This window comes from Pelodiscus sinensis, unplaced genomic scaffold, assembly GCF_049634645.1.
Source record: "Pelodiscus sinensis isolate JC-2024 unplaced genomic scaffold, ASM4963464v1 ctg45, whole genome shotgun sequence".
In the NCBI taxonomy this organism is placed as follows: Eukaryota; Metazoa; Chordata; order Testudines; family Trionychidae; genus Pelodiscus; species Pelodiscus sinensis.
In genome coordinates this window covers 922,507-1,065,400 of record NW_027465963.1, presented here as the reverse complement: position 1 = coordinate 1,065,400, position 142,894 = coordinate 922,507, and the positions used below count along the sequence as shown (strand labels likewise).

Here is a 142,894-nt window from a genome sequence, read left to right as displayed (position 1 = left end):
AGATTGCGCCCCCACCCGGCGTTTCTCCCGAAGGTGGTATTGGCCTTCCACATGTCACAGGACATATACCTCCCAGTTTTCTTTCCCAAACCGCACCGCTCCCCTAAGGAGCAGGTGTTACATTCCCTAGACGTGAAGCGAGCCTTAGTGTTCTATATAGACAGTCTGAAACCGTTTCGAAAGTCATCACAGCTGTTTATTGCATATGCTGAGCGAATGAAAGGGCTTCCGGTGTCAGCACAGAGGCTGTCAGTGTGGATATCGTCCTGTATTAAAGAGTGCTATGCTCTGGCGCGAAGGGAGCTGGCGCGAGTGTTGGTGCACTCCACTAGGGTGCATGCTTCCTCAGTGGCCTTTGGGGTGCAAGTCCTGATACTTGAAATTTGTAAAGCGGCCACATGGTCTTCTGTACATATGTTCACAGAGCACTATGCGCTTACCCTGCAGGCCTGGGAGGATGCCGCGCTGGGCACCGCTATCCTCGGTTCTGTTCTGTGTCTTTAAAAAAAGATGGGGGGGGGCAGGAACATTAATACAGGCTGGCCTGCAGGTTGGCTTGTTGTGATTGCATGTCTTGTGTTGACCATGCTGCTGACTTCAGGTATTGTTCTGTTTTGGTTGTGTTTATTAAAGTTCTAGTTTCTGGTTATGGTCGTGTGTGTGTGTGTGTGTGTGTGTCTGTCTGTCTGTCTGTCTGTCTGTCTGTCTGTCTTTTTCAGGAGAGGTAGCTCTGACCCCACCACCGGTGGGAGAGCTTGGAAGTCACCTTTGAATGGACATGAGCAACTACTTGAAGAAGAAAACAGGGTTACTTACCTGTAACTGTTGTTGTTCAAGATGTGTTGCTTATGTCCATTCGACTCCCTCCCCTGCATCGGAGTCTCCGGCAAGAAGGAACTGAGGAGGGGGGAGGGCCGGCAGGGTTACTTATGCTTCGTTATAGCGGTGCCACTCCAGGGGGTGACCTGCCCGCCCAACGGGTACCACTGGGGGGAAAAAATGCTCTGGGAAGCTGCATGCGTTGTGTGCGCACCTCATTCGAATGGACATGAGCAACGCATCTCGAAGAACAACAGTTACAGGTAAGTAACCCTGTTTTCTTTCTTCCTGTCATTTCCCCCCCCCCCCCGTCTTTTTTCCTTCCCTCTCCACCACCAGAGTCTTTTCTCACTGCAATGAGAGGCTCCAGCAGTGTGGAGCTGCTGAAGCCTTTTTCTGTTTCCAGCATCGTTACCTCCTTGATATGTGTAGCTATACATTGCAGCATGGACACAGCTTGCTTTTCACCACAGCATGTAGCTAGGCATACCCTGCATGCCACCACCACTGGAGTAGTATTTTATAGACACAGCCTTAGTCTTATGAAAACTTTGGTTTAAGTAATTTTGTTTTGTATTTAAGAGGCTTCTGCTTTTAAGTTATTGCTGGATCAAAATGTCTGTCTTATAACTGTTTTGGCATTAATGCCAAAAGATAGCTTTCTTTAAATTCATTATACAAAGATGTTTCTTGCAAGTGTTAGGGAAATTTGATATGCTAATAATCCTGTGATAAGTAAAATAACATAAGTAAAAAAAATACTGCTTTGGGGGCTGCTTATTCTGGATTGATGAGCAATGTTCCCTCTAAACTGTGCACAGCTTCATAGGTGATTAATCAGCTCTGGCCAGTCAGCTCCATGCAGAAGCCCTGAGCCTCCTGTGAAGCTGGGCAGCCCCGCACCTTAGAGGGAACACTGATGAGCTTTCCTATCTTTTTAGAAAATTCAAACTATTACACAAACCCCCTTACTGATGTATTGAGACTTCAAACTAGACTTTTTTGTCCTCTATTTCAATATTTTCAAAAAGGATGTGGGGAATTTTACAGGAGAATTTAAAAGACAAAATTACCTTTAACCTGCAGGGTGTGAATGACTGTGTTTTCTTGATTTGCAGGAAGAAAAAAAGTTCACAAAGACTGTGCAAGGAAAAGTGCAGAGCAGTTATCAGCACTCAATTCAGGAAATTGGGGAGCTGCTGAAAAAGAGACTTGATACCATAAAAAAACTAAAGATTTAAGAAATGCACCCTAGGCATAAAGACTTCACAGCAGAGTGATACCATCATCCCAGGCAGAAGCAACATCCACCATACCATCACTTCAATCCAGAACTTCCTCATAAATGCATGAAGGACTTAAATCATAAAACTTTTTGGGTATTAAGATAATATTCAGCTGAGTAAATTATTGTACATAAACCAGAAGTAGGAGCCCTCTGTTAGGGTTTGACCACCTTTTTATACATGTTCATAAGCATATTGCAACAGGAAAAATTCAATTTTCTTCCTCTTTGGTCTCCAGAGACACCTGGAGATATGCTTTATACTGGATTTCTATTGCTGCTTCTAAAGATTATCTCAAAGGAGTTGTATTTTCATCACCATACAGTGTTTATAGTTTTGATATGGTCCTTGCCTTAGAAAAGGAGAAATTGTAGATGCCCACATTCAACCTTAGAACCTATTTTGTGGCCTCTTCCACTGAAGCAGATTAGTTCAGGAGCTGTCTATTCTATTGACGAGCCATTTGGCTGTGCTTGAAAAGGAGACTTGATACCATGTGGGTCCAGCAGGGAGAAGTGACTTCGTATTTGAAACACATTGGTTTATTTAGGCATATAGTGCCTTTCAGTGACCCTCATCATAGAATCATAGAATAATAGGACTGGAAGGGACCTCAAGAGGTCATCGAGTCCAGCCCCCCACCCTCAAGGCAGGACCAAGCTCCGTCTACACCATCCCTGACAGATGTCTATCTAATCTGTTCTTAAATATCTCCAGAGAGGGAGATTCCACCACCTCCCTTGGCAATTTATTCCAATATTTGACCACCCTGACAGTTAGGAATTTTTTCCTAATGTCCAATCTAAACCTCCCCTGCTGCACTTTAAGCCCATTACTCCTTGTCCTGTCCTCAGAAACCAAGAGGAACAAATTTTCTCCTTCCTCCTTGTGACACCCTTTTAGATATTTGAAAACCGCTATCATGTCCCCCCTTAATCTTCTTTTTTCCAAACTAAACAAGCCCAGTTCATGAAGCCTGGCTTCATAGGTCATGTTCTCTAAACCTTTAATCATTCTTGTCGCTCTTCTCTGTACCCTCTCCAATTTCTCCACATCTTTTTTGAAATGCGGTGCCCAGAACTGAACACAATACTCCAACTGAGGCCTAACCAGCGCAGAGTAGAGTGGAAGAATGACTTCTCGTGTCTTGCTCACAACACACCTGTTAATGCAGCCCAGAATCATGTTTGCTTTCTTTGCAACAGCATCACACTGCTGACTCATATTCAAGTTGTGGTCCACTATGACCCCTAGATCCCTTTCCGCCATGCTCCTTCCTAGACAGTCGCTTCCCATCTTGTATGTATGGAACTGATTGTTCCTTCCTAAGTGGAGCACTTTGCATTTCTCCTTATTAAACCTCATCCTGTTTACCTCTGACCATTTCTCTAACTTGCTAAGGTCATTTTGAATTATGTCCCTATCCTCCAAAGAAGCTGCAACCCCACCCAGTTTGGTATCATCTGCAAACTTAATAAGCGTACTCTCTATCCCAATATCTATATCATTGATGAAGATATTGAACAGTACGGGTCCCAAAACAGACCCTTGAGGAACTCCACTTGTTATCCCTTTCCAGCAGGATTTAGAACCGTTAACAACAACTCTCTGACTACGGTTATCCAGCCAATTATGCACCCACCTTATCGTGGCCCTATCTAAGTTATATTTGCCTAGTTTATCAATAAGAATATCATGCGAGACCGTATCAAATGCCTTACTAAAGTCTAGGTATATGACATCCACCGCTTCTCCCTTATCCACAAGGCTCGTTATCTTATCAAAGAAAGCTATCAGATTAGTTTGGCATGACTTGTTCTTCACAAACCCATGCTGGCTATTCCCTATCACTTTATTACCTTCCAAGTGTTTGCATATGATTTCCTTAATTATCTGCTCCATTATCTTCCCTGGGACAGACGTTAAACTGACCGGTCTATAGTTTCCTGGGTTGTTCTTATTCCCCTTTTTATAGATGGGCACAATATTTGCCCTCTTCCAGTCTTCTGGAATCTCCCCTGTCTGCCATGATTTTTCAAAGATCATAGCTAAAGGCTCATGTACCTCCTCTATCAGCTCCTTGAGTATCCTGGGATGCATTTCATCAGGACCTGGTGACTTGCTGATATCTAACTTTCCTAAGTGATTTTTAACTTGTTCTTTGTGTATCCTATCTTCTAAACTTACCCTCTCTCTGCTTGTATTCACTACGTTAGGCACACCTCCAGACTTCTCGGTGAAGACCGAAACAAAGAAGTCATTGAGCATCTCTGCCATTTCCAAGTTTCCTGTTACTGCTTCTCCCTCCTCACTAAGCAGTGGGCCTACCCTGTCCTTGGTCTTCCTCTTGCTTTTAATGTATTTATAAAAGGTCTTCTTGTTTCCCTTTATGCCTGTAGCTAGTTTGATCTCATTTTGTGCCTTTGCCTTTCTAATCTTGCCCCTGCATTCCCGTGTTGCTTGCCTATATTCATCCTTTGTTATTTGTCCTAGTTTCCAGTTTTTATGAGACTCCTTTTTTATTTTGAGATCATGCAAGATCTCCTTGTTAAGCCAAGCTGGTCTTTTGCCATATTTTCTATCTTTCCTACACAGCGGAATTGTTTGCTTTTGGGCCCTTAACAACGTCCCTTTGAAATACTTCCAACTCTCCTCAGTTGTTTTTCCCTTCAGTCTTGCTTCCCATGGGACCTTACCTACAAGTTCTCTGAGCTTATCAAAATCTGCCTTCCTGAAATCCATTACCTCAATTGTGCTGGTCTCCCTTCTACCTTTCCTTAAGATCATGAACTCTATTATTTCATGATCACTGTCCCCTATACTGTCTTCCACTTTCAAGTTCTCAACTAGTTCCTCCCTATTTATTAAAACCAAATCCAGAACAGCTTCTCCTCTGGTAGCTTTTTCAACCTTCTGAAACAGAAAGTTGTCTCCAATGCAGTCCAGAAACTTATTGGATAGCCTGTGCCCCGCTGTGTTAGTTTCCCAACATATGTCTGGATAGTTGAAGTCCCCCATCACCACCAAATCTTGGGCTTTGGATAGTTTTGTTAATTGTTTAAAAAAGGCCTCATCCACCTCTTCCACCTGACTAGGTGGCCTGTAGTAGACTCCTAGCATGACATCACCCTCGTTTTTTACCCCTTTTAGCTTAACCCAGAGACTCTCTACACAGCTATCTCCTACGTTCATCTCCACTTCAGTCCAAGTGTGTACATTTTTAATATACAAGGCAACCCCTCCTCCCTTTTTTCCCTGTCTGTCCTTCCTGAGCAAGCCGTACCCTTCCGTACCAACATTCCAATCGTGCGTCCCATCCCACCAGGTTTCTGTAATACCAATGATATCATAGTTGTATTTATTTAGCAATTCCAGTTCTTCCTGCTTATTACCCATACTTCTTGCATTTGTATATAGGCATCTAAGATACTGATTTGATCTTGCCTCCCTGTTGTGCCCTGACCCTCCTTTCTCCTTGCCATTATAGGCCGTAGTCCCCCCCAATTCCAGCCCATCTCCCAGTCCCGCACATTCAACACTTACCTGTGGGCTTTGCTCACCTGTCCCCGTCGAACCTAGTTTAAAGCCCTCCTCACTAGGTTAGCCAGCCATGGTTAGATCGATGCAGTTTCCTCTAAGGTTGAACTTCAAGGGTTGTTGGAGGAAGGTGGTGGTGTTTGTTTTATATCAGGCTTGTAATTTTTGAACTACCATTTCACTAGGAAGAATCTGTGTGTAAACTAACTTGACTATTCAGCTGTACAAAAATAGGAATCCATGTTTCAGCAAAAAGCTAGAGGCGATACACAATACTTGCAGTGAAATCTTGGCACCACTGACTCTGATCTTGTCAGTTTGATGTAGAACAAGGGGCTTGAAGCTTTGAGTAAATTCTAAAGACTCCATTCCATTTAAAAATTATCAACTTTCTATGGTGGTAAGTTGGCAGAAATAATGTTTGCTTCCAGATTGGTATGAGGCTGAGTGTGTTACTCTTTTGTTTGTAACTATTTCCTTTTGTAACTGATCTTGTGTCAATACTTTAGTCATTCAGTTAGAGTAATGTAACTGCATCATCTGATCCCATAAAATCTGCATTTCTGCTATTTTTATTTAAAGAGGAGTAATACAGAGACACAAAACAAATAGGCATGGATATGTTGTACCTAGGATGTGAGGGACACTTGAGACTTACAGATTCCTTACCTTCTGATTAAAGAAAAGTATAATTTGAAATCTATATTTAAAGTTTTAAGAGAACTGACAAGCCTCATGTTGTCCTCTCTTCTGAATGCATTTTGTCAGACATGCTAGAATGTTGACAAGTTTTTTTTTTTTTTTTTTTTTTTTTTTTTTTTTTAAAGCCCTATGTAAATTTTCAAGTGGCTGCTCTTGCTGGATTTAGTTTTACTTTGTCCCTTCCTTAAAGGGAAAGAGGACTTTCCTACAAGTTGTTTCAATAGTGATGGATGTGCTTATGATGTAGTTGCAGCATCTGGTAAGTGCTTTGGGCCAGGGGAAAACAATACCAAAATGTATTAACTCGGTTTTATAATGAAACACCTTTCCTGAGCAAACTGTCTTATATGTTGGTATAGAAATACTTTTGGAAAGACAAGTGTGCTATTTACATTAAAATAAGACTTATGACTAAAGTTGACCATCTGAAATGCATAGTTTAAGTGAAAATGGTCCTATCACTAAGATTGCACATTGTCTATAGTGGCCCTGAAGTGACATCTGCACTGGGCTTTTTGGCTAAAATATTTGCAAACACGCGTAGGACTTGCTAGTGTAGGCAGGGCTCCAGGCAAACACTGACACTTAAGCACCAACTGGCTCTGAACAAGACCAAACAGTGCAGTAGTCCATGCTGGAACTTCTGCCCATTGTTGCTACTGTCATCTTACAGGGCCATGGCCAAACAGGATTATGGATTTGCTTCAACACAGAGTCAATTAGGGATAATTTGTTTTATTAGTCTCACTACGTCACTCCTACTACAGACAGAGTGCACATCAGCAAGCACTACAGACCAATGCATATGAGTAAAAGGCACTTGGAATGCTTATGTCCCTTCTACCATGGGGAGTCCCATCCCTGATCCTCGCTTCGAGGGCTGCGGTCAATGTGGCTCCAGATGGGGGACCCAGGGCACCCTCCAAGGTCTAGGTCTCTGGTGAAACTCACCAGGCACGGGACTCCCTACACTATTTATACTACAGGGCTGCGTCTAGACTGGTATGATTTTTCCGGAAATACTTTTATCAGAAAAATGTTTCCATTAAAAGTATTTCCGCAAAAGCGCGTCTAGATTGGTCCCGGAGTTATCGTTAGAACGATGCGCTTTTGCGCAAAAGTGCGTCTACATTGACGGGACGCTTTTGCGCAGAAGCAGAAGCCCCGAACCATTTTGAAGAGGGCAAAAGGGCACCAGCCCTTTCCAGGGGCGGAGGCTGGAGCTCTGTTCAGACACGTGCTTAAAGGGGTCTCACCGGACAGCCGTTTGTCTCCTGCTCTGTGCGTTAGGACCTCTTGCAGGGACTGACAGCCCCATAGCAGGTTTGGTGGATGCCCACTGACTTTTGGGGACACCACCCTTTTGCCCCCCTAGTGCTTTTTCCTGGTTTTGGTTTCTTGTGCCTTGCTTTGTCCGCCATGGAGCCACGGGTGGCCATGTGCCTGCTCTGGCCCGTCGGCCATTTTCGAGTGCCTGCAGCTGCTGCTCCAGGCTGGTGCCCTCGTGTTCCAGGACCAGGAGGCACAGATCACTTTGGACTCCCTCACCAGGGAGGCCATGGATTCCCTGTGGCATCCCCACCCCACCGTGGAGAGGCCACTGTGGAGACTGGACACCAGTACGGACTGGTGGGACCGGCTGGTCCTGGGGCAATGGGGCGACCAGCAATGGCTCTGGAATTTCCGCATGTGAAAGCGGACGTTCCTGGAGCTGTGTGCCTGGCTCGCCCCTGCGCTCCAGAGAGCCACCACCCGGCTGCGGGCACCCATCCCCGTCAACAAGAGGGTCACCATCGCACTATGGAAGCTGGCCACCCTGGACAGCTACCGATCAGTGGCACAACAGTTCGGGGTGGGCAGATCCACCGTCGGTGTGATCATCATGGAGGTAAGTCCCGGGGGAGTGGGGTGGGGGGAGGGTGCTGCACTCCATGCCCAGGGGCAGCCAACACTCCAGGCTGGGTCACCCAGGGGTTTGGTCTGTCCCTCCCTTGCACAGGCCTGATGGGGGGGGGGGCGGGCCCTGGTGTGTGCGTGCGTGTGGACAGAGGGAATCACGGGGGGCCCAAGGGAGTGCACACTCACCCCTGCCTTATGTGATGTGTTCCCTTGTGTTTCTCTGCACCCTTCTGCAGGTCGTCCACGCCATCAATGATGTCCTGCTCCCGAGAGTGATCTGCCTGCGTGATGTGGACGTTACGCTGGCCGGCTTTGCTGCCCTCGGGTTCCCCAACTGCGGGGGAGCCCTGGATGCAACCCGCATCGAGCAGCCCATTTCACAAACAGGAAGGGGTACTGCTCTATTGTTCTCCAGGCCCTCGTGGACCACCGGGACCACTTCCTGGATGTCTACGTGGGCTGGTCCAGCAGGACACACAACGCCCGCATCCTCCGCAACTCCGGTCTGTTTCGCAGGCTGGAGGCGGGCACCTACTTCCCCCGGTGGGAGTTGACTGTCGGGGATGTGCCTATGCCCATCTGTGTCATCGGGGACGCGGCCTACCCCCTGCTGCCCTGGCTAATGCGGCCCTACACGGGGCAGCCGGACCAGAACCGGGCCCGGTTCAAAGACCGCCACAACAGGGCCCGAAATCAAGTGGAGTGCACCTTTGGCCGCTTAAAAGCCCACTTCCGTTGTTTGCTCACCCGTCTCGAGATGGGTGAGCGGAATGCAACGGAGGTAGTGGCCGCGTGCTGTATGCTCCACAACATTGTGGAGTGGAATGGGGAGGCCTTCCTCCCCGCATGGATGGCAGCCGAGGCACAGATGTTTGAACAGCCCCACACAGCTGCCATCCGCCAGGCGCACCCGGATGGGGTGCGCATCTGAGAGGCCCTGACGGGCATGTTCGCACAAGCCCCATAGTAGGGTTGCCTTGGTCTCCCCATACAACTCCCTCCCATCCCCTCCCCTCCCCTTACCTCCCCCCAATTGTAAATGTACTGCATAGAAGAAACCTGACTCTTTGTCAGGCAGTGTCGGTTCCAAGCATATCGGCCGTCATTGTGAACGTTCGTCGGGTGCATCGGACGTAGCTAGGGTTTCTCTTTTAGTTTAGGCTAGGGTTTAGGCCACCATTGCCTGTCCGAGCTGTCCTGAAGAACAGGAAGAGGATTCATGGTTCGTGGGGAAGGCTCGAGTCAGCGTACCCGATTCCAGTCGTCTTCGAGGGATCTCCTGGCTGTTCCTCTCCCGAGGCCCGGAAGGACCAAAGGATTGAGGTTGCCAGCAACACTATAATTGTCCCTCTGTCTATACTATGTACAGATTCTTTTTTGTGCGTCTTTTAACCTTTCTTGCTTGTTTGTTATCTATGTTAATATAGTTTGTGGTTGAAATTTTACAAAAGTGTCAGTATTTATTTATGCACCACAAACCAATGACCACTTAAAGGGACGACCAGTGATAGATACAGTATTTCGTGTCCGCATTTTGTAATCCTCTTAAATTTAGTTGGCTAATTGGCATCTCAAATCATTTATTAGTTACCTCGAGTAACACAAACAACACAGTTTTGTTTTCAACTGAAAAACTTGTATGTTTTTATTTACAAGGGGGAGGGGGAGGAGACCTTGAATTGGGAGTGGGAGGAGCTATTCCTGGGAGGGGTGGCCCCTGCGACCGCTCCTGCGGGGGCGGACCTGGACATGGGGGGCAGGCTGCATGGGGAGGTGGGCAGGAGGGGTTATTGCAGGAGCGGCAGGAGGGGGCATGGGCAGTGCTAGGGGAGGGATTGGGGGGGGCATGGGGCAAGGCCATGCCATAATGGATGGCATGGCCAATGTGGGCAGTGAGGGTAGCGATGGAGTCGGCCATCCTCGTGCACTGGGCCTGGAAGGCGCCCCAGGCCTCCTGGCGCCACTGCAGGTCCCCCTCGACGCGTTGCCTAATGGCAGCCTTGATGTGCTCGATGGCCTGCACATGGCGCCAGAGGAGTTGGTCGTGGTGGCGGAGCCGCTGCCTCCGTGGTTGGGCGGCTGGGGGTGCCGCTGCTGCCGGACTGGAGGGTCCCCGACTTGTGCTTGGTCCCGCTGCAGGGAAGAGAAGAAAGGACGGGTCAGTCAGGCAGCCTGGCCATGGTCCTCACACCCCATGCCCTCCACCCCTGAACCCAAGTGACACCACAGTAGTGTGGCTTGGGCCCCCTCGGTTCCCCCCTGCCCTCCCATGTTGTATGTTTGCAAGGAGGACCGGCCCTGGAGTAGGGTCCTCCTCCATGTATTGTAACCACCGGTCTGTGTCCTGGCCCCGTGGAGGGCAGGAGGGCGCTTGTGTTGCGTTAACCTGTGGAACTCCCTGCCGGTGGAGGCTGTGAGGCTTTGGGCTAATCACTGGTGTTTGACAGGGAGCAAGATGCATCCCCACACAGTGCCTGGGAGCACGTCTGGCAGAGGTGGTCTGGGCTCTCAGATCCCCTTGCGTGGGATATCTCCTGGACGGAACCAGGAGAGTGACTGGGGGGTCCCATCCTTGCAGCAAAACTCAGGCGGCCCTAGGGGCGGCCCGAGCGCTTCCCCCCTCCCCCTCCCGCTAGCCCTCACACATGTAGCCCAGGGACATGTGTGGCCGCAGTGGGGACTTCCCTCGGGGGGCCAGCCAAGGCACCGGGAGCAGGCGAGGGGCTCAGTGGGGCCCACGCTCACAGGGCTGTGATGCTGCGGTTTTCCCAGGAGCAGCTGGCTGTGCCTCACAGCCAGGCATGGGGCAGTGTGCCGTTCTGCGTGCTGCACCCTTGCGGAGGTGCCTGGGGCCCTGGCTGGTTCCAGCCGGCATCCACCCTTCCCCCCTGGTCCCGCCGGATGTGTGTGAGCAGCATGGTCCCAGGCGTGCCCTGCAGCTGCCTGCCGTGGCCACGTGCCACTCGGTCCTGCTTCCTGCCTAATGCTACACAGCTCCCCCCCCCCCCCCCCCCCCCCCCCCCCGCCCTTGTGAGTGCAAAGTGCAAGACTCACCGGTGGATCCTTCCCCGGCCTCGGAGGATGCGCGGGAGACGTCAGGGCTGCTGGAGGGGGCCTGCTGGGTGGCAGTGCCGGCCTCATCCTCCGACGCACTGCTGTCATCTCCTTCCCCCGACTCGGTGGTCCTGGTGGGGGGGGGGGGCGCATGCTGCTGTCAATGGGCACGTCCGGGGCTTGTGGGGCTGGCTGGCCCAGGATGGCGTGGAGCCGGTTGTAGTGGGGGCAGGTGTCTACTCCTGCCCCCTGGCCCTCGCTGGCCCGCACGTAGCCCAGGCGCAGCTCCTTGACTTTAGCCCGGACTTGCTCTAGGGTCCGGGCTGGATGGCCTTGCTGGGTGAGCGCCTGGGCCATGTGGGTGAAGATGTCAGCGTTCCGGTGCCGGGAGCGGGTATCGTGGAGGGCCTCCTCCTCCTGCCACAGGTCGAGCAGGCTGTCCAGCTCCCCCGAGGACCAGGATGGGGCCCTTTTTTTCTGGCCCTGGGGGCCTCCTGCGCTGGGGGTGCGGGTGGCTGGTGCCCCCCTGGAGCTGCCATCCTACTGCGGGGTGGCTGCTGAGGACGCAGGGGCCATGTGGCAGACCTCAGCCCTGAGGTCCGAATAAGGGTCCTGCCTGGTGACCTCAGCAGCCTGCGTCTGCTTTAAGGAGGCTCGCATGAGCAGGAAGTCTGGGAAGCTGAGCCTGGCTACAGAGCCTTAGAGCGCCCATAGGGCTTTTCCATTTACCCTGCTTTTGCGCAAAACATCTTAGCTGCCTGTCTACTCTGGCCCTTTTGCGCAAAAACATTTCCGGAAAAGGGCTTTTGCCCGAACGGGTACGTCAGAGCATTTGCGCAAGAAGCACTGATTTCGGACAGTAGAACGTCAGTGCTTTTGTACAAAATCAAGTGGCCAGTGTAGACAGCTGGCAAGTTTTTCCGGAAAAGCGGACGCTTTTGCGGAAAAACTTGGCAGTCTAAACGCAGCCCAGTTGTTTACCGGGTGTGCACGTACTGGCTCAATGCCATTCTTATCACTCTTACGAGCTGAGACCGAGGTCAAACTTGTTTACCACTTAGTAGTTTCCCAGCTCAAGGCATGGGTTAAAGCTGATAAGGGCCAGCTGCTGTTTGCATTTGCAGGGGTCAAGGATCTGCAAAAGCGACGAGGAGTCCTGTGGCACCTTATAGACTAACAGATGTATCAGAGCATAAGCTTTCGTGGACAAAGACCAAGTGGGTCTTTGCCCACGAAAGCCTATGCTCCAAGACATCTGTTAGTCTATAAGGTGCCACAGGACTCGTTGACGCTTTTAGTTAAATATATATTTCTTACTAAAGCACATTTTCCCTCTCCAGTATGTACACCTTCACATACTTGATTTTGTACAAAAGCACTGACGTTCTACTGTCCGAAATCAGTGCTTGTTGCGCAAATGCTCTGACGTACCCGTTCGGGCAAAAGCCCTTTTCCGGAAATGTTTTTGTGCAAAAGGGCCAGAGTAGACAGGTTGGATAGGAACTCCAGGGTATAACCCATTACTGCTGTTACTCTTGTTATGGTGAAATGAGCCATGTGTTTAGTAGGGATGTGAGAGTAGTCGACTACTCGCATTCTCCCCCCCCCCTTGCTACTTCTATATCAGAAGCAGCAAGGGCTGGGGGAGCAGGAGCTGGTGGGGAGCCAGCTTAAAAGCTGGTTTCCCCCTAGCACCCTCGCCACGGTGTGGGGGAGGACTGCAGCAGTCCCCACGTGTCGGGTTCCCCGCTGTGCCTCGGCATTTGAAATGTAGCAAGATCTGCGAGCGCCCCCCCCCCTTATCAACTAATTGAGTAGTCAATGGAAATTCCATCAACTACTCGATTAGCTGATTAATCAAAATTTAACTTAGTCTTTAGGAAAGCTACCAAGACTACTGTTTACATACTGAAAATTATTGCTTTTATACTACTGGGATCATGAGCCAAGATGCTTCTACAGATTTCCTCCTCAACTGATTGCTTTAAATCTTTTGTCTGATGTTAACTTATTAACACAGGAACCAGACGCAGTCAGTACAATCCAACTTGGGGAGAGGGGGGACCCAGGGCCAGTGCCATGCCCCCCTCCCTGCAACCTAAGCCCGTGGAGACTAACTCCCATGCCCTGCAGGCAGCCCCGCCTCCTCCTTTGTCCTGCTTCCTGGGCAAAAGGTGTCAGCTGACAATCCTCCACCTAGCTCATGTTACACAACAACAGCTCAGGCTGTCTTGTATGTACTAAAATGTACACCTCCCCGTGAGCCACACCCAACATTCCCATCCCCAGCACAGGACGCTAGGAATCACATAGAACATGAAGCAAACGGTGAATATAGTCCCCACTACGTCACAGTGGGTCAGACCAAAGGTCCATCCAGCCCAGTATCCTGTCTGCCGACAGCGGCCAATACTAGATGCCCCAAAGGGAGGGAACAGAACAGAATCATTGTGATCCCTCTGTCGTGCATGTCCAGCCTCTGAGACACAGAGGCTATGGACACCATTTGTACTGTGAAAGTAGAAAGAATTATACTGTAAGAGAAAGATGAATTATGCTGTAATTGAATAAGTTGAAGGAATACTGTTTGTCTCTGAACAGGAAGAAGAAAAGTATGTTAATGTTGTTTGTAGGTATGCAGATCAGAGTGCTAGCCAGAGTTAATAGGAAAAGGAACATTAGGTTTTAGGGAGAAAGCAATTGAGATAACCAAGGAGATATGGACAGGAGATTGCTGTGTGCTTGATGTGGAAATGAAGATACTTGACTAGCCTCACACTAATTATGTGAAGTTTTACCCCTCTTTTAATCCTGTTAATTTTGGCTTTCTTTTGACTGTATAAATCAAGGGGTTTGAACCTTGTATGACACACACATTTTCTGGGTGAATTTAGCAGAGCAGCTTTGCTAAATAAACAGAGCGGTCTGACAAATCTGAGAGTCCTGTCTGACTTTGACAATTTGGAGGTTCCACCGAGATGGCAACCATCTTCACTGAGGCCGTGTGATCCCTGACTGTCTTGCAGGATGACTGTGGTAGCCGGCACCTGGGCATTTGGCCCGAGCGGTCCTCTGCCAGAATGGAAAGGTGCACAACCACAGCGAAGCCTATGTCATCGAACCGGTTGGTTCCCTCTCTGTTCTGGTAGGGATCCCGGGATCTAACATCAGGACTCTGGTCAGGTAATTATTTCTATGTTTTGTCCGGACTGAGGACTGTCTTGTCTCTGTGTCTATCCATCTTCCCTGTGGTGGGAGTGAGTCTGGGAGCCAGCCCTGTCCAGGGACTGGCTGCCCAAGGGGCTCCTGTCCCCGCAGTCTGTGTGACTGGAATCTGCACAATCGCAGCCGCACCGCACCTTGGATAAAATCCTTGGAGTGAACGCAAGGGCGATTGAGGCAGTAGCCTGTGGGCTTCTTTTGTGTGTTGCACTGGGCACCGCTCTGACGAACCCGAATTTCCTCCTTGTGTGATTGGTGTATGAAGTCCTCCTGTATGGGTAACTAGACGTCTAAGCAGGGCAGTTCCCTAAAGGGACCCGGGCTCAGTTTATATATTTTAGAAAGGGTCCGGACTCCTGTAAATTTCTGGAAAAATGATCTAGATTGACTCTGGGGGATCCCAAAACTCAGTGGCCACTGTTAGGATCTTGGAACAAAGACCAAGTGGACGTCTTAAAAGACAAACCTGGCCTTCCCAAAACTAAATTGGCTAGAGGAGAGGTAGATTGCTTCATGCAGTGGTGGGACGAGGCAAATCTTAGATCAGGCATGTCCAAAGTCCGGCCCACGGGCCAATTGCGGCCCGCGGTCGGATTTAATACGGCCCCCCACTTCTCCCGGCTCCCCGGTGCTTTTTTCAACTGGCGCGCGCAGCGCGCCGCTTCGGGCCGCCGCCGACGCGGTCCCAGACCCTGCCCCTGCATTCCGCTTTGGGGCTGAGAGTGCGGGGACAGCCCCCGCTTCCTCCCCCTCTCCTGGCTCCCCGGCGCTCCTCTGAACTGGCGCCGCTTCCGGCCGTGCCGCCACCGTCCATGGCGGCCGCTGCGGTCCTAAAGTCTGCCATGTAGGGCACGTCCACAGCCCCGCTCTCCCGCTTGGCTGCGGGTTCGCCCTGCCCCCGGGCCGCTGTGAGGCCAGCGTGCCCTGCGCTCTCCGCCCGCCTCTGACCCTGCAGGCCCTCTACCTTGGGTCTGAGAGTGCAGGGACGGACTCCACAGCTGCTGAGATCAGGGACGGACTCCGCAGCTGCTCAATCTCAGTATCTGTGATTGGCCCTGCGCACTGTCAGCTTTCTGGCGGGCTCAGGCACGTGGAGCTGCGAACACGCCGGAGGTCATCATTAGACACTTCGCCACAAACAGCCACAAAGGCAAGAGAATTCTTGTTGGGCAGTGTATTAGTGCAGTGTATTACTTGGGCAGTGTATTAAACCTCTGGCACTGCGCTCACATGATCCCTTCCCCTTCTGGTCAATTTAAAAAAATGGCAACTGTAAATAAGAGAAGGAAAGTTGACAGTGAGGGCCGCCGCTTCCAGGACAGGTGGAAAGTGGAATATTTCTTCACTGAAATACAGAATCACTGTGTTTGTCTGATATGCCAAGAGACTGTGGCTGTTTATAAGGAATTTAATGTCAAGAGACACTACCAGTCGAGACATAGCACATACGACAAGCTTACAGGGCACGACCGCAGTGAAAAGTTGAAGCAACTTGAAGCTGTTTTAATGTCACAACAGAAATTTTTCATAAGAGCCCGTGAGTCAAATGAAAATGCCACAAGGACGAGCTATGAGGTGGCAACGTTAATTGCTAAAAATTGCAAATCTTTTGCTGAGGGTGACTTTATTAAAGAATGAGTTATGAAAATGGTTGAGAATATCTGTCCCGAGAAGAAGCAAGAGTTTGCCAACATTTGCCTGGCTCGTAACACTGTAGCACGGAGAATTGAAGAGATTTCATCAGATATTAAGAGACAGTTGACATCCAAAGGAGTGGATTTTGACTTCTTTTCAATAGCCTGTGATGAAAGCACGGACCTATCCGACACAGCTCAGTTGCTGATTTTTATGAGAGGGGTGGACGATGAAATGAATGTGACTGAAGAGCTACTTGACCTCCAGAGCCTTACGGACCAAACAAGAGGAAAAGATTTATTTGTTTCTGTTAGTTCCGCCATAGATGACATGAAACTGCCTTGGAACAAAGTTACTGGGATTATTACTGATGGGGCACCTGCCATGGTTGGTGAACGAAGTGGATTATCAACCCTAATCTGTAACAAGGTGATCGAAGAAGGAGGCAAAGCTATTAAACTCCATTGTATCATTCATCAACAAGTTCTCTGTGCTAAACATCTCAAATATGATCATGTTATGAAACCGGTGCTAAAGACTATTAATTTTATTCGCTCTAAAGCCCTGTGCCACCGCCAGTTTAAACAGTTTCTACTGGACATCCAGGCTGAATACGAAGATGTTTTATATCACAACGATGTAAGATGGCTCAGTCGGGGGTCTGCACTGCAGCGTTTCTACTCTCTCAGAAAGGAAATCGGAGAATTCTTGGAAACAAAGGGACAACCAATGCGAGAACTATCTGATCCTATTTGGCTGGCTGATTTGGGGTTTCTAGTTGACATAACAAAGCATCTGAATGTACTGAACACGAGTCTTCAGGGGAAAGATGCAGCGGTGAACCAGCTTTATTCACACCTCAAAGCCTTTGGGACAAAGCTGCAACTTTTCATAAGGCAGTTGTCACAAACACAGCCCAATACCATACATTTTTCAGCGTTGCAGGAAATAATGAACAGTTTTCCACAGGACAATATCAGTGCGCAAACGAGCAGGTATGCAGCAGACATCGCATCTCTGGCTGGGGAGTTTAAACGGCGCTTTCAGGATTTTGCAGCTATTGAAAAGGAGATCAGCCTTTTCTCCTCTCCATTCTCTGTTGACCCCGATGATGCTCCAGATCAGCTGCAGCTCGAGCTCATTGAGCTGCATTGTGACAGCGAGTTACGCAGTCGTCACCAACAGCTCTCTCTTGTGAACTTTTACCGCCAACTGGATAAGAGCCGGTTTCAAGAGATTCGAACATTGGCTAAGAAAATGCTGAGCTTGTTTGGCTCAACATATATGTGTGAGAAGACATTCTCTGCTATGAACTTTAACAAGAACCGCGTGAGGACAAGACTAAGTGACTCTCACCTGCGTGACATTTTGCGCATCAAAACCACTGCCTTTGAACCAGACCTAGCCTATGTGCTGCAGTCCAGATCTCAGTTTCACCCTTCACATTAGTGTAGGCAAGTTTTTTTTTTCAATTGAGATGAATACATTGTAAAATCTCAGTTAATGTCAGTTGGTCTAAATCAGTTATAAATATATTTGGACACAACATGTATAGTTGGTGTTATGTTCCTGTTCATATTTTTTTAACTTAAAAGTTGATAATATGTAATGTACTTTACAATGTTCCTGACATATATTTCAGCTTCCTGGATTTTTTTTTCATCTGGCCTTCAGATATGAAAGGCAGAGTGATTTAACACTTGTTTAGATTTGTCATCCATGTGACAAAATGAAAAGTATGCCGTTTGCAATAAACTTTGCATAACATAGTTAATTTGCATTTAATTTTAATGGTTCAAAGAATGTCAGGCAAAATGGTCGGCCCTCACGCATGTTCACTTCATCAAATCTGGCCCTCTTTTTGAAAAAAGTTTGGACACCCCTGTCTTAGATGGACTGAATCGAAGCTCGCCTCCCTTAAAAATTCTAATTATAAGTAAAAAGCTTTATTGGAAACCTCCTCTCCCACCACCAGACCGAGCGCTTCCCTTTACCCCGTCCTCCAAGAAGACTCAGACGGGTCCCACTTGGAGCTATAAACCCTGGACCCACACGGAGCTCCACTCAATTGTAAAAGGTTTTCCAAAGCCCCAGGAAAACCCTGCCAAATTTGCAGAGGAATTTTTGCTAGTGTGCAGTGCCTGTGAACCCTCTGGGGCAGACCTCCTGCAACTGTGTAAGCTACTTATAACCCCTAGCGAACAAGGGGGGAAAAAAAGACTCCTGATAGCAAATTGGCCCACCACTGAGCATCCTTCTAATTTGCCAGACACTGGTCCTGATGCTGCCTACTGGAACAAATGTAAGAATCAAGCTAAGTGCCTGCATGAGGCCATTCCCCAAATATGGACTCCAAAAACCAACTGGACGGCCATACATTGCTGTAAATAGCAACAGAGAGAAAACCCGGGCAACTATCACGCAGACTGACTGATGGTTTTTGTTTTTTTACAGCAACCGGGTGAAAATGGACAGGGCACCCTGGCGCATGCGTTTGTTAATGGCCTCCTATCTGCTATTAACATACTGCTAAAGCAAATAAGTGTTAGATGGGAGGCCAAGACCATGGACAAATTGCAAGCAGTGGCAGAGCATTGCCACCGCACTCTAAAAGGAAAGAGGAGCAGTCCTCACAAAAGTTAATGGCTCTGCAAATACAGCATTATTCAGGGCAGGGCAGACAGTACAGGGAACAGGGAAGGTACCAAGAACGGGGATGAGGTTGGAGAAGGGGTCGTGGGACTGGGTTTTGGGGATTTAGAGGTTTCCGCTCCGGTCATATCCACCCTGTGGGAACAAGGCGTTATTGTCCCGTGTTACAGCACTGTAACATCCCTATCCTCCCAGTTTGAAAGGCTGATGGGAAATCATGGCGGTTTGTTCAGGATCTTCGAGCCATTAACTGCATTGTTGTACCCACCTTTCCTGTAGTCCCTAACCCAGCAACTAATCTGGCTTCTATCCTGCCAGATGCAACTCATTTTACTGTTGTTGATCTGTGTTCTGCTTTCTTTTCTGTCCCGGTTCACCCTAAGTCCCAGTATCTTTTTGCCTTTTCTTACAAGGGGCAGCAGTACACATGGACCATGCTTCCCTAGGGGTACACAGAAAGCCCGTCTTACTTTTCCCAAGCATTAGCCAGAGACCTTGTTGACCTGGTCTTCCCCTCTGGGTCCACATTGGTCCAATATGTAAATGATCTACTCCTCTGTTCCCCTTCATTATCTGCCTCAAACTGACTCTTTAGTGCTTCTCACTGCCCCCCACCTTAGGGTTACCTAACTCTACTGTAAGCCTTTTACTCTTTTCTGCCACGAGCAATCTGGTTGTGCACTTGGGGTTCTTACTCAGGAGCATAGTGACAAAAATCGTCCAGTGGCCTATTTCTCTGCCACCTTGGAACCCTGTTGCCCAGGGTTTACCCCCCTGCCTGCGTGCTGTGGCTGCTGCGGCACGCCTAGTCGAAATGTCTGAGTCCCTTGTCCTCTGCTCTCCTCTTTCTCTCATGGTCCCTCACTCTGTAGAAGCTCTCCTGCTACAGCTCACTTTTCCTCCGCCCGCCTCACTAGGTATGAACTTTTACTGCTTTCGGCTTCGCATATCACCATAAAGTGCTGTTCTCAGTTGAACCCTGCCACTCTCCTTCCTCTGTCCGATGACGGTGAACCCCACGACTATCTTGCAACTGTCTCTGCTGTCACCGTCCCACGCCCCGACCTTTCTGATGTCCCTCTCTCTAACTCTGACCTTCTGTTATTCACTGACGGTTCCTGCTTTAGAGATAACCAAGGTCGTCTCCTTGCAGGATACACTGTGGTATCGCTCTCTGAAACCCTAGAAGCGGCGCCTTTACCCTCTGTGACCTCAGCACAAGTTGCTGAACTAGTTGCCCTAACCCCCACTTGCTTTCTGGCTGAGGGGCGCTCCGCCACCATTTATACTGATTCTCGTTACACTTTTGAGGTTGTACATGACTTTGGCACCCTCTGGCAAGCTCGGGGTTTCCTTACCTCTGCTGGTAGCCCTATCAAGAATGGCCCCTACATTGCTGCTCTCCTGTATGCAGTTTTACTCCCATCTACATTAGCTATTGTTAAGTGCCCTGGCCACTCCACAGCAGATACTGATGTTGCCAAAGGTAATGCTGCCATAGAACCTTCCCCAGGTGCGTTTCTCGGTTCCCTTTCTGTTTCTGTAGCACCGCCGTCCCTTTCTGACCTCACCCTGCTCCAAGACACTGCCCCAGAAGCGGAAAAAGACTCCTGGGTTGCTCTCTATACCCCGATTCCCTTTGGCGCTCGCCTACTTGTGCCTTTGTGGCCCCCTTTTCACTCTACCCCTCTCTGGCCGCCCTGCTTCACGATGTTTTGCATGTCGGAAAGGAGGGGATGCTCTCTGCTGTAACTAAGGCAGGATGGTGAGCCCCACATTTCAGCTCTTTTGCAGCCCGCCACTGTGCCGCCTGTACCACTTGCCAAAGCTACAATGTTGGCAAACCTGTAAAGGTAGCTCAAGGGTTCTGGGGCCTGCCCCAAGCACTGTTCTTGCATTGGCAGCTTGATTTTGTACAAATGCCTAAGTGTCAATGATATGAATTCATTTTGGTTATGGTATGTTTATTTTCGGGTTGGACTGAAGCCTTTCCGTGTCCCAAAGCTGATTCACTGTCTGTTGCCAAATGTTTGTTAAATCATATTATGCCTGCCTGTCAGGGGGTTCACACCCCAGTGCGCCTCAGTGCCCCCTGACTGTCTTCATATAGCCCATCTCAGGGCAGAATACAGTCTGTATGGGTTGCTCATCATAGGCCTCTGGGCTTATCTCCGTGGCCCCGCTTACCTAAGCCAGGCTGTAACCTGTCTCCACGCCCGGGCCTTTCCTCCGGCCCCTCATCAGGGTAGCCTTAGCTGGCCTTCTCCCAGCTCTAGCTGGCTAGCCCCAGCAGGTCTCCCTCCTGGGAGCTCCTGCTTCCTCCACAGCCAGCCCCTCACTGGCCTCTCCCCTCCCTTGAGCAACCTGGGCTTCTCTATATATACGAGCCAGCTGTGCTCATACTCGCCCTAATGGGTTCAGCTGGCTGCCCCCAGCCACTCGGGCAGTCCTGGGTCTTTGCCAGCTGGGCCCTCTCTAGCCCTAACTAGCTCCCGCTGGCCTCCTCTCTGCTAGCCCTGGCTCCGGGCCGGAGTCCTGGTATTAAAGGGCCAGTGCAGGGCAGGCGCCCTGTCACACTGCCAAAGGAATTCCTGCCACTCTGTCCAGTGACCGGGGTACACATTTTACCGGACAACTTGTTCAGCACCTGGATCATGTGTTACACGTCACACACCTGCTGCACTGTCCCTACCACCCACAGAGCGCAGGTGCAGTTGAACAATGAAATGGTGTGGGGGAAAAAAAATAAGCTTGCAAAAAAAAAAAAATGTTTACTCTACAGGGTTAAGCTGGCCAGCAGCCTTACCGTTGGCCCTTATGGAAATTCAATCCATCCCATCCCAAAGACATAAATGAAGTCCTTTTGAAATTGTTATGGGGCGCCCTATGCGAACAATGGCTACCATTACTCCAGTCTCAGACTTGAACTTGACTCACGGTACACTCGTTCAGTACTGCAATGGACTAATGCAAGCTGTAAGTCACTTCCATTCACAGGTTCAAGCTGCCTGGCTGACGGAACCCACCTCTGATGCCTGCCACGCTCTCGAGACAGGTGATTGGGTCTACGTACGACATCACCATCAAACACGCCTTGGAACCCCGGTGGAAGGGCCCGCATCAGGTGCTGCTCACTACCCAGACGGCTGTTAAGCTATCCGGCATCGCAGCATGGATACAGGCTTCGCAGTGTAAGAAGGCACCAGCCCCTGCGGACCAATCATCGCCTCAGGACCACGCAGAGTCACTTTTGAGTCCAGAAGAAGACGTAGAGGAACAGCCTGCAATACCTTACAACCTACGTTCACGTAAGGGTTGCCTGAAGCAGACGAGGACCAAAAGGAAGGCCCAAGAAGAAGCAGTAGTGAGCCTAGCGCCTGCTGCCTGGCGGACATAAAACCGTGACTGCGGTTCCCTCTGCTGAGGTTGTCAGAACCAAAAGGGTCTTGCCTCCAGCATGTGCCTCTGGTGGGGCCTGTTCCTCAGCCACTGGTGTCTTAAGGTCTGGGGAATCCACAATGACAATGACAATTCTTTTATCCACCAGCAAGTATGGATCGCTCAGGCCCTTAATATCTCTAATTGCTGGGTCTGCAGCCACATCCCAGCCCACTCACAAGCTGGTGTTCCTGTCTTGGCAATCCCACTTAATTCCCCAGGCCTCACCAGAGGACCTCATCCGTTTAACAAGACATGGAACAGTAATGACACTTGGGAAGCAGTGGGAATAAATGTATCTAAATGGATGTGTGGAGGAGGGAAAAGGTCACTGGTGTTGGGTGTGTAATGGGACGGGGCTGAATCTGGGGAGGAGCAGTTGTCTCCGGCATATTGTAACCAATGGGGTGTGGGATTATTCAAACAAGATTGGAGAATGACGAACTGGGTATGGGGATATGAATTTTTTTCTCAACCTGGGATCAAACAGGGAAATCACTCTCATGCTCCCCCTACAGCCACCCTAGTGAGAACAGTACAATCTTTCAATGCCATGCAAATAACACCACTCCCCGTAAGGAGAATCACCGTGCGCCCTTCGGGGGATATTACTCCTCCTTTGTAGACACCTATATGGCAAAGGGGTGCAACCGACCCTTCCCAGCTTTGATAGGGCATCAGTGGGTCTGCGGGACAAAAGCCTATACCGCGTTACCAGTTAACTGGTCAGGTATCTGTTATCCCGCCCAACTTTTCCCACAATGCCGAGTGTTAGAGTCCTTCCCACGAGAACGCCTCCGTAATTTTAGGCGAAAAAGAAGGGACTTGTTAGATGCCCAATGGTATGTGAATCCCATAAGCCCCTTAACTTGGGAAGAGACTATTGGTGGTTCCTTTATCCCATTTGGGGGAGTAATACATCATGCAAAAAGGCTTCTGAGGTTACAAGCAGTAGTTGAAATCATGGTAAATGAAACTAGAGAAAGTTTAAGGGCCCTGGCCAAGGAAACAGGAGCGATCCGACAGGTGACCCTCCAAAACCGTCAGGCATTGGATATAGTGCTGGCGGCAAAAGGAGGGACCTGTGCTCTCATTGGCAAAGAATGTTGTGTGTATATATACACACCTGACAACACCAATGATGTAATAGATCACACTAGCCACTTGGAGCAGATTGCATACCTTCCCAACGAAGCGCCAAGTTCCCTGTGGAAATGGCTAAGTAACTTGTCCAATGTCTCTGGCATAGGAAACTGGTTGTTTCAGGGAGACCTGACTATCCTATTTGGGATCTTAATGATTTTTGTATGTTTTCAGTTAATCTCCTGTTGTATCCAAAACTGTGCAAGACGTCACACAGCTAGCTATCCCTCACCAGAGTGCTAATCTGATGGTTTTAAATATCACTGATGAACAGAGAGACAAAGAAAGGTTAATGTGTGGAACCCACTAATTGTTGGTCATAGGCGTGGCTTGACCAAAAGGAGGGATTGTGAAAGTAGGAAGAACTATACTGTAAGAGAAAGATGAATTATGCTGTAATTGAATAAGTTGAAGGAATACTGTTTGTCTCTGAACAGGAAGAAGAAAAGTATGTTAATGTTGTTTGTAGGTATGCAGATCAGAGTGCTAGCCAGAGTTAATAGGAAAAGGAACATTAGGTGTTAGGGAGAAAGCAATTGAGATAACCAAGGAGATATGGACAGGAGATTGCTGTGTGCTTGATGTGGAAATGAAGATACTTGACTAGCCTCACACTAATTATGTGAAGTTTTGCCCCTCTCTTAATCCTGTTAATTTTGGCTTTCTTTTGACTGTATAAATCAAGGGGTTTGAACCTTGTATGGCACTCATATTTTCTGGGTGAATTTAGCAGAGCAGCTTTGCTGAATAAACAGAGCGGTCTGACAAATCTGTGAGTCCTGTCTGACTTTGACAGCCTCATGGCACTTTATATCCATTCCTGGTACCTCCCAAGCTGGAGTGGGTCACATGGCCAAGTGACCGATCCCTGTGTCACGTGCCAGCAGCCATTAGATACTGATTGGTTGCAGGTTTCCAGATGCATTCCTCAGGTGTGTATTGGGCACTGAAGGGTATGCATGGAGAGGCATGCTGTGGCTCACCACCCTAGCAACAGCCTGGGGGAGGCCAAGGGGAGGGGGGTGAGCTCGGCATGTGGAGTGGAGAGGTGCGGACATGTGACAAACAAAGCCATATATGGAAAGGTTGAATCTGATTGGTTTAGAAGTTTGTGTTATGTAACCTGTAACCATGTGCTATAAAACAGCAAGGGGAGGGGCTCTGGCTGATTTTAGTACCAGGGGCTCTCCCTTTGTGCACATTGAATAAAGTCTTGTATTGAATTGAATTGAATTGAATTGAAGACCCTTGATTCTGCCCAGCACCTGACTCTCTGGGAACCACAAAATCCCAACAGTTTCTTGGCGCAGCGAGCAGGGTCAGAAATATCCTTCAGGATCAAGACCTACAATCAAGTTAGAGGGTGATTTTGTTCATTTTTCATTTGGTTGTGTGTCCCTGACCTGACTGGTGACTCTCACACCTTTTGTAGTAAGTGAAACTGGGTGTTGGAGAATTTAAGGGGTTTGTTGCAGTTTTGTAACATTTTGGTTGCAGTCTTAAGACACTGTACTTAGTGTGGGGGCGGGTTAAGCTGTAAGTTCCTCTGACTAAGTGTTGTTGAAGTGGGAAATCAAAGAGGCCATAAGGACCAACAGTTAGTGTAGGGGCAGGTATAGCCATAAGTACCTCTAGTTAATGTGTTGGCTGGCCCAGATCTCCTAATTGGAAATTTTTAGTTTGTAAACAGTATTGTATTTAAAGATTTTGAGATTGGAGGATATTTAGGTTAAAAAAAAAGGGGGGGAAAGATGAAGGGATTTAGTGATCCACAATATGAAGAGTGTTTAATTAGTGCTTTTATCACTATTGTAGCAGTAAGTTTCTTAGTTTTCTTGTTGAGATATCTTGGCTGTACGACTGAAAGAAAGAAGGATGACCACCCCCCATTACAGGTGGGCAACACTGATTTTGTGCATAAACCACAATATTTATCAGAGGAAGACAATGTCCTCAGTGTAGATGTGAGGTTGCTGGGTATAAGATCTGCCCTGTCTCAGTATGACAAGGCATTGAAACAAGGATATCCAACACATGCTGATTACCCAACTAAACATCCATATTATGTTGCCTGTTGGTGTATGGGGTTAAAAGACAGTAAAGAGAAGGACAAAATGGCTGGTATGTGTTTAATTGTTGATTATGAACAGCTGGTTAGAAAGTGTGATACGCTAAAAGGAAGGGTGGGAGAGTCAGAAGCAGAGGTAGAAAAACTGCAAACAGAAGCAAAAAACTATAAAGAAACAGCCTTGCAGGAAGAGAGATCTTGTCCCTCAGCACCTTTGGACCCTACATGTGGTATGTGGGGATATCAGTCTGGTTTTATGGCTCCAGTGAGAGTGCACACTGTCCCTAATCCTAATCAAGGGGAAGGGGACCCTGCTACTGAGAGTCGCCTAGAGCACACTCCTATGAGTCCATCTGACTTGCGGAGCATGTTAAAAGACTTGTCATCTTTGCAGCTTAATAACCCAAACCTACCCTTCTGGGAAAAGGTGCAGGAGCGGATGGTAGTGGGAGGCCTGCATGCTTTGGATGTTTTCACCATGGTAAAAGCAAAATGTCCTGGCACAGCCTGGAGTAGAATTGCTGGTGGCTTTAATAACTCTGCATGGGCAACTGCTATTTTTGCCTCCTCAGCTGATATGGAGACTGCAGTGCGGAATTTCCGACAGGCTGTAACAGTGGCTTTGGGGCCAGGTACTAAGTTGTACTCATTATATGCAAACCGAAAACAGCGTCCAAATGAGCCATTTGAGAAATATGTGGAAGACAAGTTTGAGTTATATCAACAGTATGGGGGGCAACAGAATGTTACTCATGAAGATGCTGTATTCATAGAGGGGGTACTTGACGGGGTATGTGGCCCTTATAAGGCAGCCCTGAAAACTGGCTTTCAGCCTCCGGGTTATGCTGAATTATTAACTTGGGCTTCAAACATTAGCAAACACAATCAGGAACCGGATACAGGAGGAAAGGTGCACAGAATGCAAACCCGAGGACAGAAAGGAAAAGGGAAACTGAACATGAGTTTAGAAGATAACTTTGTTGCTGCAGTTAAAGCAGCAAATGTGGGAGGTGGTAATTGTAGTAACTGGAATGTTGGGCCATAACAAAAAGGAATGTTATAAGAAAGGGGGTGGAAGAGCTGATCGGTGTATGAAGTGTGACCAGACAGGGCATTGGTCCAAGATTGCCCTAGTAACAAGGGTAAAGACCCTCTTGAGACTATGTCTCGGGACCAATTACTACAAATCCTCAACTCCATGAAAAAATCTGATTAAGGGCTTTCGGCCCCCATTGCAGCGAGCCAGTATGGTTCATCTGCACATCCGTATCTAAATGCTAGGATTGGGGGCATGTCGTGTAAAATCCTTATAGATACAGGAGCTTCAGTATCCATTACTGATATTCCAGGATTACCTTTGACTTCTAAATTTACTACTTTAACAGGGTTGGGGGGAGCAAGTATGAAAGCATATCTGACAAAGCCCCTTTTAATCGAGACAGAAGAACGTTTTTGGATGGGGCGATTTTATTATGCACCAAAACAAGCTGAAGGTACAATAATGGGAATTGACATGTTATGAAAATTGGGATGTCATTTGAATCTGGGTGAGTCACCTTCATTGCAAATACCATCTCAAAAGTCAAGTGCTAATGTGCCTCTGATCTGTTCTTCTCCAGGTGAACGTGTGTGTGTTGTGCAGGTGCTCCCTGAGCTGCCAGGACCAGAGGGAGTGTGGGCAGCCGATAAACTCGACTGTGGTTTGATGAATGTCCCACCAGTGGTGATTACAGGAAACCCTCCCCCTCCCGCACGTCCCTATCCAATTAAGCCAGAGGCCCTGACAGCAGTAGAAAGTACAGTCAAAGAGTTGTTAAAGAGAGGAGTTGTAAAAGAAATACAGTCAAAATGTAATTCACCTGTCTGGCCTGTTAAGAAGCCCGATGGATCATGGTGGCTTACCATTGATTATCGAAATATTAACATACATGCAGACAGACTCACCCCCCTAGTTGCAGACCCTAGTACTATTCTTTCTACTGTACCTAGTGATCACGTAATGTTTTCAGCCTTGGACATCAGCAATGGTTTTTGGTCTGTTCCTGTGCACCCTGACAGTCAATTTTGGTTTGCATTTACTGTTAAAGGGAAGCAATATACTTTTACTCGCCTAAGCCAGGGTTTTCATAACTCACCTACTTTGTTTCATAGAGCATTAGCTGATGTGCTGGCAAAGCTGCCAGACATGGCTTCTTGTGTTGTACAGTATGTTGATGATCTTCTTATCTCCTCACCAGATCGCCAAATGCACATGAAAGACTTAGAAATGACCCTGCAGCACTTGGCAGACAGTGCGGTAAAATGTAATGCTAGAAAGGCTCAGCTTGCAAAGGAGGAAGTATCATATCTGGGGTACCTAATATCCAAAGGGTACAGGCGTTTAACTGTTGACCGCACTGAGGCTATTAATGCCTGCCCACGACCAACTACGGTCAGGGGAGTTAGGAAAGTATTGGGGCTATTCAATTTCTGCCGAACTCAAATCCCCAATTATTCAAGGATTGTCCAGCCTCTTAATAATCTCCTGAAGGGTGCTGGTGGACCACATGAGGCAATTGAATGGACACTTGACTGTGAACAGGCATTTACCACATTGAAAAAAAAAAGGCTAAGTACTGCCCCAGGGTTGGGACTTCCTAATCCATTAATGCCTTTTACATTGTACACGCATGTCAGTGAGGGACATATGGCAGCAGTGTTAACGCAAAAACATGGGGACAAACAGCGCCCAGTAGCATACTACTCTTCTAAACTAGATGCTGTTGCTCAAGCAATGCCACCATGCCTTCAGGCAGTGGAAGGAGCTTCTATGGCCCTAAATCAGGCCACACCACTTATTGGTTCACAGGATGTAAATATTGTTGTACCTCACGCTGTGCTTGCTATTTTATCAGGGAAGAAATCCTCAGCAGTCCATGTGGCAAGATGGACTCGATGGGAAACGAGCTTGCTAATGCCTTCGGTACATCTGCAACGAGCGTCATCGTTAAACCCTGCCACCCTCATGCCTACCCCAGATGAGGGACACCCACATCATTGTTGCCTTGAGGAAGAGCCCGTGGACGTTCCATTGGTAAAAGAAACTGAAATACCTGGTGCCCCTTGCCTATACGTGGATGGTTCTTCCTTCTATGTGGATGGCAAGCGACACGCAGGATGGGCCGTGTGTACTCAAGATGGACAGCTGGTGGCACACGGCAGTTTGCCTGGGGCATCTGCACAAGTAGCAGAACTGCAGGCATTAGTTGCAGCATGTGAAGCTGCGAAAGGTCATGCTGTAAACATATATACTGATTCTAGATATGTGTTTGGGGTTGTACATGATTATATTAACTTGTGGGTAAATCGGGGATTCCTGACGAGTACAGGATCCCCAACACAAAATGGGGGAATAGTGGAGAAACTTCATGAAGCCATGCAGAAACCTACTGAATTAGCAGTGATAAAAGTGAGGGCCCACACAACAGGGACACACCCTCATAGTAAGGGGAACCGAAGGGCAGACAAACTAGCTAAACGAGCAGCAGTGGAAGGTAAAGAGATGCAATTGATTGCTGCAACACAGCCTCTCATAAAAACCCCAAACTTTTTTGAATTACAGGACATCCAACACTCTGCACCAAGGGCAGAAAAGTGGTTATGGATGGATAATGGGGGAAAACTGTGTGATGATAACACTTGGAGAGGCCCAGGAAACACATTAGTGTTACCAAATGTGCTGATGGGAACTATGATACAAATATATCACATGTTGGGACATGATGGAGCACGGAGGGTGATCCACCGGATGTCAGACACCTGGTGGCATCCTCAGCTTAATGCAAATGTGCATGATTATGTGAGGAGGTGTGTAACGTGCTCAATGTAATTCTGCTCCCACAGTGAAAGTGAGAATGCGACATCAGCCAAGACCAACACAGCCCTACACGCAGTTACAAATAGATTTCATTGGACCCCTGCCAAGGTGCAGAGGGAAAGAATATGTTCTCGTGATCGTGGATCACTTTACTAAGTGGGTAGAAGCTTTCCCAGTGGCCAAGGCCACTGCGTCTGATGTAGCTAAAATATTGATGACTGAAATAATTCCCCGATGGGGATTTCCATGTTTCATTGATAGTGACCAAGGTACTCACTTTACAGGGAAGGTGATGAAAACAGTATGCATGGCACTGGGGATCAAACAGAAATTCCACTGTCCCTACCATCCCCAGAGTTCGGGATTAGTAGAAAGAGCTAACCGAACCATTAAAAACAAACTAACCAAACAGGTGTTTTCTGCTACAGGGAAAGACTGGGTCACCAATTTACCAGTGGTTCTCATGTCTATGAGATCCAGTCCTACTAATCCACATTCCTTATCTCCTTTTGAAATGCTGACAGGGCGGGCGATGAGGACGCCAGGAAATCTGTGCATTGGAGTGGGGGAGTTGTATGTCATGGGTGACCAGCTTGCTGAATATTGCAAATTGTTATCTCAGTGTGTCTCACAGGACCCCCGAACTGAACCAGACCCAAAGGCTAGTGAAGAGGACACATGTGAGGTGCAGCCCGGTGATCAAGTACTGGTGAAAGCCTATAGAAAACGAACCTTTGAACCAGCCTGGACTGGACCTCACATAGTTCTCCTGGTAACTCCTTCAGCGGCCCGGGTCACTGGAATTCCAGTTTGGGTGCACCTGTCACGAGTAAAAGTATACAAGGGTGACACTCAACATAGGGCACAATAATCTCTGTTTACTCTATGGACTCCTTGAGGGCCATTCTCAGTATTGTTAAGTGTTTTATTGATGTAGTCACCTGTCAGCCGACGGTCAGGGCAGTGTGTGTGTGTGTGTGTGTGTGCTTCCGAGAAAAGGTTTAACGTCTGTGTCTTTACTGCTAGGACCGGGGTCCCATCGCAGAGGGTGGCCAGCAGGCCAACAGATGCCCCGTTATATAGGAAGAGCTTATTACACCTTAGATTTTAGCTGCTAGAACACAAAGTTCCTTCGCAGCGGGCAGCCTGGGGAAGGCTGAAAAGGTGCCCCAACGGATCTTGTCACCTGGGAGTGACACAGATCCAAACGCCCAAGCTCTCCCTATGTCTGTCCCTTTATGACCGGCTGAAGTTCTTTTAAATTGTGCTTGGTTCTGTTACAGCAACTGGAGGAGTCAGGTTAAAGCTTAAACAGTTACAGGTTTATTAAAGAAGCTTATAAATCATATGGTTACAATGGCTATTGCTCTATTTCTTAAATGCTAGCAAATATATATATATAGGTCTTAAAAATGATTACAGGAAAAAGGTAAAGATAGAAATAATGGTACCAAGTGACAGCTTAATCTTTAAAGAGCTCTAAGTCTATGTGTACACTTAAGACAAAGGACCACATCCAGGTACAATTTTTACCCCTTTCTGTGCCTCTCGACTCCAGCGTGTCAGGCCAGGGCCGGTCTCTCAATTCCTAGGAAAGACGAATACGAGGTGGGCGTCCCCTTGGAACCTCGGGAGATCAAACACCTAACCCGACCAGCAGATAGATGGTAGATTGACACTCAGAGAAAATGCGCTGCTAGACCCATCTATATACCCCTGGGAGCCTGTATCCTCTTTCTTATCTGAGGGTATGTCTACACTACAAAGTTAGTTTGAACTAACGGACGTTAGTTCGAACTAACTTTAATAGGCGCTACACTAGCGCTCCGCTAGTTCGAATTTGAATCGAACTAGCGGAGCGCTTAGTTCGAACTAGGTAAACCTCATTTTACGAGGATTAAGCCTAGTTCGAACTAGCTAGTTCGAATTAAGGGGTGTGTAGCCCCTTAATTCGAACTAGTGGGAGGCTAGCCCTCCCCAGGTTTCCCTGGTGGCCACTCTGGCCAACACCAGGGAAACTCTATGCCCCCCTCCCGGCCCCGGACCCCTTAAAGGGGCACGGGCTGGCTACGGTGCCCGTGCCGGGTGCAAGCCTGCCAGCACCCAGCCAGCAGACCCTGCACCTGGCACGGCACAGAGCCACCCACCCGATGTCCCCCAGCCCACCCCCTCTTCCCGGGACCAGGCTGGCGGCTCCCGGGAGCTTGCCCTGGACCGCAAGAGGCGGGCACCTTCCTGGGCTAGTGCGGACATCGTGGACCTCATCCACGATCTCCGCACTAGACACAGGAAAGTGGCCGTCTAGGGCAGGAGAGCTGCCAGCCTGGCCACCCAAGAGCAGGTGTGCATGAAAATCAAGGGGGTCCACTGAGACCCCCGACCCTGAGCCCTGAGCTTACAATGGCCGTCCTGGGTCAGACCAAAGGTCCATCTAGCCCAGTAGCCTGTCTGCCGACAGCGGCCAACCCTAGGGACCCTGGAGGGGATGGACCGAAGACAGTGACCAAGCCATTTGTCTCGTGCCATCCCTCTCCAGCCTTCCGCAAACTTTGGGCAGGGACACCACTCCTACCCCCTGGCTAAGACTACTCCATGGACCCAACCTCCATGACTTGATCTCACTTCCCTTTAAACTCTGTTCTAGTTGTAGCCTTCACAGCCTCCTGCAGCAAGGAGTTCCACAGGTTAACTATTTGCTTTGTGAAGAACAACAACTTTCTCTTACTAGTTTGAAGCCTGCTACCCATTCCTTTCCTTTGGTGTCCTCTAGTCCTTCTTTATGGGAACTCAGGAAGAACTTTTATGAATGCACCCTCTCCACCCAACCCCTGCTTTTAGAGACCTCTATCCTGTCCCCCCTCCGTCTCCTCTTTTCTAAGCTGAACAGTCCCAGTCTCTGTAGCCTTTCTTCATCTGGGACCTGTTCCCAACCCCTGATCATGTTAGTTGCCCTCCCCTCTCCCAGCCTTTCTCTTCCCCTCTCCCACCTCCTTTTCCCAGTCTCCCCCAGTTTTGTTCAATAAAGATAGAGTCAATGTTGGAAGAAACGTTATCTTTATTTTGTACATCAATAAGAAGGGGGGCTAGGGAAGGGTAAGTGGAAGGAGGTGAGGGAGGAATGGGGTACGAGCCCCCGATGGGGAGGACTGGGCTGGCTCTGCGGGCTTCTGGGGGTGGAAGCTCTCCTGCAGCCCCCCCGATTGCCCCCTCTCCCCAGATGGCAGCCTGTGGCAAGTGCAGCCGGGCTGATGGTCGAGTGGTGTGATGTGCCCAGTGTGGGTACTCCGGGCACTCCAAGCCAGAACTTCTTTGCAAGCGGGGCACCCCTTAGAACTGTGTGTCCGGGGTGGGGGTCGGTACCCTTTAAGCGCAGCCCGCGGCTAGCCTGAGACAGCATCTCCACGCTCTAAGTCCTCCTCTGATGCCCTGCCGGCACTGCTTCCGGCCATCCTTAAGCCCTGCTCAGGGTCCACTTAATGTGGACATGCTAGTTCGAATTAGCAAAACGCTAATTCGAACTAGTTTTTAGTTCTAGATGCGTTAGTTCGAATTAGCTTAGTTCGAATTAACTAATTCGAACTAAGTTAGTTCGAACTAACTCTGTAGTGTAGACGTACCCTAAGATGCCGAATTGTACTGGTCCGTTTTGTGGCGCCAGTTCTTACAAGCAAGTTTCAAGTTAATTTACACTTGCAAGAGAGAGAACTAAATTGTGAGCACTAGACATTTTTTTTTACTGGGCGAGAGATTCCTCCCCCCGCGGATGGATGTGTGTTCGTATCAATATGGGTTTGAGTCAAGGGCACTCCTTGGCAGCCTCTTAGTCAGCAATTGGCATATCTCTGTTTACAGCTATTCACGGTCACACAGCCTGGGCCTTCTGCTCTGTGTGCCCTGGATGCTCCAGGCAAGCAAAAATGGATGTTACAAGGAGGGGGTTCCTGTCTGGCTACATCACCTGGGGAGGAGCCACTGGATCAGTTGTAAATGCCATTACTCAAGCTATCAAATCTCATAATAGGGACTGGGTTGAAAATTTGTTAGTAGCAGGGATGACAGTTTATTGTGGTGAGAATAGGGCTCATGTCTAATTAATTAGACATCACCTTAACTCAGCAACATAGTTGGTTAGTTCCTCACTGTTGTACTCAGCCATCTATTAAAAACTACTAAAATGTCTGAGCAAGCATTGGTCTGGAATGGTGTTATCATACTGGCATGGTGTTAACATGAAAGTCGTAGCCCTGATAGGAGACTTGCTCGTGTCACAGGTGCCCTGTTGGGTGAGAGCCGCAGTTCTCAAAGACTGAATGTCTTCACCTTGCATGATGGCAGAGGAGTGGTCTCTATTGATAATGGGCATTTTGGAATGATCATTCCATCTTTGGAGAGGTGTTAATTCCTGTGGGTTGGTCTCCTGGATTGGAGGCTCAGCCCTTCCACCCACTCCCATTCTCATGTCATAGACACCTGTGTAGCTGAGTATGTAATAATGGCTGGAGATAACTATATAGCTTTCCCATGGGACCAATGTTCCATCCTGGGAGGATGGGTTTTGCATATAAGAAACATGGAGTCAGGACAAGCCCTATCTCAAATGTTGGGACCTGACTTAATGGTGCATGTAATGTTTAATTTAATGGATGATATAACAGTGAAGAAAGACTCCACTACCTGGTGTGGATTTGGGTATTTAGCTTTGGAAGGTAAGCCTGGCTTGAACATCTCGTACTTCCTATTGTGGAAGATATTATGAAAGAAGTGGTAAGGCAATTACAGTGATTCCGTGGATAGAAGAGTTTGCTATTGTGGGAACAGAGATTCCCTGGGGATGGATTTCAGTTGTGTTTTCGCAATGGATATGGGGACTTACTTTTAGTGTACATACCATTATGTATTAAAGGTTGAATGTATTGTTTAATTCTGTTACCAAAACTGCAGTTAATTAAGTGTTGATAAGGTCAATTATAGCTCCTAATAAATACAAGGAAGTGGTGTTAGTGGGGTCTAAGAATTGTTCTTAGCCCCAAAACCAAATGGGGGAGCTGAAGGGTATGCATGGAGAGGCATGCTGTGGCTCACCACCCTAGCAACAGCCTGGGGGAGGCCAAGGGGAGGGGGGTGAGCTCGGCATGTGGACTGGAGAGGTGCGGACATGTGACAAACAAAGCCATATATGGAAAGGTTGAATCTGATTGGTTTAGAAGTTTGTGTTATGTAACCTGTAACCATGTGCTATAAAACAGCAAGGGGAGGGGCTCCTTGCTCGAGGGGCTCTGGCTGATTTTAGTACCAGGGGCTCTCCCTTTGTGCACATTGAATAAAGTCTTGTATTGAATTGAATTGAATTGAATTGAATTGAATTGAAGACCCTTGATTCTGCCCAGCACCTGACTCTCTGGGAACCGCAAAATCCCAACAGCACCTTGAGAGCCATTGTCCTTGGGGCTCTGCTAATTAGCATAGTCATTGACTGAACAATTGTTCTTTACAGCAGGCAGTCCAGGCCCATTGCTCTGTCTCAGACAGAGAACATTCACAGTACCAGCACAGAGTCCATGTATGATGTCAGTATGTGGAGTTATGAACAAGTACGTGAGTAGGATACATAGAATCAGTAGAGCATAAGCTTTCATTTGACACCTCACATGGCCCCCTTTGTATAGATTGTGGGGCAACCCCCCTGCCCTGGCTGCTCCCCCTAAAATCCAGTACCGTGACTGGTGGCTGGGAGAAGGGACAGTCTTGGCTGGGGGAAGCATGAAGAGAGCAGACTAAGTCCAGGCCAGGGGGTTCAGGGGCCTGTGAACCCTTTTCCCCCCCAAGAGGACTAAGGCTGTCTGCCCTGGTTCCTATGTCAACATCGAGCCTGTGCTGCGCTGTATCTCTGAGAACCAATAAAAGCTCCTACTCTACTGGCCGACAGAGTGACATCTGGCTGCGGTCGGGGGTGCAGGGTCAGGGGCTCCCTGATGCATCGTCACACCCTGCCACATGCCTGCTCCTCAATGCGGATGTGCTCCTTGTTGGCCAGGCTCTCAGCCATGCAGCCATAGGCGTCGTCGTGCCTGTGCCTGGTGCAGAGACCCTGGAGGTTGGTCTCATCACCCCAAACCTCAATGAGGTCCAGGATCTCCTCACCAGACCAGGAAGGCGTGCATCTCTTTTGGCTCCTGGCAGGCTCCTGGGAGCTGTCTGACTGCTCCCTGGGAGCAGTGGAGGGCTGGTGGGAGCAGCAGGCTGGCTCATTGTGGCCCAAAGGAAAGCAGTGGCAGCTGCTGGGTGGCTCTGGGCTGTCAGGTCCTGCTGCATGCCACAAGCCCTTTCCCCTGGGGCTGCGGCTTCAAGGGCTCCAGCAGAAGTGGGGACTACAGAGTTTTGATGCATGTGGACAGAAGGGCCAGCAGGGCACCTTGTGAAGGGCTGGAGGCCCCTTATTTCGAAATTACTGCAGCTGCCCTGTCTACACACCCCCTATTTAGAAATAGCTGTTTCGGAAGAGGCGTTATTCATTGTAGAATGAGGTTTACCAACGCTGAAATAAGTCGCTCGTTATTTCAAATAATTTTGAAATAACGAAATTGCTGTATAGACGCTCACATAGTTATTTTGAAATAATGGACATTATTCTGAAATAACGTTGCTGTGTAGACGCATCCTTAGGGTGCGTCTACACTGCACCCAGCACACGAAAAAAGCTATGCAATTTGCGTAGCTTATTTCAAAATTTGGCACCGTCTATACAGCACTTATTTCAAAATAACGTGCTATTCTGAAAAAATCTTACTCCTCATGGAATGAAGTTTACAATGACATTGGAATAGCGAACCCACGCTATTTCAAAATAATGGGCACGCTCAAAAGATATAGAATAGCAATTTCAGGATACCGGAAGTATCCCAAAATAACACTGCAGTGTAGACGTAGCCCAAGACTGCAATTCAGGGAATCACAGCAGCAGATAAGACAAATTTGTTAACTGTTATGAGACTTCATGTCAACATACTGATAGGCTGTGTCTAGACTGGCCAGTTTTGTAACATCTCTGCTGAGAGCCTGCATCAAGAACTTGGTGATTGGTGCATGTAATGTGTTCTCCTTAACTTTACTCTCAACCTTTTCTTTCCTTTATTAATAAACCTTTAGGCTGTGTCTAGACTGGCCAGTTTTTCCGGAAAATCAGCCGCTTTTGCGGAAAAACTTGCCAGCTGTCTACACTGACCGCTTGAATTTCCGCAAAAGCACTGACTTCTACTGTAAGAAATCAGTGCTTCTTGAGGAAATACTATGCTGCTCCCATTCGGGCAAAAGTCCCTTTGGCACAAAAGGGCCAGTGTAGACAGCTGAGATTTGTTTGCCATTTTCGCGATCAGGGCTTTTTTGCACAAAAGCGCGTCTAGATTGGCACAGATGCTTTTCCGCAAAATCTAGACGCTCTTTTTCTGCAAATGCTTTTAATGGAAAACTTTTCTGTTAAAAGCATTTCTGGAAAATCATGCTAATCTAGACATAGCCACTGAGGAGAGCTGGCTGGGGAAACGGAGGCAAAGGCTGATGTTAAACACTGAAGCTATGTCTATACTGCGTGTTGTTGCGTAAGAAGATATGCAAATGAGGTGCAGGGATGACTATCCCTGCCTCATTTGCATACCTAACGAGCCACCATTTTTACAGAAGGGGGTTTTGCACAAGAAGGACCTGTCTACACTTCTCCTTCTTGCGCAAAAAAACCCCTCTTGTGCAGGAGCCGTTCTGCCGCTTATTTTCAGGAAGAACGGCTCCTGCGCAAGAGGGGTTTTTTGTGCAAGAAGGAGCTGTGTAGACGGCTCCTTTTTGCGCCAAACCCCCTTCTTGCGCAAGAGCCATTCTTCCTAATTTTTTGCAGGAAGAACAGCTGTTGTGCAAGAGGGGGGGGTTGCGCAAACAGGAGCCATCTACAGGGCTCCTTTTTGCGCAAAATGGCGGCTCATTAGGTATGCAAATGAAGCACAGCAATATTCCGTGCTGTGCTTCATTTGCATATGCTTTTCTGTAAGAAGGCTACAGTATAGACGTAGCCCTAGTGTGGGTCATTGTCCCATGCAGTGGCACCTAGACCACAGCAACAGGTAAGATCAAAAGACCTATACAACCTAGACTCAAAGCTAGTTGGCTTTATAGCTCAAGTTGTAGAAGTGCCTATATTAAGCTTTAGAGGTCCTAGGGTCAAATCCACCTGGTGGTAGTTACAAGCGGGGGCTCAGCACTGACCACTGTTTATGTAGGTTTCCAGACTGCTTCCTAAATGCTGGGGGGACGGGACTACTTAGAGTCTTTTAAATACTCAATGTGCTGCACACTCCCTCAAATGCTGGATGTTTTCCAGCAGTGTTTCTCAATTTTTTCTTAAAGTACCCCCTTAACAAAAAAATAAAATTAGAAGTACCCCTAGTACCTACAGTTTTCTGACACACATTTTTTCTATCATTGCAACACATTTGTTTAAACAACTTAATCATAGTTGGGTGGGTGATTAAATTTGTGGGTATAAAAAGTACAAACATAGTAAAGTGCTGTAAAACTTACAACAAAACTGCAGTTTTCTCCAAGTTTCAGTTGTATTGCCGTATGCCCCAGACTTCTCTCGAATACCCCAAGGGTACTCGTACCACTCACTGGTTGAGAAACACTGTTTTACAGTATTCTGTCTCCTGTCCCTCCAGCAGCAGAGCTCACCAGCTGCTTCCCCACCGCTGCCCTGATTTTGCCTCCAGCACCGATTCTAACCCTGCCTGCAGCTGCTTCCCCCTGTACCTCTATTTAGCTCCTTTTCTGTCTTTATTTTTTTTTAACCCCTGTAAAATGTAGTCAGCAGAATCTTATACATAGAGTGGGTAGGGTGAATGGCAGGTGCTTCAGCTGAGCTACTGGGCATGCTCCGTACGTCTGACCATGCGTAGTAACCCTAAATTTTCCCCAAGTAACAGTCTGATTGATAGGGAGCAGCAATCTACAAACCAACCCGCTTCTCCCAGCGCCCCTGACCCGGCTGTGCGAGGATGAGGCGACGCAAAGGCTTTTCCGGGACTGTCTGTCGCTTAGTGCCGGCTTGGCTTCACGCCCCCACTCGCATCCAGCTGTCCCGAGTCGCTTTGGCTCTTCCGTCAATGATTCCCTCTCCCTTTTCATGTTCTCTGAGCTCCCCCACTACATAGCGGTCCCTACCCTGCTCCTCTTTCTCCTTGGGGAGCGGCAGGCGGGATTCCCTGTCTCCTCTCCACGTTCAGCCCAGGGCTCTGTGGGGGAAGAGGATGTCCGAGGATCACGAAATGGATAACATGATTAAGGTAGGAAGGAGGCGCCAGATCTTGCGGACCCCAAGCCCTTCTCCGCCCTGCCTAGAAAATCCTTCTTCTATTTCCCCCATTGCCTTTCTGCTCAGGTACTTCACCCCCTGAAACAGCTCATTCCTTTTGCCTTGGGGGCTTGGACTCCACGCCCAAAGTCTCTTGGGATGGCAGTGTGTACGGGGGCGGGGGTGTAGTCCACAGTGCTGGGTGCAGCTTCGGTGGAGGCCATAAATTTTGGTTGATCAATGTTGTGGGGGGCGGGCTGACTGATACCGTTTCACTCATTTCTCCCAAGTGTCTTGTTGAGAAATCTGAGCTCCCTATTACAAATCTTATTTCTTCTCCTTGTTCCTTTCATCAACATATTTTCACACATGCTGTCTCTCTGAAAACAAGCTTCAGTCATCTGTGTCCTCTGCTGCTGGGAATAAAAAGCCAAAATATTTAAATATTAGTTACTTTGATTCTGCCAGCTGGTTAAATTTTCATTGCCAAGTTTAACAGCTCTGTAATTACTCTGTGTTATGGTTACTGGCTGATCATTGGTTTGAATGTTGTAATAAAAAATACAGTACTGGGTCCTGCTGTCAGGGCAGGGGACTGGACTCAATGACCTCTCGAAGTCCCTTCCCGTTCTAGTGTTCTATGATTCTATGAGGGTCCGTAGACAATCGACAGCAGTCACACTTTAAATCAGGAAATGCAATGAAAATCAATTTTATTGCCACAGGAATAACTACAAAAACCACAAAGAATATGGCAGTAAGAACACAGATTAACTGGATTTCTTCCCCAGATGGCATTAACAAAATCAAACTAACACTTATTTAAGTATACCGATACTAATTATGTAACAGCATTTCATACCCACAGGATCTTAGTCTCCCCGAAGGCTGGGCATGGAAGGACCAGCCTCCCTTTGCCTGAAAGGCCTTGGAGCAGGTGGAGTATGAAATACCTGAAAGCAAGACTTAAACAAAATACAAGAAACAAGATAGAAATATAAAGATAGAATAGACATAAGTGTTTAGTTTCTGACCTCAAGAGAATATTGGTGATGCTCTGTCAGCGACAGCTGCAGCAGCCTCAACTTCCCTAATTCCTGGACCTATATTACCCTTTTGCTGCCAAAATGTCCCGGATGTTCAACCGCTTGCCCAAAGTTGGGCTTGATACACTAAGATTTCTGTGGGTGCCTATACCTGATTGGGAAAAAATATGGGGGTAGCCCATAAATATGTATATGAGAGGAGTGACTTTTTTTGGACCAAATCCCAGAACAGTCAGAGCGGGAACCTGCGGTTACATCCAGGAAATCTAGCACTTTTTATCTCTGTGGAAGTAAGAAAAATCAGTTGGTGGAAGTTGGCAGATTATGCTTACTGGTTCTGATCAAAATTAAGTAATAGCCTGTCAAGCTAACTGCAAAAGCTCTTGCCTAATACATATCTTGAAAAATAAGACACACATCTTAACTTATCAGCTACCATATTTCTGCTAAAGCAGTCATACAAAAAATTTAACTCTGTAGGCCCTTGCATTACTAGCATGCTATCAAAATACAGCAAAAAGAAAGAAAAACCCAAAAAACGGGATAGGATAGGACAGATAGAGCTTGGCATAGTACTCTAGTATTGTGATGAGTAGACAAACTTGTAGCTGTGTCCTGCTGACTGTAGGAGGAAATCTCTCAAGTCTTGCCCCATAGCGAACTAATCCTACCCAGATGGTTTTGTAGTCTCGCTCCTCAAATTGATATGCAGGAAATTTGTCCACTTTAAAAGAAAATGTGTCTTCCCTTATGAAAATGAACTTGGCATGTGGAATGCTTTCTTTTTGGGAGACCGAGGTGGGCACAGAACAGCCTTAGGTTTATACAGCAAGAATTATTGTAAGAACTTAATACTTTATATTGAATCCTCCTGGCTGAGATGATCTGAGAAAATAGTGAAACTCCGTGAGACAAAATAAAAGTAAAAACATACTAGAGGATTTCTGCAACTCTTCCATCTTCTACCAAAATTTTACTAATACCAGCTGTAAGTTTGATTGCCTTCATGAATGTGTTATGAGTCAGGAAGTGATTGTCATTAGCATAGCACTTCATAGAAGACACAAAGATGGAATAGACAAATTCAAGAGAGGCACCAGAATTAAATACAAGTGGTACCTGGGGGGAGAGAAGCATTTTGAGTCTTCTCATTAATCTTCCACCATCCTCTTAAGACCTGTGTGGTTTCTTATATGGCATATATAAGAAAATGTGAGCCATGTAAGATTCTGTATAACATTGGAGTCTGGATTTATTTGAAAATGTGATGATGGATCTTGCTTTTTAACAATGCTAGTCTGAGCATCAGGTTGGAAATACCTATATGCCTCTGAAACAATACAGTACAGTCAAATACCAACAGGATACATCATTCCTGAGGTAATAAACTGAGTATAGTGCAGTAGTTGTCCAAGAGTGAGCATCCATCTATCTGACTTGAATAGGCATTGTAATCCTATGGCACAGTTTGTAAGAATAAGTGTATGCCTGGATGTCCTTGGTTTAAAAATCCACAGTCCCTGGTGCATGTCTGCCAGCCATATTCCTGGCTGCTGTTTTCAGGGTAGCTAGTTAGGAGTTGATACTGTGAGGCCCTTTGGGATGAAAGCCATGATATCAATTCACAATATAATTCAGTCCTTAATAAAAACATGATTATTAAAGTTTGTTTTCATGCCTGTTGATTGAAATTCTGTAACAAAACTTGGGAGAGTATCACTGTGCCAGCATAAACTGGCAGAAGTTGGAAAGTACATCGGAGCAATGCAAATCCACTCCTGTTTGGAAGATCAGGCATTACTCCAAATAAAATTTTAATTGATTTTGATGTTGAATAAGAATGGTTATTTTAAAAATCCCCCTCTATAATTTTTTCATTGGGTCTAGGTGAACAGTAGCGGGAAAATGAACTTGCAAGCATGTAGAGCAGGAGTGGGGAACCTCAGGCCCAGGGGCCAGATCCAGCCCCCAGCATTTCACGAGGAGTAACGGTAGTTCGAACTAGGAATCCTAGTTCGAACTACCTAGTTCGTGCCCCGTGTAGCCGCGCTGCACGGGGTTCGAACCAGCGGAGTTTTAAAAATGGCGGCTCCCCGCTTATGCAAATGAAGCCCGGGTAATTCAAATCCCGGGCTTCATTTGCAAGTGCGGTATGCCTACATTACCCCGCTAGTTCGAACTAGGAGGGTAGTGTAGACATACCCTAAGGTATTATCAGTTGGTTATTTGGCACTACATGTCTTCTAGCTCATTTTTCATGTTATATGAAGCCAATGCAACTAGTCCAGTGTCTGTTATCAATGCTGAGTCATTAATATTCTCGTCACTGACGTGCAAGAACTGGGCATAACTTCCTGGTACAAATGCTGAAGGAAGTGACCAGGGGCCATGCACAGCTTGACCTGCTGCTCACAAACAAGGAGGAACTAGTAGGGGAAGTAGATGTGGGTGGCACCAGGAAGCAGTGAACATGAGATGGTAGATTTCAGGATCCTGACCAAAGGAAGAAAGGAGATTAGCAAAATACACACCCTGGACTTCAGAAAAGCAGACTTTGACTCCCTCAGAGAACTGATGGATAGGAGCCCCTGGGATGCTAACATGAAGGGGAAAGGAGCCCAGGAGAGCTGGCAGTATTTTAAAGAAGCCTTATTAAAGGCACAGGAAGAAACCATCCCGATGTGCAGTAAGAAAAGTGAATGTGGTAGGTGACCAGATTGGCTTACCGGGGAAATCCTTGGTGAGCTTAAACACAAAAAGGAAGCTTACAAGAAGTGGAAACTTGGACAGATGACTAGGGAGGAGTATAAATATATTGCTCGAGAATGCAGGGGAGTTCTCAGGAAGGCGAAAGCACGATTGGAATTGCAGCTGGCAAGGGATGTGAAGGGTAATGAGAGGTTTCTACAGGTATGTTAGCATTAAGAGGGTGATCAGAGAGGGTGTGGGGCCCTTACTGGATGAGGGAGGTAATTTAGTGACAGATGATGTAGGAAAAGCTGAAGTACTCAATGCTTTCTTTGCCTCTGTCTTCACGGACAAGGTCAGCTCCCAGACTAATGCACTAGGCAACGCAGTATGGGAAGGAGGTGGAGAAAGAACAAGTTAGGAACTATTTAGAAAAGCTAAGTCTCAGAGAGGTAGCCATGTTAGTATGGATCTGCAAAAGCGACGAGGAGTCCAGTGGTACTTTATAGAGTAACAGATGTATTGGAGCATAAGCTTTCGTGGGCAAAGACCCACTTCGTCAGACTCAGCTTGCTTTTTTTTTTTAAAGAAAAGCTCCACAAACACAAATCCATGGGTCCGCATTTAATGCATCCGAGGGTACTGAGGGAGTTGGCAAATGTCATTGCGGCACCTTTGGCCATTATCTTTGAAAACTCGTGGAGATCGGGAGAGATTCTGGATGATTGGAAAAAGGCAAATGTAGTGCCCATCTTTTAAAAAGGGAAGAAGGACAATCCAGGTGTAATGGGGTGGACAAGGCCTGACATCGCTGCTGGAGGCCTTTCAGCACCCTGCCCCAGCAACAGGAGCAATAGAGAGGTCCTCCAAGCAGAACAGAGGGGCAGCCTCCGCTACAGCCAATTAGGGTGCAGCAGGCTGCCATAAAAGGAGCTGCTGGGCCAGGGCCTGTCAGTTCCTTCGTGGAGCACGACTCAGGCAGACCTCAGGACTGACTGGGGAACACCAGCACTCTGGACAGCTCCGAGTGGGAGCTGGGCATCGGACCTGGTCGGAGCCAGGTCCTGCGGCTGAAAGTAGCCAAGAAGCCAAAGGCAACCCTGCAGAACCCTGGCCAAGGGGAACTCAACCCATCCAGCCCTTCTTTAGGGCCTTGTGAACAGCATCCTGGGGAAGTGGCCCAGGGACGTGACAGCAACTAATGACTTTGAAATTCAGTGGGTAACTGTTACTTATAGGGTCCCTGGACCAGGACCCAGAGTAGGAGGAGGGCCTGAGGTCTCCCCCACCCCAACCACCCTGCAAACTGCACCCAGGGGGTAAAATAAGATGTCTGACCTCAGACCACTTACTGGACGTTGCCACGCCCACAGACAGGCGAGTAGAGACTGAAAGACTCCCCTCAGCCACCGAGGGGCACCCGCGCGAAGGGCAGAACCCTTTACACAGGTACCGGGAGTGGGGCTTCAAGCCGCTCCTGCATACAAGGGGTAATCATAGAATACTAGGACTGGAAGGGACCTCGAGAGGTCATCGAGTCCAGCCCCCTGCCCTCATGGCAGGACCAAATACTGTCTAGACCATCCCTGATAGACATTTATCTAACCTACTCTTAAATATCTCCAGAGATGGGGATTCCACAACCTCCCTGGGCAATTTATTCCAGTGTTTGACCACCCTGACAGTTAGGAACTTTTTCCTAATGTCCAACCTAAACCTCCCTTGCTGCGGTTTAAGCCCCTTGCTTCTTGTTCTATCCTCAGAGACCAAGATGAACAAGTTTTCTCCCTCCTCCTTATGACACCCTTTTAGATACCTGAAAACGGCTACCATGTCCCCCCTCAGTCTTCTCTTTTCTAAACTAAACAAACACAATTCTTTCAGCCTTCCTTCATAGGTCATGTTCTCTAGACCTTTAATCATTCTTGTTGCTCTTCTGTGGACTCCCTCTAATTTCTCCACATCTTTCTTGAAATGTGGTGCCCAGAACTGGACACAATACTCCAACTGAGGCCTAACCAGCGCAGAGTAGAGCGGAAGAATGACTTCTCGTGTCTTGCTCACAACACACCTGTTAATGCATCCCAGAATCATGTTTGCTGCCTTTTTTTTTCTTTTTTTTTTTCAACAGCATCACACTGCTGACTCCTATTCAGCTTGTGGTCCACTATAACCCCTAGATCCCTTTCTGCCGTACTCCTTCCTAGGCAGTCACTTCCCATTCTGTATGTGTGAAACTGATTGTTCCTTCCTAAGTGGAGCACTTTGCATTTGTCTTTATTAAACTTCATCCTGTTTACCTCAGACCATTCCTCCAGTTTGTCCAGATCATTTTGAATTATGACCCTATCCTCCAGAGCAGTCGCAACCCCTCCCAGCTTGGTATCATCTGCAAGCTTAATAAGCGTACTTTCTATGCCAATATCTAAATCGTTGATGAAGATATTGAACAGAACCGGTCCCAAAACAGACCCCTGCGGAACCCCACTTATTATACCTTTCCAGCAGGATTGTGAACCATTAATAACTACTCTCTGAGTACGGTTATCCAGCCAGTTATGCACCCACCTTATAGTAGCCCCATCTGAGCTGTAGTTGCCTAGTTTATTGATAAGAATATCATGCGAGACCGTATCAAACGCCTCACTAAAGTCTAGGTATACCACATCCACCATTTCTCCCTTAGCCACAAGACTCGTTATCCTATCAAAGAAAGCTATCCAATTGGTTTGACATGATTTGTTCTTTACAAATCCATGCTGGCTGTTCCCTATCACCTTACCACCTTCCAAGTGTTTCCAGATAATTTCCTTAATTACTTGCTCCATTATCTTCCCTGGGACAGAAGTTAAACTAACTGGTCTGTAGTTTCCTGGGTTGTTCTTCTTTCCCTTTTTATAGATGGGCACTATATTTGCCCTTTTCCAGTCTTCTGGAATCTCTCCTGTCTCCCATGATTTTCCAAAGATGATAGCTAGAGGCTCAGATACCTCCTCTATCAGCTCCTTGAGTATTCTAGGATGCATTTCATCAGGCCCTCGTGACTTGCAGGCATCTAGCTTTTCTAGGTGATTTTTAACTTGTTCTTTTTTTATTTTATCTTCTAAACCTACCCCCTTCCCACTAGCATTCACTATGTTAGGCATTCCTTCAGACTTTTCGGTGAAGACCGAAACAAAGAAGTCATTGAGCATCTCTGCCATTTCCAAGTTTCCTGTTACTGTTTGTCTCTCCTCACTGACCAGTGGGCCTACCCTATCCTTGGTCTTCCTCTTGCTTCTAATGTATTTATAAAAAGTCTTCTTGTTTCCCTTTATTCCCGTAGCTAGTTTGAGCTCATTCTGTGCCTTTGCCTTTCTAATCTTGCCCCTGCATTCCTGTGCTGTTTGCCTATATTCATCCTTTGTAATCTGTCCTACTTTCCATTTTTTTATATGACTCCTTTTTTTATTTTTAGATCATGCAAGATCTCGTGGTTAAGCCAAGGCGGTCTTTTGCCACATTTTCTATCTTTCCGACGCAGCGGAATAGCTTCCTTTTGGGCCCTTAATAATGTCCCTTTGAAAAACTGCCAACTCTCCTCAGTTGTTTTTCCCCTCAGTCTTGCTTCCCATGGGACCTTACCTATCAGCTCTCTGAGCTTACCAAAATCCGCCTTCCCGAAATCCATTGTCTCTATGGGTATGTCTACACTACCACCCTAGTTCGAACTAGGGTGGTTAATGTAGTCAATCGAAGTTGCAAATGAAGCCCGGGATTTAAATATCCCGGGCTTCATTTGCATCTTGCCGGGCGCCGCCATTTTTAAATCCCCGGTAGTTCTGACTCCGTGCCCACGGCTACACGCAGCACGGAGTAGGTAGTTCGAATTAGGCTACTCCGTGCCGCGTGTAGCCATGGGCACGGAGTCCGAACTACCGGGGATTTAAAAATGGCGGCACCCGGCAAGATGCAAATGAAGCCCGGGATATTTAAATCCCAGGCTTCATTTGCAACTTCGATTGACTACATTAACCACCCTAGTTCGAACTAGGGTGGTAGTGTAGACATACCCTATTTTGCTGTTCTCCCTTCTACCCTTCCTTAGAATTGTGAACTCTATGATTTCATGATCACTTTCACCCAAGATGCCTTCCACTTTCAAATTCTCATCCAGTTCCTTCCTATTTGTTAGGATCAAATCTAGAACAGCTTCCCCCTGGTAGCTTTTTCAGCCTTCTGAAATAAAAAGTTGTCTCCAGTGCAGTCCAAGAACTTATTGGATAGTCTGTGCCCCGCAGTGTTATTTTCCCAACATATATCTGGATAGTTGAAGTCCCCCATCACCACCAAATCCTGCACTTTGGATGATTTTGTTAGTTGTTTAAAAAAAGCCTCATCCACTTCTTCCACCTGGGTAGGTGGCCTGTAGTAGACTCCTAGCATGACATCACCCTTGTTTTTAACCCCTTTTAGCCTAACCCAGAGACTCTCAACACTTCCGTCTCCTATGTCCATCTCCACCTCACTCCGTGTGTTCATTTTTAATTTATAAGGCAACACCTCCTCCCTCTTTTCCCTGTCTATCCTTCCTGAGCAAGCTGTACCCTTCTATACAAACATTCCAATCTTGTGTATTATCCCACCAAGTTTCTGTGATGTCAACAATGTCGTAGTTGTATTTATTTATTAGCACTTCCAGTTCTTCTTGCTTATTTCCCATACTTCTCGCATTTGTATATAGGCATCTAAGATACTGATTTGACCTTTCCTCCCAGTTTTGCCCTGACCCTCCTTTCTCTCTGCCATTATAGCCCATGCTCCCTCCCATTTCTGACCCATCTCCCAGGTCTCTATGTTCTCCACTTACTTGTGGGCTTTGCTTACCTGTTCCTGTCGAACCTAGTTTAAAGCCCTCCTCACTAGGTTAGCCAGTCTGTGCCCAAATAGGGTCTTCCCCCTCCTCTAAAGGTGGATGCCATCCCTGCTTAGCAGTCCTTCCTGGAATAGCATCCCGTGGTCGAGGAAGCCAAAGCCCTCCTGGCGACACCATCTTCGCAGCCAGACATTCACCTCCAGGATGCACCTGTCTCTGCCCGGGCCCCTACCTTCGACAGGAAGGATCGAAGAGAATACCACCTGCGCTCCAAACCCCTTCACCCGTACTCCCAGAGCCCTGTAGTCACTCTTGAATGAGTAATGGAGGAGTTGGTGAGGCTGCTGGCCCAGCAGAATCATAGCACAGCAGACACACAGAAGGCCCTGCTGGAAGCACAGCAAGAGGCACGGCAAGCAGCCCTGCAACAGCAGAGCATACTGCTGTAGGTACTTCAGCTCCAGCAGCAGAGGCAAGAGTTGCAGGAGGCAGTGCTCCAGCGACTGGCGGACCCAGTCCCCACTAATCCAGTAGCTTCGGGACTTGGGATACCGCCGGCCAAGCTTGGGCCACACGATGACCCAGAGGCTTACCTGGTCACCTTTGAGTGGGTAGCCACAACTGCCGGCTTGCAAACTACTTGGGCTACCCGCTTGGCACCATTCCTCTCTAGGGAGGCCCAGGCAGCTTACCAAGCCCTGGACAAGGAAGCTGCAACCGCCTATGGGGCAGTGAAAGTCGCCATCCTAGAACACCTTGGAGTATGCCCTGAGATGTATCGACAGCGGTTCCGTGCAGAACCTTTTCCGTCAAGAGTTCAGCCCCAAGCGGTTGCTCAGCACCTCAAGGACTGGGCCTCCCATTGGCTATGCCCCGGGGCCTGCACAGCCTCTGAGATCATGGACTCCATACTTTTGAAGCAATAGGTGGAGATTTTGCCGACCTCAATCCAAACCTGGGTACGGCAGCACAACCCGGACTCGCTTGCTGCTGCGGTCCAGAGCACTGAGGCTTTTCTCCTTGAAGCTGGACCTAACAAGCCTACTCGGCCTCAGCCTGAGAGCTGGCCCACCCAGGGTTCTGAAGGCCCAGCCGGAGCATAGAAAGAGGTACCCCAGGGATCCAAACGAGGAAGAAATGATGCCAGCCTGGTGCCTCGTACCCCACAGGGGCACCTTTTTTCCCCGGCTATCACTGAGTCATGTCCCCGGTGACTGAAGGGGACAGTCAGTTGGGTCCCGCTCAGGGACCATTGGTATGTTTCCACTGTGGGAAGCCTGGACACTTCAGCAGATCATGCCCCATCATGGAATGTGACTTTCTAGATTGCAGGGTTACTGAAACTTGTAGTGGGTTTGACCTGGGGCCTGATTAGCAGCATAAGGCCTATGTGGTGCCTGTCACTGTAGGGGGATGCACAGTGCTTAGACTGGTAGATTCAGGGTGTTCCCAAACCCTGATTTGGGAGTCGGTACTGGACCTTAGCACCCTCCAATATGATCGTCCGCTGAGGGTGACCTGTGTACATAGGGACGTGCACCCCTATCCCACAGCATGGGTCCAATTGAAGGTTAAGGACTGTGAGGCAAGGATGCGGGTGGGTATAGCAAAACAGCTTCCCTGGAAGGTCATAATTGGCAGAGATTGGCAACAGTTTCCCTCGTTGCTCTGTTCACCAGACAGCTCCTCTAGTCCAGAGGAACCCGTACCCAGACGTTAGAGGAACTATTTCCCGTAGTGAACTCAGACCTATGGGAAGGACCTGCCTCCCCTGAGAAGGCGGGGAAATCCCGCCAGAGGCATTGGAAAGAGGGTAGGGCATAGCTCCAAACTCATCTGGCTAGGGAGACCGAGCCAGAAGAGGAACTGTCTCAACAGGGAGATGCCCCCACCAAAGAAGGGAAAATGTCCTCTGACCCAGGGCAACCTTCGCAAGAAGGTCCCCTCCCTGAGGTAACTTGCAATATTTAACTAGCTCCTATGATTTTGTCTGAGAACAAAAAGAAGACGAAACCCTGAGAGAGGCTTATTCCTGGATGGCAGTCATTGACGGGGTCATTGCTCAGGAAGCCCCAGCCTCCCAGTTCCCGCACTTTGAGCTCAGGAAAGACCTGCTCTACCGAGCTGACAAGGACTCGACCATGGGGGAGATCAGCTACCAACTCTTGGTGCCTCGGGAGGCCCGGAGAGCAGTTCTGTGTTTGGCCCACTCAATCCCCTCTGCTAGCCGTCTGGAGTGGGAGAAGACCTTAGCCCGCTTACTGGCTTGGTTCTTCTGGCCAGGGGTCTATAAGGAGGCTGTGGATTTCTGTGCATCATGTCTGGACTGTCAACTAGTAGAACCAAAGGGTTCCAAACGTGCTCCCCTGGTACCCTTAGCCCTTGTAGGTACACCCTTCGAAAGAATAGGGGTTGATACTGTGGGTCCCCTAGAGAGGCATGCCCGGGGCCACCAATATATATTGGTCATCATAGACTACACTACGCGCTACGCAGAAGCGATCCCCTTGCGCACAATAAGGGCACAAACTGTGGCCACTGAGCTGGTACACCTCTTCTTTTGGGTCGGTGTAACGTGGGAGCCCAGTCCTGCTCCCCGTTGGCTCAGGTTCCCCGGTAAGCCTCCGGTTGCTGGTCCTCCGCCGCGGCGGGGTAGGGGGGTCCGGGCCCACCCTCTCTCCCGGACCCTAGCCCAGGGCCCTAAGGACAGGGGAGTGGCCACCGGCTCCGCTGTGGCGGTGCTTCTCCGCAGCACCCCGGCCCACTGGGTTCGCCTGCCCTGGGCTGCTTCCTACCCCCTCTCAATTACCCCGAGGCCCCCTCCGGGCTCGTGCTACCCTCTGTGTTGTGTCTCTCTCCTCGTCCTCCTCCGCTATTTCCTCCTTCCTCCGTCTCGCCCTCTCACTCCCTGTTCCTCTCCGGCCTCCTCCGTTCTCCTTCCTTTTCCTCCTTGCTCCCCCGGGCCTCTCTTTAAAAACCGCGCTGACGTCCAGCCCTGATGACGTCAGGCGCCGCGTCGGTTGGCTCCTCCCCCTCCGTGCGTCCCCGCTCTGCCGTCAGCCCCGCCCCCGCCGTGCCGCTCATCAGCTGGGCCGCGGAGCAGGCCCTGCAACTCGGCCCCGCTCTCCGGGTGGTGCCCAGGAGTGTCAGGGCAACCGCGGGCTTGGTGCTGGGCGGGCTGACCTCGGTGGGAAGGGGGCGGCGCGCCCTGTCACACACCTCCCCCCTCAAGTCTGATTGTTCCCCTCCTTGTGTCTCCTGGGTTTCCTCGGGGATCCTAGAAAAAAAGTCCGCGTTCCCGTGGTCTCTCCCTGCCCGGTGGCTCACTTTAAACCGGTAGGGCTGCAGCGCCAGGTACCACCTCTGGATGCGGGGGTTGGCGTCCTTCATGGCCAGGAGCCACCGGAGAGGGGCGTGGTCGGTCACCACAGTGAACGTGCTGCCTAGGAGATAATAGCGTAACATATCAACAGCCCACTTAACCGCCAAGGCCTCCTTTTCTATTGTCGAATACCGCTGCTCCCGTGGGAGCAGCTTGCGGCTCACATATACAATAGGATGCTCCTCTTCTCCTTCCCCCTGGGACAATACAGCACCGAGCCCGCGCTCGGAGGCGTCTGTTTGCAAAATAAAGGGGCGAGAAAAATCGGGCTGTGCCAGCACGAGGGCCTGGGTCAGCCGCTGCTTTAGAGTTTCAAAGGCCTGGGCACACTCAGGGTTCCACCGCACCCTTTTGGGGGCCATGTTTCTGGTCAGATCCGTCAGCGGGGCCGCCAAGGTTGCAAAATCTGGCACGAAACGCCTATAATAACTGGCAAGCCCCAGAAACTGCCGGACCTGGCGCTTCGTGGTTGGGGCGGGATAGTTTCGTAGGGCCTCCATTTTCCCGATTTGGGGCCGTATCCGTCCTCCCCCCACTGTGTACCTTAAGTATGAAACCTCTCGTTGGCCGAAATGACACTTCGCGGGGTTAGCGGTAAGCCCGGCCTCTTGTAACGAGGATAACACCGCTTCTATCTGCTGCAGGTGCTCGGCCCATGTTGCGCTAAAGATAATTATATCATCGATATATGCTGCCGCGTACGTCCCGTGGGGTCGGAGTACTTGGTCCATCAACCTCTGGAATGTGGCGGCGGCCCCATGGAGGCCGAAGGGCATCCGCTTAAATTGATACAGGCCAAACGGCGTGGAGAACGCGGTCTTCTCGCGGGCCTCCTCCCTCAGTGGGATTTGCCAATATCCCTTCGACAGGTCAATGGTAGACAAGTATCGGGCGTCCCCCAGTCGTTCCAGCAATTCGTCTATCCTCGGCATCGGGTAAGCATCAAACACGGACACCGCGTTGACCTTCCTGAAATCGATGCAGAACCGGATGGTGCCATTGCTCTTGGGGACCAGCACAATGGGGCTCCTCCACGCGCTGTGGGATTCCTCGATCACTCCCCATTGCAGCATTTTGTCCAATTCGTCGCGTACCGTCCCCCACAGCTTCCTGGGCAGCGGCCTGACTGGCTCTCTTACGGGGCAGCCGGGTTCGGTCACGATCGGGTGTTGGATCAAGTTGGTCCGACCCGGTGTCTCCGTCAAGACCCGTGAAAACCTCTGCAGGGTTTCCTGAAGTCCCCTGCTCTGCCCTGGTACGAGGTCCGGGCCTAGGTGGGGCCCGGTGACCACCCCTTCCTCCCTCTGTTCCGAGGCCCACCCCGCCAGGGCCTCCCGGGATCGCCATGCCTTTAGTAGGTTAACATGGTAAATATTGGTTGCCTTCCGTTTCCCGGGCATCCTAATCTCATAGTTCACCTCTCTGACCCTCTTGATCACCTCGAAGGGGCCCTGCCAACTGGCTTACAGTTTAGAGGACTGTTCTGGCAACAGGAGGAGGACCCTATCCCTGGGCTGAAAGGTGTGTAACCAGGCGTTTTGGTTATAGTGACGGGCCTGCCTCTCCTGTGCCTCCTCCAGATTACGCTTGGCAAATTCCCCTACCTGGCGTAGCCTTTCCCTGAGCCTCAGGATGTACTGCACTGCCCCTTGCACCCGGGTCTCCTGCTCCTCCCAAGCCCCCCTCACTATATCTAGAATCCCTCTGGGTTGTCTACCGTACAGGAGTTCAAATGGTGAGAATCCCGTAGAGGCTTGGGGCACTTCTCTCACTGCGAACAGTAGCGCCGGCAGGGCTCGGTCCCATTCTTTAGGCTCCTCCTCCACGAATTTCCAGAGCATCCCCTTGAGCGTTCGGTTAAACCTCTCCACGAGCCCGTCTGTTTGGGGGTGGTAGACCGAGGTCCTCAAAGTCCTTACCCGCAGCAGGCGGCACAGTTCCTTCATAAGTGTCGAGGTGAAGTTTGTCCCCTGGTCTGTGAGGATTTCCTTAGGTATGCCTATTCGTGAAAAGATTTTAATCAATTCGTTCGCGAGCGTGGGGGCGGTTGCGTTCGAGTGGTACTGCCTCGGGGTAGCGAGTCGCATAGTCCACTACCACGAGGATATACTGGTACCGGTTCTTTGTCCGTTCCAAGGGACCTACTAGGTCCATAGCTATCCTTTGGAATGGGACTATTACTGGCATTGGGACCAGCGGTGCTTTGGCCACCCGCCCTGGTCCCATCTTCTGGCATTCCGGGCAAGACTCACAAAAGTCTTTGGCCGCCCGGTATATGCCAGGCCAGTAAAACCTCTGCAACAGGCGTTGCACCGTTTTCTCATACCCCAGGTGCCCGCCCCAGGGGTTGCTGTGAGCAAGGTCCATCAGCCGCCTATGGTGTATCCTCAGCACGACCAGCTGCGTGACCACCTCTCCGTTCTCTCGTCCTTCAGTGATCCTATAGAGGCGATCATCCTGGATCTCGAAGTGGGGATAAATCCCTTCCCCCTCCGCTCCCGTAACCGCGTTTTCCCAAGCCCGTTGCAAAAGGGGGTCCTCCCTCTGCTCCCGTATGAAGTCGGGGGACCACTCCCCTTCCGTCCCGGCCGGGTCCTCCCCTGGTCTGGCTCCCATTTCCCCCATTGGGGGTCCTGTGTCTTCCACGGCCAAGGCTGCCTTGTCCCCCTGCCACTCACGGAGGGCCTGCCTGAACCCGCTCCAGTCTCTTCCAAGGAGCACGGGGTATACCAACCCCGGGACAAGGGCGACGTAGGCCCACCCTTCCGAGCCTCCATCCCTTAGGTGCACCCAGGCCATGGGGTATGGTTCGACCCGCCCATGTACACATTGGACGAACACGGGGGGTCCCCGGGGTCCCCCGGGGGTGACTAGGTCAGCCCAGACCAGGGTCTGGCAACATCCTGAGTCCACAAGGGCGGTGACTACCTGGCCCTCCACTTCCACCTCTCGCAGTATCCTCCCCGCGGCCTGTGGCCCCGACCCGCTCTGCCCAGTCATTACCTGAGTAAAGGAGCAGTCCATCAATGGGCAGTCACGTTTGAAATGTCCCTCTTGGCCGCATTGATAGCACGCTCCCCCAGGGCTCCGTGCTGGGGGGGGGGTTGGTCTTCCGCTCCTCCAGGGCCGCTGGACGGGGAGTAGGGTCTTCCCTCGTGGGCCTGCTCCACACCGGTGCTAAGCGTCTGGCCCCGGTGCGATTGGGACTGGGAGGGGCGGCCTGGCTCCGTGCCTCCCCTTGCCGGGGGTGGGGGTCGGGTCTCCCTTGATGCTCCCCCAGGGTGCTCCCTCCGGGACCCGGTTCCTTCCCCGCCTCCCTCGGCTGACATGTAGTCCTCCATCAGGGTTACCGCGTCGGCTAGCGATGTGGGGTGATGCCGCCTCACCCATCGCTGCCCTTCCCCCGGCAGGATGTGTATGAATTGTTCCAGAACCACCTTCTCCGCTACCTGGGGCCCTGATTGCTGTTCTGGCTCTAGCCAGCACCAACCCGCCTCTCTGAGCCGCTGGGCCACGGCTCGCGGGCGGGCCCCCGGGTCGTACTTTTCCTGCCGGAACCGCTGTCTGTATGTCTCTGGTGTGACCCCTAACTGGTCCAGGATTGCCTCCTTTACTTTAAAATAATGTAGGGCATCTCGCGGATCTAGACTCCGATAGGCCAGCTGAGCTGGGCCCGTGAGGTACGGAGCTAGCAGCGTGGCCCAATGTTGCTCTGGCCACCAGGCGGCTGTGGCTACCCTCTCGAAAGTGACCAAAAAAGCCTCGGGGTCATCGGGGGGGCCCATTTTAGTCAGCCTTACGGGGAGCTGGGCTAAGGCCCCGCCTTCCGCCCCTTCCCCTGCGGCCACCGGGGCCGGCCCCCACCCCGCATTCTCCCACTGCCTCACCCAGTGATCCTGTTGCGCCCGGAACTGTTCGGTTACGTCATGCAGCAGTTGGGCCTGCTGTTCTCGGTGCTGGGCGGCCAATTGCTGAAGGAGGGCCGTCTGCTGTTGTTGCTGCTGGTGTTGATTGTCGGTCTCTCCCACCGAAATCCTGACTGACCAAGGGACTAATTTTATGTCTTGACTGTCAAGAGGTCTGGGCACTCCTCAAAGTAAAACCCCTTCGAACTTTGGTTTACCATCTTCAAACGGACGGCCTAGTGGAGAGGTTGAATCGGACCCCAAAGAGCATGCTGAGAAAACTTGTGGATATGGACTCTCGTAATTGGGACCAACTACTGCCATATTTGATGTTTGCAGTGCGGTAGGTACCCCAAGCCTCAACAGGTTTTTCACCCTTTGAGCTGTTATATGGTTGGTGACCTAGAGGGATATTGGATTTACTCAGAGACTTGGAAAGACCAAGCCTCCCAGTCTCAAAATGTAGTTCAGTACGTGATGGAAATGCGGGAGCAGCTGGGCCACGTGACCAGATTTGCCCAAGAAAACCTAGAGAAAGCCCAACAAACCCAGGCTCGCCATTGTAATAAAGGGGCTCGCGAAAGGTGCTGTCAGCCGGGAGACCGGGTCTTGCTGCTGCTACTCAGCTCTGAGAGTAAACTCTTGGCCAAATGGCAGGGCCCTTATGAAGTTATACGCCAAGTGGGAGAGGTGGACTATGAAATCCGTTGTCCCGACAAGAAAAAGGAGAAACAGATTTTTCACGTGAATCTGTTAAAACCCTGGAGAGCACAAGAGGCCCTGTTCGTAGACCCCCAAGAAGTACCAGAGGATTTAGGGCCAGAAGTGCAACCCCCAGCAGGCCCTGCTGACGTACCTATCACAGACTGTCTACCTCCGTGGTTGCGATGGCAGGCCAGGAACCTATTGGAACACTTCAAAGATCTCTTCCTCACTACCAGGGTGAACCCATCTGGTGGCACACCAGATATAGACAACTCAGGTAGCTAAACCCCAACACAGGACCTATTGAGTTCCCGAAAAGCTCCGAGGAGCCCTAGAACAGGAGGTTCGGGCCATGTTAGATTTGGGGGTTATTGAAGAATCCCAAAGCCCCTTGGTGCAGTCCAGTGGTCCTTGAACCGAAACCCGACGGCACGATCTGTTTCTGTGTCGACTTCAGAGCGGTGAATGCAGTCTCACTGTTTGATGCATATCCCATGCAACGGGTTGAGAAACTCTCGGACCAGCTTGGAAAAGCACAATATATATTACCACATTAGACTTAACTAAAGGCTATTGGCAAATACCCCTTACAGAGGACTAGGGAGAGAAGACAGCCTTTGCCACCCCACTAGGACTCTTTCAGTTCGTGACCATGCCCTTCAGACTCCATGGGGCACCAGCCACTTTCCAGCGCCTAATGGACCAGGTGCTGCGACATTGTGGACAATTCTCAGCGGCCTATCTAGATGACGTGGTCATTTTTAGTGAAGACTGGAGGTCACACTTGACCCACGTAGCAACCGTTCTGCAGGTACTGAGAGAAGCAGGGCTCACAGCAAACCCCAAGAAATGCTGGGGACTGACTGGCTAAGTAGCAGTTCTTCAGAAAAGGACCTGGGGGTTACAGTGGATGAGAAGCTGGATATGAGTCAACAGGGGGCCCTTGTAGCCAAGAAGGCTAATGGCATATTCGGGTGCATAAGGAGGAGCATTGCCAGCAGATCCAGAGAAGTGATTATTCCCCTTTATTTGACTCTGGTGAGGCCACATCTGGAATATTGTGTCCAGTTCTGGGCCCCTCCCGCCTGGGTCCCCGACCCCTCGTGATACAGTCTCTCCCTGGCCCTTTAAGCCAGGCCAAAGGCCCTCTGGCCTGAGTCCCCGAAACAGTCTACAGTTGGCCCTTTAAGCAGGGCTAAGGCCCCCTGGCCTGAGTCCACAAAAACAGTTTATAGCTGGCCCTTTAAGCAAGGCCAAGTCCACAACACAGTTGTCGTTGTAGCGGGGCACACCCCAGGTAGGGGGACCCGGGCCCCCCCTACTCCACTGGGTCCCAGCCCAGGGCCCTGTGAGCGACCAGGTACCGGGTCACTCTCTCGGCGGGGCCATCCAGCCGCAACGCGCCGAGGTTCTCGGGCCGGGAGCGGCAGCTCCTGCTCCTGCCCTGGGCCACTTCCTACCTGGACCCCCGGGCTTCCTTCCCCTGGACTTGCCCAGCTGGCTGCAATCTCCAGGCCGGCGTCCTCTCAGCAGGCAGTCTCTGGGTTGCACCAATTCGCCTCCGCCTTCCTTCCGGCCTCTCCTGGAGTCCCTGGCAACCGCTGAGGGAGAGCTCCCTTCTCCAGTCCTTCTCCTTCAGCTGCCTCCCTATGACTGAGTCCTGGCCCAGGCTTTTATAGCCCTGCTGCAGCCTGGGCATGCTCGGTAGGGCTGTGGGGGAGGGGCCTCTGCAGCCAGGTAACCCTGGCTGGGCCCTGCAGGTTCAGTGCGGGGCTGCCTCGCCCCGTCACACACCCTCCCCCTTAAGAGGGTCGGCGACGGGGTTTCGGCCGACCCCTCTTCAGTCGTCCTTGAAAAAAAATCTGCGTTAGTATGTGCTTTTCCCGGCCGATGCACTACCTGAAAAGCAAAGGGTTGTAATGCTAGGTACCAACGCATGACCCGTGCATTTGAGTCTTTCATGGCATGGAGCCATCTTAGGGGGGCATGGTCGGTCACTAACGTGAACGGGCTCCCTAATAAATAATATCTAAGGGACTCTATGGCCCACTTCGCCGCCAGCGCCTCCTGCTCTATCGTCGAGTATTTAGTCTCTCGCGGGAATAACTTGCGGCTAAGATATAGGATAGGGTGCTCTTCCCCCTCCACCACCTGGGATAATACCGCCCCTAGGCCCACTCGGGAGGCATCCGTTTGCAATACAAACGGTTTGTCGAAGTCCGGCTGGACGAGCACCGGCCCCTGCGCTAGTCGCCTCTTCAAGGTCCGGAAGGCAGTTTCGCACTCCGGGGTCCACTCTATGCGGCGCCCCCGGGGGTTTTTCGTGAGGTCTGTCAGGGGTGCCGCGATGGTCGCAAAGTCAGGTATAAAACGGCGGTAGTATCCAGCCAGCCCCAGGAACTGCCGTACTTGCCTTTTTGTGGTCGGCATAGGGCTCTCCTGTAATGCCTGGACTTTGTCTACCAGGGGTCGGAGCTGCCCCTTTCCTACCGTATAGCCGAGATAGCTCACTTCCGGATAGCCCCAGTGGCACTTGGCCGGGTTGGCGGTGAGGCCGGCCTCTGCTAACGCCTGCAGCACTTGGGACAGATGTTGAAGATGCTCTGTCCAGCTCCGGCTGTATACCACAATATCATCAATGTATGCCGCTGCGTAGTCATCATGGGGCTTTAGTACTTTATTCATGAGCCTCTGGAAAGTGGCTGCGGCCCCATGGAGGCCGAAAGGCATTGTTGTGAACTGGAAGAGTCCGAATGGGGTTGGGAAGGCCGTTTTCTCTCGGGACGCCAGTGTTAGGGGGATTTGCCAGTACCCTTTAGTCAAATCGAGGGTGGATATGACTCTGGCGTGCCCCAATCGCTCCAGCAGCTCATCCACCCGTGGCATCGGGTAGGCATCGAAGCGGGAGATGGAATTTACCTTCCTGAAGTCTACGCAAAACCTGACCGACCCATCTGCTTTTGGCACCAGCACTATGGGGCTCCTCCAGTCACTTCGGGACTCCTCTACCACGCCCAGAGCTAGCATCTGGTCTAATTCCCTTCGTACCGTGTCCCACAACTTCCTGGGCAGCAGGCGATGATGGTCACGCACCCTCTGCCCCGGGGCGGTGGCTATATGGTGGCTTGCCAGGTTTGTCTGGCCCGGCTTCGCCGACAGGACCTGGGGAAAGCTGCTCAGCAGCCGGTGGAGTTGTTCCTGCTGCTTGGTCTCAAGGTCGGGACTGACGTCCAGGCGGGTGGATGGGGGATCCTCCTCGGCGGCTGGCCCCAACTCTGGTTCCATCGGGTACGGGGTGATCATCAAGGCCTCTCGCTCCTTCGACCCCTTGAGCAGGTTCACATGATATATCCTCACCTCTTTCCTCCGCCCTGGCAGCCGTACGGTGTAGTCTACTGGGCCCACCCGTCTCACCACTTCAAATGGGCCTTGCCATTTTGCTAGCAGCTTGGATTCTGCGGACGGAAGCAACAGTAATACCCGGTCTCCTGGCTGGAAGATCCGAGTCCGGGCTCCTCGGTTGTAGTGGGCGGTCTGGATCTCCTGGGCTTGGCGTAGATTCTTTTGGGCCAAATGTCCTAGCTCCCGGAGCCGGTCCCGCAAGCGCAAGATGTAGTGTACGGAGCCTCGGGCGGGGGTCTCTTGTTCTTCCCAGGTCTCTCGGACAAGGTCTAGGACCCCTCTGGGTTGTCGTCCATATAGGAGCTCAAAAGGCGAGAACCCAGTAGAGGCTTGGGGCACCTCGCGCACTGCGAACATCAGCGCTGGGAGCATCTTATCCCAATGGCGGGCATCGTCCTCCACAAACTTGCGCAGCATTGACTTCAAGGTGCGGTTGAAGCGCTCCACCAATCCGTCCGTCTGCGGGTGGTAGACCGAGGTCCGGAGCGCACGGATGTTCAGCAACCGACACAGCTCCGCCATGAGTCGCGATGTCAAGTTTGTCCCCTGGTCTGTAAGAATCTCCCGGGGTAGACCCACCCAAGAGAATATTTCCAGCAACTCCCCCGCAATGACGCGGGCGGTGGTTGTCCGTAGCGGGACGGCCTCCGGATACCGCGTAGCATAGTCCACCACAACTAGGATGTACTTATGCCCCGTCTGGCTCCTTTCCAAGGGCCCCACCAAGTCTAGGCCGATGCGTTCGAAGGGTGTCTCCACTATAGGTAGTGGCACCAGCGGGGCCCGGGGAACGTTGGCGGGGTTGGCCCTCTGGCACTCGAGGCACGAGGCACAGTACTCCCGCACTTCATGGTGGATTCCCGGCCAGAAGAACCGTCGTGCCACTCACTGTAGGGTCTTCTCTCGGCCCAAATGGCCCGCCCAGGGGTTCGCGTGCGCCAACTGTAACAGGCCCCGGCGGAAACGGCATGGGACTAACAGCTGGTGCATCTCATCCTGGGTCTGAGGGTCCCGTACTAGGCGGTAGAGGCGGTCCTGTTGTACCTCAAAGCGGGGTCCTTGGGGCTGGCCTGAAACCGGCTCCTCCCCTTCCGGGCGCATCACTGCTTGCTCCCAGGCCCGGCTGAGTGTGGGGTCGTTCCGTTGCTCCACCAGGAAGTCCCCATCTAGCTCTAGGCGGATAGGTGGGGCATCTGCAGGGGCACTGCCTGCGTCCGCCGCCGGGGCCCCCGATGTAGTGTGCTGTGGGGTCCCTTCCCCCACTGCTATCTCGAGGGGCGGGCTCAGTGGGGCCCGACAAGCTTGTCGTGCCCGGACAATATTTTCCCTTAGCTCACTCCCTTCTTGTAGTAGTTCCTTAAACCCTGGCCAGTCCCGCCCCAAGATCACCGGGTAGGGCGCCTTCGGGGCCACCACCACCAGCCTGCGCGCCCCCCGCTGCCCATCTTCCAACCTCACCCAAGCCGTGTCGTAGGACCGTACATCTCCGTGGACACACATCATTTGCACGGGGGGCCCCGGCTGGTCCATTCCTACTGCCACCCCCCTCCGGACAATGGTTTGGCTACAGCCAGAGTCCACTAGGGCCGTGGTGGGTGTTCCATTCACCCACTTGGATACCGTAATTTTGGCCTCATCCCCCCTCCGGGCCCTCTGCCCGGCCATCAACACCTGCCCATAGTTACAAGTCTGGGGGCGTTCCCTCTTTCTAAATCGCCCCATCTCCTATCCTCCTGCTAGGGTGTTTTTTTTTTTTTTTTTTTAATTAATGGGTTTCCCTACCTTCCCCTCATCGCAGGGGAAAAAAAAATTGCCCACATTCTCCACCACGTGTGGCGGGCCCCTCCCGCCTGGGTCCCCGACCCCTCGTGATACAGTCTCTCCCTGGCCCTTTAAGCCAGGCCAAAGGCCCTCTGGCCTGAGTCCCCGAAACAGTCTACAGCTGGCCCTTTAAGCAGGGCTAAGGCCCCCTGGCCAGAGTCCACACAGTTTACAGTTGGCCCTTTAAGCAGGGCTAAGGCCCCCTGGCCTGAGTCCACAAAAACAGTTTATAGCTGGCCCTTTAAGCAAGGCCAAGTCCACAACACAGTTGTCGTTGTAGCGGGGCACACCCCAGGTAGGGGGACCCGGGCCCCCCCTACTCCACCGGGTCCCAGCCCAGGGCCCTGTGAGCGACCAGGTACCGGGTCACTCTCTCGGCGGGGCCATCCAGCCGCAACGCGCCGAGGTTCTCGGGCCGGGAGCGGCGGCTCCTGCTCCTGCCCTGGGCCACTTCCTACCTGGACCCCCGGGCTTCCTTCCCCTGGACTTGCCCAGCTGGCTGCAATCTCCAGGCCGGCGTCCTCTCAGCAGGCAGTCTCTGGGTTGCACCAATTCGCCTCCGCCTTCCTTCCGGCCTCTCCTGGAGTCCCTGGCAACCGCTGAGGGAGAGCTCCCTTCTCCAGTCCTTCTCCTTCAGCTGCCTCCCTATGACTGAGTCCTGGCCCAGGCTTTTATAGCCCTGCTGCAGCCTGGGCATGCTCGGTAGGGCTGTGGGGGAGGGGCCTCTGCAGCCAGGTAACCCTGGCTGGGCCCTGCAGGTTCAGTGCGGGGCTGCCTTGCCCCGTCACAGCCCCCCACTACAAAAAGGATATGGACGCATTGGAGAGGGTCCAGCGGAGGGCGACCAAAATGATTAGGGGGCTGGAGCACATGACCTACGAGGAGAGGCTGAGGGATTTGGGTCTGTTTAGTCTGCAGAAGCGAAGAGTGAGGGGGGATTTGATAGCAGCCTTCAACTTCCTGAAGGGAGGTTCCAAAGAGGATGGAGAAAGGCTGTTCTCAGTAGTGACAGGTGGCAGAACAAGGAGCAATGGTCTCAAGTTACAGTGGGAGAGGTCTAGGTTGGATATTAGGAAAAACTATTTCCCTAGGAGGGTGGTGAAGCACTGGGATGGGTTACCTAGGGAAGTAGTGGACTCTCCGTCCCTAGAGGTGTTTAAGTTTTGGCTTGACCAAGCCCTGGCTGGGATGATTAAATTGGGGTTGGTCCTGCTGGGCAGGGGGCTGAACTCAATGCCCCCTAAGGTCTCTTACAGGCCTAGGATTCTATGATTTTAACTGGCCCCTGCCTGTGAAGCACTATGAAGACTCGCCATAGGAGTGCCCCCGTAGGGCTGGGTCTCTCCTAGTGCCCCCTGCTGATAGTCAGTCCTGTCCTGCAGGGGCCTGTTTTTTTTTATGGATCAGTCTTCCGGCAAGGTTACATTTAGTCCCCCACCACTAGAGTCTAAAACTTAACTTAGACAGAAGTCTTTGCCCCTAGCCTGGCTCCCTCCTCTATAGATTCTTTAACCTGAAGATCTAACTCCTAGTAAGAACAGCCATACTGGGTCAGACCAAAGGTCCATCTAGCCCAGTATCCTGTCTGCCCACAGTGGCCAATGCCAGATGCCCCAGAGGGAGGGAACACAACAGGTAATCCTCACGTGATCCCTCCCCTGTCACCCACCTCCAGAAACAGAGACTAGGGACACCATTCCTACCCATCCTGGCTAATAGGCATTGATTGATCTAACCTCCGTGAATCTCTCTAGCTCTTTTTTGAACCCAGTTAAAATTCTAGCCTTCACAACACCCTCGGGCAAGGAGTTCCACAGGTCGACTGTGTGCTGTGTGAAGAAAAAAATTCCTTTTGTTTGTTTTAAACCTGCTGCCTATTCATTTCATTTGGTGACCCCTAGTTCTTGTATTGTGGGAATAAGTAAATAATGTTTCCTTATTCACATTTTCCATACCAGACCTCTATCATATCCCCCCTTAGTCTCCTCTTTTCTATGCTGAAAAGTCCAAGTCTTCTTAATCTCTCTCCATATGGGGCCCATTCCAAACCCTTAATAATTTTTTTTTGCCCTTATCTGAATCTTTTCCAATGCCAATATGTCTCTTTTGAGATGAGGCGACCACATCTGTACGCAGTGTGACGGTGCATCGGGTTTTTCCCGTCTCCTGCACCCCCGTAATGGCACGAACAGACTCCACCAGCCAGTAGAATAGAGGGAGTTTATTGCTTCTCCAGGATACAGCACAGATGTAATCTGGTTACAGGAACTGGGGCTAGGAGGCCTCAGTGCCCCCCTTGAGATGGGGGGTGGCTGGGCCCTACAATCCCAGCCCCCTCCCTAGCCCCTTCTCCCCTGCTTCCCAGACCGACACTAAAGACCGTCCCTTCCAGTCCTGCCCCCCAGCCAGGGGCGGCATTCTACCTTCCTTTGTTCCTCTCCCTGGGTACGTCTACATTGCATCCCTAGTTCGAACTAGGGATGCAAATGGAGACAACCGAAGTAGTTAATGAAGCAGGGATTTAAATATCCCGCGCTCCATTAACATGATCTCGCCGGCGCGCTAGTTCGAATCACAGCTGATTCGAACCAGGAAGTGCGCGCCGGGACGCGTTAGTTCGGACTAAAGCCCTTAGTCCAAACTAATGTTACTCAAGGGCTTTAGTCCGAACTAACGCGTCCCGGCGCGCACTTCCTGGTTCGAATCAGCTGTGATTCGAACTAGCGCGCTGGCAAGATCATGTTAATGGAGCGCGGGATATTTAAATCCCTGCTTCATTAATTACTTTGGTTGTCTCCATTTGCATCCCTAGTTCGAACTAGGGATGCAGTGTAGACATACCCCCTGGGAGGTAACTGGAAGAACAGGTTACCTTCCTGTCCCATCAGCTACTCTGCTGGGCCGTGGTACAGACAGCAGCCAGTGGGGGTCACTCACAGCCCAAGCCTAGCAACCAGCAAGGTACCCCCCACTATGTCACAGTTCTCCCCCCTCCGAGAGTGAACTGAGCAGGGTCACTCCGCTCATGACCTAGGGAAGTTCGGGCCCCTCGCTACGGGACAGCGCGTCAGCGATGATGTTGGCGCTCCCCTTGACATGGATCACCTCCATGTCGTAGTCCTGCAGGAGCAGGCTCCACCGCAGCAGCTTGGCGTTGGTCCCCTTCGTCTGGTGCAGCCAGGTCAGGGGGCAGTGGTTGGTGTACACTGTGACACGCCGGCCAAACAGGTACGGCTGCAACTTTTGCAGGGCCCACACCATGGCTAGGCATTCCCTCTCTACGGTCGCGTAGCTCCGCTCCCGGGGCAGCAGCTTCCTGCTCAGGTACACGATGGGGTGGTGTTCCCCTTTCTCATCCGCCTGCATCAGCACCGCCCCCAGCCCGGTGTCTGAGGCGTCGGTAAACACGATAAAAGGCTTGTCAAAGTCTGGGTTTACCAACACTGAGGCCTTGACCAGGGCTTCTTTCAGAGCACAGAGAGCCCTCTGGCACTGCTCCGTCCAGACCACCCTGTCTGGCCTCCCCTTCCTGCACAGCTCTGTGATCGGGGCAGTGATGGAGCTGAAGTTGGGCACAAACCTCCGGTAGTACCCTGCCATCCCAATGAAAGCCTGGACCTGCTTCTTGGTCTGGGGTACAGGCCAGTCTCTGATGGCCTCCACCTTGGCCGGCTCTGGCTTCAAGCAGCCACTCCCCACCTTATGGCCCAGGTAGGATACTTCGGCCATCCCGACCTTGCACTTCCCAGCCTTTACGGTCAGCCCAGCCTCCCTCAGCCGATCCAGTACCTGGCTGACCTGGGCCACGTGGTCCTCCCAGGACTGGCTGAAGATACAGATGTCATCTATGTACGCTAGGGCACAGTTCTCCATTCCCCTCAGCAACTGGTCCACCAGATGCTGGAAGGCGGCCGGCGCCCCTTTGAGGCCGAAGGGCAGGACCAGGAACTCATAGAGCCCCAGCGGGGTGATGAAAGCCGATTTCAGTCTGGCCTCCTGGTCTAGCGGCACCTGCCAGTAGCCCTTGGTGAGGTCCAGGGTGGTGAGGTAGCGAGCTCCCCCCAGCTTGTCCAGGAGCTCGTCGGGCCTTGGCATCGGGTAGGCGTCGGACACCGTGACAGCGTTGAGCTTCCGGTAGTCCACGCAGAACCAGATCAACCCGTCCTTCTTGGGGACCAGCACCACGGGAGAGGCCCAGGGACTGGAGGACGGCTGGATCACCCCCAGGGCCAACATGTCCTGGACCTCTCTCTCCAGGTCCTGGGCTGTTTTCTCCATGACCCTGAGTGGGGAGCAGCGCACCGGGGGGTGAGTGCCCGTCTGCACCCGGTGGACAGCCAGGTTGGTGAGACCAGGCTTGTCGGAGAACAGCTGCTGGCAGGAGCGCAGCACCTCTCGGATCTCGGCCTGCTGGACTGGGGTGAGCTGGTCCGAGAGGGAAATTGACTCCAGCGAAGAGTCCTCTGTGGTACCAGGGAACAGGCCTACCAGGGGATCCTCCCTCTGCTCCTCCCAGGGCTTACACACAGCCAGCACCAAGTTCTCCCTGTCCCAGTACGGCTTCATCATGTTAACATGATACACCCGCCGGCCCGTCAGCTCCACCACGTAATTCACCTCGTTCAGCTGCTTAACAACCTTGAAGAGGCCGTCCCAGGCGGCTTGCAGCTTGTTCTTCCGCACGGGAATTAGGACCATCACCTGGTCCCCGGTAGCGTAGGCGCGGGCCCGTGCATTGCGGTCATACTAGACCTTCTGCTTCCTCTGGGCCCTGCTCAGGTTCTCTCTGGCCAGGACCATGAGCTCGGCAAGTCTTTCCCGGAACGTCAGGACGTATTCCACAACCGGCTCACCCTCCGGGGAGACCTTCCCCTCCCACTCGTCTCTCAGTAAGTCCAGGGGGCCCCTCACTCACCTCCCATATAACAGCTCGAACGGCAAGAACCCTGTGGACTCCTGAGGTACCTCCCTGTACGCAAACAGCAGGTGGGGTAGGTACTTGTCCCAGTCCTGCGGGTGTTTGTGCATAAAAGTCCTTAGTATCTGCTTCAGAGTCCCATTGAACCTCTCCACCAACCCGTTGGTCTGGGGGTGATACGCAGAGGCCCAGGTGTGCTGGACCCCACACTTCTCCCACAAGCACCAGAGCAGGGCCGACATGAAGTTGGATCCCTGGTCCGTGAGAACCTCCTGGGGGAACCCCACCCTGCTGAAAATGGTCAGCAGGGCATCTGCCACTGTGTCTGCCTTGATAGAGGGTAGGGCCACGGCCTCAGGGTAGCAGGTGGCAAAGTTCACCACCACCAGGATGTATTTCTTTCCCATCCAGGTCGCTCTGTTGAAGGGCCGCACAACATCCATCGCCACCTTCTGGAAAGGCTCCTCTATGATGGGCAGGGGTCTCAACGCAGCTTTCCTCCTATCTTCGGCCTTCCCCACCCGCTGGCAGGAGTCGCAGGACCGGCAGTACCGCTGCACGGCCGCAAATATCCCCGGCCGGTAGAAGTTTTGGAGCAGCCTCAGCCGCATGCGCCGGATCCCCTGGTGTCCCGAGAACGGAATGTCATGGGCCAGGTGTAGCAGCTTGCGGCGATACCTTTGGGGGACCACCAGCTACCGCTGGAGCCCCCCCTCCCCTACCTTCCTGGGGGGAAGCCATTCCCGGTACAGAAATCCCCTCTCCTTGGGGCCCATCCGCACTTGGTGCAGCCGGGGCCCTGCTGGTTCTCCGCCCTGCCATGGCCAGCTCATGCTGTTGCTGTCTCTCTCGGTCCTGGCGATCCCTCTCTCGATCTTGGCGCTCCTTCTCTCGGTCCTCTACTTCCAATTCCAGCATGACCTGTTCTGTTCTTCCGATATGTTTTGTACCCTGGTATGACTCTGTCCCATTGATTGTCCTCATTCCACCAAGTTTTCTATTATATCAATATTCTCCTTTAAAACTAGGCACTGCAGTTCACCCATTTTACTATTTAGACTTCTAGCATTTGTGTATAAGCACTTTAATAATTTGTCACTATTATCTCTGTCTGCCATTTCTCGATGTTAGACACTTTCTATTGATTGTCTCATATCTGATCCGACCCATACTTCCATCCTCTCCTCCTGACTAGAACATAGAGAATCTCCATTAATAGACTGTCCCCTAAGAGATGTCTTTGCCTGATCCATGTGCTCCTCCACACCTGTCAGCTTTCCCCTAGCCCTTAGTTTAAACACTGCTCTATGACCTTTTTAATATTAAGTGGCAGCACTCTGGTTCCATTTTGGTTTAGGTGGAGCCCATCCTTCCTATATAGGCTCCCCCTATCCCAAAAGTTTCCCCAGTTCCTAATAAATCTAAACCCCTCCTCCCTACACTATCATCTCATCCACGCATTGAGACTCTGAAGATCTGCCTGCCTGCCTGGCCCTGAGCGTGGAACTGGAAGCATTTCTGAGACCGCTTCCACAGAGGTCCTGGATTTCAGTCTCTTTCCTAGCAGTCTGAATTTGGCCTCCAGGACGTGTCTCTTACCCTTCCCTATGTCATTGGTACCTATATGTACCACGACCACCGGCTCCTCCCCAGCACTACATATAAGACTATCTAGATGCCTCGAGAGATCCGCAACCTTCGCACCAGGCAGGCAAGTCACCATATAGTTCTCCCGGTCATCACAAACCCGGTTATCTATGCTTCTAATGATCGAATCCCCCATTACTAACACCTGCCTTTTCCTAACGACTGGAGTTCTCTCCCCCAGAGATGTATCCTCAGTGCGAGAGGATACTATAACATCCTCTGGAAGGAGGGTCCCAACTGTGGGATCATTTTCCTCTGCTCCCGTTGACTGCTCTCCTTCCCTGAGCCTTTCATCCTCCTTAACAGCACAGGGGCTGTCTGACCGGAGGTGGGACGGTTCTACAGTGTCCTGGAAAGCCTCATCTGAGTACCTCTCTGTCTCCCTTAGCTCCCCCAGTTCAGCCACCCTGGCTTCCAAACTCCATACGTGTGGTCTTTGAGGGCCAGGAGCTTTCTTGCACCGAATGCACACACATGCCACCCACACACAGGGCAAGTATCATACGTGCTACACTGGGTGCAATAAACAGGATAGCCCCCACTCTGCTGCTGGGCTTCTGCCTGTATTCTCTCCTACAGGTAATTAGGTTATTGATAGGGGTTTTATGTTTATCAGGAAGTTTTGTTTAGTTTAGTGCAGTGTTTCTCAAACTGTGCTCTGCAGAGCCCCAGGGCTCCACGCGACATCTCCAGGGGCTCCGCGACGTTGACAAACTGGAAACATCGATAGGTACAACACATACAATCAGTGGACCGCTGGGGCTCCGCATAAATTTTTACGCATGTAAAGGGCTCCGGAGCCCAAAAAGTTTGAGAACTGCTGGTTTAGTGTAAAAGTTTCCAAGAATGGCAAGCGTACGTCAGCCCCCTCTAACTCCCTCTCAAAACTCCGTTAGCTGCCCCTGTTCGCAAAGCTCCATGGTTGCTTATTCACGGGCTTTATAAAGCCCTGGCCTTCGTGGTAGCCCCGCACCCCTGGCTAAGGCTCAACCAATGAACAGAGGGTTCTAGATTTCAAATCCTCGTTAAAAAACTCACAGCTTCCAACTGCTGGCCACAGCAACAGTCCTTCCCGCGTTGTGTCAGTATGTTACTGCACTGACTTTCCCAGTGGTGGGTGAGGAACCGAGGGCCTCCTGTTTCTCTAGACTCAAAGTGAACAAACCTTAGCTGCTCACCATGGACTCTTGATGCTTCCTAGAATTCTCTCTATCTTGACTTTCCTTCAGGTCACTTCCCCTAGTGTTGCCTCTGCCACTCTTTAGGCAATTCTCCACTCTCTAACAATCCAAGATGAACTGAAAAGTCCCTTCTTCCTGTTGCTGTATCTCCTTTACTAGCTGAGTTTCCTCCCATACTAAACACCCAGATCCTTCCCCCAGCTGGGCTTTATCTTCTTGGACCTAGCACCACCTCCAAGTGCAGCCAGCTTTCTTCATTGAGTTGCTCTAGCTCCCATTAACGCTTTTAATGCACATGTGGAGAATATGCCCCATCGCAATCCTGGAAAACTAATTTCACTGCCAGCATCATCGGGAGATTGAGAGGGAGAAGACCGGTTGGGCCATCGTGTCTATTTCCCTGTCCAGGAAGGATGACTTCTTAGATTTTCTATCACTGTGTCCCATCTAATTTGAAAGGTCCCTTTGTTCTTTTTTTGTATGTTTTATGGCTGCCATTAATATTAAATATACATCGCACAAATACTTGTTTTCAGCATGGCCAGTGACCTTGTCAGAACAATTGCTTTGCACTGGAAATGCTGCATGTATTATTACTGATTACTCTGCATTCCAGATGTTTAACTTGTCTGAGGTTTTTAATAAACTACTCAATTATTAACATGTACAATATATTGTACTTCTAATCTCCAAAGCTATTTATGAATTTCAGTCTTTGCCTTCTCTTGCTGTGTATTGTTGAAGTATACATGCTCTGTAAAAGTCCATATTTCAAGTGTGTCTTGAGATTGTTGTGGAATATGATGATGACTTGTCATTCCTTTTGAGGCTTTCTAGTCTGGTTTGTCAACAAGCACCTTGTATATTACAAATATCCTACTTTAATCTTAGCTCCCATTTCATGAACTACTACTAGTAATTATAAATAAATCAGTTAATTAAAATCTTTCACAACCCTGCTGACTGACTAATTTTATTGCTATAATACCAGAGTGTGCGTGAAAAAGTCTACTCAAGAACGGTTTGCACTGAAAATTCTTCTTGATCGTCCAAAAGCTAGAAATGAGGTATGGTCCATTTTTTAAAAACCTGTGTAATTAATGAAATGTGTAAGATCTCTTCCCCTTTTGTAAATTATTCCATTTATATTGAAGAGTTAGCTAAGGTAAAAAGTCAGTCAGCTATTGGCAGGATCCATTAAGATATGTTAAGAAGGGTTTGTTTTTTCAATACCACTTGTTAGGCAATGCTCTTTGCCCCGGGTCCACAGATAGACTGTGACCTGGAGGAACTACCCACCCTGCCAGAAGTTCCACCCTCAATGACCAGAGGACCTGCATTGGAGCCAGGTATGCCCAGAGGGGGAGTGTGGAAGTAGCTCAGGGATAGCTGAGGTTAGTCTGGCTGAACCAGAGCCTGTAAGTCAGCATGTTGCAGTCAGGATCCTTGCTGACCAAGTGGCAGGCTAAGCTGCTGCTGTTAGGGCCCTGGGCTGGGACACAGTGGAGTGGGTGGGCATGCTCCCCCCCCCCCCCACCCACCCAATGCATGGGTAACAGTCTCCCTACCTCCACAATTGTATACCAACCGTCTGTGTTTGACGGCTCTCTACCAGTGCTGGGAGACCTGTTTATAAGCTGCCTGCCCTGAGCCTGGGACTACACCTAGCAACTGTTATCTTAGCCTGATCATAGGCTGGAGCCCTTGGATTATTGTGGCCCATCCAAAGTGAGATGTTAGCATAATTAACTGTTGGCTCGGTCCCACTATAAGACTGAGCCCCTGGACTTAATGACTGGGCATGGACTGGCCAGAGCCCTGTACAGCTGATTCCCCAGGAGAGACTGAGAAAGGGTATAGTGGGGCAGAGTGGCTGCTCACTGACTCAGAGGGGAAGGAGCCCCTCACGGAGCCCTGGTGGGCTACACTTCTATGCATCTTACTGACAGGATAATTTAAGAACTGTCCAACATTCAAGTTGCACTCTAAGGGTATGTCTAGACTACAGGGTTTTGTTGACAGAAGTTTTGTCGACAGATAGGGTACGTCTAAACTACATGCCTCTGTCGACGGAGCCATGTAGATTTGTTTTTTTGGCAAAGGCAAATGAAGCCGCGATTTAAATGATCGCGGCTTCATTTACATTTACATGGCTGCCGCGCTGAGCCGACAAACAGCTGATCAGCTGTTTGTCCGCTCAGCGCGCTAGTCTGGATGCTCCCCTGCCGACATCAAAGCCCTTTGTCGGCAGCCCCGGTAAACCTCATTCCACGAGGATCAGCTGTTTGTTGGCTCAGCGTGGCAACCATGTAAATGTAAATGAAGCCGCGATCATTTAAATCGCGGCTTCATTTGCCTTTGCCTATGTGTCTAATCTACATGCCTCTGACGACAGAGGCATGTAGTCTAGACACAGCCATACTGTCGACAAAGCTTCTGTCAACAAAGAGTGTCTCGACTACATCCAGGTCTTTCGACAAAGCAAGCCGCTTTGTCGACATAACAGTGTGGACGCAAAGGACAGTGTAGATGCAATAATGCCTTCTATCGACAGAACTCTGTCGACAAAAGGCGTTATTCCTCGTAGAATGAGGTTTACATATGTCGACAAAACTGCTGAGTTCTGTTGACGTTATGTCGACATAACTCAAAGGCAGTGTGGACGCAGGTATAGTTCTGTCGACAAAAGTCCACTTTTGTCGACAAAACCCTGTAGTCTAGACACACCCTAAGGGTGTTGACAAAATTATACCTGTGTCTACACTACTGCTGAGTTCTGTCGCCATAACGTCAACAGAACTCAGCAGTTTTGTCGACATATGTAAACCTCATTCTACGAGGAATAACGCCTTTTGTCGACAGAGTTCTGTCGATAGAAGGCATTATTGCATCTACACTGTCCTTTGCGTCCACACTGTTATGTCGACAAAGCGGCTTGCTTTGTCGACAGAACTGGATGTAGTCTAGATGCTCTTTGTCAACAAAACTTCTTTCGACAAAAGCCAGTAGTCTAGACGTACCCTAAATGATTTAAGGTTGATTTGGTATAGGAGATCTTAAATGAACACACTAGCTTAATTTGCAGTTACATACATGTGACCAACAATAAAATGGAAAAAGCCCTGTGGAAGGCATGATCTTTAAAATGTCTATTAAAGGTGTGAAAAAGCACCTACTTAAACTCAGTGGCTGTGTCTACACTAGCGGGTTCTTGTGCAAGAGTGGCCATTCTTCCGCGGAGCGTCCACACGGCCCGCCTGCTCTTGCGCAAGAAGTTTTACAGTAAAGCGTGGTAAGATAGGGCTTCTTGTTAGAAAAGAGCATAGCTCTTGCGCAAGTGTAAGCTCTCTTGCTCAAGAGTTCTTGCACAAGAGGGCAGTGTGGATGTGTGGCAGGCGTTTCTTGCCCAAGAAAGCCCTATGGCTAAAATGGCCATCAGAGCTTTCTTGCACAAGAGTGTCCACACTGCCATGGATGCTCTTGTACAAAAGCACATGGTAGTGTGGACGTGTTCTTGTGCAAGTGTAGACATAGCCAGTGGGTCCTGCACTTCCTGACAGATGTGCTTGCCTCAGAGGCTCACAGCAGCCCACAGTTCTAGGCACCACACCTAGGGCATCAGTTTACTGTTTGTTTGAGCTCCTTTCATCATTGGCCAGCGAATGGTAAAAAGGGAGAACAAACTCCATGGTCTTGTCCCCAAGTGGAAATGGTGATTTGGGTGTTGAGGGGGAAACCAGGGCCCACCCTCTACTCCAGGATCCAGGCCAGGGCCCTGTGATAGAAGGTGCCTGTGAGAGTCCCCGACACGTGCTACATGACAGCTCCGAGTCCCCTGGGCTCCTTTCCCAGCACCTTCCTTTTCTCTGATTCGTCCTCCTAATGTCCACTTGCTCTCTGTTTTCCTCCTACTCCCAGCACTTTCCTCCATCCTCTCAGCCCCACGCACGCCCCAACTGTAGGCAAGCTCCTTTTATAGCCAGTCTCAACTGGTTTTCTTAATTACCCCCAGGTGTCCTAATGAGCCTAGGCTGGTCAATTAGCCCCAAGTGCGCCACTGCCCTGATTGCCTCTGCTGGTTCTAGACTAATGTATCTCCAATAGGACTACTTTTTGTCTCTTTGACTGGACACTGTCACAGTTTCTACCCTGCTTGCCCCTGCACACTTCTCTTCTCCAGGAGGGGGGTGCGTGAAGCTGCTGCTGCTGTGGCTGGCAGGCGAGCCTTGGCTGCCTCCATTCTGGGCCAGGCCCCCTCTTCTTCTTCTCCTGCTGTTTGCAGGCAGCTTCCTCCCCCCCGACCTCAGCTGGCTGCTGGGGGTGGGGCAGGGGCTCTGCTGCCCTGCCTCTGGCCAGGAGAGGGGGAGGAACCCCCCCCCTTTTCCATAGTCTTGTGGGCCTATCTGGCCCCTTTCTTCACTGCTGCAGGTCTGGACTCCACCTTCCCTACTGCTCTTGCTCCCTCTGGGGCAGAGCAGGTAAGGAGGGTGCTTTAGGGCAGCTCCTACGGTTTTCCTTTCCTCCCCACAGCTTGCTTTGTGGTGGGGGGGGGGAGTTTGTAAGGGACCCACTTTCCATCTGGGTCCTTGGGGTGGTGGCGGCTGATGCAGTTCTGGTGGGGTGCTGGGGGTCGTTAACCTCCCCTGGCTCCCCCACCTCTGCATTTCTGCTGCTGTTCCTTCCTCAGCCTCAGTTGCTGCAGGGGCCTCTTCCATTCTTGGCCCTGATGCTTGCCCCTTCCTTTTGCTGTGCTGGACCCCGCGGCAGGTGTTGTGGGCCTACTACTCAGATGCCGTGGGCACACCTGCCTGCCGCCCCCCCCCAGCAGTGTCTAGCTGCCCTCCCCTTGCAGCAGCAGGCCCTTTCTCGCTTCCTTCCCTCTCCATTGCCTTCTCCCCCTTTCCTGTGTGCCCATGCCCCCTTTTTTCTTGTTTGGCGCCTGAGCCTCCCCTTCATTCTTTGTTTACCCCCCCCCCCCCCACAGTTTCACTTACCCATTTGTTCATGTTGTGACAGGGTCAGGACACAGCTGCTGCAGAGGGGGAAAAAGGCAGCCCCAAAAGGGTGAAAACCTTTAATTAGAAGAGGGCTGCAGGCCAATTAGATGCAGCTGGGAGGGAGTTGGCTCAGGCAGATTGGGGCTGACTGACTCCTCTGCTGGCTGACTGAGGGCTTTAAAAAGCCTCAGCAGTTGGAAGCTGGGGGTGGAGGAGAGACAGGGAGCAAAAGATTAGAGAGGGATTCATACCAGCACTAGAACAGAAACATCCAGGGAGGGAGTCTGAGGCGGAGTGGCCAGGCTCCCAACCACAGAGATCTGCTGTAAATCCTGAACTCTGGGGTTGGGAGCGAGAGGCTAGCCCCAGTGGTGGCCTGGGTAAGAGGGGCCCGTGCCACATGTGGTGTCAGGGGTGGGCTCCTCTGTTGTGATGCCTCCCAGTGACCCTAAAGCCAGCCAACTTGACTCCTCTTAAAGGAGAAGTACATATGGAGGACCTGGTGAAGGCGCTGGTGCAGGCCACGGCTGACCAACAGGAGGCTATCCAGGTGCAAGTGGCCACCCAGCAGGAGTCGGTGCGGCTCCAACAAGAAACCAAACAGCTGCTGGTGAGCCAGGCAGCCCAGGACAGAGCCACCCTGCAGGAGGTGGTGAACCAGCTGAAAGCCCTGGTGGTCCAGGTACATAGTCAAGATGGGGCCCGACCATTACGGGCCAATTGCTACTTACAAAAAATGACAGGAGATGATGATGTGGATGACCTTTCGGCCTTTGAAAGGACAGCTTTGCGGGAGGCCTGGCCTCAAGCCCAGTGGGCCAGCATTTTAGCCCCTTTCCTGAGTGGGGAATCCCAGAAGGCGTACCCTGACATGACAGAAGAAGCCACGTCTAACTACCCTCAGTTGAAAGCTGAGATCCTGGCGTGGGTGGGGGTCACAGCCGCGGTGAGAGCCCAGAGATTCCACGAATGGAAATATCGGGATGACCGAGCACCCAGAACTCAATTATTTGACCTGATCCATCTGGCCCGGAAATGGCTGCGGCCCGACATCCACAGTCCTGAGAAAATTATCGAGGTGATTGTCCTTGACAGTTATATGAGGGGGTTACCTCCAGACCTACAGGAGTGGGTTGGCCAGAATGATCCTGCAACGTTCAATGAGTTGGTGGCTCTCGTGGAGAGACGGCTGACTGCCAAGGAACTTTCCCGAAACCCCAGGGATGAGGTGTGTCGGAACAGGAGGTCCACCCTCAGCCCGAGGACCCATGCTTCCGATGCCTCAGACAGAGTGCGGTCAGGGAGAAAGGAGGCGGAAGAGTGACCGGAGCTTGCAAAGGAACTCAGGGGCTGGGCTGGAGAGGTCCAGGGAGCAAGACCCAACAGCCCAAAGATTGGGATACGCTGCTGCCATACCTCATGTTTGCGGTAAGGGAAGTCCATTAAGCTTCTACTGGGTTCTCCCCGTTTGAGCTTTTGTATAGGCATAACCCACGGGGCATAGTGGATCTTGCCAAAGAGGACTGGGAGGAGCAGCCCAACCCTGGGAGAAACATTGTTGATCGTGTGCCCCAAATTAGGGACAGGATAGCCAGAGTCACCCCCATAGTGTGGGAACATTTAGAGAAGGTGCAGGAGACCCAGCAGGCCTATTACAACCGGTGAGCAACATCCCGGAAGTTCCAGGTGGGAGAGCAGGTGATGGTGTTAGTGCCAACAGCAGAGAGTAAGCCCCTAGCCTGGTGGCAGGGGCCATATTGAAGTAATAGAAGCTGTTGGAGAGGTAAACTATAAGGTTCACCAGCCTGATCAGCAAAAGCTGGAGAAAATATATCACATCAACCTGTTGAAACCCTGGCGAGACAGAGAAGTGTCGTTGGTTGCTCTGGGGTCACCACCCCAAGGGGAAAGCCCACAAAGGCAAGTGGGAATATCCCCTGAGCTGGCCCCGGACCAACAGGCAGAAGTAGCTGACATGACTGAGCAAAATCATGATGTGTTTTCTACAGAGCCTGGTAGGACTACGGAGATTTACCATGACATCGTCACCGATCCCGGGGTAAAGGTGAATGTTAAGCTATACCAAATACCCGAGGCAAAGCGAGGGGAGATCAGAGCTGAAGCCAAGAAAATGCTGGAACTTGGAGTCATTGAAGAGTCACATAGCCAGTGGTCTGGTCCTATTGTTATGGCGCCTAAGCCTAATGGAAGCCTTCGATTTTGCAATGACTTCCGAAAGTTAAACGAGGTGTCCAAATTTGATGCCTATCCCGTGCCATGGGTACACGAACTCATTGACCAACTGGGCAAGGCCCGATTTCTATCCACCCTTGACTTGACCAAGGGTTACTGGCAGATCCCTCTGGCCCCGGGAGCCAAAGAAAAGACGGCCTTTTCAACTCCGGAGGGTCTCTTCTGGTATATGGTCCTCCCTTTTGGCTTGCATGGGGCTCCCGCAACATTCCAAAGGCTCATGGACAAGCTATTATGGCCACATGCCAAGTATGTGGCTGCCTGTTTGGCTGATGATGTTGTCCACAGTCCTGACTGGGGGACACACCTCGAGAAAGTAGAGGCTGTGTTGGAAACCCTAAGGAGAGCTGGACTTACGGCAAACCCCGCGAAGTGTGCAATCAGGCAAACCGAGGCTAAATATCTTGGGTATATAGTGAGGCCCCAACTCAACAAAGTGGAAGCAATGCAAAATTGGCCCCGACCAACCCGAAAGAAACAGGTCAGGACATTCCTGGGTTTGGTTGGATATTACCGCAGATTCATCCCCAACTTCACTTCCAGGGCACACCCTTTGACCAACCTGACCAGAGCTCGCGGCCCCGACATTGTAAAATAGACCACTGCAGTGGAAGAAGCTTTTAATGATCTCAAGCCCCCTCCTCTGAGCCCCCGGATATTTTACAGTGCCGCAGGGCGGCGGAGGTGAATGTCTCCCTCCTGGAGACCCTGCAGGGGGAGGCCATGGAGGATACTCCTTCTGCCCCCTCTTCTTCTGTGCCCTCTGCCTGTGTGGAGGCAACTGCTGACCCTGCCACCGACGAGGATTACCACGTGGTGGCGGCTGGCAGACTCGCCTTCCTCTCACAGGAGGTTGAGGCCCTAGGCTTGACCCCAGCTGCCTCAGAGGGGGAGTGTCTTGTCCTGCTGAGGCTGCTGACCCTGTTCCCACTCCCAACCCCTGTCCCACCCTTGTTCTCTGCTCAGCCCCTCTCCCATCTGAATTTCCCACTCCTTGTCCTGGTCCCCTTCCACCTCTTCCTCTTGCTGCTTTTCCTGATCCCCCTTCTCCTCCTCCTCCCCCCACTCACCTTCCTTCTCTTCCCAATCCTCTCCCTGATCTCTTTCCTTCCTCCTCCCGTATTGCTGCTGTGCCTGGGGTTGTCAAGTTTACCTCAGACATTGGTCCCCAGAGGCGGTTTTCGTTTCTCCCGCTCCCAGCACGTCTGGGGCTGTTCTCCCTCCACCACTGCCCCTACCGTCATCACAGCAGGGATTTCAGGGTCCCTGCATGCCTATGTCGGTCGGCCGTGGGGCCTGTAGGGGGATCTGACCTGAGGACGTTCGGGGGCCTGAGGTGCTGAAGGACGAGATGAGCCATTTCTTGGAGGATGTACGTGGCTCCAAGAATGAGGTGGCTCCAGGGGCGGCCCGTGAGCCTAGGCGAGCTAGGCAGTTGTCTAGGGCGCCGCTGCCCCGGGCGCCCCGTGATGACGTCACGGCCATTGACGGCAGGGGCGGCAATTGTACAGCCCCGCCTAGGGCGCCAGCTACTGCAGCTGGCCTCCGGCCGCTCCTGGGTGGCTCTTGCCCTTCAGTGCTGGGGCGACTTCTATCTTCTTCTCCAGATTGTAAGGGCCATTTTGGGGGAGGGCAAAGGGACCGGTTGGTGGGAGGCTGCGGCCTACCAGAGGACCCACTGCTTCCGCGACGCCTTGCTCATGTTTGGGTTCCGTCACGGTTTGCTGTGGAGCCCAATGGGGGCTGCCAGAGCGCCTGCTACCGAGGATCTTCCCCAGCCCCCCCTCACAATGCAACAACTCTGAACACCTGGGGCTGTAGGATGGGTCTCCACAGACGTTGGGTGCTCTCCTTCTTGAAGGAAGGGGGCTACTTCAACGTGTTCCTGTGGGAGACTCATATCCCTGTGGCCGCTGAGGCTAGCTGGCAGCTGGAGTAGGGGGACAGGGTCTATTTTAGCCACCTGTTGGCTCATCAAGCCAAGGTAATTAACCCTGTTATCCCTGAACCTACAGCCCAAGGTGCTGGGAACAACTGAGGTCATGCAGGATTGCCTGCTGTACCTCCGGGTTCGGGTGGAGGGGCTGATGTTACACCTTTTTAATGTCTACGTCCTGACGTCGGGCCCAGAGAGGCTCTGCTTCTTCCTGCAGGCGTCTGTCTTCTTTGGCTCTCTGGATCCTCATGAGTGCCTGGTCCTGGGTGGGGATTTCAACTGCACCCTTGAGGAACGAGACCATATGGGGACCGAGCAGTGCCCGTCCGCCGTAGACGTCCTCAGGGAGATAATAGACCAACACTCCCTGGTGTGCATCTGACACGACCACAACTTGGACGGGGACACCGCGTTCACCTTTGTCTAGGTGGAGGGTCAACAGTTGTTTCGCTCCCAGTTGGACCGCATTTACCTTTCTTGTCATCATCTTTCCCAGGCCCACTCCTCCAGCCTTCAGCCAGCATGGTTCTCGGACCACTATTTGGTGGCCGTGTCGGCCTCTCTTTCTTCAGAGAGGCAAGACTAGCCTACTGGCATTTCAACAATAGCCTGCTGGAGAACGTGGGCTTCGTAGCATCCTTTCTGGAATTCTGGCTGGCCTGGTACAGGCAGCGGTGCGCCTTTCCCTCAGCACAGCGGTGGTGGGATGTGGGGAAGGTGCACATGCGGCTCTTCTGCTGTGACTACACCTGGGGTGCCAGCCGGCGGAGGGATGCAGCAATAGAGCAGTTGGAATGGGAGGTTTTAGAGCTCCAGAGGCACATGGCCACCAGACCTAGTCTGACCCCCTGCACAGTGCAGGCCACAGAATCTCACTCACCCCTCCCAGAATAATCCTCTCACCTAGATCTCAGATATTGAAGCCTTCAAATACTTTGAAGACCCCAAGATGCAGAGAATCCTCCAGCTGTGATCTGTACCCCATGCTACAGAGGAAGGCGAAAAACCTCCAGGGCCTCTTCCAATCTACCCTGGAGGAAAATTCCTTCCCGACCCCAAATATGGCGATCAGCTAAACCCTGAGCATGTGGGCAAGACTCATCAGCCAGACACCCAGAAAGTTCTCTATAGTAACGCCTATCATCCCTCCATTGACCTATTCCCACTGATAATGAATGGTCAATTAGTTACCAAGATCATGTTATCTCATCAAACCATCCCCTTCATAAACCCATCTAGTTTAATCTTGAAACCAGATAGATCTTTTGCCCCCACTACTTCCCTTGGAAGGCCGTTCCAGAACCTCACTCCTCTAATGGTTAGAAACCTTCGTCTAATCTCAAGTCTAAACTTCCTACTAGCCAGCTTATATCCATTTGTTCTTGTGTCTACATTGGTATTAAGCTTAAATAATTCCTCTCCCTCCCTGGTATTTATCCCTCTAATATATTTAAAGAGTGCAATCATGTCCCCCCTCAGCCTTCTTTTGGTTAAGGTAAACAAGCCAAGCTCCTTGAGTCTCCTTTCATAAGACAGGTTTTCCATTCCTCGGATCATCCTAGTGGCCCTTCTTTGTACCTGTTCCAGTTTGAATTCATCCTTCTTAAACATGGGAGACCAGAACTGCACACAGTATTCCAAATGGGGTCTCACCAATGCCTTGTATAATGGCACTAACACCTCCTTATCCCTACTGGAAATACCTCGCCTAATACATCCCAAGACCATATTAGCCTTTTTCACGGCCATGTCACAATGGCGGCTCATAGTCATTCTATAATCAACCAGGACTCCGAGGTCCTTCTCCTCCTCCGTTACTTCCAACTGATGTGTCCCCAGCTTATAACTAAAATTCTTGTTATTAATCCCTAAATGCATAACCTTACACTTCTCACTATTAAATTTCATCCTATTGCTATCACTCCAATTTACAAGGTCATCCAGATCTTCCTGTATGATATCCCGATCCTTTTCTGAATTGGCAATAGCTCCCAACTTTGTGTCAACTGCAAATTTTATTAGGACACTTCCACTTTTGGTGCCAAGATCAGCAATAAAAAGATTGGCCCCAAAACTGATCCCTGAGAAACTCCGCTAGTAACCTTCCTCCAACCCGACAGTTCACCTTTCAATATGACCCGCTGTAGTCTCCCCTTTAACCAGTTGCTTATCCACCTCTCAACTTTCATATTAATCCCTATCTTTTCCAATTTAACCAATAATTCCCCATGTGGTACTGTATCAAATGCCTTACTAAAGTCGAGGTAGATTAGATCCACTGCATTTCCTTTATCTAAAAAATCTGTTAATTTCTCAAAAAAGGAGATCAGGTTGGTTTGGCACGATCTACCTTTTGTAAAACCATGTTGTAATTTGTCCCAATTGCCATTAGCCTCAATGTCTCTAACTACTTTCTCCTTCAAAATTTTTTCCAGGATTTTACATACTACAGATGTCAAACTAACAGGCCTATAGTTACCCGGGTCGCTTTTTTTCCCTTTCTTAAAAATCGGAACTATATTAGAAATTCTCCAGTCAAATGGTACAACCCCTGAGTTTAGAGATTTATTAAAAATTTTTGCTAATGGACTTGCAATTTCATGTGCCAGTTCCTTCAATATTCTTGGATGAAGATTATCTGGGCCCCCCGATTTACTCCCATTAAGTTGTTCAAGTTTGGCTTTTACCTCGGATATGGTAATATCTACCTCCACATCCTTAGTCCCATTTGTTAAGTTACCATTGTCCCTAAGCTCTTCATTAGCCTCATTAAAGACTGAAGCAAAGTATTTGTTCAAATATTGGGCCATTCCTAGATTATCCTTAACCTCCACTCCATCCTTAGTAATTAGTGGTCCTACTTCTTCTTTTGTTTTTTTCCTATTTATATGGCTATAAAACCTTTTACTATTGGTTTTAATTCCCTTTGCAAGGTCCAACTCTACCTGACTTTTCGCCTCTCTCACTTTGTCCCTACATGCTCTAACCTCAATAAGGTAGCTTTCTTTACTGATCCCTCCCATTTTCCACTCCTTATATGCTTTCTGCTTTTTCTTAATCACCTCTCTGAGATGCTTGCTCATCCAGCTTGGTCTAGCACACCTGCCTATACATTTTTTCCCTTTTCTTGGGATACAGGCTTCTGACAGCTTCTGCAACTTTAACTTAAAATAATTCCAGGCCTCCTCCACCTCAAGATCCATAATTTCTTTAGTCCAATCAACTTCCCTAACTAATTTCCTTAATTTACTAAAGTTAGCCCTTTTGAAATCAAAAACCCTAGTCTCAGATTTATTTTTGTTTATCCTTCCATTTAATTTGAACTGAATTAGCTCATGATCACTCGAGCCAAGGTTGTCCCCTACAACCATTTCATCTATGAGGTCCTCGCTACTCACCAAAACCAAATCTAAAATAGCATCCCCCCTTGTTGGCTCAGCAACTACTTGATGCAGGAATTCATCAGCTATCACATCTAGGAAAATCTGAGCCCTATTATTATTACTAGCACTTGTTCTCCAGTCTATATCTGGAAAGTTGAAATCTCCCATGATTACACAGTTTCCATGAGTATTTACTTCATTAAAAACATTAAAGAGGTCTCTATCCATATCCAAATTGGATCCTGGTGGTCTATAACACACCCCAAGCACTATCCCAGGGGAGGATCTGATAGTTTTCTTCCCCAATGTGATTTTTGCCCAAACAGACTCTGTCTTCTCCATTCCATCACTTTTTATTTCTTTACAATCTACCTCATCTTTGATATACAATGCGACTCCACCACCTTTACCCTTATTTCTGTCTTTCCTGAACAGCACATACCCTTCAATACCTGTACTCCAGTCATGCCTAGTATTCCACCATGTTTCTGTTATTCCTATAATATCTGGTTTCACTTCCTGGACCAATAGCTCTAGTTCCTCCTTTTTGTTACCTAGGCTCCTCGCATTGGTGTACAAACATCTTAATTTTTGCAGGGGCAGTAGAGAGAACCCCATGCCAATGATGAGCAACCCGCACAGACTGTAACTTGCCCTGAGAGGGGCTAGATGAGGACAGTCGGGGGCACTGAGGCACGGTGGGGGTGTGCACCCTGACATGGACCAATAGCTCTAGTTCCTCCATTTTGTTACCTAGGCTCCTCGCATTGGTGTACAAACATCTTAATTTTTGCTGTTTGGCCTCATTCACATTCTTGACCCAATTTGGCCCGGACGTTATACCTCCAATAAGACCCATTAGACTAGTATCCACCCCACCCTTCCTCATGTTCATTCTCCTACCCCCGGCTATATCCTTTCTTACTTCGTTTTCCTCCCTCTCAGTGTTAAAACCCGGCCTAGAGATTACCTGGGCATCTCCCAACCGTCTCCCCCAAATTCCTAGTTTAAAGCTCTCTTAATCAGTTGAGCCAGCCTCCATCCTAGAAGTCTATTTCCCTCCCTACTTAGGTGAAGTCCATCCCTAGAGAACAGTCCTCTGTCCATAAATGCCTCCCAGTGACCATACATCCCAAAGCCCTCCTTATAGCACCACTGCCTAAGCCATCTATTGATCATCATAATCCTGTCACATCTTAGTTGCCCTTCTCTAGGAACAGGCAGAATCCCACTAAAGATCACCTGAGCCTCAATTTCCTTGAGCATCCTCCCCAGCCTAGCATAGTCTCCCTTAATTCGTTCCAGCGAGAATCTAGCCGTATCATTTGTTCCTACATGAAGGATGATCAATGGATTCCTTCCTGCTCCCTTAATAATCCTCTTCAACCTCAGTTCCACATCCCGTATCTTAGCACCTGGCAGACAGCACACCCTTCTATTCTCTGGATCAGCTCTGGTTACAGGCCTATCTATTCTTCTCAATAAGGAGTCCCCAATCGCGTAGACCTGCCTTTTCCTAGTGACAGTGTGATTCTCTGGTCTATCTCTAGCTTCCTCTGGCTGCAAGTCCTTGCCATTCTTATTTTCCCTTGTAATCCTCTTTAACCCATCCTGTATCCTCCTAATGCTCATTATTGGTGTTGTCTCCATTAAGTCTTCCCCTTTATCTATGGGACTAGCCACTCTTCTCTTCTTCCTCACCCTTCCATCTTCATTATCTACCTGCTGTACCCCTTCTTCATTCTCCAGCTCCACATACCTGTTCTTGAGCTCTATTTCTCCTTCACTGACCCATCTTTTCCTCTGCCTGGTTCTCTGAGTCACATGCTTCCACTGTCCATTTTCTTTGCCCAGCAGTTCCCCCTCTGAGGCCCTTGATCCTGCTTCCATCTGTATATCTAAACTTTCCCCTTCAGCCACGTCATGCCTTTGCCCCATCATCTGCTCAAACCCCCTTCTAAACTCAACCAGAGTTTCCACCTGCATCTCCAGTCCTTGGATCTTTTCTTCCATCAGCTCAATCAGGCGGCACTTCATGCAAACAAAACTCCTTTCAGGTACCCCCTCCAGAATCATGTACATACCGTAGGAATAAGAAATCCTCTGGAAAAGGCTTTATTTTCTGGAGAATAGCGTCTAGACTGGCGCTTTTCTCCGGCTTTTCCCCAAGCCAGAAAAAAGCGGCAGCCATGTTAATGCAAATGCCACGGGGGATATTTAAATCCCCCGTGGATTTGCCTATTCCAACGTGCTACATTAGCATCCCTTTTCCGGAAGGGATGCCAGTGTAGACGTAGCCACAGAGTATAATTTTCCTTCTGTCTTCTCACATGGATACACTTTTCAATCTACAGAAAATTACAAACAATTGTTTATTTTTTTTCTTTTTAGAGAAGAGTGCATTAAAATTGTAGAGTGAAACTATGCTTAACAATTATGCCAGTTCCATTTCTTGCTACAATACAAATTCTCATTAAATTTCCTGGAAAAGCTATGTGAAAACAACATCAAGGACCTGGTATGATCTTTCAAACTAAGAGGTTTAAAACTGGTTGAAACTTGTCAGCTTCCAGTACGACAGAATTTCTGAATAGGTGACTTTTCATGTCACAAGTACTATTCCATCCAGCCATAAAAGGAGGCAAAGTATAGAGTTTTAACTTTTAATGGTGAACTTCCACATTTTTGTCACTTTAAAGCCATATCCTTATTGTTACAATAAGCACATTTATTTAAAACATTTCTAAAGATTGACATTTGAGTGGTTTATTAGTGTTGATGCTATCAGCTGTAACAATTCATGACAGGTTGATTGTTGCCCTTTTGTCTGTCTTGAGTGTAATGTCTCCTTGGTTGATCATATAAATGCTTTTAGGCATTGTTTTGAAATAACTGAGTGGGCTATATAATTTTAGCCTGTAGGTAATTTTACATTGAAGCAGTTAAAAGGCATTTGGACTTATTGACTCTTGTAATCTTGGGAATATGGGGAGGAACTGAACTGTCTGATGTGTACCATTGCATACAGTAACCTTTCTTACCTTCTCTTTAAGGTACGTCTACACATGATGTGTGCAACACATCCAAATATTGTTTCAATTATTGAAGTTTATGCTAACAGTGTGCAGTTCCCTCATGAATCCAGTCCAAGGTAAGATTACATAGGGTGATTCCCACAGCTTGCTTTCCTTGTTTAGGCCCAGGTATAGTGGAGACTTTTTAAAAATAAATAATAAATAATGAACCTGAAAGGAGTCCCCAACTGGGGCTTCAGTGCAAGATACTACACTTCACAGTAAGCTGTATCCTATTTTATTATCATAGTGCCCTGGATAGATACTGCATACATTGAATTTCCTTTTCTGATGAAAGTTTGATTTCTTAGCCACATGTTTCCAGCCACCATCTTGTTGAGAAATACCATAATTTGGGTTGCATACATTGTCTGAGAGTAAATAGGCTTCTGTCCTGCTTTCTTACTCGTTTGGCACATAAGAACTTCAGAGTCAGCATTCTTTGAGTTTTCTATCGTCAAAAGCCTGTATTAAAACAGGGTAGGAGTTATTTTCTTTCTGACACTGATACTTTCCCTTTACATGTGTAGCGTAAGCCATACATAGGCCTGCAGGGGGTTAAAGTTCTATTCCTCTAGGCCAGCCATGAACCCTGCAGGTGGAAACACCAGGTGCTCTTTATCACACAGCCTTCATCAGCTTTAACCCATGCACTTGATCTGGGAAACTACTAAGTGACAAATAAGTTCGACCTCGGTCTCAGCTCATAAGAGTGATAAGAATTGCATTGAGCTAGTACACGCACACCTGGTAAACAACTATAGTATAACTAGTGTAGGAAGTCCCATGCCTGGTGAGTCTCACCAGGGACCTAGACCTCGGAGGGTGCCCTGGGTCCCCCAGCTGGAGCCATGTCCACTGCGGCCTGGTGCAAGGTGACAGGAATGGGACTCCCCGCAGACTGAAGGGGCATAAGCATTTCCAAGTGCCTGTTACTTTTATGCATTGCTCTGCCTATGCTTATTGATGTCACTTTGCGGTAGCTGTGTAACCATTTGGCTGTATTAACCCTGTAATAGTAGTGACGTAGTGAGATTAATAAAAGCAACTGTCCCTAATCGACTCTGTCTTGAAGCGAATCCATAATCCTGTTTGGCCATGGCCCTGTGAGTTGACAACATGTAGGCTCACAAATGAGATCCCTTTGGCATTTCTGAACCTGCTCCTGGCCACAAGTGACCAATTTCTTGCAGTGTTAATAATCATAAGTCTTTATATTGAATTGCATTTGAAAAATAATATTTCTGGCCGTGCAAAGAGTCAAAATTTTGCCCTGCCTAAAACAGGTGCAGCAAAAACACAGACCTGAGCTATTGTCAACCATTGATATGATGTAGGGGAAAATGCTGGTGTTAGCTTCTAATTGGGCATTAGGTGTATGAATTTAAGAGTGAGTAAAGTCTTGTTTTAATATAAAATAAGGGACTGCCATCCACTGATTTTTATTCTCAGGGGGATTGACAATAAAGCTTTAATTAAAACTGGGAGGCACAATATGGTATCCTGCCTCTGAAGCTGTGAAGATGGCTGTCAGCTTCCTGTTTGTAAATTGCTGTGAACACCTATAGCACTACATAAATGATCCCTAAATACATTCACTTCAGCTGGAAAGCATGAGAGCCTAATGTGTAGTCTCCTGTGTGATAATACAATGCACTATTCAGTAAGTCAGATTATGCAAAAGACCAGAAGATACTGTATTTGACACTGTAAAAGCCAAAATTATTAAACTCAAGTGGACAGAACAATATGAAACAATTACACCGTCTCTTTTGGCCTGCATCACCAGCTGTTAAATGTGCATTACTAGATTAGCAGCTTTGTTATATTTTGTCAATTTTTAAATGAAATGAAATGCTTTTAAACAGGGCTTGGCTCCTAATTGTAATGGAGATGATGGAAGGGGGAGAGCTATTTCACAGAATCAGCCAGCACTGGCACTTTACCAAGAAGCAAGCAAGCCAAGTAACAAAGCAGGCAAGTTAACTCCCATGTATAAGTAGAACCATGAACGATAATGGTTAAAATAGTTACAATTTCCTGGTGGCGGGGAAGGAAAAAGGAAGCTAAAATAACCCTTCATTCTGATCCAATGATCATTGCCTGTTTTGTTATAATCTCACAATACCAAAGTTCTGCTAGAGTTGAAGAATTTTAAGCTTTTTTGCTAGTCTTTCTGGGTTGAGATCTTTGTACCTTTTTGGAACTCTTTCATATTATTGGTTCTCCGACTTCTTCATTCTCCTGAGCACTTCACAAGAGATCCTGGCTAGCATCTCTGCCCTGTCCCTTGCTTTGCGATTCTCAAAATGTTAAGTTCAGGAGACCACCATAAAGGGTCATTGTGGGGACCAGATGGTTGCAGGACTGCTGTTCGGGTACCACTGCTAAATATCAGATATACCATACGGTGTGTATATGCCCTTAGCACTTATTTTTCTCAAAGTCTGGAAAATGTTGGTGTTCTCTTAAAGCATTAAGGATTAGCTAATATCTCATGGAAGACCTAAAAATACATTGAGTTCCAAGATAAGTTGACCAGCATGTGTAGCACGTCTTCTGTGTTCCTTTTCTCTCACTAGCCAGCTATAACACACTCAGCACCATGGTATCTTAGTAATACAAGCTGAGGAGGTACTAAGGACTTGGCATCCATTAACTGCTTTGTTGCTTAGCAGTTCATCTGCTTATCTCCTGTCATAGGAACCAGAAGTGGTCAAGCTTGAAGGAGGAGCTCAGTTGGGGTGGCATTTCTGCAAGGATCACCTTGGGAAATTCCCTGCATCGCTCCTTGGGGGTGCAGAAGGGGAGTTGTTCCTTCTTCATCATGCCTTTCTGAGTTTGCTTTTGGGCCCACCCAGAAGAGCCCAGGTTAACGAGAGGGCTGCAGGAAAAAATAGTACAGCATTAGGCTGTGGTCTCACCAGAGAACCACTGTGGGACAGTGAAGGCCTCTACCAGGAGCCACAGAAAAGGAAGATATTGCTGCAGAAATGTCTGAGCCCTTCCACATGCTGAAGGGCCCCTCTGTATGTGGGTATAGGAGATGCAGTACTCCTTGCCTGGTTTCTGTAGAGAGAATTATAACCTCCCAATAGGGAGATGCATGAATTGAAATGGGAGATAAAAGGAGCAAGATTAAATGAAAACTCTAAACTACAAATATCCTGGTCCCCAGAAAATTACCATAGTGGATTTAAAAAGGAAAAAGTAGACAGGGATACCACATAATTATTTCTAAATAGAATGCTTTTCAAGATTTTCCACCATGTGGCTCTTCAAGCTGTGATATGATTGCACAGCGATATCTTGATGTCATGATTGTGCTTCTAGTGTATTAGGGAGACTGGGCTGGGTGTTGCTGTTGAGTGGAAGGCACAGGGGAGATTGGAAGGAACAGAATTTGGTCCCTCCCCTCCAAATGTAATCTTCTATAAACATTTTCTAAAATTCCAGTGGTTTTCAACCTTTTTTCATTTTGTAGGCTCCTACAACATTTCAAGTAGAGATGGGGACCCCTTTGAAAATCTTAGGCCTAGTGGCTACGTCTAGACTGCATCCCTCTGCCGAGAGAGGGATGCAAACCCAGCACTTCGGAAGTGCAAATGAGCCCGGGATTTAAATATCCCGGGCTTCATTTGCATACTCATGTTTCGATGCTGTGCCGATCAGGCTCAGTGTCGAAAGTGAAAGTAAGTGTCGCCACGGCTCTGCCGACAGTGGGGAGCTTTTTCGGCAGCTCCTGTACTCCTCAAAAAATGTGTGTCGGAACGCGAGTATGCAAATGAAGCCCGGGATATTTAAATCCCGGGCTCATTTGCACTTCCGAAGTGCTGGATTTGCATCCCTCTCTCGGCAGAGGGATGCAGTCTAGACACAGCCAGTCTGTGGATTCTCAGGGATCCACGGACCACAGGTTGAAAACCATTGCCTTGTGTTTGATAAACTGTCTCACATGACGTGTTAATTTCAAGTACCTCTCTGGGTTTCCATTCTATGCGATGGACCAGCCCAGAAATTAGATCAGTGCAGGATTGCTCTTTGCAGTAAATGTACTAGTCTTTTATGCAGTTTGGTTTTGAAAGACAGCATGCTTTCTGAACAGGAGTCACCAGGAAGAACTTGTCAAAAGTATCTTTGTTAATTTTTTTGGTTTGTTAATCACAGGTGAGCTGAATTCTGTCCACAGGTCCCAGTCTTACAACCAAGTATGCGTGAAGTCCATTGATTTCAGTGGGACCACAACACATGCATAATGTTACTTCTGCATGTATTAGTGTTTGCAAGACTGCGGTTTTAGAAACTACTGTAAAGTGTTATTCTTATGTCTGGTGTTTCCTGATTATTATCTGCAGCTAGAGAATTTTAACTCTGTGTTCCCAGTTAATAAAGCCTTGACACAAAGTTTACCTGAAAACCACATTTACACGTTTGAATTTGCTTCGGGGTTAAGCTGGCATTAAAGATCTTGCATTGCCCTTTTTTTTAAAGCACTTATCCTATCCCGAGTCTCTAGTTGGGCAGAAGTCCTATTGAAATCAATGAATTTCTCTCCAGATAAGGACTGCTTGACTGGGCTTTAATTTTGTTTTGTTTCATTGATATGTACATATTTTATTTCTTTTCCTTGTTTAAATTAAGTAACAATCTATGGAGTTTAAGACTAGGCACCAAGTTGTTGCCGGCAAGAGTAGGTCTGAGGTCCGACACTGGGTTCTCAAAGTACAAAAAAAGCTACACAGGTATCTGTCAAACACAAGCAGTTTATTTCCTGACAGCTATCAGCTGTGCCCCTTAACTAAAAGAACAACATGATAGGAAAAGCAGCATTTCTTACATCCCTTTGACTAGCCAGGAACCCCATTTCGGCTGCAGATGAAGTGGGAGACTGTCTCAGCTTCCAAGGCACCGGTACCCAAAGCCCATCGGTGAGGTCCAAATTGCTGTGCTCTGGTGCAGCTTTAAATACTGTGTCTCTACCTTGTTTGTGGCAGTTTGGAAATTTCCATGGGTTACTCATTGCTTGTTACAGTATGGCTCAGCTGTACTGCTTGTCCTTCGACTTTGTTTACCTGATCAGTACATTTAGGTAAACAGGATTGTTATGTTCCCACCCTTATCTGCAATTTGTTCTTGCTACAATGGTGTATGTTCCTAGAGGCTTGCTTCTGGCTCATCAGTAGTAGGGAAGGGGGGAGAATGCAGGCCTCACCACCCCTATACTTTGCACGTACAGAGTTCTTCTGCAACTGACCCCTACACAAGTGTAAAACTGTCATCCTCTTACTTGGAAGGGCTAGTAATAGTTTTCTATGTATTATCATATGGAGCAGGTGAAATGTAGACAGTATGTGACATGTGTTGAAAGTTAAGCAGAATGTAATTGCTTGAGTACAAACATGTTAATGACACTGGTGACCAAGTACAGGCAGTCCCCGAGTTACGCGGATCCGATTTATGTCGGATCCGCAGTTACGAACGGGGTTTGCTCCCCGTCTCCCTGGTCTGCTGGTCTCCAGCAGACTAGGGAGACGCGGAGCAAAGCCGCGGAGGACGCGGGCGGCGGGACCGCAGTGCGTCTTCGTCCGCCGCCCGCATCTCCCTGGTCTGCTGGGGGGGGGGGGGGCGCAGCTAGTACGCCCCCCCCCCAGCAGACCAGGCTTTTCTCCGGACGCCTGTGGTAGAGCAGCTGGGGCGCTGCCGGTTGGTCCCACAGCACCGCTCTGGGCGCTACTGGACCAACCCGGCAGCACCCCAGCTGCTCTGCCCCAGGCGTCCCCAAGTCAGCCTCTGCTGAAACTGACCAGCGCTGACTACAGGAAGCCCCAGGCAGAGTTGCTCTGCCCCGGGCTTCCTGGAATCAGCCACTGATCAGTTTCAGCAGCAGCTGACTTGGGGACGCCTGGGGTTCTTAAGTTGAATCTGTATGTAAGTTGGAACTGGCGTCCAGATTCAGCCTGTTGAAACTGATCAGAGGCTGATTCCAGGAAGTCCGGGGCAGAGCAACTCTGCCTCGGGCTTCCTGTAGTCAGCGCTGGTCAGTTTCAGAAGCGGCTGACTTGGGGACGCCTGGGGCAGAGCAGCTGGGGTGCTGGTGGATTGGTCCAGTAGCGCCGCTCCTCAGCGCTACTTGACCAACCCAGCAGCACCCCAGCTGCTCTGCCCCAGGCGTCCTGATTCAGCCGCTGCTGAAACTGACCAGCAGCGGCTGAATCAGGACGCCTGGGGCAGAGCAGCTGGGGTGCTGCCGGGTTGGTCCAGTAGCGCCCAGAGCGGCGCTGCGGGACCAACCGGCAGCGCCCCAGCTGCTCTACCACAGGCGTCCGGAGAAAAGCCTGGACTGCTGGGGGGAGCGTACTAGCTGCGCCACCCCCCCCCCCAGCAGACCAGGGAGATGCGGGCGGGGGACCGAGATGCACCGCTGTCCCGCCACCCGGGTCCTCCGCGGCTTTGCTCCCCATCTCCCTGGTCTGTTGGTCTCCAGCAGACCAGGGAGACGGGGAGCAAAGCCGTGGAACACGCCGGCAGTGGGACAGCCGTGGCACGTCTCGTGGAACGAGGAGTAACGGTAGTTCGGAATAGGAAGCCTAATCCGAACTACCTAGTCCGTGCCGCGTGTAGCCGCGGGCACGGAGTCCGCACTAGCGGACATTTAAAAATGGCGGCGCCCGGCAACCTGCAAATGAAGCCCGGGAAATTCAAATCCTGGGCTTCATTTGCAACTCCGGTTGACTACATTACCACCCTAATTCGAACTAGGGTGGTAGTGTAGACATACCCTTAGTTCTTATCATGTTTTCCATCAGGGCTACGTCTACACTGGCCCCTTTTCCGGAAGGGGCATGTAAATTTCAGCAGTGGTCGTAGGGAAATCCGCGGGGGATTTAAATATCCCCCGCGGCATTTAAATAAAAATGTCCGCCGCTTTTTTCCGGCTTTTAAAAAAGCCGGAAAAGAGCGTCTAGACTGGCCCCGATCCTCCGGAAAAAGTGCCCTTTTCCGGAGGCTCTTATTCCTACTTATTCCTAACTTTTAGTTATAGGGAAATCATACATGTAGTATTAACTGGTCATGCCTTCATACACAGGCTGGTCTAATACCCTTTTCTAGGCTTCTAAGGGACTCCTGAGTGGGAGCCGTGAATAAATACATCGCACGAATAGCCTTTCAAGAGTAAGAGCCGGTTACAGAAGGGGACTGTGAGAGAGTCTGATTCTAGCTGGGGATGTGAACGGACTAACTGGTTATCTGGTAAGCATCACCCTTACCAGGTAACAGTTAACCAGTTCCTCGGGAGCAGTGGCCATGAGTGGAGGGTTGCTCCAGCTCCTCCAGGACCCCATGCAGCTGGGGCTGGGAGCCAGCCCTGCAGGTTGGGAGGCTGCTCCAGTAAGGGTGGAGCGGTTCCCTGCCAGGGATTCCACTTAGTTGATTTAACTGGTTAAACATTGAGTTAACCAGTTAAACGTTAGGTTAACTGGTGAATCGGGATTTTACATCCCAATTTCTAGCCCAATTTCTATGTGTTCATTTTTTTAATTGTATCCTTTGGTATATACGGTCATGCCAATTTTCTTCCACTATTGGGTCTGAGGAAGTGGGTCTGGCCCACGAAAGCTCATCATCTAATAAACCATCTTGTTAGTCTTTAAAGTGCTACATTGTCCTGCATTTTGCTTCAGCTACCCCAGACTAACATGGCTACATTTCTATCACTTTTCTGTGTTGTAGTTTCTGTAGTAAAATGGTATTGGTATGTATAAAATAGAGATAAGGGAGTTGTGTACTTTAATTGTGTGAAATGTGCTCTGGGATTATTGGGTGAAATGTATTATAGATGTACAGAGTAGTAAAATGATATTGTATTTTGAAGTTTTCATACTGCTCTGGTATTGTCACAGCTCTCATTGTTTAGAAGGCCTCAGAGAATTGGCAGACAATAGATGTATTTTGAATCTTAAATTATGATCTCCCTCAAGGGAAGGGTCATCTGTAAATTAGGCAGAAACCTGTTGCACCTGTGTTTAGACTTAGGCTCTCAAACTGAGCTCTGATTGTCTTAACACAGGTCATCTGGGAAAGTCTGTACTCCTTGCCCCTGTGTGATTTTATATTAAATTATATTTATAAACATGGTTACAAGAATATTAAGTTGCAAAGCCAAGTGCTCAAACATTAGGAAATGCCAGAATTGAAATTCTCCTTGCATCTTTAATATGGTGCTTTTGTGCACATACCCTGTCTTTTTAATTATATTCTCCTCCCCGCCCCTTCCTTAGTTCTCCGCATCCAAGTCAGGTAAATTCCTCCTTGCTGCTGAGTGAGTGTTGGGAGCACAGGAGAGGCAGTTTCTCTGCTCTGCTATGGTGCCTGGCATCACAACCAGGAAGCGTAACTGTAGGGAAAGTCCCACCAAGCCCACGCAGCCTCATGATGGAGCGTGCTCACTCATTTGATGGGATGGTGCATGCATAGTTCCTACAGCATATAGGAGTGTGAGGGGCTGGAGCATACTTAGAGTACGTCTACACTACAACGTTAATTCGAACTAACTTAGTTCGAATTAGTTAATTCGAACTAAGCTAATTCAAACTAACGGATCCAGACTAAAAAACTAGTTCGAACTAGCGTTTTGCTAATTCGAACTAGCATGTCCACATTAAGTGGACCCTGAACAGGGCTTAAGGATGGCCGGAAGCAGTGCCAGCAGGGCATCAGAGGAGGACTTAGAGCGTGGAGATGCTGTGTCAGGCTAGCCGAGGGCTGCGCTTAAAGGGACCCGACCCCCACCCCGGACAGACAGTTCTCAGGGGTGCCCCGCTTGCAAAGCAGTCCTGGCTTGGAGTGCCCGGAGTACCCACACTGGGCACATCACACCACTCGGCCATCAGCCCGGCTGCACTTGCCGCAGGCTGCCATCTGGGGAGAGGGGGCAATTGGGGGGCTGCAGGAGAGCTTCCACCCCCAGAAGCCCGCAGAGCCAGCCCAGTCCTCCCCATCGGGGGCTCGTACCCCAGTCCTCCCTCACCTCCTTCCACTTACCCTTCCCTAGCCCCTCTTATTGATGTACAAAATAAAGAAAACGTGTCTTCCAAAATGGAATCTGTCTTTATTGAACAAAACTGGGGGAGACTGGGAAAAGGAGGTGGGAGAGGGGAAGAGAGAGGCTGGGAGAGGGGAGGGCAACTACAATGATCAGGGGTTTGGAACAGGTCTCATATGAAGAGAGGCTAAAGAGACTGGGACTTTTCAGCTTAGAAAAGAGGAGACGGAGGGGGGACAGGATAGAGGTCTCTAAAAGCATGAGTGGGGTGGAGAGGGTGCATACAGAAAAGTTCTTCATTAGTTCCCATAAAGAAGGACTAGAGGACACCAAAGGAAAGGAATGGGTAGCAGGCTTCAAACTAGTAACAGAAAGTTGTTCTTCACAAAGCAAAGAGTCAACCTGTGGAACTCCTTGCTGCAGGAGGCTGTGAAGGCTACAACTAGAACAGAGTTTAAAGAGAAGTGAGATCAAGTCATGGAGGTTGGGTCCATGGAGTGGTATTAGCCAGGGGGTAGGAGTGGTGTCCCTGCCCAAGGTTTGTGGAAGGCTGGAGAGGGATGGCACGAGACAAATGGCTTGGTCACTGTCTTCGGTCCATCCCCTCCAGGGTTCCTAGGGTTGGCCGCTGTTGGCAGACAGGCTACTGGGCTAGATGGACCTTTGGTCTGACCCAGGACGGCCATTGTAAGCTCAGGGCTCAGGGTCGGGGGTCTCAGTGGATCCCCTTGATTTTCATGCACACCTGGTCCTGGGTGGCCAGGCTGGCAGCTCTCCTGCCCTAGACGGCCACTTTCCTGTGCCTAGTGCGGAGATCGTGGACGAGGTCCACGATGTCCACACTAGCCCAGGCGGGTGCCCGCCTCTTGCGGTCCCGGGCAAGCTCCCGGGAGCCGCCAGCCTGGTCCCGGGAAGAGGGGGAGGGCTGGGGGGCATCGGGTGGGTGGCTCGATCCGTGCCAGGTGCAGGGTCTGCTGGCTGGGTGCTGGCAGGCTTGCACCTGGCACGGGCACCGTAGCCAGCCCGTGCCCCTTTAAGGGGTCTGGGGCCGGGAGGGGGGCATAGAGTTTCCCTGGTGTTGGCCAGAATGGCCACCAGGGAAAGCTGGGGAGGGCTAGCCTCCCACTAGTTCGAATTAAGGGGCTACACACCCCTTAAATCGAACTAGCTAGTTCGAACTAGGCTTAGTCCTCGTAAAATGAGGTTTACCTAGTTCGAACTAAGCGCTCCGTTAGTTCCAATTAAGTGCGAACTAACGGAGCGCTAGTGTAGCGCCTATCAAAGTTAGTTCGAATTAACTTTGTAATGTAGACATACCCTCAGTGAAGAAGGACTCTTTGGAAAAGTTAGCTTTTCAACTCTGCCCAGTCTCTAAGCGGTATATGTGAACAGATTATTTGGAGGCTTAGAACTTGACCAACTTTAGGCAGATTGTCACAGGGACAGCAAAACGGCACATCCCTGACTCTAGGGCAGCACTCCTGCTGCCAAATTTCAAGCCTGTGCTTCAGAGGATGGAGATTCTAGAGCTTCCCAACAAAAGAGATTGAAGCATTTTTCTTACACTAGCTAAACAACTAACCTTCATTCTTTAACTTCGGGTTGTTGTTGGTTGTATTGTGTGTGTGGTTTTTTTTTTTTTTTTTGCTAAGCCCATTCTCAGAACCATTTTAGGTGAAACTTTCCCACAAAATTCAGCCTCAGGCAGATACCTGGCAAGGAAAATTTCAGCCTAAACAGTTTGTTTGGCAAAGTTTTAAGGAGCTGAAAATAGGGTCATAGAATGGTAAGTGTCAGACAGCTTTAGCTATAGAAATTACAGTACAAATCCAAATCACATGCCTATGTGGATTATTGTTTTTTTTGTCTCCCTGCAATAGGTCCTAGAGGCACAAAGACAACATCAGAAAGAGAAATCTGGTATCCCTACCTCACCAACGCCCTACACTTATAACAAGGTAAACTTTTCAAAGAATCTGGGTGTTGACATCTGTAACTGGCTTCCTGGCTCCGCAGGGGTGTACAGTGCCCAGGGCTTTAGCATCCTGGTGCCCCTAGGTCTGGAGCCGCCAGTTCTAGTCCTCCTGCCTCCTGCGGTCAGTGTCCTGAGGCTCCTGTCTCTCCACCTCTGCTCCCGCTGGCACCTTGCTTCTCCAGCTCCGGGGGGCGTCACCTCCCTGTCCTGGGTGGGGCTTTCCTTCTGGGTTTGGGGAACCTTGTTGGGGTGCCCTCCCCCCCACCTTTTCCAAGGGATGGGCAGTGCACCCCAGTTGCCTCGGGTCCTTGTCGTTCTTGCCCTACCACGTTCCCCTCTTCCACTGGCGCCGTCTGTGGCTCCCCCGGGCTTCTCCTCTCTTCCAGCCGCTGCCATGTAATTCTCCAGGATGGACGTAGCCTCGCCTAAGGTCGTAGGTTGATGTCGCCGAACCCACAGGCGGCTGTCTGGTGGCATAATCTGCAGAAACTGGTCCAGGACTATCATCTCCACCACCTGGATGGCTGACTTCCTTTCTGGCTCCAGCCATCGGGTGGCTGCCTCCCTGAGCCTCTGCACCACGGCCCATGGGCGCTCCCCGGGGCGATACCTCTCCACCCTAAACCTCTGCCTATGCGTTTCGGGGGTCACGCCCGCCTGGTAGTCACGGGCTGACAGGCCCCTATACGCTCCTTAGGCTGGGCCCGTAAGGTAGGGGGCTAGTAACGTCACCCAGTTTTCTTCTGGCCATTGGGCCGCCGTAGTGACCCGCTCGAAGGTTACAAGGAAGGCCTCTGGGTCATTGCTTGGTGTCATCTTCACCAGGCGTAGGGGTAGTGCTAGAGCGGATCCCCCCCCCCGGGCCCTCTCCGGGCATCCCTAGGGAGCTTCTCGCCCCTCCGGCCCCCTGCTTTAGCCATTGGTCCATTTGCCTCTGCTGCTGCTCTATTAAATCCTTTACTATTTTCTGTTGTTCCCTTTGTTGCTCTAGGAGCTGAGTTTGCTGTTGCTGCTGTTGTTGTTGGCTTTCCGCCAGCCGCTCCAGCAGCTTCCCTGCATCCATTTCCCTACTCTGGGGTTGTGCCCAATCTCCCAACGAACCCAAAACAACAACAACAAAAAACCCCGACCGAACTTTTTTCTTTTTTTTTGACTTGCGGGTCCCTTCCCTACCCTAGGGGGTTCAGTGCCCACATTCTCCACCAGTGTAACCGGCTTCCTGGCTCCGCAGGGGTGTATGGTGCCCGGGGCTTTAGCATCCTGGCGCCCCTAGGTCTGGAGCCACCGGTTCTAGTCCTCCCGCCTCCTGTGGTCAGTGTCCTGAAGCTCCTGTCTCTCCGCCTCCGCTCCCGCTGGCCTCTCCTTCCCAGTTGCTCCTGGCACCGGCCTCTGTCTGAGTTCCCTTCTCAGGCCACCGCCACTGCATCCCGCCCCATTCCGTCCTTTCCTCTCCGCTGAGGGCTTCCGGGTCCGCCTCCCCACCTGTGAGAGGAACAACTGCTGGCAGCACCCCCTCTACCTGGCTTCTCTGGCCATTTTTAAACTCCCCAACCGGTGCTGCCCCGGCTTCCGCCCCCGCCAGTGCCCGCCCCGCGCCTCTGGGTCCTTCCGCCGGCTGGGTTACGCTCCGGCTTTCCGGCGCATGCGCACCTGTGCTGTGGGCGCCCCCCGCTTTCCCCAGCCCCGCGGGGGTCTCGGTCCACCGAGGCCGGTCTAGTGCTGGGGAGGTTCCCTCGTCACAACATCTTTTAAGGAAAGTACTTTTTCCTTCTGCAGGTAGATACAACCATAGAAGTAACTGTAATAGCTGCTTGCCCCACTTCATGGTAGTGTAATACGTGACCAGGAGCAGTAAAAAGGTTCAGACTCTAGGTTTTGTGATACATAAAAGGAACCAGATATCCCACATTGAGGCTACATCTAGACTGCAGGCTTCTTGGTATTGCACAAAATCTTCTTGTGCAAAAGCGCATTGCAAAAGCGATGTGCTTTTGTGAAAGATAGCGTCCAGACTCATAGGACGCTCTCTCGCATAAAAGGCCACCCGGAACCACGTCAGGCAGGGCTTAAGGTCACCAGTTGCTTCCAAGGGCTGGTGCCAGAGCCTAGCAGAGACATGTGCTTAAAGGGACCCCCAGACAGCTGTTTCTCTGCTGCTGCTGCAGGCTTGCCTACCTCTGCAAGGGACAGCAACGCTTCAGCAGTGCCTGCTGTGGTTGCCTTGCTTTTTTGGACACCACAGCTTTTCTATTGGTACCATGGAGCCAGAGTTGCCCCTGGGCATGTCATAGCCCCATATGGCCATGCTGCAGTTTCTGCAGCACTTTGTGCCAGCTGCCTTCCTGGTCCTGCAGGACCTGGACCCTGAGCTCACTCTGGAGACCCTCTCCCTGGGTGCAGGAGCAACACTCTGGCAACCGCAGCCCACTGTGGAGAGGCAGTTCTGGAAGCTCAAAACCAGTTCCGACTGGTGGGACCAGCTGGTGATGGAGCGGTGGGACAAACAGCAGTGGCTCCAAAACTTTAGAATGAGGAAGGACACCTTCTTGGAGCTCTGTGCCTGGCTCGCCCCTGTCCTCCGACGATGTGACACCCACCTGCGGCCCACCATCCCCCGGAGAAGTGGGTCGCCATTGCCCTCTGAAAGCTCACCACCCTGGACAGTTACCAGTCAGTGGCCAACCAGTTCGGCGTGGGGAAGTCCACCGTCGGGGACCCTCCTCATGCAGGTAAGACACTCTGGGGCTGCAGTCCCTGCACGGGACGGGGGAAGAGTCCTGCATAAGGGGGACCTTCGGGAAACAGGGGGTGAGGAGTGGGGGGAAGCCCCCAGGGGGTTGTGCCATCCCACCCTCACCCAGCCCTGCTGCTGAGGGGGGGGCAGCCTCCTAGGGGTGGCTCCTGGGGTGTTTGGGGATAGAGGGAATGGGAGGGGTCAGGCACCCCCCAAGGGCTCTGGCACCCCCTCTCTCTCATTCTCTGTGTTTCTTTGTGTCCTTCTGCAGGGGGTGAGGGCCATCAACTCCATCCTGCTGCAGAGGGTCATCCATCTGGGAGACTTGAATGCAACAGTGGCCCAGTTTGCTGGCCTGGGCTTCCCGAACTGCGGGGGAGCCATAGATGGGACCTACATCCCAATCCAAGCGGCCCAGTTCATAAATCACAAGGGCTACTTTTCGATGGTGCTGCAGGCCCTGGTCGACCACTGTGGACACTTCACGGACATTTTTGTGGGGTGGTCGGGCAGGGCACACGACATCTGCATCTCTAGAAACTCCAGCCTGTACCGCAAGCTGGAGGCTGGCACATTCTTCCCCTGCCAGGACTTTGCAGTTGGGGACATGCAGATACCACTGTGCATCATGGGGGACGCAGCCTACCTCCTCATGCCGTGGCTGATGAAGCCCTACACTGGCCACCTGGACCCCAGCAGGGACCGATTTAATGCCTGCCTGAACCAGGCCGGGCCGAGTATGCCTTTGGCCGCCTCAAGGCGTGCTTCTGGTGCCTGCTGACCCACCTCAACGTTGGGCAGCACAACATCCCCGAGGTGGTCACCGCATGTTGTGTTCTCCACAGCATTGTGGAGAGGAAGGGGGAGACCTTCCTCCAGGGGACAGAGGCAGTGCCGACCGTAAGTGGCAAGCATTGGAGCAGCTGCAGACAGCTGCCATCTGCCAGGCCGGTGTGCACATCCGGGAGGCCCTGAGTGAGAGTTTCTCTCAAGCACGCCAGTAACTCTCCCCAGGGCTTCCTCCCAAGTGGCTTCTGCCTTGTGGCCAGATCCCTTCACCACCACAACCCTTCCCTGACTTCCCAATAAACACACCTCTATGGTTTTCAACAATAAATAATGTCTATTTATATTACATCAAAAAAAGGTGGGTGGGGGAGGGGTTCCTAAGTGAGAGGGGGACTCATAACTGCGAGGGGGGCAGCTCCATGTGCCACCTCAGGGGCCTCATCGGGGTTGTGGTCCAGTGGGTGTGGGGAGCACAGGGCGGTGGCCAGGATGGGGTGGGGTCAGGGACGGGGGGGCGGGGGGCATGGGCATCACCTGGGGAGGGACCAGAGGCATAGCAGGGGTGGCAGGCGAATGGGCATAGCAGGGGGGACAGGAGGGTGGAATCCAGGAGCAGCAGCATGAGGCGGGTGTGCCACCATGCTGGATATGATGGCACACATGCAGTCACACCATTCGAGGAACTGGCCCCAGGCACATTCCTGTCACTCGAGATCCACGTAGACCTTGTGCGCCAGGGTCCGCTTCATGCCCTCCAGGACAGTGATGTGCCACCACATCAGCTACTCGTGGACCCCGGCACACCTTCATGTCCCCCAGGCTCTGGCAGGTGTCTGCAGTGGACTGGCTGGCCCTTCACTCCCGGCTGGTCCAGCTGTGGAGAACACACAGAGGGAGAGGTGGTCAGTCATCCCTGCAGACACTGTCCCTGAGGCCATGCCCTCCTCTGAGCAGCAACCAACCAACAATCTGTGGGCCAGAGGAGGGGGATGTCCTGGCAGCAAGGCCATGTGCGGCCTTCACAGCAGGCCCAGCCTCACAGGAGCCCCAAAGTGCCCAGAGGACCATGCTGCCCGTCCCCCATCCTCCCCCCACACCCAGCCCACAGACAGGCAGCCAAGGGAAGTGTCCAGCCACAGTGGGATTCCCTCAGGGGCGGCAGAGGAGCCGGGAGCAGCTTGGGGCTCCCTGGGGGCCCGCACACATGGGGCAGCTCGCAGCACTGTCTACGGGCATAGCTGCTGTGTTGCACATGCAGGCATAGCTGCATACTGTGTGCAGCACTCCTCGGTGTGCGTGTGGGGTTGGGCCTACACCCTTGTGGCTAGACTGCTTCCAGCCAGGGCAGTAAGTGTGTGACCTCTGAGCCTGCCAGCAGGATCCCAGGCATGCTCAGGGGCTGCCTACTGCATCCACGTGCTACACACTAATGCTGCACAAGGTTGCACGTGTGCAGACCACAGCACGATTTCCAGTTGGAGCAACACTCACCCCCTGTGCACCCACCCTCTGTGTGAGTAACAAAGTGAGACCACTCACCTGAGGATCCCTCCCAGGTGTCCAAGGAGGCCTGGGAGATGTCCTGGCTGACAGGCACCGGCTCCAGAGACAGGGTCATAGTGCCCCTCTGCTGCTCCTCCTCCATCACGGCCAGTTGGCTCTCGCCCTCCTGCTCCTCCTCCTTCTCCGGCTGGGTGATGATGGGGGTTGCCAGCCTGGAGTTGACGAGCGTGGATGGGGAGGGCATTTCCCCATCCCCCAGGATGTTATGCAGCTCCTGGAAGTAGGGGCAGGTGCGGGGTCCTGCCCCGCAGTGTGAGCTGCGCTCGGTGGCACAGACATATCCCTGACAGAGCTCCTTGACCTTGCTCCAGATCTGTTCCAAGGTCTGGGGTGGGTGTCCGAGCTCCACCAGGGACTGCCCCATCCAGCCATAAATGTCCACGTTCCTCCTCTTGGCCCGGGGATCCTGCAATGTCTCCTCCTGGCCCCACAGCTCCAGGAGGGACAATCTCTGGGCCTGACCAGGAGGGTGCCTGCCTCTTGCTCCTCCTGGGTGGGTCCTGGGAACCCTGGGGCTACTCCCTGCTAGGGCCAGAGGCATTTTGGGGGGCTTGAGGTTCAGACATGCTGATGAGGCCTGTGGCAGGGAGAGCCATGCGGTCAGGGTGCTGCTCTCTGGCCAGCTTCCTGCCACAAGGCTTTAAGAGGGGCGAGGAGACAGGAATTATAGAGGTGTGATGAGTTTTATGGAGCATCCACCACAGCATGTGTGCTTTTTCTTGGAGGCCATTTCTTGTGCAAAAAAACCCTCTTCCCCGTCCACACACGTCCTTTTGCAAAAGAACTTTCGCAAAAAGGCTTCTTCCTCGTAGAAAGAGGAATACCAATTGCACAAAAACCCCTCTGTTCTTTCGATTCTCTTGCGCAAAATCACACTTGAGTTGTGGACGCTCCATGAGTTTTTGCGGAAAAACAGCTGTTTTGCCACAAAACTCTGTAGTGTGGACAGAGTGAGTTTCCCAGTGAAGAGCAGGAACTATAACAAACTTTAGGGGAAATGTCACTTTGCCACATAACCCTTTCTGTAGCAGGAATGGAATAATTTCAGGGATAAAATGTTTGATTTGGCTACTTTACAATGTAGCAAGTGTTCTGAAACTAAAAATTTAAAAAATGAGCAGGTGATGCTGTTCCCCACTCTAGCACCCTGAGTGAAGAAGGTGGGGGCCTGCCAGAGACCTTAAATACTGTGCCTCTATAGGCTTCTGCTTTAAAAAGCTCCACAAGGTCACTGTGGCAGTGTATGCACTTCCTGTCACAGGTGTGAGTATATTCCAGAGTGGGATGCCACCTGCTTGGCTACAAGGTAGCTCGCTGTCTCTACAGCCCACAAATCTTTCCTTGTCTCAGTGTGACTGTGAGGGGGTCACTCACCACCGTAGCGGGGGTCCGTCACCTGTCCCCGGAATCAGTCCATTCCACCCGCACAGGCCTCCGCTCACGTGGCGTTTCCCCTCTGGAATCTTCTAGTCGCGTTGCTCTCTTCGCCACACTGCCCTCTGGCAGTGCCCAAGTCACTCGCTGAGCCCCCCTTCCGGGGGTTTGGTGTCTCTCCAGCAGGCCTGTCTGCAGGCCTAGCAGGCTGGCCGGTTGGCTGTCCGAGCGCCCTGGCCCAGCCTAACTCTCTAGCCCTGCCCTAGCTCCAGAGAGCATCCTGCTCCCTCGGCAGCCAGGATCACACTGCCTTGGCTGAAGCAGCCCTGCCCTTTTATAGCCCCCAGCTGGGCCTTAATTGGCCAACACCGCCCAGCTGGGCTGAACTCCCCCGGGCCTGCTCTAGGCTGGGGTTTGGCTCTTAAGGGGCCAGTACAGGGCAGCTGCCCTGTTACAGTGACCCAGAGTCCATAAGCAGCCCTGCACACAGGGCAGTATAGCACACTGGCCAAAAGCCACTTAATAGCCCCTATCTCAGGGTAACAAAGTCCATTAGTGACCCCTAGCTCAGGGCAGTGTGCCCTACCAGCCAGAGCCTCTAGCCAGTCCTTGGCTTAGGGCAGCATGGCCTAATAGCCAGAGTCTTTATACAGCCCCTGGTTCAGGGCAATTTGGCCTAAGGGCCAGAGTCAGCAGGGTTGGGGCAGACACCCTGGTAGGAGGACCCGGGCCCTTCCTGCTCCACCGGGTCCCAACCCAGGGCCCTGTGAGCAGCAGAACGGTCTGTTACTCCCTCGGTAGGGAATCCAGCTGAAACACACTGGCTACGTCTACACTGCAGGCTTCTTGCGCAAGAGTTCTTGTGCAAAAGGTCTTCCACAAGAGCGCATCCACACGACCATGTGCTTTTGTGCAAGAGATCATAGAATACTAGAACTGGAAGGGACCTCGAGAGGGCATCGAGTCCAGTCCCCTGCCCTCACGGCAGGACCCAGTACTGTCTAGACCATCCCTGATAGACATTTATCTAACCTGCTCTTAAATATCTCCAGAGATGGGGATTCCACAACCTCCCTGGGCAATTTATTCCAGTGTTTGACCACCCTGACAGTTAGGAACTTTTTCCTAATGTCCAACCTAAACCTCCCTTGCTGCAGTTTAAGCCCCTTGCTTCTTGTTCTATCCTCAGAGGCCAAGATGAACAAGTTTTCTCCCTCCTCCTTATGACACCCTTTTAGATACCTGAAAACGGCTCTCATGTCCCCCCACAATCTTCTCTTTTCTAAACTAAACAAACCCAATTCTTTCAGCCTTCCCTCATAGGTCATGTTCTCTAGACCTTTAATCATTCTTGTTGCTCTTCTCTGGACCCTCTCCAATTTCTCCACATCTTTCTTGAAATGCGGTGCCCAGAACTGGACACAATACTCCAACTGAGGTCTAACCAGCGCAGAGTAGAGCGGAAGAATGACTTCTCGTGTCTTGCTCACAACACACCTGTTAATACATCCCACAATCATGTTTGCTTTCTTTGCAACAGCATCACACTGCTGACTCATATTCAGCTTGTGATCCACTATAACCCCTAGATCCCTTTCTGCCGTTCTCCTTCCTAGACAGTCACTTCCCATTCTGTATGTGTGATATGGATTGTTCCTCGCCGTATCAAACGCCTTACTACAGTCTAGGTATACCACATCCACCGCTTCTCCCTTATCCACAAGACTTGTTATCCTATCAAAGAAAGCTATCAGATTGGTTTGACATGATTTATTCTTTACAAATCCATGCTGGCTGTTCCCTATCACCTTGCCACCTTCCAAGTGTTTGCAGATGATTTCCTTAATTACTTGCTCCATTATCTCCCCTGGCACAGAAGTTAAACTAACTGGCCTGTAGTTTCCTGGGTTGTTATTATTTCCCTATGCTTTTGCATAGGGAAGATGTGTTTTTGAGCAAGAGCATCCATGGCAGTGTGGACGCTCTCTTGCGCAAGAAAGCTCTGATGGCCATTTTAGCTATAGGGGTTTCTTGCACAAGAAACCCCTGTTTCCCATCCACACTGCCCTCTTGCACAAGAGGGCTTATTCCTCGTGGGGAGAGGAATAACTCTTGCACAAGAAGCCCTCTCTTCTGACACTGTACTGTAAATTTACTTGCACAAGAATGCATGTGCAGTGTAGACACTCCGCAAGTTTTTGCGCAAGAACGGCTGTTCTTGTGCAAGGAGCCTGCAGTGTAGATGTAGCCACTGAGAATACCTGGGTGGGAGAGGCCACTCCTGCACCCTCCCTGGGTTGCTTCCTATTGCTTCTGCTGGCTCCTTGTCCCACATATCAGCTGGATCTCCCAGTTCCCTGGCAGCAGCTTCTCCCTGGAACTCTGCAGGGGTTACATCACATCCATTTCCTGGGGCTCCGGTTCCTACTGTCTGAGTTATTGGTTGCTACAGCTCAGGCACTCTGGCTGGAGGTTCTTGTCCTTTTCTGGCCAGCCCAGATTGAGCTGCTCTGCTGTCTTTTATACTGCCTCAGTAGTTGGAGCATGCCCAGTCTGGGTGAAGGGGTGGGACTTCCTCTGCCTACAGGGTCTTAATCCCTCCTGCTACAGTGCAGGGTATGCATACCCTATCACAGTCACAGATAGACTTCCACCACCACCACCACCACGAAGTGAAAATCCCCTTCCTCTTGAACCCAGGAAGAAGCACTTGGAGTTCTTCCAGAGGGGTACCCCCAAGATCTTTTACAAGAGAGCTTGGAAAAAAGAAAATGAACTGCAATTTCTGGTAGCTGACCTCTCTGTCTTAGGCAGGCACACACAGACCTCCTGTTACCTTCTAGGACACAAGAATCAAATCATCGCCTTAAAAAGGGGGGATTTTATTAACAAAACAAAAAGCTATACTTGACAAAGCATACTTGGTTGCTAGGTGTTACAGAGCAACTGAGAAAAGAACAGATTAAAACACAGAGAATTGTATCCCTGGGTTACAGCTTTAAAGTTAAAATGTATGGGGCGGGTCACATGGACTCAGCACAGAGGAGTTTAACCAAAGAAAATAACCTGGTTGCATCTAAATAAATATTCCTTATCTACTCTCATATCCGTACCTCAAGGTCCAGTCCCTTTCTATGCCCAGGTATTTCTTTTTTAGGCATGGCATTCCAGCCTAGTTTAATTCATCTTTTCCCCCCCAGCTCCTGGTTTAAACTCACACACAAATTAAAACAGCAGGCAAGTGCACCTTTCAATTCAAATCTCAATACTTTCTTCTCATTGATTCTCCTGGCTCCCTGCCAACTCTTTCTAGCTACCTGCGTTTAACCCTTTAGTTAATGAATGCTGGAATGTTTAGAAAAGGACAGCACCCCTATCCATCACAGATGTAATGGCAGCACTGTCATTAATCTTTCCTGGGTATATGGTTGGTCTGGCCTTATTAAGTGGGCTTGGAGAATTGTGTGCATGTGAGTATTATGATATGGAGGAAAGCAAAATACTGCTATAAAAATGCAATAATTGCAACTTAGCTTAATAGTTCAAAATACACATGTCCTTATTATGCATAGTTGCTTTTTTCAATCCTCAAGTATTAATTTGGGGATAACATATTTCAGAGTTACTCTGTTTAGTTTTTGCTTGTTAACTTGGTTCTGCAGATAGCTGTCCCAGATCTAGTAATAGGAGACATGCTTAATTGTGCTTCTGGGTTTGAGTTCTTCTTTCTGATGGAAGTGATGTCTTGATCTGAAGTAGCAACTGAAATGATCAAATGAGAAATAAACCAGCACTATTAGCAGTAACACAATATTAGTATTAAACAACCATATTAAAAACTGTGCAAGGAAATGATTCCATTGGCCTTATACCTGTTTGGAAAGAAATTCTCTGTCAAAGGCTCCTCCAAGAGACTCCCCTCTTCTGTTGATATTAGGCTAGTGAGTGGGCTGCATGAGTGGCCCTCCTTCATTTCAGTGGGCCTCAAGATGGTTGTAACTAAGTCGGTCTCCTGGGATAGGGTAGTTTTGCTAACTGCACTTGCCTACCTAGAATTGGGGGGGGGGGGGGGGGCGGGTTGCCGATTGAACCGCAGCAGTGCTTAGGATGTAGAGGGAGCACATGGCTCTCTCCGTCAGTGCTGGGTGCAATCAGCATGCACTTCACATGCCCTTGCTTTAAATGTGTATCACTTTAGCAATATTGGTAGGAAAAAACTATGTGGATGGAAGACAGCAGAATCTGGCAACCCTGCACATGGGCAACAGTAACAAAATGTCTTGCGGGCCACACCTAGAACCCCAATAGGCCGCAGGTTGCCCATTACTGTATTAGGGTATGTCTACACTACAACGTTAATTCGAACTAACTTAGTTCGAATTAGTTAATTCGAACTAAGCTAATTCGAACTAACGGATCCAGACTAAAAAACTAGTTCGAATTAGCGTTTTGCTAATTCGAACTAGCATGTCCACATTAAGTGGACCCTGAACCGGGGTTAAGGATGGCCGGAAGCAGTGCCGGCAGGGCATCAGAGGAGGACTTAGAGCGTGGAGCTGCTGTCTCAGGCTAGCCGAGGGCTGTGCTTAAAGGGACCCGACCCCCACCCCGGACAGACAGTTCTCAGGGGTGCCCCGCTTGCAAAGCAGTCCTGGCTTGGAGTGCCCGGAGTACCCACACTGGGCACATCACACCACTCGGCCATCAGCCTGGCTGCACTGGGGAGAGGGGACAATTGGGGGGCTGCAGGAGAGCTTCCACCCCCAGAAGCCCGCAGAGCCAGCCCAGTCCTCCCCATCGGGGGCTCGTACCCCATTCCTCCCTCACCTCCTTCCACTTACCCTTCCCTAGCCCCTCTTCTTGATGTACAAAATAAAGATAATGTGTGGTCAAAACTAGAAACTCTCTTTATTTAACAAAACTCGGGGAAACTGGGAAAAGGGGGTGGGAGAGGGGAAGAGAGAGGGTGGGAGAGGGGAGGGGAAAACTGGGAGGAGGGAGCTGAAAGGGGGAAGCAAGGGAAAGGAGGGGGTGGGGAAACTGAAGGATCAGGGGTGGGGGTCTCGCCGGGCCAACCGCCTCCCAGCACGGCGAGGGAGGGGGCCTCGGCATCCCCAGGGGGATGGGGTGGAGGGTGCGGAGGTTGAGGTAGGGGGTGTGGACATTGAGGAAGAGGTTGTGGGGGTTGAGGAGGAAGAGGTGGGAGGGGGGGCAGCAGTTGGGGGGGCAGCAGGCGCAGGACCAGCACGGGGCACCATGCTCTGCAGCAGGAGCTGCAGGTTGGTGCTCAGCCCTCGGAGCTCAGCCAGGAGCTCGTGGCGGACCTGCAGGTCTTCCCGCATCCAGGCCTGCAGTGTGTGGTGCACGGCTCGCAGGGCCCCCAGGTGCTGGTCCCGGTACTCCTGCTCCGTGCTGGCGGTCCGGAGCAGGCCGCGGGTGCGGGAGCATGTCCTGGGCGGGGTGGTGCGCCCTGCACGAGCAGCTGGTGCAGCTGTAGAGAAAGAAGAGAAGTGGTCAGTTCTCCCTGGGGACGCAGAGGATGATGCCCAGCCCCCTCCCCCACCCCGCAACGTGAGGGTGACCATGTCCTGCACCGTCAGAGCCTCTGTGCTTGTACAGAGGCCATGGTCACGATGTCTGGTTCTCCCCGGGACTGGGAGCTGCCCCAAGACCGCACCCATGTCCCTGTGCCATGTATAGTGTGGCCGGGGCGGCGGGGGGGAGGGGGAGATGTCCCCTGCCTCCGTGTAGAGGGGACATGTGAAGGGAAAGCATCCTGCTGGGTCCTGCCCCGGGGTCGGGAGCATGTCAGGTCTCTTTGCACAAGCATGTGCCTATTGGGCAATGGCCCCTGGGTGTCACGCAGCTGGAGTCACCTGCCCAAGGGTGGCATGGCATGTGCTCGCACGTGCACAGGTGTCTGCGTGATCCGTGGAAGGCATGGCCCACGCGCGCGGTCCCTGGTCTCCCTCCCACCTCCCCCCCCCCGAACTACTTAATTCGAACTACTTACCCGGTACGGTCTCCCTGGACGACCCTGCTGGAACAGCTGGCGGTGGCCCCTCCGGTGCGCCCAGGTCAGGGCCCTCTGGTCCCGGCTCGCTGTCCCCCGGGCTGGCACGGACCGCCCCTCCCCCCAAGAGTTGGTGGAGGGCGGGGAAGTAGGGGCAGGTGTCATCCCCTGCAGCGGCGCCGCCCCTTGTGGCCCTGGCGTACCCCTGCCGCAGCTGCTTCAGCTTAATTCGCACCTGCTCCTGGGTGCGCCTGTGTCCCCTGCTGGCCATGGCAGCTGCTATTCGGCCGTAGACGGCCGCGTTCCTCCTCCTAGTGCGGAGATCTTGGAGATTGGGGGCCTGCCCCCAAATCTCAATGAGGTCCATGACCTCCGCACTAGACCAGGAGGCCGCGCGCCGTCTATGGCCCCTGGCTGGCCCCTGGGTGCTCGGGGACTGGGCAGGGGACGGCTCACTGCCACTGGCTACCTGGCTCATGGTGGGGCCACTGGCTCAGGGGTAGACACTGCTGGCAGGGCTGTCTGACTCCAGTGCCGTCTGGCCAGAGTCTACCCCTTTAAGGGCCCGGGGCTGGGGGAGAGGAGAAGAGTTTTCCTGGTTGTGCCCAGAGAGGCCACCAGGGGGAACCTGGGGAGGGCTAGCCTCCCACTAGTTCGAATTAAGGGTCTACACAGCCCTTAATTCGAACTAGTAAGTTCGAACTAGGCTTAATCCTCGTAGAATGAGGTTTACCTAGTTCGAACTAAGCGCTCCGTTAGTTCCAATTAAGTTCGAACTAACGGAGCGCTAGTGTAGCGCCTATCAAAGTTAGTTCGAACTAACGTCCATTAGTTTGAACTAACTTTGTAGTGTAGACATACCCTTAGGGATGTAAAATCCTGTTTGTTTAGTTAACTGGTTAAATGTTAAGTTTAACCGGTTAACTGATTAAACAGGGGTGAGCAGAGGGGTCACCCTCCCGCCCACTGTGGTTGGGCTGGAGCAGCCCCACCACCACGGACAGGGGCTACTGCAGCCTGACTGCTTCCAGCCCTGTGCGGGCCTAGCAGATCCCACAGCCCTGCTTGGTGCCAGAAGTGGCAGCCCCCTATGGGGCCAGCAAAGCTTCCGCACTTCTGGGAGCCATGCTGGGCTGACTACGGCTCCCGAGTCGGCCGGGCCAATAGGTAACAGTAGGGGCGCCCCGAGTGTAAGGACGGGGTCGGCCACCTGGGAGATAGGGTCAGGATTAGGGCTAGGGTTAAGGAGAGGAGGGGGCGGTGCCACAGAGTCACTGCCCAGACCGGGGCCCGCTGGCAGAGGGCCGTCATCCCCCTGGGTAAGCGGGGTCAGACCCAGGGCCTCGATCTCCTCGAAGACGGAGCTCAACTCCATCCCCTCAGCCCCGGAGCCTTCCCCGATGGCCGCCGAGGCCACACTTACCTCGGCGGTAGCTGTGGGGAGTGCAATTGAAACCGGGCCGGGGGAGCTCCACCCGAGGCCTCCTTGCGGATAGGCTCCGCAGGGGGGGTCGTCGTCATCCCCCCTCGCTGCCACGGCTTCCTCGGCCGGCGCCTCCTGCTGACGCTTGCCGGGGGCGATCTCGATAGCGCTGGCCCCCCTTGGGATCTTACAGAGGGGGGCCTTCCCACCCTCCCCATCGGAGGGGGGAGATGGAGTCCGCGTACGGTGGGCTTTGCGCTTGCCCCCAATGAGAGTCCAGCCCTCCAAGGTGGAGGTGGAGGGCTGGTCAGCAGGGGCAAGGCCAGGGGGCGCAGTTGGTTTTCGCGGGGCGTATGTCTACACTACCCCCCTAGTTCGAACTAGCGGGGTAATGTAGTCATCCGCACTTGCAAATGAAGCCTGGGATTTGAATTTCCCGGGCTTCATCTGCATGAAGCCGGCCGGCGCCATTTTTAAATGCTGGCTAGTTCGGACTCCGTGCCGCGCGGCTACACGTGGCACGGACTAGCTAGTTCAGATTAGGCTTCTAATCCAAACTAGCTGTACGCCTCGTGTACGCTTCTCCCAGTCCTGAGGGAGCGTCGGCCGTGGCAGTGGTGGAGCTTGGGCCGGGGGTCGGGAGGTCGGCCGCAGCGTTCTTTGGGCCTGGTGGCAATGGGGGCACCATGGGACCGACAGGGGCAGGGGCTTCCTCCATCGTGAAGGGAGGAAGGAGTCACAGATGGCAGAAGGGGGGGTGGGAGGGGCAGGAATCAACCGCTCCTCCCCACCGGACAACAGGCAGGAGAGGAGGGCGTCAGTGATGGGAAGAGGGGGAGAGAGGAAGGGTACAGGTTTCAGGGAGGGGCAACTGAGGAAGGGGTGGGGGTTTAGCAGCCACTCCTCCCTGCTGAGGCTGTGGCAGAGGAGGAGGGTGCTATTGTGGGGGGAGGGACACACGAGGGAAGGGGGTACGCAATTGGGGAGGGAGGGGAAAAAGGGGGGGCAACCACTCCCTCCCGCCGACTGACTGCAGGGAGGGAGGGTTCTACCAGTGGTGGATATGAACGGGGAACCGAGGGGCCAGCAACCTGTCCTCCCTGCTGAGGCTGTGGCAGAGGAGGAGGGCGCTATTGCGGGGGTTTCCCCAGAGTGGAGAGGGAGGGCAACAGGGCGGCATTAGGGAGGAAGGGCGGGACGGAGGTGAGGACCACCCGTACGCCCAGGTCCTCCAACGGTTCGAGGGGCACGTGCACGCCCCCCACCGCCAGGCCCCTCTCCACCGCCTCCTGGGCGGCGGCCTCCAAGGCAAGGAAGAACACCGCCTTGCCGTACATTTTGGAGGCCGCCACCACGGCCGAGGCCCCCACCACCCTCGCCAACGCCCGCACGTAGGTTTCCATGTGGGGCGAGGCGGCGACCAGGAGGCAGCGAACGCCGTGCCTCCTGGTCATGGTGGGAAAGGGGCCCCGGCCACCAGGGATGGAGCTGGAGGCGGCAGTCGGGGCTGATGACGGGGCAGGTGAGGGGGCGGCAGCGGCCACCTGGGCGTACGCTCTGGGGGCCTTGGTTGTGTCACCCCCAGAGCTGGTGGAGGGGACAGCAGGGGAAGGAGGGGCTGCGGAGGGCGGGGAAGCTTCTGCCATGGTGGATTTGGCCTTCGGGGCTGGGCCTTTGCCCTTTTTCTTCCCCCCGCCCTTTTTCCTGGCCGAGGTGGTGGCTGCTCCCGAATCTGGGGGAGCGTTGGCCGTGGCAGCGGCGGAGCTCGGGCCTGGGGTCGGGAGGTCAGCCGCAGCAGTTGTCGGGCCTGGTGGTAGTGAGGGGGCCGCGGTAGGGACTGCCTCCATCATGGAAGGGGGGGGGTAGGAAGGAGGCACAGATAGCAGGAAGGGGAGGAGGGGTTTACCGCTCCTCCCTACCAGACAGCAGGCGAGGGAGGAGGGTGTCTGAAATGGAGGGGGTGGGGGAGAAGGAGGGTGTTGGTTTTGGGGAGGGCAACTGAAGATATGGGGGGGGGAGTTAGCAGCCTCACCTCCCTGCTGAGGCTGTAGCAGAGGAGGAGGGCGCTAATACGGGGGCGGGGGCACGCAAGGGAAGGGAAGGGTGGGGGGGGCGTATAATTGGGAGGGAAGGGGAGAAGGGGAAAAAAGGGGGGGCAACTACTCCCTCCCGCCGACTGGTTGCTGGGAGGGAGAGAACCAAAAGGGGCGGATAGAGCAGGGGAACCGAGGGGCCAGCAACCACTCCTCCCCGCAAGGCTGGAGCGGAGGAGGAGGGTGCCGGCAGGGCAGGCAGGGGGCAAGGTAACGGGTACAGGGCGGGGGCCGGCTCCTCCGGCTGCACTGGGATACGGGGGGGGGGGGGGGGGGGGGGGTTGTGGGGCCGTTGGGGAGGTGCAGTGAACAAGGGGGCTAACTAAAAGGGGGGGCACAAGCGCTCAGGGCAGGGAGGGGGCGAGGCAAATCAGGTGGTGCTCAAGGGCTGGGGGGGTGGGGAGGGATAAAATGGAGGCAAACAACAGCTGGGTGGGGCGGGGCACACACTCTTGGGCTGGCTGGGGCAGGGGCGTGGCAGATGACTTTGGGAGCAGGTGTGGTGGGTAAGTGGATTTGGGAAGGGAGGGAAGGAACCAAACTAAGCTAACAGGGAGGGGCAGGCAGTGGGGGAAAAACCAAGCTGCTGGGGTAGGGTGGGTGACCGGGGGTAAGGGTGGCCCCCCAGCCAGATGTAGCTGAGGGAGGGGGGCCAAGTCCAGAAGAGGGGGGAGGGAGCACACCCACGAGCACTGTGTGGGGCTCAACCTCGCCCACCGCTGCAGCAGAGTCCCAGGTGGAAGGCAGGGCAGCAAACCCCACTAGGGGGAGAAGAGACAGTACAGATGGTAAGGGGTGGTGGAGGGGGCGTTGGGGGTGGTGGCAGCGGGTGGGGTGGGGGGGCAACTGGACTGGGGGGAGGGCTCCGAGCCTCTCCCCCAGCCCCCCTTTTAACAGTTCAACTCACCACCACCCCAGAGCAGATTGAAAAAGCTCAGTCTATAAACGAACCCCCTCCACAGTTCTTGATGGTGATGATCTTCTCTTCTCCCCCTCAGCGGGGTGCAGCAGCAGCAGGCAGATGGCAGTGGAAGGCCTCCGGGTGGTGGGTGCTGGTGGGGTGGTCCTCCTCCTCTGGAGCAGTGGTGGAGGGGAGAGGGAGGGCAGCTGGCAGGCCCCCCCTCTCCCCCCAGGCAGCAACAGCAGCAGGTGGTGGTAGCAGTGGTGGTGGTGGGGTGCGGCGATGTCCGGGGAGCAGGCCTCAGCAGGCGGGCGGGCGGGTAGGCAGCTGGGTGGGGAGGGCTCCGGCTGGTGCAGAACCAGGAACCAGCGGGGTGGGGGGAGAAGGAAGAGGGCAGCCCCTGCACCCTGCTGCCTCTCCTCCTTCTCAGGAGTGGAGTGGGGTTCTATTTGAAAACATGGGATGGTGGGCGGGCGAAGCCCGCCCACCTTCTAAAAGCCCCTCCCCAGCCTTATGGGAGGGACACTGGACCCATGTCCAACTAATTCCTTGGGACAAATAATGAATAAAGGATCAAGGAGTGCGGGTTAGAGGTTCAAAATAAGGGAGCCGGATGGGGACACCGAGCAGAGAACCCCGGACAGCGCCCACTGCTCCTCAAAGCTGTCGATGGAGCCAGTGGACGCCGCCCAGAGGAACTCTGCCCGGATTCGTGACACAAGGGAGGAGCGGAAATAGGCCCCACAGTCGCAGAGAACCCCCTCGTCTAGCATCCTCCTCCTGGTATTGTAGATGGTGCTCTTAGCTAGGGCCAGGAGGAGGTTGACGAGGAGGTCTCGCGACTTTGTGGGGCCACGGATAGGGTGTGCGTAAATGAATAGGTGGGGGGAAAAGTGCAGCCAGAACCTCAATAAGAGGTTCTGGAGGAGCCGGAATAGGGGCTGCAACCTGGCGCATTCGAGGTAGGCGTGCGCCAGGTTCTCCCTCACGCCGCAGAAGGGGCAGGTGTCTGGGATGGGGGTAAACCGCGCCAAGTACACGCCCGTGCTCACGGCTCCGTGAAGGAGCCGCCAACTGATGTCCCCGATGGGCCGCGGAATTAGATCGGAATAGACGCTGGCCCACCGGGGTTCCCCACCCTCTACGGGTCTTAGATAGCCCCGCCATTTAGTATCAGGGCGGGACACGAGGGTGGGGAAATGCAGGGTGTGGAGCACGAGCGTGTACAGATGTTGCCTTGGCGCGGCTTGGAAACAGACCGGCTGCAGATTTTGCAGCCGGCTGGGGGTCCGGGGGTGGGGAGGCCGGGGGGGCCCGTGGAACAGGGGCCCAATAATCAGGGACGGAGGCTTTGCAGGAGGGGAGGGGCGGGGTGTACCCTCTCGCAAGGACCGCTGCAGGAAGTCGAGAGCGGGCCGCGGCAAAGCCGCCTTCACCTCCTGGAGTAGGCGCAGAGGGGTTCGGGGGGTGGAGAGCCCCATGCGCCGAGCGAGCGCTCGGGGATCCACCCAGTCCCCCCTGTCGTAGTCCAGGAGGTCTCCGACCGTGGTGGTTTCTGCCAGGATCAGCCTCCGGCGCACCGAGGGAGACTCCGCCACCTGCACGCACAAGGCTGGATTGTGGAGCAGGGGCTCCGCGAGGAGGTCTGCCCCCTCGGAGGCCACAACGGACCTGGTCGCCGAGAACAGCTTCCAGGTCTGGAGGAGGTCCTGGTAGAATTCCGGCAGCTCTGAGAGGTCTCGCGGAAGACCCCTCGGGTGGATAAAAAAGAGCTGCCGGTCGTATCGGAGCCCTCGGAGGCGGCGGAGGAAGGCGCGCGCCAAGGTGCTCCATGCCGGACTACCTGCACTGAAGAGGAGTCTCTGCAGGGCCTGGAGGCGGAAGGTCCGGACCCGGCTGCGTATGCAGACCAGGCCCTGACCCCCCTCCTCCAGGGGGAGGGACAGGACCCCTGCAGAGACCCAATGCAGTCCTGGCCAAAAGAACCCCAAAGCTGCCCTCTGGAGCTTGGCCAGGACCTCCGGGGCCGGGCGCAGGGTGTTGAGCCGGTGCCAGAGCATGGACAGGACCAGCTGATTGAGCACCAGCACTCTCCCGCGAAGGGAGAGACACCGGAGCAGTCCCGTCCATCTCCGCAGCCGCTCACCCACCCTGGCCTCCAAACCTTGCCAGTTTTCCGGCGGAGAGGGATGCGTGGCGGATAAATAAACGCCCAGATAGAGCAGCGGACCCGCGCTCCACCTGATGGCCTGAAGCGCGGGTGGGAGGGAGCCGGCCCGCCACCCGTCCCCGACCACCAGGCCAGAGCTCTTGACCCAGTTGACCCGGGCGGAGGAGGCTGCCGAGTAGACGGCTTGGCAAGCCTCCACCCGCGCCAGGTCGCCCGGGTCCTGGACCACGAGGAGCACGTCATCGGCGTACGCCGACAGGACCAGCCGCAGCTCCGGCTCCCGAAGCACCAACCCCGTCAACCTCCTACGGAGGAGACAGAGGAAGGGCTCGATCGCCAGAGCGTACAGCTGGCCCGACAGCGGACACCCCTGACGTACCCCCCGCCCGAAGCTGACCGGCTCGGTCAGGGTCCAGTTGAGCCTGACCAAACACTCCGCGAGGGCGTACAGCACCCGGAGAAAACCCACAAACCGGGGCCCGAAGCCGAAGGCCTGCAGGGTGCCCAGGAGATACCCGTGGTCCATCCTGTCGAACGCCTTCTCCTGGTCCAGGGACAGGAGGGCGAACGACAAGCCGTCCCTACACCCGAGCTCTAAGAGATCCCGGACCAAATACAAGTTATCAAATATACTACGGCCCGGGACGGTGTAGGTCTGGTCGGGATGGATCACGTCCGCCAGCACGGACCGCAGTCGCAGCGAGATGGTTTTCGCTACGATCTTGTAGTCCGCGCTGAGGAGCGAGACGGGACGCCAATTCCGTAGGTCGCGGAGGTCCCCCTTCTTCGGCAGTAAGGCGAGCACCGCTCGCCTGCACGACAGAGGGAGGACCCCGCTCTCCAGGGACTCGGCCCAGACGGTGACGAGGTCCGGGCCGAGGACGTCCCAGAACACGCGGTAGAACTCCACGGTCAGCCCGTCCATGCCCGGGGTTTTGTTGTTGGGCATGAGACGGAGGGCTTCCGAGAACTCGGCCAGAGTGAGAGGCAGCTCCAGCCGGTCTCGGTCGCCCGCGCTGACCGTCGGGAGCTCGGTCCAGAGCGCCCTGCAGGCGTCGGCTTCGGTCGGATCCGGGGAGAACAAACTGGCGTAGAAGGCCCTGGCCCTTCCACGCATCTCCACCGGATCCGTGAGGGGGGTGCCGTCCTCCGCCAAGAGGCAGGTGACGTGCTTTTTTGCCCCCCTCCTTTTCTCCAGGGCGTAGAAGAAGCGGGAGCCGCGATCCATCTCCCGAAGGAGGTGGATGCGGGATCGGACAAAAGCGCCCCGGGCCCTGTGATCTTCCAGGGCTCGGAGCTCCTCCCGCTTCTCCCGGCACGCCTCGCGGAGGAGTGGATCCTCGGGGGCGGACGCCAGGCGCCTCTCAAGCTTCAAGACCTCCCGCTCCAGCTGCCCTATCGCCGCATCCCTCCGCCGGCTGGCGCCCCGGGAGTAGTCACGGCAGAAGAGCCGGGCGCGCACCTTCCCCACATCCCACCATCGCCGCGCCGAGGGAAAGGCGGGCCGCTGCCCCCGCCAGGCCTGCCAGAACTCCCGGAAGGACGCCACGAAGCCCACGTCCTCCAGCAAGCTATTGTTAAAATGCCAATAGGCCGGCCCCAGCCTCTCCGAAGTCAGAGAGGCCTTCACGGACGCCAAATGGTGGTCCGTGAACGGAGCCGGCTGAATGCTGGAGGAGTGGGCTCGTGCCAGATGGAATCGCGACAGGTAAATGCGATCCAACCGGGAGTGGCTCGACCGTGTTTTCCCCACCCGGACGTAAGTGAAGGTGGTACTGTCGTCCGGGTGGTGGTCTCGCCAGACGTCCACCAGGGAGTGATGTTCCACTATCTCCCTGAGGACGTCCGCCGCGGCCTGGCAGTTCGCGAGTCCTACACGGTCCCGGTCATCGAGGGTGGTGTTGAAGTCCCCGCCCAGGACCAGGCCCTCGCGAGGATCCAGAGTGCCGAGGAAGGTGGCCGCCTGCCGATAAAAGGTGACCTGGTCCGGGCCCGCGTTCGGGGCATAGACGTTGACCAGGTTCAACGTCCGCCCCTCCACGCGGGCCCGGACGTGCAGCAGGCGGCCCGGGACAACCTCGGCGGTCCCCAGCACCTCGGGCCGTAGGGCAGGGGAGAACAGGGTGGCCACCCCGGCCGAGTGGGCGCCGAGGTGGCTAAAATACACCCCGTCCCCCCACTCCAGCCGCCAGCCAGCCTCGACGGCTGGAGTCGTGTGGGTCTCCTGCAGGAAAACCACCGAGTACCCCCCCTCCCGAAGGAAGGAGAGCACCCGGCTCCTGCGGAGACCCGCCCTACAGCCCCGGGCATTCAATGTTGCAAAGATGGTAGAATTCATAGTGAGGGCTGGGGTAGATCCTCGCGGACAGGCGAGTCGGCGGCCTCACGCAGGCCCCGCAGCAGACCGCTCCCCGACCCGAAGGTCAGGAGAGCGTCCCGAAACCTGCGGGTCTGACGGTAGGCCGCGTCGTCCTGCCTACTGGTCCCTCTCCCCTCCTGCAACAAGGCTCTAGTGGCCTGGAGGATGGAGTGGAAGTCCCCCCAGCGCTGGAGGGCGAGCTGCACCTTTCCCTTCGCCCCGCGGTTATCCGCGAGGAATTGGCGCAGCTCGCCCCTCAGCACCGAGGGGGAACCAGGATTCTCCTCCGTCCGGGCCCCCGGATGAAGCTCACGGGCCACGGAGACGGGCAAACAGGGATCCGATCCCCGACGCGGCGCCGTTGCTGCTGGCGCCGCGCTGCCCGCCCCCGACCCCGGCAGGGAAGGAGGCGGCGGAGGGAACAAGGCAGCCCCCAACGGGTTGGGGACCGGGGATACAAAAACGACCCCCGAAGGGCCGCCCGCAGCTAGCGGGAACGAGACGGCCCTCGCGGGGGTGGCACTGGCGGACGTTTGGGGGGGCAGTAGGGACGGATCGGGCAACATAACGGGGACCAGGATGGGAAAAGAAGGGGGGGACGGCGAGGGAGGGGTTATCTCCACAGCAGAGCCGGGGGGAGGGGTAGGTTCAGGGCCGGACAGTGGGTCGGGGGCAGGGAATGGGGCAGAGGTAGGGGTAGGGAAGGGATCGGGAACAGGGGAGGACTCGGGGCTGGAGATGGGTTCATAAAGGGCGGAAGCGGGAGTAGGGGGAGGATCGGGACGTGGGAGGGAATTGGGATCCTGGACGGGGTCTGGGAAAGGGTCCCCTGTGGCAATCCCACCGGGCTGCGGCGCCTCCCGAATGGGAAGTTGGGGGTCGGGAACAGGAAGGGGGCCCGCGCCGACGCCGGGCTCAAGTGGAGAGGCAGGTGTTAATGCCTCGGCGTCGGCCTGGATGGCATTTTCTGCTGGGCCCCCAACGGGAAAGGGGGATGACTGCCCCGCCTCGGTAGCTGGAGAGGGGGCACCCCCAACCCCGGGACCCGGCCGCTCGGCGCCAGCCGTCGCCCCGGAGGGCTCGGCGGCATCCGTTCCGGCGCTCGAGTCGGCCGGGCCAGTGGGTAGTATCAGGGGCGCCCCGAGCGTGAGGACGGGGTCAGCCACCTGGGACACGGGATCGGGGAGAGGAGGGGGCGGCGCCATAGAGTCGCCGCCCAGACCGAGGCCCGCTGGCGGAGGGTCGTCCTCCCCCTGGGTGAGCGGGGTCAGACCCAGGGCCTCGATCTCCTCGAAGATGGAGCTAAGCTCCATCCCCTCGGCCCCGGAGCCTTCCCCTCCGGCCGCCGAGGCAACAATTACCTCAGCGGGAACGGAGGGGGGCTCAGTTGAACTCAGGGCCGGGGGGGCTCCATCAGAGGCCTCCTCATGGATAGGCTCCTCAGGGGGGACTTCATCGTCCCCCCTCGCTGCCACGGCTTCCTCGGCCGGCGCCTCCCGCTGATGCTCGTCGGGGGCGCTCTGGGCAGCGCCGGCCCCCCTCGGGATCTTTCGGAGGGGGGCCTTCCCGCCCTCCTCATCGGAGGGGGGAGATTGAGCCCGCAACCGGCGGGCTTTGCGCTTGCCCCCGACGAGCGTCCAGCCCTCCAAGGTGGAAGTGGAGGGCCGGTCAGCGAGGGCAAGGCCGGGGGGCACTTTTGGGGTTCGGGGACGGCGTTGTGGCAAGGGTGGGAAGGAAGGGGATACCTCCACCCGGGGAGGGCCCTCTCCCTCGCCCTGCGGCAACCGCGCCACCCTCTCCTCCTCGGGCCCCGCGGTGACTGACCGATTAGAGGTGGGGCCCGCCTGCCCGCTCGGGCGCGCCAGGGGGGACGCCTCTGGCTCCCGAGCAGGGCCGTCGGTTGGAGGAGGGGCGGCCGCGGATCCCGGACTACCAGGGGGGCCGGCGGTGGTGGGGCCGGCGCCCTTACGGGCCCCGGGGGGCCCGGACGCCTCCTCCGACCGGGCCAAGGGACAGTCCCTCCGGACGTGCCCCATCGCCCGGCAGAGGAAGCACCGGGTCTCCCCCGAGGAGTAATGAATCCGATAATGGGCCCCCTGGTAGGGCACCAAGAAGGACCCCTCGAGCGCCTCCCCGCCACGCGCCGCCGGCGGCAGCTGCAGTTGTACCTGCCGGCGGAAAGATAGAACGTGGCGGAGGGCGGGGTCCTTACAGCCCAGCGGGAGAGGGCTGATGGTCGAGATGGGCTTCCCCAGGGTGGAGAGGGAAGGTAACAGGGCGGCATTAGGGAGGAAGGGCGGGACGGAGGTGAGCACCACCCGTACGCCCAGGTCCTCCAAAGGTTCGAGGGGCACGTGCACGCCTCCCACCGCCAGGCCCCTCTCCACCGCCTCCTGGGCGGCGGCCTCCGAGGCAAGGAAGAAGACCGCCTTGCCGTACATCTTGGAGGCCGCCACCACGGCCGAGGCCCCCACCACCCTCGCCATCGCCCGCACGTAGGTTTTCATGTGGGGCGAGGCGGCAACCAGGAGGCAGCGGACGCCGTGCCTCCTGGTCATGGTGGGAAAGGGGCCGCGGCCGCCAGGGATGGAGCTGGAGGCGGCAGTCGGGGCTGATGACGGGGCAGGTGAGGGGGTAGCAGCGGCCACCTGGGCGTACGCTCTGGGGGCCTTAGTTGTGTCACCCCCAGAGCTGGTGGAGGGGATAGCAGGGGAAGGAGGGGCTGCGGAGGGCGGGGCGGCTTTGGCCATGATGGATTTGGCCTTCGGGTCCGGGCTTTTGCCCTTTTTCTTCCCCCCGCCCTTTTTTCCGGCCGAGGTGACGGTTGCTCCCGTGTCTGAGGGAGCGGTGGCCGTGGCGGCGGCGGAGCTCGGGCCTGGGGTCGGGAGGTCAGCCGCAGCAGTTGTCGGGCCTGGTGGTAGCGAGGGAGCCGCGGTAGGGACTGCCTCCATCATGGAAGGGGGGGGGTAGGAAGGAGGCACAGATAGCAGGAAGGGGAGGAAGGGTTCACCGCTCCTCCCTACCAGACAACAGGCAAGGGAGGAGGGTGTCTGAAATGGAGGGGGTGGGGGAGAGGGAGGGTGTTGGTTTTGGGGAGGGCAACTGAAGATATGGGGGGGGGAGTTAGCAGCCTCACCTCCCTGCTGAGGCTATAGCAGAGGAGGAGGGCGCTAATACGGGGGCGGGGGCACGCAAGGGAAGGGAAGGGTGGGGGGGGGCGTATAATTGGGAGGGAAGGGGAGAAGGGGAAAAAAGGGGGGGCAACTACTCCCTCCCGCCGACTGGTTGCTGGGAGGGAGAGAACCAAAAGGGGCGGATAGAGCAGGGGAACCGAGGGGCCAGCAACCACTCCTCCCCGCAAGGCTGGAGCGGAGGAGGAGGGTGCCGGCAGGGCAGGCAGGGGGCAAGGTAACGGGTACAGGGCGGGGGCCGGCTCCTCCGGCTGCACTGGGATACGGGGGGGGTTGTGGGGCCGTTGGGGAGGTGCAGTGAACAAGGGGGCTAACTAAAAAGGGGGGGGCACAAGCGCTCAGGGCAGGGAGGGGGCGAGGCAAATCAGGTGGTGCTCAAGGGCTGGGGGGGGTGGGGAGGGATAAAATGGAGGCAAACAACAGCTGGGTGGGGCGGGGCACACACTCTTGGGCTGGCTGGGGCAGGGGCGTGGCAGATGACTTTGGGAGCAGGTGTGGTGGGTAAGTGGATTTGGGAAGGGAGGGAAGGAACCAAACTAAGCTAACAGGGAGGGGCAGGCAGTGGGGGAAAAACCAAGCTGCTGGGGTAGGGTGGGTGACCGGGGGTAAGGGTGGCCCCCCAGCCAGATGTAGCTGAGGGAGGGGGGCCAAGTCCAGAAGAGGGGGGAGGGAGCACACCCACGAGCACTGTGTGGGGCTCAACCTCGCCCACCGCTGCAGCAGAGTCCCAGGTGGAAGGCAGGGCAGCAAACCCCACTAGGGGGAGAAGAGACAGTCCAGATGGTAAGGGGTGGTGGAGGGGGCGTTGGGGGTGGTGGCAGCGGGTGGGGTGGGGGGGCAACTGGACTGGGGGGAGGGCTCCGAGCCTCTCCCCCAGCCCCCCTTTTAACAGTTCAACTCACCACCACCCCAGAGCAGATTGAAAAAGCTCAGTCTATAAACGAACCCCCTCCACAGTTCTTGATGGTGATGATCTTCTCTTCTCCCCCTCAGCGGGGTGCAGCAGCAGCAGGCAGATGGCAGTGGAAGGCCTCCGGGTGGTGGGTGCTGGTGGGGTGGTCCTCCTCCTCTGGAGCAGTGGTGGAGGGGAGAGGGAGGGCAGCTGGCAGGCCCCCCCTCTCCCCCCAGGCAGCAACAGCAGCAGGTGGTGGTAGCAGTGGTGGTGGTGGGGTGCGGCGATGTCCGGGGAGCAGGCCTCAGCAGGCGGGCGGGCGGGTAGGCAGCTGGGTGGGGAGGGCTCCGGCTGGTGCAGAACCAGGAACCAGCGGGGTGGGGGGAGAAGGAAGAGGGCAGCCCCTGCACCCTGCTGCCTCTCCTCCTTCTCAGGAGTGGAGTGGGGCAGAGGAGTGGCCGCTTGCTGAGCCAGAGGAGGAGGAACCCTTCCAGAGCCTTGGTGGGCTGCACCTGGCCCTAGTGACACACTTGGCTGGAAACCAGGAGGCAGGGCCAGGGATATAAAAGGCCAACCAGAGAGGCCAGTGAGTTCTTGGCAGTTGAAGGAGCCAGAAGCCTTCCCTGTGCACCCAGTGGAGGAGCTGGACCCAGGAGAAGCCGAAGTCTGGCCTGGGCTGCTGGGCCCACAACTCCCAGACCACCTGGAGGGACTGCTCACCTAGTCTGAGCTTACAGAGCAACAGAGGATTGGCCCTGGACCCAGGTACAGCACGAGGGGAAGTGTGGAACAAGCTCAGGGAAAGCCGACTGCCTGTTGGCCGAGTCAGAACCAGGGCAGCCCGTTGTGGAGCAGATCCCTGCTGACCCAGCAGCAGACAGTTCTGCTGTTATTAAGGCCCTGGGCTGGGACACGGTGGAGTGGGTGGGCCCACGTCCCCCCTACCACCACACTGTTGGGTGGCAGTCTCCCCTCGGCTGTGCCTGAATTGCAGCCTGCATCTAGTGGACCTCCGCCTGAACAAGGGGATCCAACTGGGTGCTCATGTTAAGACCATTTGTTTATGTTTGTTTGGTCGCCCCACCCTGAATCAGGGGCTTGGGCCTCTGAACTGTTTATTTTTGCTGCTTTGCCCTGAGCACGGGCCTGGGCTCTAGGCCAAAACCGCTGTTAATTCCCCAAAAGACTAAACAGGGTGTAGTAGCTGCCCACTGTACCCGAGGGGGAAGTGCCCCTCCCTTAACCCTACCAGCTCAGAGTTACCACCCTCATCCAGTAAGAGTCTTCCCCCCCCCCCCCCCCCCCCCACCATTAGGGTTACCAGGTGGCTTAAAAAAAATACCAGACACACTTTATCTCAGATGCAGGGGTGGGGACCGGCCGGGAGGGGGGAGCAGGGCTGGACGGGAGGATGGGGAGAACTGGCTGGCAGGAAGCAGGGCTGGCGGGGGGGGTCAGGGGCAGTGGGGCTTGCCGGGGGAGATTGGGGGGTGACTTCCCGGTGGGAAGCAGGTCTGGCTGGGAGGGGGTCGGGGGAGTGGAGCTGGCTGGGAGAGATCGGGGGGAGGAGGAGGCGGGGAGAACCAGCTGGCGGGAAGCAGGGCTGGTTGGCTGGGGGAGATCAGGTGAGGGGGACCGGCTGACAGGCAGTGGGGCTAGCCAGGGGTGATCGGGACGGGGGACCAGCCGACGGGAAGCGGGGCTGGCTGGGAGGGGGTTGGGGGAAGCAGAGCTGGCTGGGGGGCAGGGGGGGGAGCGCGGGGAGAGAATTTGCTGGCGGGGAGTGGGACTGACATGGGTGCGTGCAGATCCCGGGGTGCTGCCCATCCCACACACAGTCCCAGCGAAGCACGAGCGAGTCCCGCCCCAGGGATTTCATCCCGCCCCCCCCCCCCGCATATTGCATTGCTTGGTTAGTAGACACGCTCATGCAGAATGAGCGTGTCTACCAGCCAGGCAGTTCCCAACTAAGTACTGATACTCCTAATAATAATAATATTTACCTAATTAGAAAATACCGGATGTTTTCTGTGTCCGGTATTTTTTTTTTTCCCCAGACAGAACCCTGAAATACCAGACTGTCCAGTTCAGAACTGGACACCTGGCAACCCTACCTCTGATCACCCTCTTATTGCTAACATGCCTGTAGAAACCTTTCTTGTTACCCTTCACATCCCTTGCTAGCTGCAATTCCAGTTGCGCTTTCGCCTTCCTGAGAACTTGCTTGCGTTCTCGAGCAATATATTTATACTCCTCCCTAGTCGTCTGTCCAAATTTCCACTTCGTGTAAGCTTCCTTCCCTCATGCAGGTTTAAAACTAATAAGCAAAAGTTCTTCTTCGCTCAGCTCATAGTGAACCTGTGGAACTCCTTGCCAGAGGAGGCTGTGAAGGCTAGAACTATAACGGTATGTCTACACTACTATTACAAATTAACTTAATACGAAATAGTTAATTCAAATTAAGCTAATTCGAAATAACGCATCTATACACACACTATTTCGAAATAGCATGTCCACACTGAGTGGACCCTGAACTAAAGTTAAGACTGGCCGGCAGGGCATCAGGTTAGGACTTGCTGTGTGGGGCTTATGCCTGAGGCTAACTGAGCTCTGTGCTTAAAGGGACCCTACCCCCACCCCGGACAGACAGTTCTCAGGGTTCCCTGCTTGCTTGTCTACCTCGATGAGGGACAGCAAAGCAGTCCTGGCTTGGAGTGCCCTGAGTGCCCACACTCGGGACACCACAGCACTTGGCCACATGGAGCCAGAGCTGCCCCGGGCACGCCAGTGCGTCTTGTGGGGTTGTTGCTGCAGGCTGCCATCCGGGGGGGGTCCATCGGGGGGCTGTCAGGATCCAGGAGGCCCTACGGGAGAGTATCCACCCCGAGGAGCCCTCAGAGCCTTCCCGGTCCTCCCCACCGGGGGCTGGTGACCCATTCCTCCCTCACATCCTTCCACTTACCCCTCCCTAGCCCCCCTTCCTGATGTCAATCAAAAGACAAGTATGTTAAAAAATAGAAACTGGGTTTATTGAACAAAACTGGGGGGGGGGGAGATGAACCTCTGGGGAGACTGGGAACAGGAGGTGAGAGGGTGGGAGGGGGAAACCTGGGAGGAGGGAGCTGGAAGGGGGAAGCCAGGGGAAGAAGGGGGAGGGGGAGGGGAAGCTCAGGGCCCAGGGTTGGGGGGTCTCGCTGGACCAACTTGATTGTCATGCTAACCTGCTCCTGGGTTCGCATGTGGCCTTTGGTGGCCAGGCTGGCAGCTATCCTGCCCTAGACACCCGTGTTCCTCTGTCTAGTGCGGAGATCTTGGACGTTGGGGGCATCCCCCCCAAACCTGAATAAGGTCCATGATCTCCACCCTGGATCAGGAAGGCGCCCGCCTTCTCCAGCCCGTCAGGCTCCTGGGAGCTGGCAGACTGCTCCTGGGGAGCAGTGGAGGGCTGGCTGCCAGTGGCTTGCTGGCTTATGTTTTGGGGCCACTGGGTCAGGGGCAGTGACAGCTGGCTCTGGGCTGGCAGGCTTGGAGCTGGCACAGGCACTGTGGCCAGGGTCTACCCCTTTAATGGCTCCGGGGCTGGGGGAGAGGAGAGGAAGTTTTCCTGGTTGTGCCCAGAGTGGCCACCAGGGCTCCCTGGGAAGGGCTGGAGGCCCCCTATTTCGAATTAAGCGTCTACACAGCACTTCATTCGAAATAGCTATTTTGAATTTGGCGTTACTCCTCGTGGAATGAGGTTTACCAAATTCGAAATAAGGGCTCCACTATTTCGAATTAATTTCAAAATAGCGGTTTGCATGTATAGACGCTATTAAAGTTAATTTGAAATAACGGCTGTTGTTTTGAATGAACTTTGTAGTGTAGAGATACCTTAACAGAGTTTAAAGAGAAGCTAGATAATTTCATGGAGGTTACGTGCATAAAAGGCTATTAGCCAGGGGGTAGGAATGGTGTCCCTGGCGTCTGTCAGAAGCTGGAGATGGATGGCAGGAGACAAATCGCTTGATCATGGTTTTCGGTCCACTCCCTCTAGGGCACCTGGCACTGGCCACTGTTGGCAGACAGGATACTGGGCTAGATGGACCTTTGGTCTGACCCAGTACGGCCATTCTTAGGTTCTTATGCATTTGCCATTGAGCCTCAGTGATAGGGAAAGGGGTCCAAGTGCTTTTTGATAAGCTCTTAGTCATACCAGAAGGACATAGGTGCACTTTGTGGACTGCAACAGGTAGACTATCCAGTGGTGGGTAATTTCTCTCCCTTTCAGTACAAAAGTGTCAAATGCAACTCTTGCAAGTACTAAAAATAATTTTTTGCTGTCCTGTTCATATAGAGCTTGAAGACAGTTTTGTTCTTGTAATGGATTAAATCCATACCTTATCAAAGTAAGGAAATTGTCACAAGAACCAGGAGTGAGCTCCACAGTGTGTACGGTACCTCTATTGACAAGGTTAAGCAGTTTGCTGCCAATGTATTATTCCTCCTCACCCTGTTTAGTTGCTGTCTTGCCCTGTGAAATCGTACTGTCATGCAGCAGCCTTGTTTGCAAATGATGGAGATCACTTAATGAACTGTTCCAGCTCTTTCTTGAGCAGCTTTCAGTCATGGCTTCATTAATTAGCTAGGAGTGGTGTATAAACTGTTCTTAGCCTTGTCCTCCTGCCAAGTGTGACTCCTTTCCCAAACAGCACCTAGCATATGCCCAACTCTCTGAAATGGACTGTGATAAATTCCCATGTAAATAGAGTAATAAGTGCTGTTTGTCTTTTTTTTGCCACAGAGTTAAATTGGAGGACAAACCCTTCCCCTGACCTTGTGTGTGATGTTTGTTTTAATTGTGTGTACTAGATCAGAAGTGTGTATGTGTAATATTTGGGGGGTGCGCGCGGGGGAGTGTTAATGTAGATTCTAAGGGTGGAATGCTCAAAAGAAGTTAGGCTCTTATCTTCCATTGAAATCAATGGAAGCCTGAGGAAATCTTTGCCCATGAAAGGTATCTTGTGAAACCACATAGTTTGAATTTTTTTTTTAAACAAACTGACTTTCTGTAAAAGTAAAATGTGTTGGGTACCTATTTTACAAATCCACCTAAGGCCTTGTGTTCATTCCATGGAAGATTGATGCTGCTGCGGTCAATCTTCCAGAGTTTGATTTTAGTGAGTCTAGTTAAAGACTTTCTACATTTAACTCAGAGGGCATCCCTGCTGGCATCTGGTACTCCTGCTCTTGTGAGGAATAAGGGAAACTGACAGAAGCAAACGCTCCCATCAGCCTCCTGCTGTGGGGATGCTGCCAATCTTGGCTTAAGCTACATCGACTCTATGTACATATTCTACATAGCTGGAGTCGCATACCTTAAGCTGAGCTGCCAGGTCTAATGTAGACCTGGCCTAAGTTTCTGGGAGTGTCTCTACACAGCAGGGCCTAACTCAATAAGATACACAAATTGAGCCACATCAATTGCATAGTTTTTGTTTGTTTGTTTGTTTTTTAATTGGGAGCATCTACACAGTACTCATTTCAAAATAGAGCTCTCTTCCTCGGACTTCCTTTGTTCCTCGTCCAGTGAGAGTTACAGGAGTCAGAAGTCCTCCAGCTTGACAGTATTTCAGCATTATTTTGAAATAACTGCCTGCTGTGTAATGTGGACTGAGTTATTTTGAAATGTTGCTGTGTATATGTACCTTGGGTGTCAAAGGCCCTTTATTATGCTAGAGGCATGTGAAGGTGTACTGGGCAAACTTGTGAAGTGTATAATTTTTTGACTGATCCATATACAAGGATACTTTAATCTTAGTATGTGACTATCAAAACATTGCTAAGTACACTGGGAGATGTACTCAATTTAAAAAAAACATTTTAAAAAAACTGCAACCAATCTAGCTGGCGAAAATCCATAAAATGAATCTTTCTAGTTAAGAAAAAGGTGAAGTATTAAGCAGCTGTGGGTGGGGAAAAATGTAAATTCTTAGCTTTTTGATGCTTTTCAGTTTAACATGGCTACACAGTGCTTTGCCATAAACTGTGCCCCCAAAGTGATAATTTCCTTGCTTTCAGAGCTGTGACCTGTGGTCCTTGGGTGTCATTATTTATGTGATGCTGTGTGGATACCCTCCTTTTTACTCCAAACACCACAGTCGGACAATTCCAAAAGACATGCGGAAAAAGATCATGACAGGAAGTTTTGAGTTTCCAGAGGAAGAATGGAGCCAGATCTCAGAAATGGCAAAAGACATTGTGAGAAAGTGAGTCAGTTGAGGAAAATGTTATGTTTATTCTTTATTTGTATCAAGAAATTGGAAAAATGACTTTGTCACTAAAGGCTCCATTTTCAAAAGGAAAAAATTGTGTATAAAGCTGGAACATTGTTCATGCTGAATATGAAATACGAAGGTTGGTAAATGTTTCTCCTTTTCTAAAGCACCGTCTTCAAATTTTAACAGCTCCTATCCCTAAAATATTTAGAGTTGTATGGAGATTTACCCTTTTACAGATAATTAAATCCTCATGCAATGCTTCTGGATAAGTGTAGAGCAGGGGTGGGGGACTTCTTTTGGGTCAGTGGCTGCAGTGGGGGCTGGATCCAGGTAAGCCTGGGACTACATCTGACCCCTGAGCCTTAGGTTCCCCACCCCTGGTGTAGAGCTTTAGGCTATGTCTACACTAAGTTTTTTGCGCAAAAACCGGCAGAGCGTCCACACCTCAAGCGTGTTTTTGCACCAAAAAAAAAAAAAAAGTAAATCAACAGGACAAAGGGCTTTTGCTGGTAGCGTTATTCCTCTCCCCATGAGTAATAACTCTTTTGCACTACAGCTCTTGCACAAAAAGGCATGTGTGGATGCTCCACAGGGGTTTCTTGTGCAAAAAGAGCCTATCCAAAAAAGCACAGGTCTGTGTGGACGTGCTCTTGTGCAAAAGGCTTCTTGCGCAAGAAGCCAGAAGTGTAGACATAGCCTGTGTGCGCTAGTCTGGCAGCATTATTGACAGCCCGTGAAGAGAAAATAGCGTTTAAAGCAGAGCCCCCACTTGGGAGAAGGCTGTGGAAAAGATTAAGAAAAAAATTTTAAATCGGGGGGGGGGGGGGGGAGAAGAGATGGACTCAGCCTTACGTGAAGGGGCTGGAACTGAAGCGGAGGGAAAAGATGTGCTTTTGAGGTCTAGATGCGCTTTTGCGCATCAAGTTTGTGGAAGATCTTCCGCAAAAAGCTTCTTGCGCAAAAACCCTGCAGTGTAGATAAAGCCTTAGGGTATGTCTACACTACAGCGCTAATTCGAACTAACTTAGTTCAAATTAGTTAATTCGAACTAAGCTAATTCGAACTAACGCGTCTAGAACTAAAAACTAGTTCGAATTAGCGTTTTGCTAATTCGAACTAGTGCGTCCACACTGATTGGACGCAGGGGGCATTTAAGGACAGCTGAAACCGGTTCTGGCAGGGCATCAGGTCAGTAGTTGCTTTGTGTGGCTGCTGTCTGAGGCTATCTGAGGCTCGAGCTTAAAGGGACCCCCCGGACAGCCGGTTCTCAGCTTTTCCGCTTGCTTGCCTACCTCACCGAGGGACAGCAAAGCGTTGGTCTCTGTGCCCATCTGTGTCGGTGCTTCCCTTCGGGGGGGCCGCCGCAGGTGGCAACATGGAGCCACGGCTCGCCCTGCACCTTCTGGTGCACTTTCTGGACTTGCTGCTGCAAGCCTGCCACCAATGGCTCGAGGCTGCCTGGCACCACCTGGTGCACGTCAGCCCCCTGCCTCTCCGCCTGGCCGCTCTGGGGGCCGTGGAGGAGCCGCGGCGGCGCCCCGGCACCGGCGTGCCCCGCCGCGTCTGGCGTCTGGACACCAGCAGCGCCTGGTGGGACCGCATCGTCCTGGAGTGCTGGGAGGACCGACAGTGGACCCAGAACTTCAGGATGAGGAGGGACACCTTCCTGGAGCTCTGCGAGTGGCTCGCCCCTGCTCTGCGCAGAAGGGACACTCGCATGAGGCCCGCCATCTCCCTCCAGAAGCGGGTGGCCATCGCCCTCTGGAAGCTCTCCACGCCGGACAGCTACCGATCCGTCGGGAACCAGTTCGGCGTGGGGAGATCCACCGTCGGAGCAGTGCTCATGCAGGTATGGCACTCGTCGGCCACCGAGCCGGGGGGGAGGGGGGCTGTGAGGCGGGGATGGGACGCCCCAGGGACAAAGGGGGGGCGGGAGGAGGCGAAAGCGCCCCGCACCGGAGGGGTCGGTCTGTCCCGGCCGTACTACACGCCGCCAGGGGGGTTGCTACCGGGAGTGGGGCGCGGGGCACTGCCAGGGCACGAATGCTCCCAGCCACCCGGGCGCCCCACTGATTGGCGCTTTGCTGTGTGTCTCTCCGCAGGTGGTCAAGGCCATCAACCGGGTGCTGCTCCGCAGGGTGGTCCGCCTCGCCGACCCGGACGCCGTCATCTGGGGATTCGGCGCCCTCGGCTTCCCCAACTGCGGGGGGGCCATCGACGGGACGCACATCCCCATCCGTGCCCCGGAACACCAGGCGTCCCGTTACGTGAACCGCAAGGGGTACTTCTCCGTGATCCTGCAGGCCGTGTGTGACCACCGGGGACAGTTCACGGACATTAATGTGGGTTGGTCCGGCAAAGCACACGACGCCCGGGTGTACCGCAACTCCTCCGTGTGCCAGCGGCTGCAGACCGGGACCACCTTCTCCAACCGCCACATCAGGGTCAGGGACGTGGACATGCCCGTGTGCCTGGTGGGGGATGCCGCCTACCCACTGCAGCCCTGGCTCATGAAGCCCTACACGGGGCACCTCAATCCCTCCCGCCAGGCCTTCAATGCCAGGCTGACCAGGGCCCGCATCGTGGTGGAGGGGGCCTTCGGGCGACTGAAAGCCCGCTTTCGATGCCTCCTCACCCGTCTGGACCTGGCCGAGCACAACATCCCTCCCGTCGTGGCAGCATGTTCTGTGCTCCACAATGTGTGTGAGCGAAAGGGGGAGGCTTTCCTGCCAGCCTGGATGGCTGAGGCTGACCGCATGGCTGGACACTACGGTCAGCCCCGCACCGCCGCCATCCGGGAAGCCCAGGGGGGGCTGTCCGGATCCGGGAAGCCCTGCGGGAGAGCTTCCTGGTGGAGGAGGAGGACTGACCTCTCCCTGCATGCCCCACTGGGGCCTTCTTCCACCCTACCCCCTTTCCCCTCCCTCCCTACTGTCAAATAAAGACACCTGTTTTTCAACCAAAAAGTCTGTATTTCACATAACTGGGGTGGGGGGAGGGTGGGAGAGGGGAGGGGGAAACCTGGGATGAGGGAGCTGGAAGGGGAGGGAAGGGAGGAAGGGAAAGGAAAGCTCAGGAGTGGGAGTCCGGCTGCCTCTCCCGTCTCGCCACACTGCGGGTCCAGGGGCGTCAGTGGGAAATGGTTGTGGGGGGGGGGGGGGGGGGGGCAGGAGGGACAGGGGGTGTGGAGGAAGCAGGAGGGGGAGGAAATGGGAAGCGGTCAAGCGGGGGGGGGGGCAGGAGGGACAGGGTCTGTGGAGGAAGCAGGAGGGGGAGGAAATGGGAAGCAGTCAAGCAGGCTCTGGAGGTGGCCTCGCAGGGCACGGCCCTGCTCCTCCAGGGCCTCCAGACTCCTCCGGCTCAGCCTCAGGTCCTCCTGGACCCAGTGGTCCTGGGTGCGGAGCTGGTGATCCATGAACCGGAGGTGCCGCCTTTGGTACTCCTCCTCGTTCCTGGCTCTCCTGCTTGCCTGGGCATGGGCAGCTGCTGTAGGCGGGGTGGTGCGCCCTGCAGGTCCAGGTGCTGCAGCTGTGGTGCAACAAGACCAGCGGTCAATTACCCCAGGGGCCCAGGTGTGTGAAACCCAGCTCCCCTCTGCAAGGCCAGGGCCCCTGCAGGATCCCCAGCTGCTGCTCCTTGGTGGGCAAGGCCCAGGCGCACGGTCCCGGGGTTCCCTCTCGCCCCAGCCCCCCGTACACATAAGGGAAGCACGATGGTACTCACAGGTGGACGCCTCCCCGGCCTCGGACGACACTGGCGAGCGGCTCTGTGGGGTGCCTCGGGGGTCCCGGGTCCCGGGTAGGCTGGCGGCAGGCTCCTGGCTCTGAGCCCTCCTCCTCCTCTTCTGTCTCCAGGAGCGGTCCCTCTGCTCCGGGGTCTATCACGTCCCAGGGGGCAGGGACGGCATGAGCCCCCAGGAGGCGGTCCAGGGCATGGAAGTGGGGGCAGGCCTCCGGGTCGGCCCCTGGCAGGCAGGACCAGGAGTAGGACTGCCGCAGGTCTTTCACCTTGCAGCGCACCTGCTCCCGGCTGCGCTGGTGGCCCCTGGCGGCCAGGCTGGCAGCCATGCGGCTGTAGACGGCCGCGTTCCTGTGGCTAGTGCGGAGATCGTGGACATTGGAGGCTTCCCCCCCCAAACCTCGATGAGGTCCACGATCTCCGCACTTGACCAAGCGGGCGCCCGCCTTTTGCGCCCCCGGGCAGGGTCCTGGGAGCTGCCAGGCTGGTCCTGGGGAGCAGTGGAGGGCTGGGTGTCCTCGGGTGGCTGGCTCATAGTGTGGCAGGTGCAGGGTCTGCTGGCTGGGTGCTGGCAGCCTTGCAACTGGCACAAACTGTGTAGCCAGCCCATGGCCCTTTAAGGGGTCCGGGGCCGGGAGGGGGGCAATAGAGTTTCCCTGGTGTTGGCCAGAGTGGTCACCAGGGAAACCTGGGAAGCCTTAGCCTCCCACTCGTTCGAATTAAGGGTCTACACAGCCCTTAATTCGAACTAGCTAGTTCAAACTAGGCTTAATCCTCGTGGAATGAGGTTTACCTAGTTCGAACTAAGTGCTCCGTTAGTTCGAATTAAGTTCGAACTAACGGAGCGCTAGTGTAGCGCCTATCAAAGTTAGTTCGAACTAACATTCGTTAGTTCGAACTAACTTTGTAGTGTAGACATACCCTTAGTGCCTAGTGCATGTGTATCCAGTCTAAAAGGAGCAGCTGGTCAAAAATATGAGTACAGTGCAAAAGTTTTTCTGATGTGCATTTTATTAAAGTGCCTGTCAGGGTCACATTCTGCCTCAAATTTGAGCAGTAAAATCTGTTAAAGCCTAAGATCCCAAATAAGTGTTTCTGTACTTTTTAAAAAATGTTAGTGAAAGCTAGTTAAATAAATATTCCTTGACACGATTGCAACTTAAACATTGGAGGCTTCTGCTATTGCATGAACCAGAAAATGGAACTGATCAGAATCCAACTGCATTTTTTTTTTTAAAGTGAAAGTCTCTAGTTCCATTTTCACTATTCAGTCAGGTTAAAAAAGAACTTAATTTAAAAAAAAAAAAACAAAGGCACTGTAAAACCTCCTGGACCTTCAAGCAGTTGCATATTTTTGTGTAAATATTGGATAAACCCAGGGGTTCCCAAACTTTTTGACACGGGGACCAGTAAATCCATTCACGAGCTTTTGGAGAACTGGTGACATTAATTTGCATATTCATTAGCAAATGGTGAATATGCAAATAAGATGTTTCTGGTCCTCCCAAAGCCCCCAGTGCCAGCGTTAGCAAAGCTTTTGATATGGTCACCCACAATATTCTTGCCAGCAAGCTAAGGGAGTATGGATTGGATAAATGGGCTGTAAGATGGATAGAAAGCTGGCTAGACCAGGGTTTCCCAAACTTTTCACTTTAGTTGGAACCCATTTTTTTTTCAGTACTGTTTTTCACAGCCCAAAAATAAAAACCATGTATTTAAAAAAAAAAAATTCTCACTGTTTCACTTGGCTGCATCCTCCGCCCAGCCAGGGCTTGGGGGACCTGGTGCTACACTGGCACTCCAGGAGGCAGGAGCAGATTGGGGGTAGGGTATCTGGCTACAAGGGAGGGTGCCAGGAGGGGACTTGGGTAGGAGTTGGACCTCCCTGGTCTGGCACCCTCTGGACCTGACTGGTCCCAGATGAGGGATTTTTTTGGACCAGAAGTTATTTCAAGGCTCCTTGTTTTCCCTGCCCCCCCCCCCCCCGCTTCTTTGTACCTCCCTCCCCTGCAACCCAACTTAGCTGCCCACCCCCACTGGTTCCCTGTACCTCCCCCAAAACCATCCCCCACAATTTGAGTGCAGCACCAGTTCCCTGCAGCCCCTCACAACCCAGATGAGCTGCCCATCTGCTCCCTATGCCTTCCCTCATCCACCTCAGCCCAGTTGAGCCCTGCACTGGTTCCCTGCATGCATCCCTGTCAAGGGGCTCGTTTCCCCCCCCCCAGCTGCACCACAAAGTCAATGCCCCTCTACCAAGGTAAATACGGCTCTAGTAGCTTAGACACAAAGTCAGTGCCCCTCCACCAGCCTTGGAGGTCTAGCTGCCCAGAGAAGCCTCTCCTGAACCAAGGGTTGATTGTCCAGGCTAGGGAAAATGGGTGGTAGGGGGACCCAGGCCCTCTCTCTCCACCCGGTCCCAGCCCAGGGCCCTTTAGGCAGGGACTCTGGCTCCTACCCACTCAGCGGGGAATCCGGCCGATACAAACTTTGTATCCCTTGCCCTGGGCTGCTTCCTACCACGCCCTGGCTCCCCTGGGGCCCATTCACCAAAGTCAGTACTTGTTGGGATTGCAGGTGTGCTCCTGCCTCTCTCAGGTTAGCAGCTGCTGGCTCTGCTTCAGGCAGCAACTTCAGTCTCAGCTGCTGTAGAAACACCAGTGCAGCCTGGATTACTCCTTCTTCCTACAGCCATCTCTTTGCTTTTATACCCTGGCTCTGCTGGGCGCATGCCCAGCAGGGTTGGAGGGGTGAGGCCTTCTCAGCCAGCTGGGCCTGGGCTACTCCCTGCACTTCAGTGCAGGACCTGTCTGCCCCAATCACATTCCCCCACAGCACAGCTGAGCCCCGTTTCCCTGCACCTCCCCGGAAGCCCCGGCAGAACTGCTGAGCCCAGCTCTGATTTCCTGCCCACCCTTCCCCTTTAGTCCAGTACGGGTTTGGCACCTCCCTCCTCCTGCAGCCCAGGTGAAACTGACCAGCAGCGGCTGAATCAGGACGCCTGGGGCAGAGCAGCTGGGGTGCTGCTGGGTTGGACCAGTAGCGCCCAGAGCGGCGCTGCAGGACCAACCGGCAGCGCCCCAGCTGCTCTACCACAGGCGTCCAGAGAAAAGCCTGGTCTGCTGGGGGGGCGTACTAGCTGCACCCCCGTCCCCGCCCAGCAGACCAGGGAGATGTAGGCGGTGGACCAAGATGCACCGCTGTCCTGCCGCCCGGGTCCTCTGCACCTTTGCTCCGCGTCTCCCTGGTCTGCTGGAGACCAGCAGACCAGGGAGACGTGGAGCAAAGCCGCGGAGCACGCGGACAATGGACAACCCAGACGCGCCGCGGCTGTTCCGCTGCCGGCGTCCTCAGAGGCTTTGCTCCCCATCTCCCTGGTCTGCTGGTCTCCAGCAGACCAGGGAGACGGGGAGCAAACCCCGTTCGTAACTGCAGATCCGACATAAGTTGGATCCGCGTAACTCGGGGACTGCCTGTACATGCAGATAACCAATTTACAGTATAGTTGTGCAAGGAAGTTAATTGTGGCTTAATTTGACCTTATTGTTTTGTCTATTTCTAACTTAACCACTGATCTTTGACAATCAGTAATACCAATAATGTATCAGCCATATACTGACAGCTTATTTTTATTAAACAATTGTGCTTAAAAGTGGGAACTTTAATTTACCTGCAGAATCTTTTCCAGAGTGCCCTTTCTAGTGAATATCTAGTGATTTGTGTCTCATGTTGCTACTGTAAACATTCTCTCCCTAAAATTCATAATACAGGACTATGTAGCACTTTAAAGACTAACAAGATGGTTTATTAGATGATGAGCTTTCGTGGGCCAGACCCACTTCCTCAGATCAAATAGTGGAAGAAAATAGTCACAACCATATATACCAAAGGGTACAATTAGATCCTTTGTTGAGACTCAGGTGTAAAGTGTCGAATTTTAGCATGAATAACAGTTCAGGATCTAGTTATCTTACCCATTACCAAGATAGCTTCCCCAATTATCACCTCTAATACCATTAGCTCACAGACATTCACTTCCCCCCACCCCATCCCCCTTCCGTTCTGAAATGTGATTTGTCCTTTTCATATGTGTTCATTTTTTTAATTGTATCCTTTGGTATATATGGTTGTGACTATTTTCTTCCACTGTTTGATCTGAGGAAGTGGGTCTGGCCCACGAAAGCTCATCATCTAATAAACCATCTTGTTAGTCTTTAAAGTGCTACATAGTCCTGTATTTTGTTTCAGCTACATCAGACTAACACGGCTACATTTCTATCACTATTAAAATTCATAAGGTTTTCATAGAATCTCATAATACATCTCTTATTTACAATCCTATCTAGGACTCTATAGTCATTACATAATAGTGCAAGTATGCTTTGATTGTTGATACAAGTGAAAAGCAAAGAATAAGTAGATATCGGACAGTATAGCCAGTACTGACATTTAGGTGGAAATAGCTAATTTATACTGTTAGTATTGGAGAGCCAAGTATTTTGGAGGCTGGGAACGCAGTCCATTCATGGATTTCAAGCACAGACACTAAAATAGTTCTTTATACTAAATGTTGCTAATTCACCAAAGATAGACGTTGTCTCAGTTGCAGAGATGTACACTTCTCCATCCTTCTGCTGAAGAAACCGTGCTAAGAAGTTTCATGATAAGAGCAGAGTCTATTCAGTGAACAAATACAGTAGACTTCCGATAATCCGGCACCTTTGGGACTCGGGGGTGCCGGATTATCGGATGTGCTGGAGTATCAGGAGGTACTCCGGCAGGAGGCTGTGACTGGTCTGCTGGGACCCGCACTGCGACCAGTGGGGGGCAGGGGCAGCGGGGAATGGTGCAGCGAGGGGTGAACCCTCCACTGTTTTGCAAGGAGGCGGGGGAAGCCCCACGCAGCCGCTGGCGACAGGCCAGCTGGGGCTGCAAGTGGCAGCGGTGGACTTGGGGAAGCGGCGGGGCAGAGCAGCTGGGGTGCTGCTGGGTTGGTTCTGCAGCACTGCCCCTCACCTCACCCCCTCTCCTCCGCCGCCACTTGCAGCCCCAGCTGGCCTGTAGTAGGCAGCTGTGTGGGGCTTCCCCCGCCTTCTTGCAAAATGGCGGAGGGTTCGCCCCTCGCCACACCATTCCCCCCTGGCCCCCTGGCTGGACTCAGTGCGGGTCCCGGTAGACCCGTCACAGGGGTATAATCCCCTTCCCTTCCCGGCCCGTGAGCATGCGTGGGGCTCACAGGAGCTCCAATTGTCCGGCTGGCTGGAGCACTTCCGGGTTCCAGTTGGTGCTAAACTATCAGGGATGCTGGAGAATTGGAGTTTTACTGTACCTAGCTTTGAAATTCTGCCTTTCTCAATCCAGGATTTTGTGCATGGAGGAGTAAGTACCACTACCTGGCAAATATGGAGGAGTGCATTTCTAGACCATGTTGATCCTTTTTTCTTAAAGGAAGAAAATTTTTCCTACCATAGGATCTGAAGAGGAAAAAGAGTGAGGGGGGATTTGATAGCAGCCTTCAACTCACTGAAGGGAAGTTCCAAAGAGGCTGGAGAGAGGCTGTTCTTAGTAATGACAGATGGCAGAACAAGGAGCAATGGTCTCAAGTTGTGGTGGGAGAGGTCCAGGTTGGATATTAGGAAAAACTATTTCACTAGGAGGGTGGTGAAGCACTGGGATGGGTTCCCCGGGAGGTGGTGGAATCTCCATCCCTAGAGGTGTTTAAGTCTCGGCTTGACAAAGCCCTGGCTGGGTTGATTTAGTTGGGGCTGGCCCTGCTTTGGGAAGGGGGTTGGACTTTGTGACCTTCTGAGGTCTCTGCTAGCCCTGGGATTCTATGAAGGTATAAGTTAGTTGTGTGCGGCCATTACAGGATTCCTTTCTCAGTTTGGCTACGTCTACACTGGCCCCTTTTCCAGAAGGGGCATGTAAATTTCACCAGTCGTCGTAGGGAAATCCGCGGGGGATTTAAATATCCCCCGCGGCATTTAAATAAAAATGTCTGCCGCTTTTTTCCGGCTTTTAAAAAAGCCGGAAAAGAGCGTCTAGACTGGCCCCGATCCTCCGGAAAAAGTGCCCTTTTCCGGAGGATCGGGGCCAGTCTAGACGCTCTTTTCCGGCTTTTTTAAAAGCCGGAAAAAAGCGGTGGACATTTTTATTTAAATGCCGCGGGGGATATTTAAATCCCCCGCGGATTTCCCTACGACGACTGGTGAAATTTACATGCCCCTTCCGGAAAAGGGGCCAGTGTAGACGAGCCCTTTGTGTCACTGAAGATACCCACTGTAACTAGGCAGTGCTAAAATAGCTCTCCAGAAAGGATCACTGGAATAAAATGACTGAAGGGGGAGCAAATCATTCTGGGTATGTCTACACTACCACCCTAGTTCGAACTAGGGTGGTTAATGTAGGAAACCAGAGTTGCAAATGAAGCCCGGGATTTGAATTTCCCGGGCATAATTTGCATATTGCCGGGCGCCGCCATTTTTAAATGTCCGCTAGTTCGGACTCCGTGCCCGCGGCTACACGCGGCACGAACTAGGTAGTTCAGATTAGGCTTCCTATTCTGAACTACCGGTACACTGGAATAGGAAGCCTAGTCCGAACTACCTAGTCCGTGCCGCGTGTAGCCGCGGGCACGGAGTCCGAACTAGCGGACATTTAAAAATGGCGGCGCCCGGCAACATGCAAATGAAGCCTGGGAAATTCAATTCCCAGGCTTCATTTGCAACTCTGGTTGCCTACATTAACCACCCTAGTTCGAACTAGTGTGGTAGTGTAGACATACCCTTTGTTAGCATTGTAGTCTAAGGAGAACTCTCATCTCTAGGGATAGTAATTGCAAAATTTTGACCCTAGACAGGGCAACAGGTTGTGATCTAGTGCATCTTTAAGGACTGATTTGTTTTCTCTCTCAGGCTGCTGAAGGTAAAGCCTGAGGAACGGCTGACTATAGAAGGAGTCCTGGACCATCCCTGGCTAAACTCCACTAAAGCTCTTGACAACATTTTGCGCTCTGCCCAACTGATGATGGACAAGGTTTGGATAACATTTTTTTTATTTCAAAAAGGTCAAGTCTAGAAAGGGGCCTGTAGTGGGTTCCTATTTGAGATCATGGGAGGGGTGGGCAGGTGCAGCCCACCCACTTCTCAAAGTCCCTCCCCCAGCCTTGTGGGAGGAATGACTAGACCCAGGCTCAACTGGTCACGGGGGACAAAGAATGACTAAAGGGTCAGGGGGTGCGGGTCACAGGGTCAAAACGAGGGAACCAGACGGGGACACGGAGCAGAGAACCCCGGACAGCACCCACTGCTCCTCAAAGCTGTCGATGGAGCCAGTGGACGCTGCCCAGAGGAACTCTGCCCGGATACGTGACACAAGGGAGGAACGGAAATAGGCCCCACAGTCGCAGGGAACACCCTCGTCCAGCATCCTCCTCCTGGTGTTATAGATGGCAGCTTTAGCCAGGGCCAGGAGGAGGTCGACGAGGAGGTCCCGAGGAGGTTCCACGGCCACCACCCCGAAAAGGAAACGGCGGGTGGTGGTGGTCGGGGACTCCCTCCTAAGAGGGACTGAGCCATCCCTCTGCCGTCCGGACCTGGAATCTCGAGAGGTGTGCTGCTTACCGGGAGCTCGCATTCGGGATGTCACTGAGAGGCTTAGCAAGCTGATCAAACCTTCAGATCGCTACCCCTTCCTGCTTCTCCATGTAGGAACGAATGATACGGCCAAGAATGACCTTGAGCGGGTTGCTGCGGATTATGTAGCGCTGGGAAGAAGGATCCAAGACTTTGGAGCGCAAGTGGTGTTCTCGTCCATCCTCCCTGTTGAAGGGAAAGGACTGGGCAGGGATCGTCGAATTGAGGACGTAAATGCGTGGTTGCGCAGGTGGTGTCGCAGAGAGGGCTTTGGTTTCTTCGACCATGGGACTCTGTTCCGGGCGCAAGGATTGTTAGGAAGAGATGGGATCCACCTAACGAAGAGAGGAAGGAGCATCTTCGCGGGCAGGCTTGCGAACCTAGTGAGGAGGGCTTTAAACTAGGTTCGTCGGGGGACGGTGACCAAAACCCTGAGGGGAGTGGGAAAGTCAGATACCGGGAAGAAATGCATAGAGCAAGGAGCGAGAAAGGAGGACCCCAGTTTCGAATGGAGAAGAAATATGATTTAATTGGGATAACAGAGACTTGGTGGGATGACTCGCATGACTGGAGCGCTGTCATGGAAGGGTATAGATTGTTCAGGAAGAATAGGCAGGGGAGAAAAGGAGGAGGAGTTGCACTATATGTAAGAGAGCACTATGATTGCTCTGAACTCCAGTATAAAGAGGGAGAAAAACTTGTTGAAAGTCTATGGGTCAGGTTTAAAGGAGCAAACAGCAGTGATGTTGTGGTTGGTGTCTGCTACAGGCCACCGAACCAGGTGGATGAGGTAGATGAGGCTTTCTTCGGACAACTGAGCGAAGCTTCCAGATCGCAGGCCCTGGTTCTCATGGGGGACTTTAATCACCCTGACATCTGTTGGGAAACCAATATGGCAGTACACAGGCAATCCTGGAAGTTTTTGGAGAATGTTGGGGATAACTTCTTGGTACAAGTGCTGAAGGATCCGACCAGGGGGCCGTGCACAGCTTGACCTTCTCCTCACAAACAGGGAGGAACTAATAGGGGACGTAGAGGTGGGTGACAACCTGGGAAGCAGTGATCATGAGATGGTAGATTTCAGGATCCTGACCAAAGGAAGGAAAGAGAGTAGTAAAATACACACCTTGGACTTCAAAAAAGCAGATTTTGACTCCCTCAGAGATCTGATGGAAAGAATCCCCTGGGATGTTAACATGAAGGGGAAAGGAGTCCAGGACAGCTGGCAGTATTTTAAAGAAGCCTTATTGAAGGCACAGAAAGAAACCATCCCAACGCGTAGCAAGAGAGGCAAACCTGGTAGGAGACCGGATTGGCTTACAGGGGAAATCCTTGGTGTACTTAAGCACAAAAAGGAAGCTTACAGAAAGTGGAAACTTGGACAAATGACTAGGGAGGAGTTTAAATGTATAGTTCGAGAATGCCGGGGGGTTATCAGGAAGGCGAAAGCGCAAATGGAGTTGCGACTAGCTAAGGATGTGAAGGATAACAAGAAAGGTTTCTACAGGCATGTCAACAAGAAGAAGGTGATCAGAGAGGGTGTGCGGCCCCTAATGGATGAAGGAGGTAACCTAGTGACAGAGGATGTGGGGAAAGCTGAAGTACTCAATGCTTTCTTTGCCTCTGTATTCACGGACAAGGTCGGCTCCTGGACTTCTGTGCTAAGCGACGCAAGATGGGAAGAAGATGGACAGCCCTTGGTGGGTAAAGAACAGGTTAGGAAATATTTAGAAAAACTAAACGTACACAAATCCATGGGTCCAGACTTAATGCACCCAAGGGTACTGAAGGAGTTGGCAAATGTCATTGAGGAGCCTTTGGCCATTATCTTTGAAAAGTCGTGGAGATCGGGCGAAATCCCGGATGATTGGAAAAAGGCAAATGTAGTGCCCATCTTCAAAAAAGGGAAGAAGGACGATCCAGGGAACTATAGGCCGGTCAGTCTTACCTCGGTTCCTGGAAAAATCATGGAAGGGATCCTAAAGGAATCCATTTTGAGACACTTGAATGAGAGGAAAGTGATCAGGAATAGTCAGCATGGATTCACAAAGGGCAAGTCGTGCTTGACCAATCTGATTAGCTTCTATGATGAGGTAACTGGCTCAGTGGACATGGGAAAGTCAGTGTATGTGATATACCTTGACTTTAGCAAGGCTTTTGATACTGTCTCCCACAATATTCTTGCCAGCAAGTTAAGGGAATGCGGATTGGATAAATGGACGGTAAGATGGATAGAAAGATGGCTAGAAGGCCGGGCCCAGCGGGTAGTGATCAATGGCTCGATGTCAGGATGGCGGTCGGTTTCTAGTGGAGTGCCCCAAGGTTCGGTTCTAGGACCAGTTTTGTTCAATATCTTTATTAATGACCTGGATGAGGGGATGGATTGCACCCTCAGCAAGTTTGCAGATGACACTAAGCTAGGGGGAGAGGTAGATACGCTTAAGGGCAGAGATAGGGTCCAGAGTGACTTAGACAAATTGGAGGATTGGGCCACTAGAAATCTCATGAGATTCAACAAAGACAAGTGTAGAGGCCTGCACTTGGGACGGAAGAATCCCAAGCACTGTTACAGGCTGGGGACCAACCAGTTAAGTAGTAGTTCTGCAGAAAAGGACCTGGGGGTTACAGTGGATGAGAAGCTAGATATGAGTCAACAGTGTGCCCTTGTAGCCAAGAAGGCTAATGGCATATTAGGATGCATTAAGAGGAGGATTGCCAGCAGATCCAGAGATGTCATTATTCCCCTTTATTCGGCTTTGGTGAGGCCACATCTGGAGTACTGTGTCCAGTTCTGGGCCCCCCACTACAAAAAGGATGCGGACGCATTGGAGAGGGTCCAGCGGAGGGCAACCAAAATGATTAGGGGACTGGAGCATATGACCTACGAGGAGAGGCTGAGGGACTTGGGTCTGTTTAGTCTGCAGAAGCGAAGAGTAAGGGGGGACTTGATAGCAGCCTTCAACTTCCTGAAGGGAGGTTCCAAAGAGGATGGAAAGAGGCTGTTCTCAGTAGTGACAGATGGCAGAACAAGGAGCAATGGTCTCAAGTTGTGGTGGGAGAGGTCCAGATTGGATATTAGGAAAAACTATTTTACTAGGAGGGTAGGGAAGCATTGGAATGGGTTACCTAGGGAAGTAGGGGGCTACGTCTACACTGGCCCCTCTTCCGGAAGGGGCATGTAAATTTCAGCAGTCGTCGTAGGGATATCCGCGGGGGATTTAAATATCCCCCGCGGCATTTAAATAAAAATGTCCGCCGCTTTTTTCCGGCTTTTAAAAAAGCCGGAAAAGAGCGTCTAGACTGGCCCCGATCCTCCGGAAAAAGTGCCCTTTTCCGGAGGCTCTTATTCTTACTTCAAAGTAAGAATAAGAGCCTCCGGAAAAGGGCACTTTTTCCGGAGGATCGGGGCCAGTCTAGACGCTCTTTTCTGGCTTCTTTAAAAGCCGGAAAAAAGCGGCGGACATTTTTATTTAAATGCCGCGGGGGATATTTAAATCCCCCGCGGATTTCCCTACGACGACTGCTGAAATTTACATGCCCCTTCCGGAAGAGGGGCCAGTGTAGACGTAGCCGTGGAGTCTCCATCCCTAGAGGTGTTTAAGTCTCGGCTTGACAAAGCCCTGGCCGGGTTGATTTAGATGGGATTGGTCCTGCCTAGAGTGGAGGGCTGGACTTGACGACCTTCTGAGGTCTCTTCCAGTTCTATGATTCTATGATAAGGGGATGGTTGGATGAAATAACATGATCTTGGTAACTAATTGACCATTCATTATAGGGAACTTTCTGGGTGTCTGGCTGGTGAGTCTTACCCACATGATCAGGGTTTAGCTGATCGCCATATTTGGGGTCGGGAAGGAATTTTCCTCCAGGGTAGATTGGCAGAGGCCCTGGAGGTTTTTCGCCTTCCTCTGTAGCATTGGGCACAGATCACAGCTGAAGGACTATCTGCATGTTGGGGCCTTCAAAGTATTTGAAGGCTTCAATATCTGAGACATAGGTGAGAGGATTATTCTAAGAGGGGTGGGCGAGATTCTGTGGCCTGCGCTGTGCAGGGGGTCAGACTAGATGATCATAATGGTCCCTTCTGACCTTAAAGTCTATGAGTCTATGAGTCTATGAGACTCTGTGGGGCCACGGATAAGATGTGCATAAATAAAAAGGTGTGGGGAGAAGTGCAGCCAGAACCTCAGTAAGGGTATGTCTACACTACAAAGTTAGTTCGAACTAAAGGACATTAGTTCGAACTAACTTTGATAGGCGCTACACTAGCGCTCCGTTAGTTCGAACTTAATTCGAACTAACGGAGCGCTTAGTTCGAACTAGGTAAACCTCATTCCACGAGGATTAAGCCTAGTTCGAACTAGCTAGTTCGAATTACGGGGTGTGTAGCCCCTTAATTCGAACTAGTGGGAGGCTAAGGCTTCCCAGGTTTCCCTGGTGGCCACTCTGGCCAACACCAGGGAAACTCTATTGCCCCCCTCCCGGCCCCAGAGCCCTTAAAGGGCCACGGGCTGGCTACACAGTTTGTGCCAATTGCAAGGCTGCCAGCACCCGTGCCAGCAGACCCTGCACCTGCCACACTATGAGCCAGCCACCTGAGGACACCCAGCCCTCCACTGCTCCCCAGGACCAGCCTGGCGGCTCCCAGGAGCCTGCCCGGGGGCGCAAGAGGCAGGCGCCCGCTTGGTCAAGTGCAGAGATCGTGGACCTCATCGAGGTTTGGGGGGAAGCCTCCAATGTCCACGATCTCCGCACTAGCCACAGGAACGCGGCCGTCTACAGCCGCATGGCTGCCAGCCTGGCCGCCAGGGGCCACCAGCGCAGCCGGGAGCAGGTGCGCTGCAAGGTGAAAGACCTGCGGCAGTCCTACTCCCGGGCCTGCCAGCCAGGGGCCGACCCGGAGGCCT

General features: G+C 52.3%; 1 long non-coding RNA gene across 1 annotated transcript; it reads right to left on the bottom strand.

The window, feature by feature from the left end:
• Positions 1 to 98,766: 98,766 nt before the first annotated feature.
• On the bottom strand, positions 98,767 to 101,718 carry LOC142825446 (uncharacterized). The gene is made up of 3 exons (XR_012899840.1): positions 101,317 to 101,718; positions 99,919 to 100,182; positions 98,767 to 99,253 (listed from the first exon to the last, which is right to left on the bottom strand). It is a non-coding gene; the product is annotated as an uncharacterized LOC142825446 (long non-coding RNA).
• Positions 101,719 to 142,894: the final 41,176 nt, after the last annotated feature.